This window comes from Larus michahellis (genome assembly GCF_964199755.1).
Source record: "Larus michahellis chromosome W unlocalized genomic scaffold, bLarMic1.1 SUPER_W_unloc_1, whole genome shotgun sequence".
Taxonomy (NCBI): Eukaryota; Metazoa; Chordata; class Aves; order Charadriiformes; family Laridae; genus Larus; species Larus michahellis.
Window position 1 is genome coordinate 116,553 of NW_027435888.1, and position 140,823 is coordinate 257,375.

General features: G+C 52.9%; 7 protein-coding genes across 7 annotated transcripts; 4 read left to right on the forward strand and 3 right to left on the reverse strand.

Moving 5' to 3' along the window:
• The first annotated feature begins 25,063 nt into the window (after positions 1-25,063).
• Positions 25,064-91,337, forward strand: LOC141736646 (scavenger receptor cysteine-rich type 1 protein M130-like). Its single transcript, XM_074571190.1, has 13 exons — positions 25,064-25,394; positions 26,688-26,996; positions 84,884-85,207; positions 86,492-86,800; positions 87,153-87,467; positions 87,695-88,021; positions 88,108-88,422; positions 88,780-89,094; positions 89,562-89,624; positions 89,709-90,023; positions 90,443-90,478; positions 90,762-90,899; positions 91,062-91,337. Exons 1-13 carry the CDS (start codon positions 25,064-25,066, stop codon positions 91,223-91,225), a joined length of 3,261 nt encoding a protein of 1,086 aa, XP_074427291.1. The 3' UTR covers positions 91,226-91,337.
• LOC141736716 (scavenger receptor cysteine-rich type 1 protein M130-like) lies at positions 27,855-33,632 on the forward strand. The gene is made up of 4 exons (XM_074571274.1): positions 27,855-28,218; positions 28,305-28,619; positions 32,168-32,229; positions 33,564-33,632. Exons 1-4 carry the CDS (start codon positions 27,855-27,857, stop codon positions 33,630-33,632), a joined length of 810 nt encoding a protein of 269 aa, XP_074427375.1.
• Positions 36,204-37,181, reverse strand: LOC141736629 (olfactory receptor 14A16-like). The gene has a single exon (XM_074571175.1). The coding sequence runs from the start codon at positions 37,179-37,181 to the stop codon at positions 36,204-36,206; it is 978 nt and encodes a 325-aa protein (XP_074427276.1).
• On the reverse strand, positions 61,843-62,775 carry LOC141736630 (olfactory receptor 14A16-like). Its single transcript, XM_074571176.1, has one exon. It carries the CDS (start codon positions 62,773-62,775, stop codon positions 61,843-61,845), a length of 933 nt encoding a protein of 310 aa, XP_074427277.1.
• Positions 77,661-79,179, forward strand: LOC141736662 (olfactory receptor 14J1-like). Its single transcript, XM_074571215.1, has one exon. It carries the CDS (start codon positions 77,661-77,663, stop codon positions 78,597-78,599), a length of 939 nt encoding a protein of 312 aa, XP_074427316.1. The 3' UTR covers positions 78,600-79,179.
• A 4,780-nt stretch (positions 91,338-96,117) lies between the features above and the next one.
• On the reverse strand, positions 96,118-96,999 carry LOC141736666 (olfactory receptor 14J1-like). Its single transcript, XM_074571219.1, has one exon. It carries the CDS (start codon positions 96,997-96,999, stop codon positions 96,118-96,120), a length of 882 nt encoding a protein of 293 aa, XP_074427320.1.
• Positions 97,000-103,253: 6,254 nt separating this feature from the next.
• Positions 103,254-112,598, forward strand: LOC141736686 (olfactory receptor 14A16-like). Its single transcript, XM_074571244.1, has 2 exons — positions 103,254-103,323; positions 111,598-112,598. The coding sequence occupies exon 2, from the start codon at positions 111,618-111,620 to the stop codon at positions 112,596-112,598; it is 981 nt and encodes a 326-aa protein (XP_074427345.1). The 5' UTR covers positions 103,254-103,323; positions 111,598-111,617.
• The last annotated feature ends 28,225 nt before the right edge of the window (positions 112,599-140,823 follow it).

Consider the following 140,823-nt stretch of genomic DNA (forward strand, 5'->3'; position numbering starts at 1 on the left):
GCAGGAGATGCTCTCTTCTGGAAGGGTCATTTGTGCTATTGGTGATAGAGCCACGCAAGGCTGCCCCGGTAAGACACACTCATCCGTTGTTCGTGTCACGTTAAACTGTACCAACATAGACATCTGCAGTGCAGTGACAGGACACAGGCCTTCTAACCTTCCCATGAACCTCCAACCTGAGCTTTCTCTCTGCACCCCCTTTGGAGGTGAACCTGAGCACAGAGCATGAGCCATTGGACTTTGACCACTCAAGACCATCTCCACCTTGGAGCTAATACGGGGCACAGCCAAGGTGGAGGCCCAGGGAGGAGGTGTTGCGGAGCAGCCTTTTCTGCTGCTGCAAACTAACCTTGGTAGCTCTCTGCTGCACCCTCTCCAGCAGTTCCCTGTCCTTCTTGATCTGGGAAGCCCAGAACTGGACACAGTGCTCCAGGTGTGGCCTCACCAAGGCAGGGTAGAGGGGGAGGATGACCTCCCTCCACCTACTGGCCACACTCTTCTTGATGCACCCCAGGATGCCATTGGCCTTCTTGGCCACAAGGTCCCGTTGCTGGCTCATGGTCATCCTGTTGTCCACCGGGAATCCCAGGTCTCTTTCCACCGAGCTGCTCTCCAGCAGGTCAGCCCCCAACCTGTCCTGGTGCACGGGGTCATTCCTCCCCAGGTGCAGCACCCTGCACTTGCCCTGGTTGAATTTCATGAGGCTCCTCTCTGCCCAACTCTCCAGCCTGTCCAGGTCTCTCTGGATGGTGGCACAGCCTTCTGGTGTGTCAGCCACCCCCCCCAGCTTTGTGTCATCAGCCAACGTGCTGAGGGTGCACTTTGTCCCCTCATCCAGGTTGCTGATGAATATATTGAAGAGGACTGGAGCCAGCACTGACCCCTGGGGAACACCACTCCTCACTGACCTCCAACTAGACTCTGTGCCCCTAATCACGACCCTCCGAGCTCTGTCTTTCAACCAGTTTTCAATCCACCTTACTGTCCACTCATCTAACCCACATTTCCTAAGCTTCCCTATGAGGATGCTGTGGGAGACGGTGTCGAAAGCCTCGCTGAAGTCAAGGTAGACACCGTCCACTGCCCTCCTCTCATCTATCCATCCAGTCACGCCATCACAGAAGGCTATCGGGTTAGTCACACAGGATTTCCCCTTGGCGAATCCGTGTTGACTACTGCCCATAGCATTCTTTTCCTCCACATGCCTTGAGATGACGCCCACAACGAGCTGTTCCATCATCTTTCCAGGGATGGATGTGAGGCTGACCAGCCTGTAGTTCCCCCGGCTCCTCCTTCTTGCCCTTTTTGAAGACTGGAGGGACATTGGCTTTCCTCCAGCCCTCAGGCACCTTGCCTGTTCTCCAGGACCTTTCAAAGATGATGGAGAGCGGCCCAGCAAGGACATCCACCAGCCCCCTCAGCACTCTTGGGTGCATCCCATCGGGGCCCATGGACTTGTGAATATCTGATTGATCTAATTGATCCCTCACTCAATCCTCCTCAACCCAAGGGAAGTCGTCTTCTTTCCCCGTTACTTCCCCCAATGCCTGGGACTCCTGAGGGCTGGGCGGAGCAGTAAAGACCGAAGCAAAGAAGGCATTCAGTAACTCCGCCTTCTCCGCATCCTCTGTCCCCATGGCTCCTGTCTCATTCAACAGTGGGCCCACAACTTCTCTGCTCTTCCTTTTGCTTCCAATATACTCGTAGAAGCCCTTCCTGTTGAGCTTGACATCCCTGGCCAGGTTTAATTCCAAGGCGGGCTTGGCTTTCCTTGTTTCATGCCTGCAAGCTCTGGCAGCATTCCTGTAATCCTCCCAAGGGGTCAGTCCCTTCTTCCACGTATTGTAGACTTCCTTCTTCCACTTGAGCTTTTTCAGAAGCTCCCTGCTCAACCATGCAGGTCTCCTGCGTCCCTTGGCCGATTTCTTTCTCTTCGGGAAGCACCGATCCTGAGCTTGGAGGAAGTGGTCTTTGAATACCAACCAGCTCTCTTGAGCCCCTTTGCCTTCCAGAGCCCTAGCCCACGGGTCTCTCCAAGCAGTTTGGGTAGCCATGATCCTGAACTCCATCATTTCATGATCACTACAACCTAGGGTGCCCCCAACCTTAATGTCCCCCACCAGTCCCTCTGTGTTTGTCAGTACCAGGTCCAGGAGTGCTCCTCTCCTTGTTGGCTCCTGCACCACCTGTGTCAAGAAGTTGTCATCAATGCACTGGAGGAGCCTCCTGGACTGTGCGTGCCTGGCTGCGTGGTCTGCCCAGCAGATATCGGGGTGATCGAAGTCCCCCATGAGAACCAAGGCCTGCGATTGCGAGGCTACCTTCAGCTGTCTCTAGAAAGCCTCATCAGCTTCCCCATCCTGATCAGGTGGCCTGTGATAAACACCCACAACAGCGTCCCTCATGTTGGCCTGCCCCTTAATCCTCACCCATAAGCTCTCGACCCTCTCGTCATCCGCCCCTAGTGAGAGCCCGATGCATTCCAAATGCTCTCTCCCATGGAGTGCAACTCCACCACCACGCCTCGCTGGCCTGTCTATCCGGGAAAGGACGTAGCCACCTGTCCTGGTTCCGGTGGGGATAGGGTTAATTTTTCCTGGTATTCCATGCCATGTGAGCCACGCCCACCCTGAGCTGCCGGGGGAGGGGGCAGGAAGTTGCTGCTTAAAAGCGGGCTGGGGCGTCCCGGGTCCAGCCGGCGAGCGGTGGGGAGCGGCGGTTCCGTAATCGTGTTTGTATATTCCCCTATCCATGTTGTTGTTGTTTGCCTGTTCCCTTTGCTGTCCTGTTAAACTGCCTTTGTCTCAACCCAAGAGTCTTGCCTTTTCTTACGATTCTTCCTGTATTAGGAAGGCGCGAGCGAGTGGCACGTGGTTCTTTGTTGCCCTCTGAGGCTAAACCACAACAGCCCTTTTTGGCACCCAACATGGGGCTCGAAGGGTTGAGATAACGACAGAATCCAACTAGAATGTGGAAAAAAAAACGGTTTTGGGTTTTTTTTTGTATGCATTGATTTTATTAGGTAAATAGTCACTGGTCATCATGTTGCTTGGTTTGTTCTCATGGCTGTGTTACATAAATTCCTATATGGCTTATGTAGTCCCTGCGATGCTGTTTACCATGTCTGGAAGAGGGATGAGGATTGTCATTCTGCTGTCCTGTGCGATATCTGTTTATGATATGATAACATCACTGTTCAGACGGCTATTTTGGGGTGTTTATGTGGTGTTGCTGTCCTGTCCGTACATTGGACACCGTCTCTCAGAATTTGTTAATAATTTCCCCAGCCTTTTTGCCTCCCTTTTCTCCTTCGGGTCAGGTATGACAGCTTTTGAGAATTTTGAATATCCTTGGGATACTCAAACCAGCGTGTTCCTAGTGCTATGTCTCCTGAATACGTTCCAGGTCTTGTTTAGGGTTAAGCGACTATTTAAGACTACCACCCGGAGATCTGCTCCGAGGCTGGATAGTCAGGGGTGGCATGGCATGTGGGAGAGCATGGGCAGGTACCTAGAGAACTACTCACCTCCAATGGTCTGGGACTTCACCCCTGAACAATTACAGGACCCTGATAAAGTGGTAGAATATTTGAAGGGAAAATGCTGTGGCTATTCTAGAGAGGCACAACTCACCGCGCTGTGCTGGGCCCTGGCCAGTATCTACCAGGCACTGCTCAGAATTATGCAGCACCCTCAGGGGGAAGAGATGGAAACCAGACCGGCAGCCCCTGCGGCTGCTGCGGCCCCTGCGGCAGCCCCTGCGGCTACTGCAACCCCTGTGATGGACACTGCGGCTACTGCAACCCCTGCGGCAGCCACTGTAGCTACTGCAATCCTTGCGACAGACACTGCGGCTACTGCAACCCCTGTGGTAGACACTGCAGTTACTCCAACCCCCATAGCAGCCACTGCCACTGAACCAGGGAACCAACCCGTGCCGGTATCAGTTGCCCCCATACAGAAGAAGAAGTACACAAAGAAATCAGTTCGCTTAGTAAGAGATGATGATGAACCAGGGTCATCACAAGAGCAGGAGGAAGAGGCAGAACCAGAGATAATTACTCGATCCCTATCCTTGAGTGAGCTGCGGGATATGCGAAAAGATTTCAGCCGACTTTCAGGCGAGCACATTGTCACCTGGCTGCTCCGGTGCTGGGATAATGGGGCCAGTAGCCTGGAATTAGAGGGTAGGGAGGCCAGGCAGCTGGGATCCCTGTCTAGGGAAGGCGGCATTGACAAGGCGATTGGGAAAAAGACCCAAGCCCTCAGCCTCTGGAAACGACTCCTGTCAGGCGTGAGGGAGAGGTACCCCTTCAGTGAGGATGTTGTATGTCAGCCAAGCAAGTGGACTACCATGGAAAGAGGTATCCAGTACCTGAGAGAATTAGCCGTGCGGGAGATGATTTATTATGACTTGGACAATGCAGACTTACCCACAGACCCTGATGAGGTGCGATGCACAAGGCCCATGTGGCAGAAGTTTGTACGGAGCGCACCATCGTCATATGCCAACTCCCTGGCAGTAATGGAATGGAAAGGTGAAGAGGGACCAACGGTGGATGAGGTAGCTGGCCGGCTCCGGCGATATGAAGAAAGTCTCTCTTCCCCCCTTGTCTCAGCTGTGGAGAAACTGTCGCGGAAGGTCCAGCAACTTGAAGAGAATATGTTCTACTCCCCACCTGCATGGGCCAGCATCTCAGCTATTAGAAGCAGGCATTTCCCCACTCAAGAGAGAGAGTACAGAGGGTACACACCACGAGGCACCCTGTGGTTCTACCTGCGGGACCACGGAGAGGACATGAGGAAGTGGGATGGACAACCTACTTCGATCCTGCGGACACGGGTACAGGAGTTGCAAGGAAGGACAACCACAAAAGGGGATCCCTCCAGGAAAAGTGCCGCCCCAGTTTCCAGTGGGCCGTTCCCCAGACAAAGCAGAAGGCCTGATCTTGCTTCTGATCCTCTTGAAAGAACTTCCAAGTCCTTTATGCAAGAAGTGAGTAATGGATACTATGACCAGTATGAGGGGGGCCCTGCCTCCGGCCAGGTGGAGGAAAGGGACAACCGGGTTTATTGGACGGTGTGGATTCAATGGCCTGGCACATCAGACCCACAGGAGTATAAGGCTCTAGTGGACACGGGTGCACAGTGTACTTTAATACCATCAAGCTATAGAGGGGCAGAACCCATTTGTATTTCTGGGGTGACAGGGGGATCCCAAGAGTTGACTGTACTGGAGGCAGAAGTGAGCCTAACTGGGAATGAGTGGCAAAAGCATCCCATTGTGACTGGCCCAGAGGCTCCATGCATCCTTGGTATAGATTACCTCAGGAGAGGGTATTTTAAGGACCCAAAAGGGTACCGTTGGGCTTTTGGCATAGCTGCCTTGGAGACGGAGGAAGTTAAGCAGTTGTCTACCTTGCCTGGTCTCTCGGAGGATTCTTCTGTTGTGGGGTTGTTGAGGGTCGAAGAACAACAGGTGCCGATTGCTACCACAACGGTGCATCGGCGGCAGTATCGCACTAACCGAGACTCTCTGATTCCCATCCATGAGCTGATTCGTCAACTAGAGGTTCAAGGAGTGATCAGCAAGACTCGCTCACCCTTTAACAGTCCCATATGGCCGGTGCGAAAATCTAATGGAGAGTGGAGGCTAACTGTAGACTATCGTGGTCTGAATGAAGTCACGCCACGGCTGAGTGCTGCCGTGCCGGACATGCTAGAACTCCAGTACGAACTGGAGTCCAAGGCAGCCAAGTGGTATGCCACGATTGATATAGCGAATGCATTCTTCTCAATCCCTTTGGCAGCAGAGTGCAGGCCACAGTTTGCTTTCACTTGGAGGGGCGTCCAATACACCTGGAATCGACTGCCCCAGGGGTGGAAACACAGCCCCACCATTTGCCATGGACTGATCCAGACTGCACTGGAACAGGGTGAAGCTCCAGAACATCTGCAGTACATTGATGACATCATTGTATGGGGAAACACAGCAGAAGAAGTTTTTGCGAAAGGGAGTAAAATAGTCCAAATCCTTCTGAACGCTGGTTTTGCTATAAAGCAAAGTAAGGTCAAGGGACCTGCGCAGGAGATCCAGTTTTTAGGAATAAAATGGCAAGATGGACGCCGTCAGATTCCAATGGATGTGATCAACAACATAGCAGCTGTGTCTCCACCAACTAGTAAAAAGGAAACACAAGCATTCTTAGGTATTGTGGGTTTTTGGAGAATGCATATCCCAGATTACAGTCAAATTGTGAGCCCTCTGTATCAAGTAACCCGGAAGAAGAATGATTTTAAATGGGGTCCTGAGCAACGACAAGCTTTTGAACAAATCAAACAGGAAATAGTCCATGCGGTGGCCCTGGGGCCAGTCCGGGCAGGACAAGATGTTAAAAATGTGCTCTACAGCGCAGCCGGGGAGAACGGCCCTACCTGGAGCCTCTGGCAGAAAGCACCAGGGGAGACTCGAGGTCGACCCCTAGGGTTTTGGAGTCGTGGATACAGAGGATCCAAAGCCCGCTACACTCCAACAGAAAAAGAGATATTGGCAGCATATGAAGGGGTTCGAGCTGCTTCGGAAGTAGTTGGTACAGAAGCACAGCTCCTCTTAGCACCTCGACTGCCGGTGCTGGGTTGGATGTTCAAAGAAAGGGTCCCCACCACACATCATGCAACTGATGCTACATGGAGTAAGTGGATTGCACTGATCACGCAGCGAACTCGAATGGGAAACCCCAGTCGCCCAGGAATTCTGGAAGTGATCATGGACTGGCCAGAAGGCAAGGATTTTGGAATGTCACCAGGGGAGGAGGTGACGCGTGCAGAAGAGGCCCCACCATATAATAAACTGCCAGAAAATGAGAAGAAAGATGCCCTGTTCACTGATGGGTCCCGCCGTATTGTGGGAAAGCATCGAAAGTGGAAGGCTGCTGTGTGGAGTCCTACACGACGGGTTGCAGAAGCCAGTGAGGGACAGGGTGAATCGAGCCAGTTGGCAGAGGTGAAGGCCATTCAGCTGGCTTTGGACATTGCTGAGCGAGAAAAATGGCCAGTACTTTATCTCTACACTGACTCATGGATGGTGGCAAATGCTCTCTGGTGGTGGTTATAGCAGTGGAAGCAGGGCAACTGGCAGCGCAGAGGCAAACCCATCTGGGCTGCTGAACTATGGCAAGATATTGCTGCCCGGATAGAGAATCTGGTTGTGAAAGTACGCCATGTAGATGCCCACGTACCGAAGAATCGGGCCACGGAGGAACATCAGAACAACCAGCAGGTGGATCGGGCCGCTAGGATTGAAGTGGCTCAGGTGGATCTGGACTGGCAACATAGGGGTGAACTATTCATAGCTCGGTGGGCCCATGACTCCTCAGGCCATCAAGGGAGAGATGCGACATATAGATGGGCTCGTGACGGAGGGGTGGACTTGACCATAGACACTATTGCACAGGTCATCCATGAATGTGAGACATGCGCTGCGATCAAACAAGCCAAGCGTTTAAAGCCTCTTTGGTATGGAGGGCGATGGCTGAAATACAAATATGGGGAGGCCTGGCATGTTGATTATATCACACTGCCACAAACCCGTCAAGGCAAGCGCTATGTGCTCACAATGGTGGAAGCAACCACGGGATGGCTGGAAACATACCCTGTGCCCCATGCCACTGCCCGGAATACTATCCTGGGCCTTGAAAAGCAAGTCCTGTGGCGACATGGTACCCCAGAGAGAATTGAGTCGGACAACGGGACTCATTTCCGAAACAGCCTCATAGACACCTGGGCCAAAGAGCATGGCATTGAGTGGGTGTATCACATCCCCTGTCACGCACCAGCCTCTGGGAAGATGGAACGATACAATGGGCTGTTAAAAACTACACTGAGAGCAATGGGTGGTGGGACTTTAAAACACTGGGATACACATTTAGCAAAAGCTACCTGGCTAGTTAACACCAGGGGATCTAACAATCGGGCTGGCCCTGCCCAATCCAAACTTCCACGTACTGTAGAAGGGGATAAAGTCCCCGTAGTGCACATGAAGAATATGCTAGGGAAGACAGTCTGGGTTAGTCCTGCCTCAGGCAAAGGCAAACCCATCCGTGGGATTGCTTTTGCCCAAGGACCTGGGTGCACTTGGTGGGTGATGCGGAAGGATGGGGAAGTCCGATGTGTACCTCATGGGGATCTGATTTTGGGTGAGAATAGCCAATGAATCAGATTGTGTGCTGGTAATTGCTAAGTAACACTGTCACTGTATGTCCTCAATGCTATAATTGCTATCAGTTGTACTACAAGTAAGGCACAGGGATGATGGGATAAGAACTGATCTCAGCAGCTGACGGCCAGCAGTTTCCTCAAGATCTACATCTTCAGCCCACGGACTGTGAGCATGAGCCACACCGGGTGCACCAGTCACAAGCTCCGAAAAATACAGCATGCAACAGACCAGCACCACCCAGCATCTCACCTGCCCTGAGAGACTGTTCTAAGAGATGGAGCCCAAAGCCGTGGATTAAAAGAACTCAATGGACACTTTGGAGGGATGGCCCATAAACTAAGGGCATTATATGTGTGTGTGTATATATATATATATATATATATGACAGGGGAAAGTGGTGGCAATTCATTGGAACCCGCTGGGCATGGCATAGATGGTATGGAATAAGGGGTGGATAATGTCCTGGTTCCGGTGGGGATAGGGTTAATTTTTCCTGGTATTCCATGCCATGTGAGCCACGCCCACCCTGAGCTGCCGGGGGAGGGGGCCGGAAGTTGCTGCTTAAAAGCGGGCTGGGGCGTCCCGGGTCCGGCCGGCGAGCGGCAGTGAGCGGCGGTTCCGTAATCGCGTTTGTATATTCCCCTATCCGTGTTGTTGTTGTTGTTTGCCTGTTCCCTTTGCTGTTCTGTTAAACTGCCTTTGTCTCAACCCAAGAGTCTTGCCTTTTCTTACGATCCTTCCTGTATTGGGAAGGCCCGCGCGAGCGGCACGTGGTTCTTTGTTGCCATCTGAGGCTAAACCAGGACACCATCCATGACAGCATTCCAGTCACGCGAGCTGCCCCACCACGTCTCAGTGACTGCAATGAGATCGTGGCCCTGTGACCGCGCACAGATCTCCAGCTCTTCCTGCTCATTCCCCACACCGCGTGCACTGGTGTATCAGCATTTCCGAGAGGGAGTCGTGTGTGTAGTTGTGACCCTTGAGATGTGCTGTGCCTTCTGGCTACCAGAAATACTGGCACACTGGCCCAAGAGCACTGAGCAACTGCGCCCTGGCAGCTCCCCAGCAAGCCCAGGACCGTCCCCAACCCCCTCCAAATCCAGTTCAAAGCCCCTCAATGAGCCCTGAGAACTCAGGGAGTTACCAGGGATTCAGGGAGTCATACTGGGAGCACTGGGACTGCACTGGGAGCACTGGAGGGAGTACAGTAGTCACACTGGGAGTACTGGGACCGCACTGGGAGCACTGGGGGGAGTCAGGAAGTCATACTGGGAGCACTGGGACCTCACTTGGAGCACTGGGGGGAGTCAGGGAGTCATACTGGGAGCACTGGGACCGCACTGGGAGCACTGGTGGGTGTCATTGTGTCATACTGGCAGCACTGGGATAGCACTGGGAGCACTGGGGGCAGTCAGGAACTTTTACTGGGAGCACTGGGACCGCACTGGGAGCACTGGGGGCAGTCAGGGGGTCATACTGGGAGTACTGGGACCGCACTGGGAGCACTGGGGTGAGTCAGGGGGTCATACTGGGAGCACTGGGACCGCACTGGGAACTCTGGGGGGAATCAGAGAGCCATACTGAGAGCACTGGGGCCGCAGTGAGAGCACTGGGGGGAGTCAGGGAGTCATACTGGGAGCACTGGGACCGCATTGGGAGCACTGGGGTGAGTCAGGGAGTGATACTGGGAGCAATGGGACCGCACTGGGAGCACTGGGGGGAGTCATTGTGTCATACTGGGAGCAGTGGGACAGCACTGGGAGCACTGGGCTGAGTCAGGAACTTTTACTGGGAGCACTGGGACCGCACTGGGAGCACTCGGGTGGAATCAGGGAGAAGACTGGGAGCACTGGGGGGAGTTACGGGGTCATATAGGGAGCACTGGGACCGCACTGGGAGCACTGGGAGGAGTCAGGGGGTCATACTGGGAGCACTGGGTCTGCACTGGGAGGACTGGGGGGAGTCAGGGTGTCATACTGGGAGCACTGGGACCGCACTGGGAGCACTGGGGGGAGTCAGGGGGTCATACTGGGAGCACTGGGACCGCACTGGGGGCACTGGGGGGAGTCAGGGAGTCATACTGGGAGCACTGGGACCGCACTGGGAGCACTGCAGGGAGTCAGGGGGTGATACTGGGAGCACAGGGACCACACTGGGAGCACTGGGCTGAGTCAGGGAGTCATACTGGGAGCACTGGGAGTGCACTGGGAGCACTGGGGGGAGTCAGGGGGTCATACTGGGAGCACTGGGAGTGCACTGGGAGCACTGGGGGGATTTAGGGAGTCATACTGGGAGCACTGGGACCGCCCAGGCAGCACTGGGGGGAGTCATGGGGTCTTACTGGGAGCACTGCGACAGCACTGGGGGCACTGGGGGGAGTCACAGAGTCATACTGGAAGCAATGGGATAGCACTGGGAGCACAGGGGGGAGTTACGGGGTCATACTGGGAGTACTTGGACTGCACTGGGAGCACTGGGGGGAGTCAGGGCGTCATACTGGGAGCAGTGGGACCTCACTGGGATCACTGGGGGGATTAAGGAAGTCATACTGGGAGCACTGGGAGTGCAGTGACATCGCTGGGGGGAGTCAGGGGGTCATACTGGGAGCACTGGGACCGCACTGGGAGCACAGGGGGGAATCAGGGAGTCATACTGGGAGCACTGGGACTGCACTGGGAGCACTGGGGGGGATCAGGGAGTCATACTGGGAGCACTGGGACTGCACTGGGAGCACTGTGGGTAGTCAGGGGGTCTTATTGGGAGCACTGGGACCTCACTGGGAGCACTGGGGGGAGTCACGGAGTCATAATGGGAGCATTGGGACTTCAGTGGGAGCACTGGGGGGAGGCAGGGAGCCATACTGGGAGCACTGGGGGGAATCAGGGCGTCATACTGGGAGCACTGGGACTGCACTGGGAGCACTGAGGTCAACCAGAGAGTCATACTGGGAGAACTGGGACCTCACTGGGATCACTGGGGGGATTAAGGAAGTCATACTGGTATCACTGGGAGTGCAGTGAGATCACTGGGGGGAGTCAGGGAGTCATACTGGGAGCACTGGGACAGCACTGGGAGCACTGGGGGGAGTCAGGGGTCCATACTGGGAGCACTGGGACAGCACTGGGAGCACTGGGGGGAGTCACTTGTTCATACTGGGATCACTGGGACTGCACTGGGAGCACTGGGGGGAGTCAGGGAATCATACTGGGAGCACTGGGAGTGCACTGGGAGCACTGTGGGGAGTCACGGAGTCATACTGGGAGCACTGGGACCTCATTGGGAGTACCGGGGGAAGTCAGGGAGTCATACTGGGAGCAATGGGACTGTACTGGGAGCACTGGGGTCAACCAGAGAGTCATACTGGGAGAACTGGGACCTCAATGGGAGCACTGGGGGGAGTCAGGGAGTCATACTGGGAGCACTGGGACTGCACTCTGAGCACTGGGGGGGGGTCAGTGGGCCATACTGGGAGCATTGGGACCGCACTGGGAGCACTGGGAGGAGTCACGTGGTCATACTGAGAGGACTGGGACAGCACTGGGAGCACTGGGGGCAGTCAGAAACTTTTCCTGGGAGCACTGGGACTGCACTGGGAGCTCTGGGGGGAGTCAGGGGGTCATACTGGGAGCACTGGGAGCGCACTGGGAGCACTGGGGGGAGTCAAGGGGTCATACTGGGAACACTGGGACTGCACTGGGAGCACTGCGGGGAATCACGGGGTCATACTGGGAGGTCTGGGACCTCACTGGGAGCACTGGGGGCAGTCAGGAACTTTTACTGGGAGCACTGGGACCGCACTGGGAGCTCTGGGGGGAGTCAGGGGGTCATACTGGGAGCACTGGGACCGCACTGGGAGCACTGGGGGGTCTCATTGTGTCATACTGGGAGCACTGGGACAGCACTGGGAGCACTGGGGGCAGTCAGGAACTTTTACTGGGAGCACTGGGACCGCACTGGGAGCTCTGTGGGGAGACAGGGGGTCCTACTGGGAGCACTGGGACTGCACTGGGAGCACTGCGGGGAATCACGGGGTCATACTGGGAGGTCTGGGACCTCACTGGGAGCACTGGGGGGAGTCAGGAAGTCATACTGGGAGCAGTGGGACCTCACTTGGATCACTGGCGGGTGTCAGGGAGTCATACTGGGAGCACTGGGACAGCACTGAGAGCACTGGGGAGTCTCATTGTGTCATACTGGGAGCACTGGGACAGCACTGGGAGCACTGGGGGCAGTCAGGAACTTTTACTGGGAGCACTGGGACCACACTGGGAGCTCTGGGGGGAGTCAGGGGGTCATACTGGGAGGACTGGGACAGCACTGGGAGCACTGGGGGGAGTCACAGAGTCATACTGGGAGCACTGCGACTGTACTGGGAGCACGGGGGGGCGTCAGGGGTTCATACTGGGAGCACTGGGACTGCACTGGGAGCACTGGGAGGAGTCACGTGGTCATACTGAGAGGACTGGGACAGCACTGGGAGCACTGGGGGCAGTCAGAAACTTTTCCTGGGAGCACTGGGACTGCACTGGGAGCTCTGGGGGGAGTCAGGGGGTCATACTGGGAGCACTGGGAGCGCACTGGGAGCACTGGGGGGAGTCAAGGGGTCATACTGGGAACACTGGGACTGCACTGGGAGCACTGCGGGGAATCACGGGGTCATACTGGGAGGTCTGGGACCTCACTGGGAGCACTGGGGGCAGTCAGGAACTTTTACTGGGAGCACTGGGACCGCACTGGGAGCTCTGGGGGGTCTCATTGTGTCATACTGGGAGCACTGGGACAGCACTGGGAGCACTGGGGGCAGTCAGGAACTTTTACTGGGAGCACTGGGACCGCACTGGGAGCTCTGTGGGGAGACAGGGGGTCCTACTGGGAGCACTGGGACTGCACTGGGAGCACTGCGGGGAATCACGGGGTCATACTGGGAGGTCTGGGACCTCACTGGGAGCACTGGGGGGAGTCAGGAAGTCATACTGGGAGCAGTGGGACCTCACTTGGATCACTGGCGGGTGTCAGGGAGTCATACTGGGAGCACTGGGACAGCACTGAGAGCACTGGGGAGTCTCATTGTGTCATACTGGGAGCACTGGGACAGCACTGGGAGCACTGGGGGCAGTCAGGAACTTTTACTGGGAGCACTGGGACCACACTGGGAGCTCTGGGGGGAGTCAGGGGGTCATACTGGGAGGACTGGGACAGCACTGGGAGCACTGGGGGGAGTCACAGAGTCATACTGGGAGCACTGCGACTGTACTGGGAGCACGGGGGGGCGTCAGGGGTTCATACTGGGAGCACTGGGACTGCACTGGGAGCACTGGGGGGAGTCAGGGGGTCATAATGGGAGCACTGCGACTGTACTGGGAGCACTGAGGGGAGTCAGGGAGTCCTACTGGGAGCAGTGGGACCGCACTCGGAGTACCGGGGGGAGTTAGGGAGGCATACTGGGAGCACTGGGACTGTACTGGGAGCACTGGGGTCAACCAGAGAGTCATACTGGGATAACTGGGACCTCACTGGGATCACTTGGGGGATTAAGGAAGTCATACTGGGAGCACTGGGAGTGTAGTGAGATCACTGAGAGGAGTCGGGGGGTCATACTGGGATCACTGGGACAGCACTGGGAGCACTGCGGGGAGTCAGGGGGTCATACTGGGAGCACTGGGACTGTACTGGGAGTTCTGGGGGGAGTCAGGGAATCATACTGGGAGCACTGGGATCGCACTTGGAGCACTGGGGGGAGTCAGGGAGTCATACTGGGAGCACTGGGACTGCACTGGGAGCACTCGGGGGAGTCAGGGAGTCATACTGAGAGCACTGGGACTGTACTGGGAGCACTGGGGGGAGTCAGGGAGTCAGACTGGGAGCACTGGAATAGCACTGGGGGCTCTGGGGGGAGTCAGGGGATCATACTGGGAGCACTGGGACCACACTGGGAGCACTTGGGGACGTCCGGCAGTCATACTGGGAGCACTGGGAGTGCACTGGGAGCACTGGGGAGAGTCAGGGAGTCCTACTGGGAGCACTGGGACTGCACTGGGAGCACTGGCGGGAGTTAGGGGATCATACTGGGAGCACTGGGACCACACTGGGAACAGGCAATGCTCGTCCATACTGGGATCACTGGCCCGTTCTCCATCTCCCATCATCCCCTGCGCCGGAAGTGGGTCCGGTTTCTGGCTTGAGTGGTGGTTGCCCCACCGCCCGCTGGTATCATGGCGGAGCTGGGGTTGCCGGGGGAGGAGGCGCACGTCGGGTGGTACGGGGACACCCTGGGGACACATCTTAAAGCCCTGGTCCTCGTCCTGTCACTGCAGGCCTTGGTACACAGTCTCTCCTCAACTGTCCCATGAGCCTCCTTTTTATGTTGGATCCCTGCAATAAGGTCTCCCTGGAGCCTTCCCTTCTCTGTGCTGAACAACCCCCAACTCTCTCAGCTTTTCTCCATGAGAGGTGTTCCAGCTTTCACAGCATTTTTGTGGCCCTCCTCTACACGCACGCTAACAGCTCCGTATCTGTCTTGTGCTTGGCACCCCTGAGCTGGACGCTGTTCTCCAGCTGGGGTCTCACCACAGCAGCGTAGAGGAGGAGAATCCCCTCCCTCCACCTGCTGGCCACGCTTCTTCTCATGCAGCCCAGGATGTGCTTGGCTTTCTGGGCTGCCAGCGCACGTGTCCAGCTCATGTTCAGTTACTCCAGCCCCAGCATCCTCACGCCCTTCTCTGCAGGGCTGCCCTCAATCCCTTCGTCAACACACTCCATGAGTCTCCTGCACTGCTCACAGCTTCATGGGATGCTCTTCCAGCAGCTGCCAGGGTGACTGGAGTCCCCCAGTAGATCTCAGCTTCTGAGTGTGGTGCTTCCTGGAGGTGAAGTAAGAACGCTTCGTCAAAAGGCTCCTCTTGCTCGGGTGGCCTGTAGCAAACCCCAGCCGTGAGGATTCCAGCTGCACAAGGGTGCTCAGCTCCTCCTCTTTGTTCCCCAGGCTGCGTGCGTTGGTACAGAGGCACTTCAGCTGGGCCACTGACCATGGCAACTTCTTTAGAGGAACACAGCCCCTGGGATTGGCTGCCTGCCTCCTTTGGCCCAGAAGTGCTTGGATATAAAACTATAAGATTGGTAGGCAATATATACACCTAGAGGAATATATTTATGAAAGGAAGTGTATAATTCTATTAATAAATTTATTTATTCATTTATAAATAAATACACTACTTATATATATATCTATATATGTGTATATATTTTGATCTAGGTAAACATTAATAAAGGTATAGAAATTAAATTAATAATTTTGAATTGAAAATTTTGTATGTTTCTAAATTTGAATTGTTTTTAATTGGATAAATCCTTCTTCAATAAGATTTAGTGTAGTGAAGAATTAGAGTTTAAATGTGAACGGAAGCAGAAGGCAAAGGCCGGGTGGGGGTCCCCCACTTTACCAGGCTGCAGAACAAGCCCTGACAGGGTGGGCTGGGGGGAATTCAAGAGGGCGGAGGGGTGCCCGAAAGGTGGTGGGGCACGGACACGCTGGAACATGCCCAGGGGCTACGGCCCCCTTCTAGGAGGGGTGAGCAAGTGACGGAGAGGGGGGTCAGTACTGGCTTGGGTCCCCCCAAAAGACGAGCAGGCAGCAAATAGGTTGGTATGTGCTTGTGAGGAGCTGCTGCCTGAGTAGCCAACAGGCCAAGAGGAGGCTTCTGGTCTGTGTAGGAGCTTGTGAGGAGTCGTATCTCAGAGGTGAGCAGACAGCAAGCAGGGGGAGATGTGGGGGTCAGGTCTCTGGTGCCTGAGTAGCTGATAGAGCAGGAGCAAGGCCAGGGCTCCTGTAGGGGCTGGTGAGGTCACTGGTGCTGGTGTAGCTGATAGGAGACACGTGGCTCGGGCTTGTCCTTGGGATGTCACTCTTGGCTGAGTAGCTGATAAGGCAGGCCCAGGTGCACAGCTCGTGTAGGTGCCTGTGAGGTCACTGGTGCCTGCGCAGACGAGAGGCCAGGAGCTGTCACCTGGCTTGTGGATGTCTCTGCGATGTCACTGGTGCCTGAGGAGCCCAGGAGAAACATCTCTTGTGTTGGGTGTTTTGAGGTCTGTCGTGGTTTAGCCTCAGATGGCAACAAAGAACCACGTGCCGCTCGCTCACGCCTTCCTAATACAGGAAGAACCGGAAGAAAAGGCAAGACTCTTGGGTTGAGACAAAGGCAGTTTAACAGAACAGCAAAGGGAACAGGCAAACAACAGCAATAACACGGATAGAGGAATATACGAACATGATTACGGAACCGCTGCTCCCCGCCGCTCCCCGACCGGATGCGGGACGCCCCAGCCTGCTCCCAGCGGCGACTTCCTGCCCCCTCCCCCGGCAGCTCAGGGTGGGCGTGGCTCACATGGCATGGAATACCAGGAAAAATTAACCCTATCCCCGCCGGAACCAGGACATTATCCACCCCTTATTCCATACCATCTATGCCATGCCCAGCGGGTTCCAATGAATTGCCACCACTTTCCCCTGTCATATATATATATATACATGTATTCATGCAGATATAATGCCCTTAGTTTATGGGCCATCCCTCCAAAGTGTCCATTGAGTTCTTTTAATCCACGGCTTTGGGCTCCATCTCTTAGAACAGTCTCTCAGGGCAGGTGAGATGCTGGGTGGTGCTGGTCTGTTGCATGCTGTATTTTTCGGAGCTTGTGACTGGTGCACCCGGTGTGGCTCATGCTCACAGTCCGTGGGCTGAAGATGTAGATCTTGAGGAAACTGCTGGGCGCCAGCTGCTGAGGTCAGTTCTGATCCCATCATCCCTGTGCCTTACTTGTAGTACAACTGATAGCAATTATAGCAATGAGGACATACAGTGACAGTGTTACTTAGCAATTACCAGCACACAATCTGATTCATTGGCTATTCTTGCCCAAAATCAGATCCCCATGAGGTACACATCGGACTTCCCCATCCTTCCGCATCACCCACCAAGTACACCCAGGCCCTTGGGCAAAAGCAATCCCACGGATGGGTTTGCCTTTGCCTGAGGCAGGACTGACCCCGACTGTCTTCCCTGGCATATTCTTCATGTGCACTACGGGGACTTTATCCCCTTCTATGGTACGTGGAAGTTTTGATTGGGCAGGGCCAGCCCCATTGGTAGATCCCCTGGTGTTAACTAGCCAGGTAGCTTTTGCTAAATGTGTATCCCAGTGTTTTAAAGCCCCACCACCCATTGCTCTCAGTGTAGTTTTTAACAGCCCATTGTATCGTTCCATCTTCCCAGAGGCTGGTGCGTGATAGGGGATGTGATACACCCACTCGATACCATGCTCTTTGGCCCAGGTGTCTATGAGGCTGTTTCGGAAATGAGTCCCGTTGTCCGACTCAATTCTCTCTGGGGTACCATGTCGCCACAGGACTTGTTTTTCAAGGCTCAGGATAGTATTCCGGGCAGTGGCATGGGGCACAGGGTATGTTTCCAGCCATCCCGTGGTTGCTTCCACCATTGTGAGCACATGGCGCTTGCCTTGACGGGTTTGTGGCAGTGTGATATAATCAATCTGCCAGGCCTCCCCATATTTGTATTTCAGCCATCGCCCTCCATACCAAAGAGGCTTCAAACGCTTGGCTTGTTTGATCGCAGCGCATGTCTCACATTCATGGATGACCTGTGCAATAGTGTCCATGGTCAAGTCCACCCCTTGGTCACGAGCCCATCTATATGTCGCATCTCTTCCTTGATGGCCTGAGGAGTCATGGGCCCACCGAGCTATGAATAGTTCACCCTTATGTTGCCAGTCCAGATCCACCTGAGCCACTTCAATCCTAGCGGCCCGATCCACCTGCTGGTTGTTCTGATGTTCCTCCGTGGCCCGATTCTTCGGTACGTGGGCCTCTACATGGCGTACTTTCACAACCAGATTCTCTATCCGGGCAGCAATATCTTGCCATAGGTCAGCAGCCCAGATGGGTTTGCCTCTGCGCTGCCAATTTCCCTGCTTCCACTGCTGTAACCACCCCCAGAGAGCATTTGCCACCATCCATGAGTCAGTGTAGAGATAAAGTACTGGCCATTTTTCTCGCTCAGCAATGTCCAAAGCCAGCTGAATGGCTTTCACCTCTGCCAACTGGCTCGATTCACCCTGTCCCTCACTGGCTTCTGCAACCCGTCGTGTAGGACTCCACACAGCAGCCTTCCACTTTCGATGCTTTCCCACAATACGGCGGGACCCATCAGTGAACAGGGCATCTTTCTTCTCATTTTCTGGCAGTTTATTATATGGTGGGGCCTCTTCTGCACGCATCACCTCCTCCCCTGGTGACATTCCAAAATCCTTGCCTTCTGGCCAGTCCATGATCACTTCCAGAATTCCTGGGCGACTGGGGTTTCCCATTCGAGTTCGCTGCGTGATCAGTGCAATCCACTTACTCCATGTAGCATCGGTTGCATGATGTGTGGTGGGGACCCTTTCTTTGAACATCCAACCCAGCACCGGCAGTCGAGGTGCTAAGAGGAGCTGTGCTTCTGTACCAGCTACTTCCGAAGCAGCTTGAACCCCTTCATATGCTGCCAATATCTCTTTTTCTGTTGGAGTGTAGCGGGCTTCGGATCCTCTGTATCCACGACTCCAAAACCCTAGGGGTCGACCTCAGGTCTCCCCTGGTGCTTTCTGCCAGAGGCTCCAGGTAGGGCCGTTCTCCCCGGCTGCGGTGTAGAGCACATTTTTAACATCTTGTCCTGCCCGGACTGGCCTCAGGGCCACTGCATGGACTATTTCCTGTTTGATTTGTTCAAAAGCTTGTCGTTGCTCAGGACCCCATTTAAAATCATTCTTCTTCCGGGTTACTTGATACAGAGGGCTCACAATTTGACTGTAATCTGGGATATGCATTCTCCAAAAACCCACAATGCCTAAGAAAGCCTGTGTTTCCTTTTTACTAGTTGGTGGAGACACAGCTGCTATTTTGTTGATCACATCCATTGGGATCTGACGGCGTCCATCTTGCCATTTTATTCCTAAAAACTGGATCTCCTGCGCAGGTCCCTTGACCTTACTTCGTTTTATGGCAAAACCAGCTTTCAGAAGGATTTGGACTATTTTACTCCCTTTCTCAAAAACTTCTTCTGCTGTGTTTCCCCATACAATGATGTCATCAATGTACTGCAGATGTTCTGGAGCTTCACCCTGTTCCAGTGCAGTCTGGATCAGTCCATGGCAAATGGTGGGGCTGTGTTTCCACCCCTGGGGCAGTCGATTCCAGGTGTATTGGACGCCCCTCCAAGTGAAAGCAAACTGTGGCCTGCACTCTGCTGCCAAAGGGATTGAGAAGAATGCATTCGCTATATCAATCGTGGCATACCACTTGGCTGCCTTGGACTCCAGTTCGTACTGGAGTTCTAGCATGTCCGGCACGGCAGCACTCAGCCGTGGCGTGACTTCATTCAGACCACGATAGTCTACAGTTAGCCTCCACTCTCCATTAGATTTTCGCACCGGCCATATGGGACTGTTAAAGGGTGAGCGAGTCTTGCTGATCACTCCTTGAACCTCTAGTTGACGAATCAGCTCATGGATGGGAATCAGAGAGTCTCGGTTAGTGCGATACTGCCGCCGATGCACCGTTGTGGTAGCAATCGGCACCTGTTGTTCTTCGACCCTCAACAACCCCACAACAGAAGAATCCTCCGAGAGACCAGGCAAGGTAGACAACTGTTTAACTTCCTCCGTCTCCAAGGCAGCTATGCCAAAAGCCCAACGGTACCCTTTTGGGTCCTTAAAATACCCTCTCCTGAGGCAATCTATACCAAGGATGCATGGAGCCTCTGGGCCAGTCACAATGGGATGCTTTTGCCACTCATTCCCAGTTAGGCTCACTTCTGCCTCCAGTACAGTCAACTCCTGGGATCCCCCTGTCACCCCAGAAATACAAATGGGTTCTGCCCCTCTATAGCTTGATGGTATTAAAGTACACTGTGCACCCGTGTCCACTAGAGCCTTATACTCCTGTGGGTCTGATGTGCCAGGCCATCGAATCCACACCGTCCAATAAACCCGGTTGTCCCTTTCCTCCACCTGGCCGGAGGCAGGGCCCCCCTAATACTGGTCATAGTATCCATTACTCACTTCTTGCAGAAATGACTTGGAAGTTCCTTCAAGAGGATCAGAAGCAAGATCAGGCCTTCTGCTTTGTCTGGGGAACGGCCCACTGGAAACTGGGGCGGCACTTTTCCTGGAGGGATCCCCTTTTGTGGTTGTCCTTCCTTGCAACTCCTGTACCCGTGTCCGCAGGATCGAAGTAGGTTGTCCATCCCACTTCCTCATGTCCTCTCCGTGGTCCCGCAGGTAGAACCACAGGGTGCCTCGTGGTGTGTACCCTCTGTACTCTCTCTCTTGAGTGGGGAAATGCCTGCTTCTAATAGCTGAGATGCTGGCCCATGCAGGTGGGGAGTAGGACATATTCTCTTCAAGTTGCTGGACCTTTCGCGACAGTTTCTCCACAGCTGAGACAAGGGGGGAAGAGAGACTTTCTTCATATCGCCGGAGCCGGCCAGCCACCTCATCCACCGTTGGTCCCTCTTCACCTTTCCATTCCATTACTGCCAGGGAGTTGGCATATGACGATGGTGCGCTCCGTACAAACTTCCGCCACATGGGCCTTGTGCATCGCACCTCATCAGGGTCTGTGGGTAAGTCTGCATTGTCCAAGTCATAATAAATCATCTCCCGCACGGCTAATTCTCTCAGGTACTGGATACCTCTTTCCATGGTAGTCCACTTGCTTGGCTGACATACAACATCCTCACTGAAGGGGTACCTCTCCCTCACGCCTGACAGGAGTCGTTTCCAGAGGCTGAGGGCTTGGGTCTTTTTCCCAATTGCCTTGTCAATGCCGCCTTCCCTAGACAGGGATCCCAGCTGCCTGGCCTCCCTACCCTCTAATTCCAGGCTACTGGCCCCATTATCCCAGCACCAGAGCAGCCAGGTGACAATGTGCTCGCCTGAAAGTCGGCTAAAATCTTTTCGCATATCCCGCAGCTCACTCAAGGATAGGGATCGAGTAATTACCTCTGGTTCTGCCTCTTCCTCCTGCTCTCGTGATGACCCTGGTTCATCATCATCTCTTACTAAGCGAACTGATTTCTTTGTGTACTTCTTCTTCTGTATGGGGGCAACTGATACCGGCATGGGTTGGTTCCCTGGTTCAGTGGCAGTGGCTGCTATGGGGGTTGGAGTAACTGCAGTGGCTGCCACAGGGGTTGGAGTAACTGCAGTGGCTGCCACAGGGGTTGCAGTAGCCGCAGTGTCTGTCACAGGGATTGCAGTAGCTACAGTGGCTGCCACAGGGGTTGCAGTAGCCGCAGTGTCCGTCACAGGGGTTGCAGTAGCCGCAGTGTCCATCACAGGGGTTGCAGTAGCCGCAGTGTCCGTCGCAGGGGTTGCAGTAGCCACAGTGGCTGCCGCAGGGGTTGCAGTAGCCGCAGTGGCTGCTGGTCTGGTTTCCATCTCTTCCCCCTGAGGGTGCTGCATAATTCTGAGCAGTGCCTGGTAGATACTGGCCAGGGCCCAGCACAATGCAGTGAGTTGTGCCTCTCTAGAATAGCCACAGCATTTTCCCTTTAAATATTCTACCACTTTATCAGGGTCCTGTAATTGTTCAGGGGTGAAGTCCCAGACCATTGGAGGTGAGTAGTTCTCTAGGTACCTGCCCATGCTCTCCCACATGCCGTGCCACCCCTGACTATCCAGCCTCGGAGCAGATCTCCGGGTGGTAGTCTTAAATAGTCGCTTAACCCTAAACAAGACCTGGAACGTATTCAGGAGACATAGCACTAGGAACACGCTGGTTTGAGTATCCCAAGGATATTCAAAATTCTCAAAAGTTGTCATACCTGACCCGAAGGAGAAAAGGGAGGCAAAAGAGCTGGGGAAAGTGCCCCCCCTGTTTCCCCCACAGACTGGGTGTAATTATTAATAAATTCTGAGAGACGGTGTCCAATGTACGGACAGGACAGCAACACCACATAAACACCCCAAAATAGCTGTCTGAACAGTGATGTTATCATATCATAAACAGATATCGCACAGGACAGCAGAATGATAATCCTCATCCCTCTTCCAGACACAGTAAACAGCACTGCAGGGAGTACATAAGCCATATAGGAATTTATATAACACAGCCATGAGAACAAACCAAGCAACATGATGACCAGTGACTATTTACCTAATAAAATAAATGCATACAAAAAAAACAAAACCGTTTTTCCACGTTCTAGTTGGATTCTGTCGTTATCTCAACCCTCCGAGCCCCACGTTGGGCGCCAAAAAGGACTGTCATGGTTTAGCCTCAGACGGCAACAAAGAACCACGTGCCACTCGCTCGCGCCTTCCTAATACAGGAAGAATCGGAAGAAAAGGCAAGACTCTTGGGTTGAGACAAAGGCAGTTTAACAGAACAGCAAAGGGAACAGGCAAACAACAACAATAACACAGATAGGGGAATATACGAACACGATTACGGGACCGCCGCTCCCCGCCGCTCCCCGACCGGACCCGGGACGCCCCAGCCCGCTCCCAGCTGCGACTTCCTGCCCCCTCCCGCGGCAGCTCAGGGTGGGCATGGCTCACATGGCATGGAATACCAGGAAAAATTAACCCTATCCCCGCCGGAACCAGGACAAGGTCCCAGGTGCCTGAGAAGCTGGTAGGCCAGGACTAAGCCCCCATCTTGTGTAGGTGTTTGCAAGGTCACCTGTGACCACTCAGGTGACAGGCCAGGAAGAGGCCCATGGGTTGTGTAGGAGCTGGTGAAGTCACTGCTGGCCGCGTACGTGGTAGGGCAGGAGCAGGAACATGGGTGGTGTCACAGGTGCCTGAGTAGATGATGCCACTAAAATAGTATTTGGACCCCAACCCAATATGGGTTTTTGGAAGAACCATCGTCATCAGAAGCCTGTACACAACACGCACACACGTGTGACAGCGGGACTCCTGAGCACGCAGCAGCAGCAGGAGGGTGTGAGGTCATGGTCACTGTAACCCCTGAGCACACGGTGGTTGCAGCAGGAGGGACGTGAGGTCACTGTCGGTACCACTCATGAGCACATGGCAGCAGAAGTAGGAGAGTGTGAGGTCACCGTCAGTATAACCCACAAACACACAGCTTTGGCAGTAGGAAGGATGTGAGGTCACGTCACCGATGTCACGCCGTGCCCGTCGGGCTCGGTGCAGAGCGGCCGTGTGCATGACAGGGGCATGACGGGGGATGGGAGCTGCCCGTCCCCGTGTCTGCGAGGCCGAAGGAGCAGCCCCTGCGGCCCTGGCTGGAGCAGTCGGGGTGGGGGTGGCTCGGGGGCACCCCAGGGATGTGCCTGGGCACGGTGCCAGGAGGAAACCACAGACTTCCTGCCCGGGCGCTGCGGGGTCAGCGGGGGGAGCGCGTCGAGGCGACGTGGGCTGTGGTTTGTGCACCTGCAGGCTCCAGCTCCCGCTCCGCCCGTGGGGAATAACGGCCCTTGGGTGACACACTGAGAGTCAGGGACACGTCTGAGCCTCTGGGCTTCCCGTCTGCTGCCAGGGCAGGGACATGATCCAGCTGCGGCTCCTGCGAGGGACTCACTGTGCGGCCCTGCAGGGAGGGACGGACAAGCCAACACTCCTGGGATGGAGCCCTTGCCCTGGATGAAGACCTCTCCCAGATGCTGCTCCCAGCACAGTGAGGTCGGTAGCAGGGGCAGGGGCTGTTTCCTCCCCATCCTGACACAGACCCTGGTGCAGTCCCCGCTCCATGGTCACCGCAGCTTGGGGGCAGCTGGACACTTGCCTCATGGCTTCTTGGATGAGCCCAGTGCAGGAGATGCTCAGTGCTTCCAGGCCCACAGCAGGGTGGAAGGGGTGACTAACCAAATTCCCCTGCACACCCAGCTTGTCCCATGATGATCCACCACCACAGCGACCATGACACCGGCAGCGGGACATATATGTCCCTCATATATGGTCATGAACGGCGCTGGAGAAGTTCATTGGCGGGCTGGGCTGTGTCGGAGGGGAGATAGCTCCCGATAACGTCTAAAAAGGTGCTGCTGCTTTGATTGGCTCCTTCCGCAGCTGGGTCGGCATCTGCAGAGATATATCACCCTCCCATCATCGACGTCCCCGTGAGTCCCCAGGAGCTGTGACAGGGAGTGGGGAAGAGCAGGGCTGTGCCAGCAGGGCAGGAGGCTCAGGATGGGAATGGAGGGACTCCTGTCCCCTCGGGTGCTGTGGCTGCTCCTCTGGGTGCAGCTCTGCAGAGGTAAGTGCCGGCTCCCTTTTTCCAAAGCCCAGGGCCATCGGGTACCAGTGGGGTCATCAAGAGCCCTTTGGGAAGAGGGTTTCTTTCCAAGTGCCACTGAGATGAGGGTCAGGAGGAGCTCAAGTCCATGGACCCTGTGCCTTTGCCTGTGTCCATTTGGCTGGGAGAGGGTGTCTCCACTTCCAGAGCTCCAGTATTGGAAGGTTGGGGGAAGGTGTGGGGCTGGGGGCATGGGGCTGTTATGGGGTGTTGGGCTGGGGAGGAGCGGGTTCCCTGTGCAGGGCCTGGGCGCACAATGAGTGGGTGGTCATGGGAGGGGGCCACTGGAGTGGGAGGAGGTTCCCAGGGCTGTGTTATGGTGAATAGCCCATCCCAGAAGGGCCGGAGTACTGCACCCCTAGCCTTCACAGGCTGTGGGGAGAGCAGGGACCCCCACACTGGCCAAGGGACAGCCTGGAGGGGTGAGGACTCCCACCCTCCCACCGTGGTGCTTCTGACTCAGCCTGGGCAGGGGGGGCCTTCTAGACCTGCACTCTGGGGCTCGGTGCTCTCCTGAGTGGTCCCATGTCGATGTTCGAAGGGGCTGCAGAGGTGAGGCTGGAGGATGGCGGCGGACGCTGTGCTGGGAGAGTGGAGGTGAAATACCAGGGCCAGTGGGGGACTGTGTGTGCTTTCCACTGGGAGATGACCAATGCTGCAGTGGTTTGTAAGCAGCTGGGCTGTGGGTCTGCTGTCCAAGCTCATGCCAAAGCAGTCTTTGGGCCAGGATCTGGCCCCATTTGGATGGATTTGGTTTACTGTCATGGCAATGAGTCTGCCCTGTCTGACTGTATACACAGAGGATGGGGTAAACACAACTGTGACCACAGCGAGGACGCTGGTGTGACGTGTTCAGGTAAGGGGCCAGCTTGTTCTCTACCTTTGGGGCCAGGATGGGAAAAGGGACCTGGCTGTGCCCTCAGAGAGCGAGTGAACACTGGAGCAGGGCCCAGGGTGGTTGCACTGCTGAGATGGGACTGTGGTTGCTGGTGTCCCTGGGGAGCCCACCCATACTTAACACCTGAGGTGACTCAGCCTGCCCTTGGTCACATCCAGGCACTGGAAGATGAATCCCTCTCCCTGCCCCATGGTGTCTACTAGTTCTCAACTTTCTCCTTCCATTCAGCCGGGACCTGTCTGGCAGCACCGCCAAGGACAAGGTCCCATCATGCCACAGGCACTGAGAGCAGCTCACGTGGCCACCCACAACCCTGGGGAAGGGCCTAAGGAGGCCAGGGACTTTTGGGATGTGTCCCCTGGCAGACATGAGTCCCCCAAAGCAGAGGGGCTGCTCAGAGGGCAGGGGCCCTGGGCTTGGGCAGAAGAGCTGGGTGGCTCATGGCCACCTCATTCCCCTTCCAGAGCCACCCCATGAGAGCGAGCCCACAGGGAAACACCCCTGTGCAGGCAGCGCTGACCTGCTGCCCAGCCTCTCCTGCCCAGCCTCTCCTGCCTACCCCAGCCCCTGCCTGCCCTGTGCCAAGGGCACTTGCCAGCACTTTCTGGCTCTCCTTGCCCTGGGAGCTCGTGTCAGCCCAGGGCTGCTCTTCTGCCCCCTCTCCTGCCCTCTACCCAGCTGGGGGCCAGGGATGTGCACCCCTGGCAGTGTTCTCTGGCCCTGGCTCAGGACCCTCCCCAGGCAGGTGCTGGAGCTGGGGGCTGGTGGAGACAGCGACTGGAGGTACAGCTGCACCACATCTGCTCCCTCTGACATGTCCCATCTAATAGCAGTGCCCCAATGGGCTCCATTTCTGGTGGCTCCAAGGGGTTCCTCAGCCTGGCTCTCAGCTTGGTGGGGCAGAGCAGGCTGCAGCAGCCAGCAGAACCTCAGCCCATCTCCTTGGGCTCAAGCGCTGCAGTGTCTGGGGCCAGTGCCAGGTAGCCCAGGGTCTCCAGGAGGGCAGCAGTTTTTCTAAGCACTTCCTGTGGCCGTGGGTTTGGGAGAAAAGCCAGCCCACGAGTGCTGTGATGATGTTGGGGGAGCAGCAGGGGGTCCCTGGTGTGTTTGTGCCATCAACACCCACTGGGAGCTGCTGGGAGGGTCGTGGGGCTCTTTGCCTGTGGCCATCTTAGAGATGAGGTGGGACATAGTGGGACATGTAACTGCCAGAGGGCTGTGGGAACTCACAGGGTTCTTTGGTTACTCCAGGATTTGTCCGGCTGGTTGGAGGGGACAACCCCTGCTCAGGACGAGTGGAGATTCATGATAGGAACGAGTGGAAAACTGTCTGTGACTCCGACTTTGGTCCCAAAGCTGCCGACGTGGTCTGCAGAGAGTTGCAGTATGGCACAGCCCTGTCTGTCCCGGGGGCAGTTCACTTTGGAGAAGGGTCTGGTCCCATGTGGGACAGAGAGCTGCAGTGTGTGGGGAATGAATCCCTTCTCAGCTCCTGTCCCACGGGGTCCCCCAGGGACCAGCCCTGCACCCACGCGAATGCTGCCGGTGTCACCTGCACACGTAAGGACTCAGGGCAGGGTGTTACCACCGGGGGTGTGCCGATGATGGGGGAGCAGGGACGGGACTGTGCTGTGCTGGGTGTGAGGACACAAGGGGTGATCACAGAACCATAGAATGGTTTGGGTTGGAAGGGACCTTTCGATGTCATCTAGTCCAACTTGCCTGCAACCAGCAGGGACCTCTTCAACTAGATCAGGTTGCTCAGAGCCCCATTAGACCTGACCTTGAATGTTTGTCTGCAGCCCTAAAATGGTGCAGAAGGAGGAGAAAGGCAGGGTGTCCATTTGGCCTCTACTCCACCACCCAAGGGAGAAAAGCACAAGTCTGCCCTGTCTCATCCTTCTCTGTCCTGAGTTCACAGGGTTCAGGCTGGTGAACGGCAGCACGGCGTGTGAGGGGAGGGTGGAGGTCCATGTGCAGGGGGCCTGGGGCACCCTCTGTGCCTCCCGCTGGGACCTCTTGGACGCCCACGTTCTCTGCCGTCACCTCAACTGCGGGTTTGCTGAGTCCATTCCTAAAGGAGGGCATTTTGGGAGAGGAAGCGGCCCTGTCTGGAGAGACTCCTTCCACTGTGACGGGACTGAAGCCCACCTGGGAGAGTGCCCAGTGACTGCCCTGGGGGCCTCGCCGTGCTCCCATGAGAACGACGCTGCTGTCATATGCTCAGGTGAGTGCTGGGAAAACACTCGGTTACTCTGTTTTCCTCTTAAATGCTCCCAAAGCAGGGGACCCTGTGGCAGTGCAAGGCTCTGGCTCAGAAGCTCCCCACAGAGGGCTGGCAGCAGGCAGGCGAGCTCCAAGGCCCTCCTGCAAGGGTGCCAGAGCCTGGAGACGTGCTGCAGGCTGCCGGGCTCCCCGATGCCGCCAAGGGCTGGGGCATGGCTGCTCTCCCCAGGCCCAGCTCGCTTCGCATCCCTGCGGCTGGTGGGTGGAGGAAGCCCGTGCGACGGGCGAGTGGAGATCTTCCAGCACGGGACGTGGGGCAGAGTCCTGGATGAGCAGTGGGACGTGCAGGAGGCCAGCGTGGTGTGCCGGCAGCTGCAGTGCGGAGAGGCAGAGGCAGCCTACAACCCCCCGAAGGCTCAGAGAGGGACGGGTCCCGTGGGGCTGCGCGGGGTGCGGTGTGCAGGGCACGAGGCCAACCTGACCCTCTGCAACACCCCCCTGCCTGAGAGTGCGCTGGAAGCAGGGATTGCCGAGGACGTGGGGGTCGTTTGCTGGGGTGAGTGGTGCTGCACGCCCCCCCCAGGCTCTGGGCTGGGTGGGCAGCCAGCCCTTGACGGCAGCCGGGGTTTCCTCCTGCTACAGGGAGCCGTCAGGTGCGGCTGGTGAACGGGCCTGGGCGCTGCGCTGGGAGAGTGGAGATCTACTACCAGGGCAGCTGGGGGAGCGTCTGCGATGACGGCTGGGACCTGTCTGATGCTGCCGTCGTTTGCCACCAGCTGGGCTGCGGAGGGGCACTGGAGGCGGTTGGCTCCGCTCGCTTCGGGGAAGGCTCCACTCAGATCTGGCTGGAGAGCGTGAACTGCTCCGGGGCCGAAGCTGCTCTCTGGGACTGCCCGGCAGGGTCCTGGGGACAGCACGACTGCGGGCACAAAGAGGATGCAGGAGTCATCTGCTCAGGTGTGTGCCGGGAGCTGTGGTGGGAGCCCAGTGCCCAGGCGGGCCGGGATGAGGGGAGAGCCGGCAACGGCCGAGGCTGTTCCTGGCCAGTGCTGAGCCCCTGACAAAGGCCATCGTGGGGACACCCATGCAGGGGTGCCCTCAGTTCCACCAGGGGTCCCTGGGGAGCTCAGCTGTCCCTGACGGGCAGCAGGGAGGGCAGGGGTGTCTGTCCATCAGGGACATTTCTCTGTCCGTGGGTGCAAGGGGGACTTGCTGGACGTGCCTTTGCCTGTCTGAGGGCCTGGCGGGTGCAGGGGTGTCCCTGCTCCCCCAGCCCCAGCCCAGCCTGTTCCCCCTCGCTGCCTTTCCTCCCAGAGTTCATGGCCCTGAGGCTGGAGAACGGCACCAACTGCTCCGGGCGCCTGCAGGTTTTCTACAATGGGACGTGGGGGAGCATTTGCTCCAACTCCATGACTCCTGAAACTGTGTCGCTGGCATGCAAGGAGCTGGGCTGCAGGGACAGAGGGTCCCTGGAAACACAATGGCCCTACGGCAGGCTGTCTGGCACGGCCTGGCTGGATCGTGTGGAGTGTGGGGAGAGAAACAGCTCCTTCTGGCAGTGTCCCTCCACTCCCTGGCACCCGCAGTCATGCGACGACCTGCGAGATGAGACCCACATCACCTGCAAGGGTAATTCTGAGCTAGCCGGGCACCAGCATCCCCTGCATTCCTGCTCCTGGCTGGGCATGGTCAAATTCCTGGGCCTGCGGGGGCCTTTCGTTTCCAAGCCAGACGCTGCTGCTGCTGGTACCAAAAATGGGACTTCCTCTCCTGGAGCCCCACACATTCACCAGCGGTTGCCAGCCGGGCTCCCAGCTTCGCCTGGTTGAGGCAGAGGTTTCTCGAGGCAAGGTCCCAGAAGGGAACAGCCAGGGCTCTGAGGAGTGTCCCTTCCATGGACACCCTCCTGCTGCTCTGTGACCCAGGGTCCCTTTGGGCTGAGCAGTCAGGGTCCCCCATGTTGCCCTGTGTGTGTCCCCCGAAGGACCAGGGTTCAGCTGCTGCCATGGGTGGGTGGCACGAGCTGAGCTGAGCCCCACTCTCTGCTGCACGGCCCCCTGCAGCAGCCCCTTCACCACAGCGTTTCCCTCTGCAGGGAGTCAGCCAGAAACGCCCCCGGCCCCAATGGCTGCGTGCCCCAGCACCCCGAGCTGCACAGGTAGCTGCTCCTCTGCATGCCCCTCTCGCCTGGCAGGGCTCTGCCTGCTGTCCCGCAGCCCTGGGAGCTCTCTGCCTTCTCCAGACAGGGAGAAGATTCGTGCCGTGGGAGGGGAGAAGGGGTGCTCCGGCCGAGTGGAGGTGTGGCACCGCGGCTCCTGGGGGACGGTGTGTGACGACTCTTGGGACATGCGGGATGCCGAGGTGGCATGCAGGCAGCTGGGCTGTGGCCCTGCGGTGTCTGCCCTGGCCGAGGCTGCATTTGGGGAGGGGAGCGGCCCCATCTGGCTGGAGCAGGTGGAGTGCCGGGGGACAGAGCCATCTCTGCAGGACTGCTGGGCCCGGCCTGGGGACAGCGGTGCCTGCCGCCATAAGGAGGACGCGGCCGTGAACTGCTCAGGTGAGCGGCAGGGCTGGGACGCCTCACAGGGAGCCCTTTTCCCCATTGGCTGCCATCATGGCTCCAGAGCTCCTGAGAGCAAGGCCATCCCTGCAGAGCAGGAGAGCCTTTTGCCGAGTGGGCAGCAGCTTCTGTGGGGCTGGGTGTCCTCCAGCTTCTGCCCGCAGGGCCCTGCAGCCCCCAGGGGCATCTCCCGGGCTGCCGGCTCTGTCCCTGCTCTGGGCCCTGCGCTCCTTCCTGGCCATGCTCACCAGTCGTGCAGGAGGGGCGATTTGGGTGGGATGTGGCAGGGATGTCTGCACATGCACACGTGCGCACACACACACACACACGGTGTGTTAGAGAGGAGGCTCCCTGGTACCTGCACCCCCACCCTCTCAGCCCAGCTCTCCTTCTCCTCCTCTGCAGATGCACCCAGGATGGCAGCACCAACCCCTCCAGCAGGTAACCCGTCCTCCCCACCAGCGCTGGGTCTTCTTGGGGCCAGGCTGTGACCCACAGCCGGAGGGAAGGGGCTCCTTGCTGGGCTGTGAAACTCCCAGGAGGAGGCAGCGGGGTAGCGGTGGGGCGGGAGGCTGGGGAGGGCTGTCATTCACCCAGTCAGGTGGGAGCTTCCCCATCCCTCATCCCCTGAAACCCAGTACGTAATGGGGGTCAGGACTGGGGTGTGCCGGCCCCTCACCTCTCCCAGGCCTGGTGCTGCCCTTTCTGTGTTCCTGCCATGCAGATCCCACGCGGGGCCGTCTGACCGGCAGCGGGAGAGTCTCCTTTCCCGTCATCATGTGCATCATCCTGGGAGCCCTTGTCTGCCTGCTCCTGGCCCTCCTGGCCGGGCAAGTGCGAAGCGCCAGGGCTGGGCGCAGAGGTGGGTCCCTTCCCAGGGGAAGATGCCTGCTGGCAAGGCCAGGGGTGCCGTGGGGTGTCAGTGAGTGGGAGAGGCAGAGCTGGGGGGACAAGAGTGTGTGCTCTCTGCGGGATCCCACCCTCTCTCTGACCATCCCTGGGCCAGCCCTGCCTCTGTCCACAGGCTCTGAGAGAGCTCAGGAGCCCTTCCCTGAGGCCGTGTACGAGGAGATCGGTTCCAGCCCAGCATGGCAGAAGCAGGCAAGGTTCAGCGGCTCAGGTTGGTGTGCGTCCCTCATTGAGGACACATCTACAGTGCTCTTTCCCCTGGCTGCCACCCAGGGTTGACCCCTGCAGCCCCCTAACCCATGGTTCGTGCGGTTGTGGGGCTGTTGGATCTGTGTGGGGAGCACCCATGTCCTGGGCCCAGGAGAGAAGCTTTCTCCCCACCTGCTCTGCGCGTCCCATTTGGGGACAGCCTCTCTCTGCCTGCCCCTGCACCCTGGGGGACACCTGAGGGGTGAGGGAAGGGGCTGTCCCAGGGCAGCTCTGGCAGGCCCTTGGAGATGGGCTTTGTCCCAGGGCAGCAGGGTGAGTCCTGAGCCCTCGTCCCCGTGCAGCCGTGGCTCTGTGGGTCCCACGTCCCCAGCAGCACTGAGCACAAGCTGGGTCAGCAGAGCGCACTCCCCTGACATCCGCTGGGCCTCTCTCCAGGCTCCTATTCAGAGGGGTCCCTGAGCAAGCTGCAGCCCTACCCCGGGGACAGCGAGGATGAGGATGGTCCATGGCCAGCACCAGGTAATGGGGGGCAGGAAGGGGTGGATGTCTCCTCCCTGCAGACATGTGATGGACAGCAGTGTCACTGAGCGTCACCCTCGGAGCTGGGAGGTCTGGCGGGATCTCCTGTGGGGCTGCAAACAACGATGTCGGAGCCCCATGTCCCTGCGCATCCTCCCATCCTCTGCTCTGCAGAACGCATCTTCTCACTGACACCAGCTCTCCTCTCCTTTCAGAGGTCCCTGTCCTGCCTGGAGGTGACCCAGCTGATGGCTATGATGATGCCAGGGGGGTTTCTGACCCTGGGGAGGATCCTTCCCCTGGGCAGGAAGACTGGGAAATGCCCAGGTTGGCAGAGGAGGGATCTGGACCAACGGATACCCCTTGGAGGTGAGAGGGAAAGAAAGTGCTGCTAGTTCCTGGGGTGGCATCCCTGGTGCTGGATGATTCGCTGTCACAACGAGAGCCCAATGTGCTTGGGTGGGGGAACCTGCCCCAGGAGTTTTTCCTTGGGGGCTCCATGGGTGGGAGAGGGAGCTGAACGTCTCAGGACTGGTGAGGAGAAGGGAGGAAGGTGATGTACAGCCCAGGAGAGGCACCCCATGGAGTGAACATGCAATGGCCTGCCTTGCTTCTTGCAGGGCCAAACCTGCTCTCCCAGAGAGGTGCTGGTGCCCCCGGAGCTGAGGGGGATGGCTGGTCCCTGTCCCCAGAGAGCATGGGCTATGACGATGCTGAAGAGGTGTCTGTGGCACATCCCCCTGAGGACACAGAGGCTGTGACACCGGAGCTCAGTGCACAACGGTCCCTGAGCCCCGGGCCAGGAGAGCCCGTCCCTGCAGTGCAGCTGGGGGCAGCCAGGAGGGAGGAGAGGTCTGTGCAGCTGGGAGAGCCGTGAGCACCAGGGAACCCTCTCCCTTTTCCCACGGGCAGCAGAATCTGCCAGGGGTTTCCTCGATTTTGATTCCCCTGTTTTTACACAGGGGCCCCCATATCGGTTCTTATTAAAAGCCTTTGAGCCAGAGCTGTGCTTGCCTGCCCAGGTGCTTTAGTGTCTCCCCGAGGGTGGCTGGAGGATACCGGAGCCCAAAGACGTGGCGGTGGGGAAGGGGCATGTCTCGGGTGGGTGTGTGGTGCAGGGCAGTGAGCTGAGCTCAGATCCAGCACAGCTGCCCACCTCTCTCCTGAGAGGGGGCTCCAAGGAGGCAGCGCACACAGCCCTCCTCACCCCACAGCCAGACCCTGGCTGGGCAGGGCAGGCCCACAGTGCCTGCAGAGGACCAGAGGCTCCAGCTCCAGCCTTTCCCTGAGGCTGGGCATTCAGGGAAGAAGCCCCTTGGAGATGCTGGGGATGGAAGCCAGGATCTCCCACATGCAAAGTGGGCGCTCTGCCACTGAGCTACACCCTCTGGAGCCTTCCCAGCAGGAGACACTCTCCTCCCATGAGGGGTCTGTGACAAGCACAGCCCCGTTGTCCCCTGGGTGCCCAGGGACCCTCTGCAGCAAACAGCACTTGAGCCCTCCTGAGATGGGGGAAGTCCGCACTGCCTCTCCCCTGGGGCCTGATCCTGGCACAGGGCTGCACTGCAGAGCACTGCCCCTCCAGCGTCTCTGAAGAGCGATGGGGCAGAAGGAGGCTCTGGCTGCAGGTGCTGCTCCCACGCTCTGGCCCCCTCCAGGGCCAACGGAGAGGAGAACACTCCTGAGCCTCCTCTGCCCCCCAGGGCAAGGGCAACCCCCCTGTGTGCCACATCTGTGCGCAGCGGCACAGGAGGAGAAGTACAACAGGGTGAGGGACATGCCCTCCCTGGGGTGAGGTGCCCCCAGGCTCTGATGGCACCCCAGGGTGTGCGATGGGGCAACATGGGGGCAGAAAGCTCACATGCTCTCATCCATGTAGCGGGCCTCCTCCTGCACCCCTCTGCCCTGCAGCATCCCTGGAGGTGGGGTGAAGGGCAGGTGTCCATCTCCATGGGGCTGATGCCCAGAGAGGAGCATATTGGTGTGTTACCAGTCATTGGAGCAGGGGGGCAAAGGGGGCCAAGAAATTCTGCTCAGGACAGCATGTGGCTAAACAATACCGATGGCCATGCACTCCGGTGGGTGATCCTCAGCGTGGCTTTCTCAGCTGTCCTGGGCACATCAGAGGTCTCACTGCAACACCCCCCCGGAGGAAGGATGCTGCCATTCAGGCCGCAGCTCCAGGGAGTGCCTCTCCCTGGGACTATGGGTCCAGTGGCCTCTGCTCTGGGAACTGCAGACAAGGTGCAGGAGGCGCCTGAGGAGGGGAACAGACTCTGCGCCCTTGAGCATGACAAAGAGGAGAGGAACTGGGTCGTGCAGAGACCCCGCAGAGGACACATCCCGATCCTGTGGAGCAGGGAAGGAGGCACAGCTGGAGACCATCCCAAAGCAGCCCTGAGTGGAGAGTCCTGCCCAGGGGGAGGCTGGGGACTTGTGGGGCTGGAGGAAGGCTCCTTCTAAGCTGCAGATGTGCAGGTCCAGGGCAGGGACAGTGCTCTGGCAAGAGGTGAAGGAGCAAGCAGGGCTGGGGCAGGCTGGAAGGCGGCAGACGGGCTCTGCAAAAAGCAGAGGGAGAAAAATCACTGCTGAAGCCCAGGGCTGAACCAGGCACCTTTAGATCTTCAGTCTAACGCTGTCCCAGCTGAGCTCCTTCAGCCCTGCCCCAGCAGCCCTTGTCCCCGGGCCACCCCTGCCGGGCCCCAGTCTGACACAGACGAGGAGTGCTCCTCAGGGAGGTTCCCAGGGAAAAGCTGTGCCCAGCCCCGGACAGAGGGGACCGGGCCCCTCCCAGCCTCCAAGCCCAGGTGGGCCCAGCTTTGGTGGAGGCCACATTACGCTGGGCGTGCCAAGATGTGTGTGGGCCTCATACAAAGGGGACAGGAGTGAAGGTAAGTGGGCAGGCCAGGCATGTACAACTGCAAAGGCTGAGGGTCAAAGAAGCATAGGACTGATGGAAGACCTTATCACCTGGAAAGCCTCCTCCCACACATTTTTTCCCTTGCTGAACTTTGCTGCTTCCTTCCCAGCTCCTCTCCCTCCTTCCCCCTGAGCAGTGCAGGGCGATGGGGAATGGGGGTCCTGGTCAGTCCATACCAATTCCTCTCTGCTGCTCCTTCCTTCTACCACTTTTCCCATGGGGTCCCTCTTACAGGCTACAGTCTTTTGAGATAAACCTGCTACAGCATGGTCTCTCCTCAAGCTGAAATTCTTTCAGGAAATATCCAACCTCTCCAGTGTTGGGTCCTCCACCAAGTGCAGGGATTACCTCCTCCACTGTGCTCCTCTCCTTAGGCTGCAGGGAAATACCTGCTCTACTGTGGTATTCTCCACAGGCTGCAGGAGACCATCTGCTCTGGCACCTGGAGCACCTCCTCTCCCTCCTTCTTCACTCACCCTGGTGTTTTCAGGGCTGTTTCTCACACTGGTTTTCCCTCACTCCTCTCCCACTCGAGCCCTTGTATCCTTTCTTAAATACACTCTCACAGAGGTTCCACCATCCTCGTTGATGGGCTCAGTTTTGGCCAGCGGTGGGTTTCTTTTGGAGCCGTCTGGAACCAGGTCTGTCTGGCATGGAAGCAGCCCTTGGTCTCTTCTCACAGAGGCCCATGCCTTCAGCCCCACCACTACCAAACCCTGGAGACGGACACCAATTCCACAAGCCCTGGCTCTGCACCACAAACACTCTGGTGTGAGTCCTCACCCCGCATGGTCACATGGTACAAGCTGCACTCCGAGGATTTTTCCTCCCGGGCACTTTCCAGCCCAGCCCAGCTCCCTCCAAGCTCTGCCACCTCCCCTGCCCTCTCTCCATCCCAGCCCAGTCTGCGCTGGCCCAACAGCAGAGCCTGCCCCAGGGTGCTGCAGAGCTCTGGGCACTCACTCCACAGCCACAGCCCCTCTGAAGGGCACCACAGCTGCTGGGGGGCAGAGGAGGGTCAGCCCCAGAGATGGGGGGCATTATGGCACAAGGAAAAGGCAGTCAGTGGGCCCCTGTGTCCTCCTCCCCAGGATGTTCTGAGCGGTCTGCAGCCCCTCTGTGCCATCCCCTCTCCCCAGCCCAGTACAAGAGCCCTGGCCTTGGGGACCCTCAGGCAGCTGCTGCCGCCCCAGTGACAGAGTGGCACTGGGACAGCCTGCCCCAGGCTGCTGCAGCCAGAAAGGTCTTCTCATCTCCCATTTATTCAGCCCTGCTGCTGATGGGTCTCAGAAAAGGAAGTGTTAGCTGGTTCATGTATTTTATTTAAACACACAGAGAGACTAACTCTTCGTTTACATATATGTTTTGCGTCACTGATGAGATGTGAAAAGTTAAGGAGGAGGGGAGGAATAGTGAATGCTTGTCACACCAGATACAGGAAATCCTTTGCAGAGGAAGGTACACAGTCTATGGCTGCTGAAAAATGTCCAATCAGTTTCCTCAGGGCATCCTTGAGCTCCTGGTTCCTCATGCTGTAGATGAGGGGGTTCACTGCTGGAGGCACCACCGAGTAGAGAAATGACACCACTAGATTCAGGAATGAAGAGGAGACAGAGAGGGGCTTCAGGTAGGAAAACACCCCAGTGGTGATAAAGAGGGAAACCACAGCCAGGTGAGGGAGGCACGTGGAAAAGGCTTTCTGTCTTCCCTGCTGTGAGGGCATCCTCAGCACAGCCCTGAAGATCAACACATAGGACACCACAATGAAAACAAAACACACAAAGTCAAAAAAGGTACTTAAAGAAAGAAGCCCAACTTCCCTGAGGTAGTCTGATTGTAAGCAGGAGAGCTTGAGGATCTGAGGGATTTCACAGAAGAACTGGTCCACAGCATTTCCTTGGCAGAGAGATATTGAAAATGTATTGTTTTTGTGCAGCAGAGCAGTAAGAAAGCCACTGCCCCAGGCAGCTGCTGCCATGTGGACACAAGCTCTGCTGCCCAGGAGGGTCCCATAGTGCAGGGGTTTGCAGATGGCAACGTAGCGGTCGTAGGCCATGACTGTCAGAAGATAAAACTCTGCTGAGATCAAGCTAACAAACAGGAAGACCTGTGCAACACATCCCGAGAAGGAGATGGCCCTGGTGTCCCAGAGGGAGTTGGCCATGGCTTTGGGCAGAGTGGTGGAGATGCAGCCCAGGTCGAGGAGGGCGAGGTTGAGGAGGAAGAAGTACATGGGGGTGTGGAGGCGGTGGTCACAGGCTATTGCAGTGACGATGAGGCCATTGCCCAGGAGGGCAGCCAGGTAGATGCCCAGGAAGAGCCAGAAGTGCAAGAGCTGCAGTTCCCACGTGTCTGCGAATGCCAGGAGGAGGAAGTGGGTGATGGAGCTGCCGTTGGACATCGGATCCCTTTGTTCCCGAGGTACTGCCAAAGGAGGAAAGCACACTCACAAGTCAGGACAGCCCTGAGCAAATCTCTTCCCATCGCCTGCCCTTCCAAACCCAAGCCCTGGAAACACACTTTGCCTGTGTCTTTTTTCCAGGAACTTTTTGCATTTCCTTTTTTGGAGCTCTCATTGTTGCTGGCCAAGTGTGCCGTGAGAAGCAGAGCTCTGCTTGTGGGCTCCCAAGGAGTCATCCCTGCTCCACAGCAGCGGGGATTGGGGAAAGGGGTTACAGCTTCTGCCATTCACTAGTTACCTCATCTGTGATCCACTTGTAACGCAGAGGAGCTGCTCAGCATATTCCTGCAGGAAAACCTCAAGGAAGCTCCTGGTTGTCCTAAAGCCGCAGTGACATGAGCAGAGCCAGCTCACTCCTCAGCCTTGTCGGGGGGGAAACACCACGCAGCTCTTCACTCACTCCCCCCACACTCACTGCAGAGGGATAGGGAGAAGAGGGAGAAAAAGGAATAAAAATCTCATGGGCTGAGATACAGCCAGTTTGATAGACCAGTAACGGGAAAGAAAATAACAATCATTGCAAAAGAATATAGGAAACCAGGAGTGATGCAGTACAATTGCTTACCCCCCGATGCCCATCCCGAGCAGCAAACACGGATTCCTGCCGCCCGGCCAACCCCCATTTCTGTACTGAGCAGGACCAGCCCAAGGCATTTTAATGCCCTCTCTGGTGGTTTTGGTGCTGAGTCCATGAAGCTCAGACACAGGGGAGGCTGATGAAACCTCTCCAGACGTCAACGTCAGATGCAAACTCCAAAGTTTCTTGGAGCGTTAATGGGTCCCACTGAGGGCCATTACTGCCAAAGGCTCCTGGGGACTCGTTCGAGGGAAAACTGGAGGCGGTGAGGGCAGGTAGGCAAAGGCAATGGAGGGGTGTCTCTGACGCTGGCTAATGCTGAATGTGTGAGAGGAAGGCAAAGGGCCAAGCCCTGGCCTCCAGCCCCTGGGAAGGGAGATCCTGCCCCACAACCACAGCTCAGGGCTCTTCCTGGGGCATTGTGATGGGAGGACGTGCAATGCCAAGGGCAGAAACAGAGAATGACGGCTCCCGGGTGGGGAAGAGGAGGCGCTAAGGCCCTAGTGCTGTAAGGATAAGGTGTCTTCTGGTAGCCTTGGTGGCACAGACAACAGCCACAGCCAAGAGGAGAAAGACATAAGCACTGTTGGGGGCTTTCAGCCTTGCCAACTCCCTTGATCGTCTCCACCCCTGGCTGTGCTATGGTGTCCCACATCTGCTCCTCTTCCCCTGCAGGCTGCAGACATCCCCCCTGCTTCCCCGTCTTGCTCTCCCCTCAGCATCTCACTGCCTTTACTCATCTCTCTCCATCGTCCTTGGCTGTTCCTGAAACACAACGCCTTGGGCTGATCCCGACTCCCTCTGGGTGATCTGTTGCAGCACAGCATTGCCCTTGCAGTGGCATTTCTTAATCCTGGTGTCCAGTCTCCACCTCCCAAGCTGCCCTTTGTTGCATTATTTCTTTCTCCTGCTGTTTTCCGCCAAAGAAAAGATCCATTGTCTCTGAAACAACATTTCAACCAGGTTCAGGCCATTCCAAGAGTGCCCAGAGCCTCCCTGCCCCTGGGCCAGAGAAGCTCAAGTCCCTCAGCCTCTCCACCAAGCACACATGCACTGGGCCCTAAAGCCCATCATGGCAGACTTCCTCTGGACACTCTCCAGGTCCTCTCCACTTCTCCAAAATGGGGAGCCGCACACTGGGACACAGCTGTGTGCGTTGGGCCACAGCAGTGCTGAGTCAAAGGGGAAGGTGACTCAAGTTGCCTGGGGGGCACATGCTCCTCCTCCTGCAGCCCCGTAGGCAGCCGGCCTTGTTCATAGTGAGCGTGCACCACTGGCTCATGAGGCGTCCCTCAAGGTGCCCAGCCCCGTCTCCTCAGGGTCACTGCTCAGCACATCAGGTCCCAGCCTGTCCTGCTGCATTGGGGTTATTCTTCCCCGGGATGCAGGACTGGCCACTTCTCCTTGAAAGACTTGAAGACGTTTCTGTTGGCCAAATCCCAGCGTTTCTCCAGCTGCCCCTGGACTCAAGCTCCATTTGGTCAGCTGTTTGTGTGCAGATGGTCACCCTGATGCTTGTTCCCCAGGGCTTGGTATTGGGGACAGTTCACTTTAAGATCTTTATCAATGATCTGGATGAGGGGATTGAGTGCACCCTCAGTAAGTCTGCAGATGACACCAAGTTGGGTGGGAGTGTCGACCTGCTTAAGGGTAGAAAGGCATTGCAGAGGGATCTGGAGAAGCTGGATTGATGGTCCAAGGCCAATGTTATGAGGTTCAAACAGGCCAAGTTCTGGGTCCTGCACTTGGGTCACACCAACCCCATGCAGTGTTACAAGCCTGGGGAGGAGTGGCTGGAGAGCTGCCCTGCAGGAAAGGACCTGGTGGTGTTGGTCGACTGCCGGCTGAATATGAGCCAGCAGTGTGCCCAGGTGGCCAAGAAGGCCAATAGCATCCTGGCCTGTATCAGGAACAATGTGGTGAGCAGGAGTAGGGAAGTGATTGTCCCCCTGGAGTCGGCACTGGTGAGGCCCCACCTGGAGTACTGTGTCCAGTTTTGGGCCCCTCACCACAAAAAAAGACATTGAGGTGCTGGAGCAGGTCCAGAGAAGGGCAAAGGAGCTGGTGAGGGATTTCGAGGATAAATTTTATGAGGAGCGGCTGAGGGAGCTGGGATTGTTTAGCCTGGAGAAATGGAGGCTGAGGATATTTGGAAAAAATTTTTACACTGAAGCGGTTATTAAGCATTGGAACAGGCTGCCCAGAAAGTGGTTGAGGCACCACCTCTGGAGGTATTTAAAAAATGGGCAGACATAGTGCTTAGAGCTATGGTTTAGTGATGGTTTTTGTCAGAGTTAGGTTGATGGCTGGACTAGGTGATCTGAAAGGTCCCTTCTGTTGCATGAAAAGGGGCAAAGCGGTTTTGGCAGAAGATAAACCCCCTTGCGCTCTAACACTCCTCACCGAGGTGGGGGACCAGGTGCGTCTGGTTTTAAATTTGGAGTGATGCCCAATCCAGCACTATCAGTCCAATCACGTTTAATATGTATTAAACTGTTACAATTTGGACACACTGATAGTGGACTGCACCTTCAGTCTAGTCGTGCTCCTGAACTAGCACGGCCTCTCTGTAGTTTTGGTCGCGTTCAGTGAGAAAGCGGAACGATCAGCTACTGAAACAGTGCAGTTTATTTAAACAACAGGTATATCGGATTGTCGGTGATAAATACACTGTCTGCAAAGCACGTGCAAATAACAATATTGTTAAATATACAAAAGGCACAATGAAGTTATATACAATACAGCCTGGCTATAAATGTAGGAGAGAGATTCTCTACAGAGATATCTAAGTTTCCCGAGGAAACACTCGGTATGATCTAAGTCTTACCCACAGGCATCCCTATGGCAGGGAAGAAAGGCTCAGCCAGTCAACTGGTCCCGGAAGTTAGTGATGGAATTCTCCTGACTTGTTCGCGATGGTGTCTTCCCCGATATCCCCCCTCTCTCGGGCTATTTTTATACTATTTATTTTATCTTCAAAGTGGAGTTTGAGTGACTTTAGTCATAAATTCTTTTATTATGATTGGTGTACTCAAGGAGGAGTGGTCGCACCTTGGGGGCGGGTAGCCTCTGGGATGGAGGTGTGTTTCGGTACGTTGTAATGAGCAAAGTTCGCACAAAGGACAAAATTTCATCAAAATTTGATGAAATGTTGGCTCAGGTAGTGAGTAGGCCACTTATCTGTTTCGTAGTAAGCAAGTAGGCAGCTTATCTGTTCCGTAGTACTATCTCGTTCCCATATCTGCTATTCGTCACAAGGCAAGGCCACGGAACAATAATATAAGATGGGCAGACATAGTGCTTAGAGATATGGTGTAGTGATGGCTTTTGTCAGAGGTAGGTTGATGGTTGGAGTAGGTGATCTGAAAGGTCCCTCCCAAGCAAGACAATTCTATGATTCTATTAACCTTTTGTTCCTTTTTCCACTCTTCTTCCACTCTCAAGTTCTTCTCTTGGATCATCCTCATCTCCTCCCATACAAAGAGCCAACTCTTTTTCACCATTTCCTTGTTGGCCCTTCCCTTGGTGTTTCTGAGATGGTGACAGTGGCACTTTCCACTTTCCTCATGACGTCCATGACACTAGTAACCCCTTTTCTTACCTCTGCTGTCCTACAGCTGCTCAAGCTGTCTTGTTAGAGCCATCCACACGTGCAATTTAAATGCTGATGTTCTGGAGCCTCAGTGCACAGGGACCTTGAGACACCTGGGGACGTGGCCAAGGGAAACCTCCTCAAGCTTTTCAAGGAGAAAGGGCAAAGTGGGAGAGGACGAGGTGAGGAGTGAGTCTGAGGAGAGGGGCCTGGACATTTTGAGGGATGCCATATGAGCCTCTGGTAAAGGCTCAGCACCATTAAGGCCATCTGCATATGGGGTGGTGTTAGAAGGACTGTGGCCATCCAAAGAAGGGGAGTTATTGTCCCCCTCGACTCAGCACTGGTGTGGCCACATCTGCCCTCATAGTATCCCAGAATGGTTGGGGTTTGAAGGGACCTTGAAAGGTCATCTAGTCCAATCCCTGTTTTTTAGGGACATCTGCGATCAAGATGCTCAAAGCCCCGCCCTACCTGACCCTGAACACCGCCAATGATGGGGAATCCAGAACTTCTCTGGGCAACCTTTTCCAGTGTCTCACCACCCTCATTAGTGAAAAATTTCTTCCCTGATATCCAGTCTAAATCCACCCTCCTTCAGTGTAAAGCCATTGCCCCGTGTCCTGAAATTACTGGCCCTGGTAAAATCTATCTCTCTCTCTCTCTGTTAGAAGCCTCCCTCATGCATTGAAAGGCTGAAAGAAAGTCTCCTTGGAGCTTTTTTGTTTCCAGGCTCAACAACTTCAACTCTCTCAGTTTCTCTTCCTAGGAGAGGTCTTCCGGCCCTCCAATGATTGTTGATAATCCATCTCTTGACCCGCTCTAACAGGTTTAGGCATGAGGCATGTGGTGAGGGTTTCAGCTTTGGTGTTAGTGTTCAGGGAAGGACTACAGATGAGAGCTGCAGGTGAAGGATTAGGGTTAGGGTCCAGGCAAAGGCTTAGGGGGAGCTGCATCGTGCCGAGTCTGAGGGGCAAGAGTGTGGAAGGCACTCAGCGTGTATGGGCCCTCGTGGTGAGCAGAGGGAAAGCTCACGTGGTGATGACCAAAAGCATCCCCATTTCAATAAGCTGGGGATTAGCACTGGGCCCCTTGGCTTGGCAGGGCACATCCAGGGGACTACAGCACACAGGATGTCTCTGCCTCCTTTCTTTGTCACCCTGAAATCACTGCCTCTGTTTCTCTGCTCTTATGAGCCCCCAGGGAGGCGCTCTTCAATTTCCTGAAGCAGCTTTGTCACCCACAGCCCTCAGCAGACCCTGATGAACCTCCAAGGCTCTTTATTCCCGCCAGGGCCCTCCACACTGCGTGACTTATCCCTGAGAGCTTGTTAACGTGAAGGAACTGTAATGAGTTTATTCTTGCATCTCAATTCACCGTATGGTTGCAAGGGCACTTTGAGGAGAGACTGTCTCCAAGGAAGAGTTTTGCTAGAGTTTGCTGGAGAAGAAAAGTTTTGTTTAACAAGCACATAATGTAACATGGGCAGGGACATCGCTAGAGACATGAGTTGGTGACAAGGCTCTGGGATGGAAATTTGGCCAAGAATAAGGCAAAGTTTACTTAATCTGCCACACTCTCTCTTTAGCCAACTCACTAACTGTGCGTATATTTAGAATTTCCTATCAATCTCTCCAACAAATTTCTTTTATGGTAATCATTTGAGGAAGGTGGAGCTTATTGGAGGCTTAACTTGGCATATAGTGGAGGAAAGCATTGGGTTTCTTTAATTAATTGGTATCATTTTGTCCTTCTGGCTGTTCAAATTGAATAAGAATCCCTTCTCTATTTACAGCCAAGTCTCCGGGGGAATCGGGTAGGAATTGGTGCAAAGGAGCTGTGAACATTCAGCTGCAGACTCAGCGCACAAGTCTGATGTAGGAAAAGAATGCAAGTCCCAGGCAGCCCCAAGAGAAACGGTGGGGAGGAGGAGGTGGGGGGGAAACGTTGTCCGTACAGTGGGGGACCTCGAGGAGATGGCAGTTGCTACCTCTCCGGTCCTCCTTAGGAGACCCTCTGGTTCAGTATCAGTTGGAGAAAGCTGCAAGCATTTCCTCTGGAAAAAGAAAAAGACTAATGAAAAGCCCTTTCCAAATGAAAAATTACCTTTTTATTAAGTGCTTCTTGAAACCTTCCACTTTAAGTAGACTCCTGAGACCTCTCCACTGAGCTGTACCAGGCTAGAAGCCCTCAAGAAAATCATGGCAGAGCTGTGGCTCCTTAGGGCTTTCTGCACTTTAACGAGCCCCATGGGGCATTTGCTGCTGAGCCCAGGAATGCCAGATACTGAGAGGAGCTTGAACAGCCTGTGCAGGAATTCAAGTCCGAAGCAAACGCCAAAGTGTCTTGGAGCATTAATTGTCCCCACTGAGGGCCATGACAGACCAAGCCTCCCCATGGATTTGTTCGAGCAGGCAACTGGAGGCTGTGATTACAGGGAGGCAAAGGCACTGTGCAGGTAGAGCTGGTGCTGAGTAAAGCCGTGATGTATTTTATCCCGCCAAGCGGCCAGCCCTGAGAAGGGGGATCCTGTCCCTCACACTGGCTCAGGGCTCCTCCCGGGGCAGTGAGGTGTGGGGTAGGCAATGCCGAGTGAAGGACAACGGCACCACACCTCCCGGCCTCCCTGGGGGGTGTGAGGAAGGACACAGTGAGGCCCCGGTTCCATGAGATTAAGGTGTCTCCTTTCAGGCCTTGGTAGCAAAGACAACAGCCACAGCCAAGGGAACAAAGACCTGCAGGCTGTGGACACCCAGCCTCTTTCCTCCCCTTGCTCCCACTGGGGCATCTCCTCGCCTTTCCTGACAGCTCTTCTTCCTCCCTGCCTGTTCCTTGTGTGAAATGTGCTTAACTGATTCGTGTCAGTGTGGAACAGTGTTAAGGCCACAGGGTGAAGTGTGACCTTTGACTGTTTTGTCTGTATGGCCGCAGACGAGACGGTGTGTCAATCGCAGACGAGACAGTGTGTCTATCTTGTCTGTGTTTTGCAGGAGCCACCTGGCGAACATTCTAGAATACCAACTTAAACCGGTCCTGTTGTTATCTGCATAGTGACCTGTAAGAGGGGGGATACACCCATTTTTGGCAAGGGCCAACCATTTTAGAGGCAGTTATGAATATGTATTAGTATAGGAGATATAAACCAAAAATGGGGTCTGTAAGGTGTGTGTCTTGGTTGGGCAGAGACCCCCGGCACACCCAGCGCTGTTTGCTTGCCTTTATTCCTTTAATAAATTATAAATTCTAATTGGAATCCTGTTTGCGATTAAATCATTTATCACAATTTGGGGGCTCGTCCGGGATGGTCTTAGTTCCTGTATTCTGACTTGATCTAGGAGGGGCGCCCCACCATTAGGTGGCTCCTGATCAGGTCAGGTCGGGACTAACGCCATCCTGAACCTGAGTAAAGGCAAGCAAAGAAAAGATTTTGATTTTTATTTTTATGAGCTCCCTTGCTGGCTGCAGCAGTTTATTTTACCCGTAATTCTGCGCGCGAAGATCCGAACGAAGATGACGGAGTCGTAAGTATATAAAGTGTATACCGTTCGGTTGGGTGGGATTCGGTTGCCTGTGTGTAAGAGTGTGATTGAGACGGAACCTGGTTCCAAAGTGATTGTGGAGGTCTTCTAACCGCGGTTCCAATCTCCCACGAGGGACTTGGCCGGTGAAGGACCGAAGCGATTCCTATAGGATTCATGGGTGGGTGATAGGTCCTAAACCCCCTGCAAGACACTCTTACTGGTAACCAAGGGCTGTAGGAATTGCCACAGTAAAATTCCTAGATGGGTCAGACAAAATCGAAGACCCAGGACCAGAGGAAAGGGAGCAAATTACCAAATATACCATTGGAAAGTCCATTAGGAATAATGATTAGGAATTGGAATGAAAGGGACCCCAGAAAAGGAAAAAGTAAATTAAAATTAGTTCGCTATTGTATGATTGAATGGCCGAAGAAACCTTTAAAACCACATGTCTTTTGGCCTGGTTTTGGATCCTTTGAAGACTGGATTTGCCAGGCCTTAAATCTATATGTTAATTCAAAGCAACCTTTTAGTCAGGAGGAAAGTGATTATGCAGGATTATGGATCAGGACTTCACGTCCTTTTCCGGCTTCAATACTTACATTAAAAATGGATGAAAAGTCTGAGAAAGAAGAAGGAAACAAAGACGAAAAAGGGAAGGAAAAAGATGATAAAGGGGAACCACTGGATAACTTACCACCTCCATATCCTAACAATCCTCCTCCAACGGCGGCTCTCCCTCCAGGGGCCGTAGTACCCCCACCAGTGCCACCGTTACCCCTGCCTCCGCCACCAACAGCACCGGAATTAGATAGACCTCCGGCTGCATGTACGAGAAGTAGAACTGCCACATCTGGGGGAGCTTCTCTATATCCCTTACGAGAAGTACCCCTCGGAGGCAATCAGGGAGGCATCGGGTTTGTGGCAGTTCCATTAAATACCACAGATGTAAGGAATTTCAAGAAAGAAATGGGGACCCTATTAGATGATCCCCTTGCAGTAGCAGAAAAACTAGACCAATTTTTAGGACCTAATACTTATACCTGGGAAGAAATACAATCCATTTTAGGGATCTTATTTACTGCTGAGGAAAAGGGACAAAAATTTTTGTAGCAGCAGTAAAAGAAAGTCAGAAAAATCAGAATCCGTTTAGAGAGAAAAGGGAAAAAAGAATAGAGCAGACACCCAGAGGACAGCCTCACAGGGAGAGATTCACAATTCCTGTCTGTTACTACTGTAACAAGAGGGGACATGTTCAGAGGAACTGTTGTAAGCGAGAACAAGATGAGAAAATGTTCAAAGAAGAATAGGGGTGTCAGGGGCTATATCTTTTGGGGCCTTCAACATCAACAGAGCCCTTGATAAAATTATTAATAGGTCCCCATAAGGAGGAGGTTTTATTTTTAGTGGATACAGGAGCTGAAAAATCAACCATTCAAAAACTTCCAAAAGGAATAGAAATAGGGAAGAATTATATGTCAGTAGTCGGGGCAAAAGGAGAACCTTTTAAAGTCCCTATCTTGAAAGATGTAGAAGTAGAAACAGAAAAGAAAATTTGTCTTAATGATTTCCTTTTGCTCCCTGAAGCGGAATACAATTTACTAGGAAGGGATCTGATTTTGAAGTTAAACTTGAGCATTCAGAGTCAGGGGAACAAACTGCAGATCAAATTATATACTTTAACGCAGGAGGATGAAGAAGCTATTAACCCCTCGGTGTGGTATAAAGAAGGGGAAACTGGAAAAATAAAAATGGACCCCATAAGCGTTCAAATAATAGATCCACATCGTTCGATTAGAATCAAGCAATACCCTATACCCATGGAGGGTCAAAAAGGATTAAAACCTGTAGTTGACAGACTTTTGGAAAAAAGGAACCTTGGAACCATGTATGTCACCTCATAATACACCCATCCTCCCTGTAAAGAAACCGGACGGGTCATACAGAATGGTACAGGATTTAAGAGCTGTAAATCAGCGAACGATTACTAAATTCCCTGTAGTGGCAAATCCCTATACTTTATTAAGTCATATTTCTCCCAGACATACTTGGTATCATGTGATAGATTTGAAAAATGCTTTTTGGGCCTGTCCTCTGGACGAGGGATCTAGAGATTATTTTGCTTTCGAGTGGGAGGACCCCGAAACGGGACGGAAACAGCAATTAAGATGGACGGTATTACCACAGGGGTTTATGGAGTCACCACATTTATTTGGGCAAACTTTAGAGAAAATCTTACAGGATTTTACATTACCCCAGGAGATAAAATTATTGCAATATGTAGATGATTTATTAGTAGCAGGAGAAACTGAAGAGGGGACCCGAGAAGCTACTATTAAATTGTTAAATTTTCTAGGGGAGAAGGGATTGAAGGTGTCCCGATCAAAACTACAGTTTGTAGAACAGGAAGTAAAATACTTAGGACATTGACTAAGTAAGGGAAAGAAGAAACTAGATTCTGATAGGATATCTGGGATTCTATCTTTAAGACCCCCACAAACTATAAAGGAGGTTCGGCAAATATTGGGATTATTAGCATATTGTAGATCATGGCTTGAAAATTATAGTTACAAGGTGAAATTTCTATATGAAAAATTAACTAGTAACCAACTTAAGTGGTTTGCAGAAGATGACCAGAAATTCGAGGAAATAAAAAAGGCATTAATACAAGCACCTGTATTGAGCCTCCCAGATCTAGAAAAACCTTTCCATCTTTAAACCTGTGGGGTACTGTTCTAAATTACTTGATCCAGTAAGTAGAGGATGGCCTGCTTGTCTCCAAGCTTTGGTAGCTACCGCATTATTAATAGAGGAAGTTCGGAAAATTACCTTTAGTGCTCCTTTAAAAGTGTATACCCCACACAATGTCAGGAGTGTTTTACAACAAAAGGCAGAAAAATGGTTAACGGACAGCCGGATCTTGAAATATGAAGCAATATTAATAGACTCCCCCAATTTAGAACTAGGGGTGACTTCTGCTCAGAGTCCAGCACAGTTTTTGTTTGGAGAGCCATCAAAGGAAGTACAACATAATTGTTTAGAGGTAATTGAGACCCAGACTAAGGTGAGGCCGGACTTAAGAGATACTGAGTTAGAAAATGCAGAAGTGTTATTTGTAGGTGGCTCCTCCCGTGTGGTGGAAGGGAGGAGAAAATCAGGATATGCCATAATTAATAAAAATTTAGAACTTATAGAATCAGGACCTCTTGAGTCCATCATGGTCAGCTCAAGCTTGTGAGCTGTATGCCCTTTGTAGAGCCCTGGAATTATTACAAGGAAAAAGCGGGACCATATTTACAGATTCTAAATATGCGTATGGAGCAGTCCACACTTTTGAAAAAATTTGGGAGGAAAGCGGTTTAATTAATACCCAAGGAAGGAATCTAATACATCAAGAACTAATAGTGAAAATTTTAAAGGCGTTAAGAAAACCAAAGGAGATAGCAGTGGTACATGTGAGAGGACACCAAAAGGGATTAGATTATCGAACCAGAGGGAATAACCTAGCCGACAGAGAGGCCCAGGAAGCAGCCCTGAGGACTCAGGTCGCTAAAATTAATGTAGTACAAGTACAAGGAGACATTAGTGAAAAAGAACTAGAGGAGAAAGAGAAGAAATTTACCCCTGAGGAACAGGCAAAATTAGAGAAAATAGGAGCTAAGTTAGAACAGGGAAAATGGATGCTGCCCGACGGGCGAGAGATGTTGCCAAAAGCTTATGCCAGGCAAATATTAGAACGATTACACACACAAACACATTGGGGTACAAAGGCGATAAGTGATCATTTCCTTAAACAATTTGGCTGTATTGGGATTTTTGAAATAGCAAAGCAAATCACGCGAGGATGTTTAACTTGTCAAAAAGTAAACAAGAAAGTGTTTCGACAAGCAGCCACGGGAGGAAGGAAAACAGCTTATAGACCTTTTGAAAGAATACAAGTCGATTTTACTGAATTGCCTAAGGTAGGGAGAATAAAATATTTACTAGTAATAGTAGATCATTTAACACAATGGGTAGAAGCTTACCCTGTAGCACGAGCTACGGCACAGATGGTAGTAAAAATCTTATTAGAACACTTAATACCTAGATATGGGATAATCCAGTATATTGATTCTGATCAGGGCACACATTTTACTTCTAAAATAATAAAATTATTATGTCAATCATTAGGTATTCAACGGGAATACCACACTCCGTGGCACCCACAAAGCTCAGGGAAAGTAGAAAGAATGAATCAAACAATAAAACAGCAATTGGCTAAATTAATGATTGAGACACAGATGTCCTGGACGAAATGCCTACCATTGGCACTATTAAACATAAGAACTAAGCCACACAGTGAGACTGGATTATCGCCATATGAAATATTATATGGAATGTCTTACTCCCAAGGGATGCCCCTGGGGAACAATGTAGTTGAAGATCATAGTATCCAAAAATATATAATAACCATTGGAAAAAGGTTAAAAGAACTACGAGAGATTGGGATGATGGCTCAAACACCACCATTAGGATTTGCAATTCATCAATTAAAACCGGGAGATAAGGTTCTGATAAAAACATGGAAAGAAGAAACCCTATCTCCCCTCTGGGAAGGGCCTTTTCTTGTTTTATTAACTACAGAAACGGCTGTGAGAACTGCTGAAAAAGGATGGACACATGTGTCGCGAGTGAAAGGTCCAGTGAAGGAGTGGAGAGTCACATCTGAGCCTGGAGAAGCCAAGCTAACCATCAGACGAACTTAAAGAGACCTTCATCAAGAAGCATAAGCTGAGTTGCTGTGGGAATTTCATTGTAACTACTCCTGTAGAATTAGTGGACAGGGATAAATACCTATTAGGAAAGGTGATTTAGTCCATTGTGTAAACGGTGTTGTTTATTTTTAAGGGCAAAGTGTTCTACATGTTTTAAAATATATCATTTTCCAAAAAAGAAGTCAAGGATCTAGGAAACAGTTCAGAATTTTTGTGCATTCGCTGTGGGGCCACCACTCCCCTATATAACCTACCATGGGTTAGGCTTTATTGTTGTCAATTTAATCAAAGAGTGTTTCTTGATTGAAGGTTACCCCTTAAAAGATTAAGGAAGAGGGCAAGACCGGAGGGGAACGAGTGGTGCGGCTTGAAAGGTCTGCCAAGGGCTGCAACCCCTTCGGGCTGTGACCGCCGATCACTATGGCCCTGACCGGACCTCTTCTGGTCCTATTTGGGGTAAGCTCCTTGACTCTGGTTATGGCAAACAACTGCAGCCAGTGCGTAGGAACTACTAGGAGGGGACGGGTAAGTTCCCAGACTTTGGTTTATCATACTATTTATGAGTGTAAAGGCCAGAAAATAGGAAGCTGCATTTATAATCTAACCCGATATACTTTATGCAAAGACGAAGAGAGGATTGTGTGCTATGATCCAAAGGAACTCCCCTATCAATATTGGGTAGAAATGAAGACAAATTCGGAAGTAGGAAGACTAATAGGAACAAGTGAGGTTATAACCAATTTAAGTACATCGGTGTCGGTAATTTTTGACGCGTGCGACATTATAGATGATGATCTAGACACTAATTGCGGGAGTTTAGAGTGGAGACGGTACTATAGTAATCAACCAAAATATATTTGTCCAGGGGGACACCAATGTGACGTAAATCCTGATTATACACCTAGTCAAACAGGGAGATATCAATCAGCACACCTGTGTGGAAGAAGAGGGCGGTCTTGTGTATGTTGGGACACTGCAGGCTGGGGATATGATAGACAGTGTGGGAATTTACAAGCTTCAATCACAAAGGTACAAACAGATAGTAATTGTACAACCCGTACCTGCAATCTAATAAATTTAACCCTGATAAATTTAGAAATTTGGAAGCAAAAGAAAGTAAATAAAATTGGACTTAAGATATATGGACCCGGAGAAGATCCGGGTGTAATTATTAATATCGAAATAAAAGAAAGAATAAGGGAATCGGTACAGCACAGACTACTATTTAACTCATTTTATCATGAAATAGAAACAGGAGTGGAATATGAAATTCCCACAGTTGCTAAAAATCTATTTGTAAATCTTGCTGAAAACATTGCTAAGTCATTAAATGTAACTAATTGTTATGTTTGTGGTGGAACAAACCAAGGTGAACGATGGCCATGGGAGGCTATGGAGAGCAACATTAGTAATCCTCAAATATGGAAAACAACGCGAGACAAAATACCAAGATGAGAACTGCTTTGTATCAAAATCGCTTCGCCTTGGATTATTTGCTAGCACAAGAGGGAGGTGTTTGTGGGAAGTTTAACCTTCGTAATTGTTGTTTAGAAATTGACGATGAAGGGGAAGCTGTAAATGAACTTGTAAAAGAAATGAAGAAAATTGCACGTGTCCCAGTTCAGACTTGGACTGGAGTCGAGCTAGAAGGATTCTGGGAAAACTTTACGGGAGGTGATCAGCTTACTAAAATCGGGATTGTTATATTGGGGGCATTTGCAGGATTGTTAATAATTCCATGGTTTATACCTTGTTTTATTAGACTAATACACTCAGTTATACAAGGAACGCAGATAGCTACAGAACCTGTCGATTCAGAACCAGGGAAAGAGAAAACTCTTTCCCTGATGATACTAAACACAAAAGAAGATTCGAAATTAATACCAATTCGGCAAGTATTAACTCGGTTGGAAACAAAAACACGAATCAATGCCATAGAAAAAGAAAATGGGGGATTGTGAAATGTGCTGAACTGATTCGTGTCAGTGTGGAACAGTGTTAGGGCCACAGGGTGAAGTGTGACCTTTGACTGTTTTGTCTGTATGGCCGCAGACGAGAGGGTGTGTCTATCGCAGACGAGACGGTGTGTCTGTCGTGTCTGTGTTTTGCAGGAGCCACCTGGCGAACATTCTAGAATACCAACTTAAACCGGTCCTGTTGTTATCTGCATAGTGACCTGTAAGGGGGGGGATACACCCATTTTTGGCAAGGGCCAACCATTTTAGAGGCAGTTATGAATATGTATTAGTATAGGAGATATAAACCAAAAATGGGGTCTGTAAGGTGTGTGTCTTGGTTGGGCAGAGACCCCCGGCACACCCAGCGCTGTTTGCTTGCCTTTGTTCCTTTAATAAATTATAAATTCTAATTGGAATCCTGTTTGCGATTAAATCATTTATCACCCCTCTCATGGAGAAAAGCTGAGAGAGTTGGGGGTGTTCAGCACAGAGAAGGGAAGGCTCCAGGGAGACCTTATTGCAGGGATCCAACATAAAAAGGAGGCTCATGGGACAATCGAGGAGAGACTGTGTACCAAGGCCTGCAGTGACAGGACAAGGACCAGGGCTTTAAGGTGTGTCCCCAGGGTGTCCCCGTCCCACCCGACCTGCGCCTCCTCCCCCGGCAACCCCAGCTCCGCCATGATGCCAGCGGGCGGTGGGGCAACCACCACTCAAGCGGGAAACCGGACCCACTTCCGGCGCAGGGGATGATGGGAGATGGAGTACGGGCCAGTGCGCACCAGCCATCCCAGTACGGGCCAGTGATCCCAGTATGGACCAGTGATCGCAGTATGGACCAGCATAGACCGTTCCCAGTGCGGTCCCAGTGCTCCCAGTGCTGTCCCAGTGCTCCCACTATGACCCCCTGAGCCCAGCCAGTGCTCCCACTGCTATTCCAGTGCTCCCAGTATGACCCCCTGACTCCCCCCAGTGCTCCCAGCGTGGTCCCAGTGCTCCCAGTATGGCCTCTTGACTCCCCCCAGTGCTCCCAGTGCGGTCCCAGTGCTACTAGTATGACTCCCTGACTCCCCCCACTACTCCCAGTGCGGTCCCAGTGCTCCCAGTATGAATCCCTGACTTCCCCCAGTGCTCCCAGTGCGGTCCCAGTGATCCCAGTAAGACCCTCTGACTCCCCCCAGTGCTCCCAGTGCGAACTCAGTGCTCCCAGTATGACTCCCTGACTCCCCCCAGTGCTCCCAGTGAGGTCCCAGTGCTCCCAGTATGACTTCCTGAATCCCCCCACTGCTCCCAGTGTGGTCCCAGTACTCCCAGTAAGACCCCCTGACTCCCCCCAGTGCTCCCAGTGCGGTCACAATGCTCCCAGAATGACCCCCTGACTCCCCCAGTGCTCCCAGTGCGGTCCCAGTGCTCCCAGTATGACTCCCTGACTCCCCCCAGTGCTCCCAGTGAGGTCCCAGTGCTCCCAGTATGACTTCCTGAATCCCCCCACTGCTCCCAGTGTGGTCCCAGTACTCCCAGTAAGACCCCCTGACTCCCCCCAGTGCTCCCAGTGCGGTCACAATGCTCCCAGAATGACCCCCTGACTCCCCCAGTGCTCCCAGTGCGGTCCCAGTGCTCCCAGTATGACTCCCTGACTCCCCCCAGTGCTCCCAGTGCTGCCCCAGTGCTACTAGTATGACTCCCTGACTCCCCCCAGTACTCCCAGTGCAGTCCCAGTGCTCCCAGTATGAAACCCTGACTCCCCCCACTGCTCACAGTGCGGTCCCAGTGCTCCCAGTAAGACCCCCTGACTCCCCCCAGTGCTCCCAGTGCAGTCCCAGTGCTCCCAGTATGACCCCCTGACTCCCCCCAGTGCTCCCAGTATGGTTCCAGTGCTCCCAGTATGACTCCCTGACTCCCCCCAGTGCTCCCATTTTGGTCCCAGTGCTCCCAGTATGACTCCCGGGTTCCCTTCAGTGCTCCCAGTGCGGTCCCAGTGCTCCCAGTAAAACCCACTGACTCCCCCCAGTGCTCCCAGTGTGGTCCCAGTGCACCCAGTAAGACCCCCTGAGTCCCCCCAGTGGTCCCAGTGCGTTCCCAGTGCTCCCAGTATGACCCCCTGACTCCCCCCAGTGCTCCCAGTGCTGTCCCACTTCTCCCAGTATGACTCCGTGGTTCCCCTCAGTGCTCCCAGTAAGACCCCCTGACTCCCCCAGTGCTCCCAGTGCGGTCCCAGTGCTCCCAGTATGAATTCCTGTCTCCCCCCAGTGATCCCAGTATGGCCCCAGTGCTCCCAGCGTGACTCCCTGACTCCCCCCAGTGCTCCTAGTGGTATCCCAGTGCTCCCAGTATGACTCCCTGAATCCTTGGTAACTCCCTTTGTTCTCAGGGCTCAGTGAGAGGCTTTGAACTGGATTTGGAGGGGGGTGGGGACGGTCCTGGGCTTGCTGGGGAGCTGCCAGGGCGCAGTTGCTCAGCGCTCGTGGGCCAGTGTGCCAGTATTTCTGGTAGCCAGAAGGCACAGCACATCTCAAGGGTCACAACTACACACACGACTCCCTCTCTGAAATGCTGATACACCAGTGCACGCGGCGTGGGGAATGAGCAGGAAGAGCTGGAGATCTGTGCGCGGTCGCAGGGCCACGATCTCATTGCAGTCACTGACACGTGGTGGGACAGCTCGCGTGACTGGAATGCTGTCATGGGTGGCTACGTCCTTTCCCGGAAAGACAGGCCAGCGAGGCGTGGTGGTGGAGTTGCACTCCATGGGAGAGAGCATTTGGAATGCATCGGGCTCTCACTAGGGGCGGATGACGAGAGGGTCGAGAGCTTATGGGTGAGGATTAAGGGGCAGGCCAACATGAGGGACGCTGTTGTGGGTGTTTATCACAGGCCACCTGATCAGGATGGGGAAGCTGATGAGGCTTTCTAGAGACAGCTGAAGGTAGCCTCGCAATCGCAGGCCTTGGTTCTCATGGGGGACTTCGATCACCCCGATATCTGCTGGGCAGACCACGCAGCCAGGCACGCAGAGTCTAGGAGGCTCCTCCAGTGCATTGATGACAACTTCTTGACACAGGTGGTGCAGGAGCCAACAAGGAGAGGAGCACTCCTGGACCTGGTACTGACAAACACAGAGGGACTGGTGGGGGACATTAAGGTTGGGGGCACCTTAGGTTGTAGTGATCATGAAATGATGGAGTTCAGGATCATGGCTACCCAAACTGCTTGGAGAGATCGCGTGGGCTAGGGCTCTGGAAGGCAAAGGGGCTCAAGAGAGCTGGTTGTTATTCAAAGACCACTTCCTCCAAGCTCAGGATCGGTGCATCCCTAAGAGAAAGAAATCGGCCAAGGGACACAGGGGACCTGCATGGTTGAGCAGGGAGCTTCTGAAAAAGCTCAAGTGGAAGAAGGAAGTCTACAATACGTGGAAGAAGGGACTGACCCCTTGGGAGGATTACAGGAATGCTGCCAGAGCGTGCAGGGATGAAACAAGGAAAGCCAAGGCTGCCTTGGAATTAAACCTGGCCAGGAATGTCAAGCTCAACAGGAAGGGCTTCTACGAGTATATTGGAAGCAAAAGGAAGAGCAGAGAAGTTGTGGGCCCACTGTTGAATGAGACAGGAGCCATGAGGACAGAGGATGCGGAGAAGGCGGAGTTACTGAATGCCTTCTTTGCTTCGGTCTTTACTGCTCGGCCCAGCCCTCAGGAGTCCCAGGCATTGGGGGAAGTAACAGGGAAAGAAGTCTTCCCTTGGGTTGAGGAGGATCGAGTGAGGGATCAATTAGATCAATCAGATATTCACAAGTCCATGGGCCCCGATGGGATGCCCCCGAGAGTGCTGAGGGAGCTGGCGGAAGTCATTGCTGGGCCATGTTCCATCATCTTTGAAAGGTCCTGGAGAACAGGCGAGGTGCCTGAGGACTGGAGGAAAGCCAACGATCCTCCAGTCTTCAAAAAAGGCAAGAAGGAGGAGCCGGGGAACTACAGGCCAGTCAGCCTCACCTCCATCCCTGGAAAGATGATGGAACAGCTCGTTGTGGGCGTCATCTCAAGGCATGTGGAGGAAAAGAATGCTATGGGCAGTAGTCAACACGGATTCGCCAAGGGGAAATCCTGTGTGACTAACCCGATAGCCTTCTGTGATGGCGTGACTGGAAGGACGGATGAGGGGAGGGCAGTGGGTGGTGTCTACCTTGACTTCAGTGAGGCTTTCGACACCGTCTCCCACAGCATCCTCACAGGGAAGCTTAGGAAATGTGGGTTAGATGAGTGGACAGTGGGGTGGATAGATAACTGGTTGAAAGACAGAGCTCGGAGGGTGGTGATTAGGGGCACAGAGCCTAGTTGGAGGTCAGTGAGAAGTGGTGTTCCCCAGGGGTCAGTGCTGGGTCCAGTCCTCTTCAATATCTTCATCAGCGACCTGGATGAAGGGATAGAGTGCACCCTCAGCAAGTTTGCTGATGACACAAAGCTGGGGGGGGGTGGCTGACACACCAGAAGGCTGTGCCACCATCCAGAGACACCTGGACAGGCTGGAGAGTTGGGCAGAGAGGAGCCTCATGAAATTCAACCAGGGCAAATGTAGGGTGCTGCACCTGGGGAGGACTAACCCCGTGCACCAGGACAGGTTGGGGGCTGACCTGCTGGAGAGCAGCTCGGTGGAAAGAGACCTGGGAGTCCTGGTGGACAACAGGATGACCACGAGCCAGCAATGGGACCTTGTGGCCAAAAAGGCCAATGGCATCCTCGGGTGCATCAAGAAGAGTGTGGCCAGCAGGTGGAGGGAGGTCATCCTCCCCCTCTACTCTGCCTTGGTGAGGCCACACCTGGAGTACTGTGTCCAGTTCTGGGCTCCCCGGTTCAAGAAGGACAGGGAACTGCTGGAGAGGGTGCAGTAGAGAGCTACCAAGATGCTGAGGGGGCTGGAACACCTCTCTTATGCAGAAAGACTGAGGGATGTGGGTCTCTTCAGTCTGGAAAAAAGATGGCTGAGGGGGGACCTTGTCAGCACTTAAAAATACTCAAAGGGTGGGTGTCAGGAGGATGGGGCCAGGCTCTTCCCAGTGGTGCCCAGGGACAGGACAAGAGGTAGTGGGCACAAACTTGAGCATAGTAAGTTCCACCTAAACATGAGGAGGAACTTCTTTACTTTGAGGGTGGCAGAGCCCTGGCACAGACTGCCCAGGGAGGTGGTGGAGTCTCCAACTCTGGAGACATTCCAACCCCGCCTGGATGCATTCCTGTGCAACCTGCTGTAGGTGACCCTGCTCTGGCAGGGGGTCGGACTAGATGATCTCCAGAGGTCCCTTCCAACCCTATCATTCTGTGATTCTATGATTAGACACCCAACCCCTGGTGAGGAGAAACTGCTGAGTGACCATTGGCCTGTCCCTGTCCCGCTTCCCTCTGCAGAAACATCAAGGCATTTGTACGTGTTTCCCCATCAGTCCGTGCTGCCTTTATCCCTGCCAAGGCTGTGGGCTCTGGGCACTGCACTGTGCGGGGCTGGCAATGAGCAGAACACCCCATCTTTAGGACATTCCTTTCTTTTCCTGGGGGGTCCTGCTGGACTGCGCTGCCCTCCACCAGGGCTCAGCTCTCCCATGGCATCTCTTTGTTATCTAGGAGCCCCATGGAGAAGACACATCTCCTTGCTCTGCACTAAGGCACAGCCCCTTTGCCACTCGGGACCCACAATATTTCACTTTCAGTACAGCAGAAATGCAAAAAATTTCTGCCTTAAAAACACTTTGTTCGAGTGCTGGGGCAAGTCAAACAAAAATAACAAAACAAAATCTCCAGAGCTCTGCTCTGGAGTCAGGTGAATTGGGAGTGACAATGCTCTTTTCTATCACAAGCAGATTTAACCTGAAAATCACATTTAATCTAAAATCACCCCGTGTTCCTATTTAACAATTGCTGCAGGGCAGACGTGGCTTTTCCAGGGACCTCAGCAGAGCCCCTGCTCTCCTGCCAACCTCAGCCAGTACCAACCACAGCTCAAGGGAAAGGGAGCCACAGCAAGGCATTACTGAAAAGACAGAGGCATTGTCGGGGATTTCTACAACAAACCAAGTAGGTTTTCCTCGGAGAAGTCTACTCTAACTTGTCACTCTCTTCCTCATTGGACACGACCCTGTGCCAAGAGGCGCCAGATGTCTAACAGCAGCTCTGAGGCTGATTTCCTCCTCCTGGCATTCGCAGACATGCGGGAGCTGCAGCTCTTGCACTTCTGGCTCTTCCTGGGCATCTACCTGGCTGCCCTCCTGGGCAATGGCCTCATCATCACTGCCGTAGCCTGTGACCACCGCCTCCACACCCCCATGTACTTCTTCCTCCTCAACCTCGCCCTCCTCGACCTGGGCTGCATCTCCACCACTCTGCCCAAAGCCATGGCCAATTCCCTCTGGGACACCAGGGCCATCTCCTACTCGGGATGTTCTGCCCAGGTCTTTCTGTTTCTACTTTTGATAACATCAGAATATTGTCTGCAACAGTCCCGGCGACATCTGGCCTGGACCACCCCACTGAACCTTCACGTTACCCTGGACAACCAGTCCTGGTAGAGCTACCTACTATAGGGGCAGTTCCCCTAGTGTTAAGCACGCCTCTTAATAAGTATGCCTGGGGAGCGAAGGACGCCCTTGGCAAAGAACATAAAATCAATACAAGATGGATTGTCCCATCTTTCTAGTAACAGTTAAACCCAGTTCTTGAGCTGAACCGAGGACAGTTTTTCTTTTTTGTTGTTTGTTTAGGAGCAGCCCACTGGAGACTCCATCGCAGACTATACTGAAGATACACGTGGATATCAGTATTTTGCATTGTATTGGTAACAATTGCTGTGTTTGTGTTTTTAGGTTGTATTGCATATTACCACAGAAATTGCTCTGGGCGATCATTCTCTTTGCCCTGAATCCCGAGGAAGCTTCAGCTCCTCAAGTACTAACCTCAAATGGGAAAATGAGTTTGTAACGTTAGGAAAATCTGTAGCCAGTGTGTTTTAATCTTACTAACTGTTGGGTGTGTGGAGGACCTTTTGGTCTGGAAAGCTGGCCGTGGACCTCCGTCCCCCTTTCCCCCAAATGGTTAGTGAGCAAATACAGTGAAGTCGGAAATGATACCTACTGCGAGGAAGAAAGTACGCCACCTCCTGGGCCAGTACAATACCCAGCCTGAGGCCAATATTGTCTGAACCGCACCCAACCAGGTGGTACTGTTGTGGGAATTAGTGTATGTGACTGGACCTTCACCTATGCAAACCATAAGCCTCCTAATAATACTTATGTAGTGTCAGCACAACAAGCTCATGGCCTTGCAGCCAACGGGATAGCCAAAGGTGCCGGATGGGCTTGGGTGAACGAATCAGGGCATGAGAAATAATTTTCTGGATTCTAGTCCCCAACCAGTATGACCAGAAACGAGACTCACGGACAGTGGCTATTTACTATAAAACTAAAAGTAACATGTAAATGGAGAAACAACGCCGGTGCTTGGTCATGTCATGCTGTGGGCCGTGCTTTTTTTCCCAATTCTTATGAGCCATGGATAAATTTGACAGTCCTTAACCCTCTGGGGATGGGCAATTCAACTTATTTTCAAGTGCCCTCCACCTCTACTGTTTTGTTTGAAAATGGCAACAAAGCTCTGAAAGGCCACTACTGGATTTGTGGACATTGTGCATATAAAGTGCTGCCAGCAAATTGGACCGGAGTACGTTATGTTGGAGTAATTCACCCCTTGTCTTTCTTACTCCCTGAGGATGGTGGTGATCACTTAGGTGCTGAGCTGTACGATGATCTCACACGGGGTAAGCAATCTATTAATACAGCCCTGACCGCCGGGAGTAGCCAAAAGTGGGGAAAAGATGACTGGTCCCCCCAGCAAATCATTGAACATTACGGGCCAGCCACCTGGAACCCCCATGAGTGGATTAGTGGTGCTCGAGAACCTATTTATAATCTAAACTGCATAATTCAACTCCAAGCTGTTCTAGACTTTATTACTAATGAAACTGCTCATGTCCTGGACCTATTGGCAGACCAGGCCACGCAAATGCGAACTGCAGTTTTGCAACACCGCATGGTTCTCGACTGCCTGCTGGCTGAAGAAGAAGGTGTTTGTGGTAAATTGAATGATTCAAAGTGTTGCTTAAAAACAGATGATAATGGTCATGTTGTTAAACAAATAACCTCTGGAATAAGAAAATTGGCCCATGTTCCCGTTCACACCTGGAAAGGGTGGGAATTTGATCTCTTCTCTTGGCTTCCAGGTACCCCATGGATTAAGAGTATCCTGTGTTATGTATCGTGTCATGTAGCAACGTTGTTGTTTTTACCATGCCTTGTTCCGTGTTTAATACAATTGATTCAACGGGTTGTAACTAATACGCAGTTTGTAACCACCTCATCACCAAGCGATGTCAAATATATCCATGCAGTGTATCAGCCGAAGGATTCAGTTGTAAGAATCGTGTAACCAAATGCTCTTTTCTCTACTTTACTATCCTCTCCCTCTATCACCACCTTGGACCCTGAAGACAGCAACAGCGACCTTTGAGCCATGGGGTGGTGTCGGAGAATGGAACCTAAAAATAATTGTCTCAAAGCTTGCTTAATTTTCTGCCAGCCATCGGGAGGTTTGCAAGGTTTCCTGTCGGGTTTGCTGCCTACGGGCCGAAGGGAAGCTGGTGCAGACTTTCGGCAGACCAACAGGATGTCTGGAAGTTTGCCTGCTGCTGCCTGCGTGGTGTACGTGCCAACCAAGGGTACCCCAAATTTACTGTGTCATGCTGACTTTGCTAAATCAAGTGCTACCCAAGCAACAGGGGCAGGAAAATCTCACCCAGCAACCACATCAAACAGTGATTGGCCAAGCCAAGACAACCTGCATACTGATTGATCGAACTACGAGCCAACAGGGACTATAAACTAGTGTCATGCCAGACCACAATCGGGACCCTCACCAGCGTCACTTGAGAACTACAGATCAGCAGGATGCCATTGAACTCCAAGGACTGTCAAGATGCCAGCGGGCCTGTGGTGGTGACTATACTCTTGCTGTGCTCCGTAATACTGCTTCTCTCTTTTCTGCCTTTTCTTTACTTCCTTCTTTATCACCCGTCTCAGTGACTGTTGCTGGGGAATAACAATAAACCTGCAGTGATCAGCATCTGACCTTGTTTGTGTCTTAATTTCATGCTTGGAATCATATCGAACCTCTCCCAGGCCCGATGTAGTCGGACTGGGACGTAACAGATCCCCTTCCTTGATGGGAACACTGCTATGGAGGCCAGCCCTGTCACAGGAGCACCCATTGCCTGTCTCTGCCTGTGGTCACGGCACTGCCACACCGTAGGACTGTGACCAGGTTGCCAGAGCACTCAGGCTTTACACCAATACAGAGGCTCGGGAGGAGACCATGGAACTGGAAAGAGAGCAGCTCTGGAAAGACCAAGTGTCAGTGCTCGCTTGCAGGGCTGCTGTGCCAGGACTCTTTTCCCATCCAACTCAGGCATCTCTCCAGTCTTCCTTCCCTGGGCCTGCTGCATTTTCAATGGCTCCCAGAGAACTGCAGGGTCATGGTTTGTGGGTATCTGCATTTAGTGCTTTACTCTGGGAAAACTTCACCTTTGAGGGTGTTCCACCTTCCGAGTCTCTATTCGCTGCCCACCCCAGGGGCCATGGAGAGTGTCCTTTCTTTCCTGACTCCTCCAGACTCCTTTCCACAGGGAACAATAGGTGCCATCAGCCTTGTCGTCCATGTGGCAGCCTAAAGAGGTAATGGAGAGCTCATGCAGCATCTACATGGCCCTTGGACACCAGGAAAAAAGCCTTTACAAGCAGCACTTGATGTCTAATAGATCCCAGAGTTGCCACAAACTTATCACCCACAGCAGAGGATGAAAAGAATGAGAAAGGACACTTTAACAGCCCAACTCTTTGGGCTTGTTCTTGGCAGCAGCTTTATTAAGAAAGCCCAGCCTGCAGGCACTGTACTCAGGAAATCCCTTTATTGCTGAGATGGTATCAGGGGAGGCCAGGTCTGATAGAGCATACAGGCATTTGTGAAAGGATCAGACAAAATGGGATGAAGCTTTTAGAGAAGTGGTATGAAGACAAGCAGTTCGCTATTCTACGATTATCACAGTGAAAAAACTCAGAGGCCTGGCCTAAGGCAAGCTCTGGGTACTCTGCCGAGAAGGGGAGGCAGGTTACCGCTGGTGGAACAAGGTCCATTGGATCAATTTCTTAATCGCGTCCTTGAGCTCCCTGTTCCTCATGCTGTAGATGAAGGAGTTCAAAGTTGGAGGTACCACGGAGTACAGAACGGTCACCACCAAATCCAGGGATGAGGAAGAGATGGAGGATGGCTTCAGGTAGGAAAAAAATGAAGTACTGATAAAGAGGGAGACCACAGCCAGATGAGGGAGGCACGTGGAAAAGGCTTTGTGCTGTCCCGGCACAGAGGGGATCCTCAGCACAGCCCTGAAGATCTGCACATAAGACACCACAATGAAAACAAAATACCCAAAGACTAAGCATGCACTACCCACAAGGACCCCAAATTCCCTCAGAGAGTCTGAGTCAGAGAGCTTGAGGATCTGGGGGATTTCACAGAAGAACTGGTCCACACCATTTCCTTGGCAGAGAGGTATTGAAAATGTATTGGCCGTGTGCAGCACAGCTTCGAGAAAGCCACTGCCCCAGGCAGCTGCCGCCATGTGGACACAAGCTCTGCTGCCCAGGAGGGACCCATAGTGCAGGGGTTTGCAGATGGCAACGTAGCGGTCGTAGGCCATGATGGTGAGAAGAGCACACTCTGCTCCAAGGAAGAAGACAAAGAGAAAGACCTGGGAAACACATCCCGAGTAGGAGATGGCCCTGGTGTCCCAGAGGGAGTTGGCCATGGCTTTGGGGACAGTGGTGGAGATGTAGCCCAAGTCAAGGAGGGCGAGGTTGAGGAGGAAGAAGTACATGGGGGTGTGGAGGCAGTGGTCACAGGCTACGGCAGTGATGATGAGGCCATTGCCCAGGAGGGCAGCCAGGTAGATGCCCAGGAAGAGGCAGAAGTGCAAGAGCTGCAGCTCCCGCGTGTCTGCGAATGCCAGGAGGAGGAAGTGGGTGATGGAGCTGTCGTTGGACATCTGATCCCTCTGCACATGGGGGCCTGTCCAAGAAGGAAACAGCAGTGAAGAGTGAGGACAAACACCTCTGAGCAGAACCTGTTGCATTTGTCACAGTAACGTCCAAGCAGATGGGAACCAGGAGTGATCACAGGTTAAATCTCACTATGATATAAAAGAGCTTTTGACCACTGTCACTCCCAGGTCCCCTGGCTGCAGAACAGAGCTGGGGGGGTTGTTTTGTTTATTTTGATCCGGTTACCCCTGGCCCACTTGAGGAGTCATGTTTGAAGGTAGAAATCCCTGGCATTTCTGCTACCCTACAAGTGCAATTGTGAGAGTCCTGGGAGGCAGTAGGACAGTCCCTTAGTGCAGAAGGAGGAGAGCTGGTCTCTCCATCCGTCCTGCTCTCAGCTGCTTTTTGCCAGCACTCCTTTGGTCTGGAGGATGATCCCACGGAGAGCAGAGGAGTCCAGTTCCAAAGTGCAGATCTCCAAACTCCCCTCCCCAGTGAAGAGCTGTCAGCTTTGGATGCCCAGAAGATGGGGTGCCCTTTGTGGAGAGTTAACGTTATCCCCACCCCATGGATTGCATTGCCCAGAGACCCAGAGGTTAGAAGAGGTCTTGGGCACCAGGGACACATCTGCATGGCAGGACCTGCAGGGTCAGTGGCTGAGCTGCTGATGAAGCCCCCACCCCAGAGAGACTGAAAACAAGAGCAACAGCAGCAGCAGCAGGGACGGGTGGAGAAGCAAGGAGAAATGCCCCGATGCTTCTGCCAAGGGAAACAAGGCCAGGGAGGGACAGAGGGTGCTCAGGAGAGTCCCTTCTGCTGCAGCTATGGCCACAGATGAGGCAGCTGCTGCCCTGGATCCCACGTCCTTGAGGGCAGAAGCTCACTGGGCAGGGTTAGAGTTGGCACTGGCAGGAGGCAGAGTTCCCCTGAAGCACCGGGACCCTGCTCTGAAGGACAGCCCTGGGCACCCCTGGCTGCACACCCGCCTTCATGCCCCTGCAACCATCCCCAGGAGAAGGCAGCCACCGTGTCCTGTCCCTCTGACGGTGCTGCAGGGAAGCCCTGCTCTGCAGCACACCCTTCTCCTCCTCTACACCAGAGAAAGATCACACAGGCTGTGGGCTACGACAGCTTTATGAGAACCCTTCAGGATCGGCAGCGGCATTGCCCTGCAGCCTCACACTTACCGGGCAGAGGGCTGGGAAGCTTTCTCCCACAGTGAGCTCTCAGCTCTCCTCCCCATCACGACTGCCTTCACGCTCTCTCTGCATTGATGGTCCCATCCTCGGTGCCTGCAGGCAGCGCCCTCAGCCCTGCTGCCTGCTTCACATCAGCTTCCTTTGTCCCAAGAGCCTGGCCCAGCTCAGCACCAGAGGAGCAGCCCAAGGCATTTTAATGACCCCTCGGGTGGGTTTGGGGTGGAGTCCCTGAACCTCAGACACTGAGAGGAAGTTGGAGAAACCTCTCAAGAAGAGAAACCCAGATGTAAACTCCAAGGTTTCTTGGAGTGTTAATGGGTCCCACTGAGGACCATTACCAACAAAGCCTCCCCAGGGGCTCGTTAGAGCACAAAACTGGAGGCAATAATGACAGGTAGGTAAAGGGAAATTAAAGGTGGCTCTGATGCTGAGCAAACCTGAAGGTGTTGCTCCTTCAGTGTCCCATACCTGCACCTCTTTCTTTGAAGGCACCCAATTGTCTTTTTGATTTCACCCCAGTATCTCACTGCCCTTACTGATATCTCTCCATCCTCCCTGGCTGTTCCTGGAAAGACAAAGCCATGGGCTGGTCCAGCCTCCCCCTGGGTGTCCTCTTTTACCACAGCACTGCCCTCGGGGTGACAGTTTCTTCTGGTCATTTCTGGTCTCAACCTCCCAATCCAAACTTTGTGGCATCCTTCCTTTCTCCTGCTTTTTCTTCCACCATGAAGAAAAGCTCTGCCATCTCTGAAACCGCCTTCAAGCAGTTACAGGTTATGACTGTGACGCTCTGAGCCCCCACTTCACCAGGCTGAAGGAGACCAGGACCCTCAGCCTCCCCTCACGGGGCATGTGCTTGAGGCCATGAATCCCATATTGGCAGAGCTTCTCTGGACACTCTCCATTCCTCCCCACTTGTCTAGAACAGGAAGCCCCAGTGAGGGGCACACGAGCCCCAAGGTGGCCACTCCAGGTTTCAGTGGAGTGAGATGACAGCTCCCCTGGTGTGGGTGACCCACGCTCCTCCTAATGCAGCGCCCTCCGTACAATATGCACCCACTCTTCCAGCAGCCTTACTTTTCCAGTCACACAGACACTTCTGTGGGATGTGGCAATTCTGTCTGAGGTTATGGAAACCTCTGCTTTTCTCTTACTTCCTTTCCTGTCAATTTCTCCAACTGAATGTGGCGCTTTTGTTTAGGCTCTGAATGTCTTAAGAATTCCTAAAAACCTTCTAGTTGGCTTAGCTTGAATTTTTTTCTCTACTCCCATTTCCTCTGATTTCCCCACTGGTTAGCTAAACCGGAGAGACTACTAATGTGCGTCTCTGCTAATTCTCATCAGGTCTTTCCTGCTGCTTTTTTAATGCCCTTTTATTTTTGTGTATTTTTCCAGATATCTGTAAAACTAAATCTTCACGTGGTGTTAGCTCTCATAGAGACTGTGAATTTGAATCTGAGGTCTTTACATTTTCCCTTTGCTGTATTGAGTGCCGCCGACTTTGTTTTGATACAACATTTTCAGTTGACCTTCAGTTTTACTCTAGACTCCCAGGGTGAGATTCACTTCTAACTTTAGAAGTCTACAATGGCAGCTAAAGAAGTTTTTCTACACAGTTGTGGAGATGTATAGAAACACCTGCTTTTGAGGTTTCAAAGATCATTTGGTACCAATAATGCACTACTTTTGGCAAAAAGGCATAAATCTTAGCTATATCGGTTAACTTTTATGTCTGTTTAGAATCATAGAATGTGTTGGGTTGGAAGGGACCTCTAAAGGCCATCTAGTCCCACCCCCCTGCAGTCAGCAGGGACATCTTCAACTGGATCAGGTTGCTCAGAGCCTCATCAAGCCTGGCCTTGAATGTCTCCAGGGATGGGGCCTCCACCCCCTCTCTGGGCAACCTGGGCCAGTGTCTCACCACCCTGCTGGTAAAGAACTTCTTCCAAACATCTAATCTAAACCCGCTCTGCTCTAGTTTAAAACCATTGCCCCTCATCGCTACATGCCCTTGCAAACAGCCCCTCCCCCGCTTTCTTGTAGGCCCCCTTCGGGTACTGGAAGGCCGCTATCAGGTCTCCCTGGAGCCTTCTCTTCTCCAGGCTGAATCATGGAATCACAGAATGATGGAATTTTGAGGGTTGTAAGGGAACTTAAAGATCATCTAGTTCCAACCCCCCTGCCATGGGCAGGGGCATCTCCCACTAGATCAGGTTGCTCAGAGCCCCATCCAGGGCTTCCACCACCTCTCTGGGTAACCCGTTCCAGTGTCTCACCACCCTCCTGGTAAAGAACTTCTTCCTGACGTCCAGTCTGAATAGTCCCGTCTCCAGTTTTAATCCATTCCCTCTAGTCCTACCATTACCCGACATCCTAAAAAGTCCCTCCCAGCTTTCTTGTAGGCCCCCTTAAGATACTGGTAGGCCACTAGAAGGTCTCCTCAGAGCCTTCTTTTCTCCAGAATGAACAAGCCCAGCTCTCTCAGTCTGTCCTCATAGGAGAGGTGCTCCAGCCCTCTGATTATCCTTGTGGCCCTTCTCTGGACGCGTTCCAGCACGTCCATATCTCTCTTGTAGTAGGGGCTCCAGAACTGGATGCAGTACTCCAGGTGGGGTCTCACGAGAGTGGAGTAGAGGGGGAGAATCACCTCCCTCAACCTGCTGGCCACACTTCTCCTGATGCAGCCCAGGAGACGATTGGCTTTCTGGGCTGCTAGTGCATGCTGATGGCTCATGTGCAGCTTCTCATCTACCAGCGCCCCCAAGTCCTTTTCTTCAGGGCTGCTCTCAAGCCAGTCACTGCCCAGCCTATATCGGTGCTTGGGATTGGCCCGACCCAGATGGAGGGCCTTGCACTTGGTCTTGTTGAACTTCATGAGGTTGGCATGGGCCCACCTCTCCAGCCTGTCAAGGTCCCTCTGGATGGCATCCCTTCCCTCCAGCCTGTCAGCCGCCCCACACAGCTTGGTGTCGTCGGCAAACTTGCTGAGGGTGCACTCTACGCCACTGTCCATGTCGCTGACGAAGATGTTAAACAAGACCGGTCCCAGTACTGATCCTTGAGGGACTCCACTTGTCACTGGCCTCCACTTGGACATGGACCCATTGACAGCCACTCCTTGGGTGCAGCCGTCAAGCCAGTTCTTTATCCACTGAATTGTCAGTCTATCAAGCCCATATTTTATCAGCTTGGAGACCAGGATGTCATGCGGGACAGTGTCAAAGGCTTTGCTCAGGTCCAGGTAAATGACGTCAGTTGCTCTCCCCTTGTCTATTGATGTTGCGACCTTCTCATAGGAGGCCACCAGGTTTGTCAGGCACGATTTTCCCTTGGTGAAGCCATGTTGATTGTACCAACCACCTCTTCATTATTCTTCTGCCTCAGCAGCGCCTCCAGGAGGATCTGCTCCATAATCTTACCAGGCACAGAGGTGAGACTGACTGGCCTAGAGTTCCCTGGTTCCTCCTTCTTTCCCTTTTTGAAAATGGGGATTATGTTTCCTCTTTTCCAGTCAGTGGGGACTTCACCAGACTGCCATGACTTTTGGAATATAATAGAGAGCGGTTTAGCAACCCCATGCACCAGTTCCTTCGGTACCCATGGGTGTATCCCATCAGGTCCCATGGACTTGTTCACTCTCAGGTTCATCAGATGGTCATGAACCTGATCTTCACTTACGATGGGCAGTTCTGTCCAACCCCTGCCATTGTCTTCTGTGACTCTGGGAGTGTGGCTGGAGCCCTTGCCTGTGAAGACTGAGGAAAAGAAGTCGTTGAGAACCTCGGCCTTCTCCATATCACTTGTCACCAGCTCCCCCGTTTCCTTTTGGAGGGGGCCCACACCTTCCTTAGTCTTCTTCTTACCTATGTGTACCTATAGAAATTTTTGCTGTTGAACAACCCCAGGTCCCTCTGGATGACATCCTGTCCCTCTGGAGTGTCAACCACACCACTCCGCTTGGTGTCATCGGCAAACTTGCTGAGGGTGCACTTGATCCCACTGTCTAAATCATTGATGAAGATATTAAACAGCACCTATCCCAAGACGGATCCCTGAGGGACACCACTTGCTACCCCTCTGCATCTGGACATCGAGCCATTGAGCACTGGATGACCACCTCTGGATGCAACCCTTCAGCCAGTTCCTTATCCACCGCACAGTCCTCCCATCAAATCCGACTTTACCTGACTGCCATGACTTTTCCAACATCATGAAGAGTGTCTTGGCAACTACATCAGCCAGTTCCCTCAGGACTCTGGGGTGCATCAGGCCCCATGGACTTGTGTATGTTCAGGTTCCTCAGGTGGTCACAAACTTTGTCTTCACTTACAGTGGGAGGGACTTTGTCCCCCAGGTCCCCGTCTTGAAGTCCTTCAACTTGGGAGGTGTGAGGAGAGAGGCTGCCAGTGAAGACTAAGGCAAAAACAATTGTTGAGAACCTTAGCCTTCTCCTCATCTCTTGTTACCAGTTTGCCATTCTCAGTCATCAGGGAGGGCACGCTTTCTTTAACCTTCCTTTTCTGCTTTGACCAGCAGGTCCCAACTCAGCCATGCTGGTCTCTTCCCTTTCTTGCTTGATTTCTGACACCTGGGAATCGAGAGTCCTTGTGCTCTATGGAAAGCGTCCTTGAAGATCTGCCAGCTCTCTTCTGCCCCCTTGTCCCTGAGGACCATTTCCCAGGGGGTCCTATTGACTAACTCCACGACGATCCGGAGGTTTGCTTTCCTAAAGTTCAAGGTCCTGACTACGCCCTTGTCTGACACATATCCCTTAGGACTGTGAACTCCACCAGTGCGTGGTCACTGCACACCAGGCTGCCTCCAATCTTGACATCCCCAATGAGCTCACTCGCATTGGTGACTGTCAGGTCCAGTATGGCATCCCCTCGGGCAGGGCTGTCTATTTCCTGTCTTAGGAAGTTATCGTCGAGGCACTCCAGGAACCTCCTGGATTGTCTACGGCTCACCGTGTTACTTTTCCAGCAGGTGTCAGGGTGGTTGAAATCCCCCAGCGGGACGAGAGCCTTCGAGCGCGATGCCTCCTGTAGCTGCAGGAAGAAGGCTTCATCAGCAGGTTCCCCTTGATCAGGTGGCCTGTAGTAGACACCAACCACCAGGTTCCCCTTGTTGCTTCGGTCTCTAATGCCTACCCATAAGCTTTTGACTTCCTCTTGGCTGTTCTTTAGGGACATCTCTTCACACTCTATCCCTTGCTTAACAGAGAGGGCAACACCTCTGCCCCTCCTTCCTCAACAGCTTGTAGCCATTGATAGCCACACTCCAGCCATAAGATTCGTCCCACCAGGTTTCAGTAATGGCCACTAGGTCATAGCTTTCCAGCAGCATGGTAGTTTCCAGCTCCTCCTATTTGCTACCCATGTTGCGTGCGTTTGTGTAGAGGCACTTCAGCTGGACTGTTGTCTGTGTTACCTTCTTAGAGAAGATCACCTTGAGGTGTTTCATGGGTGTTTCCCTGTTGACTCCAACAACCTCAGAAGCCCCTGGCTCATCTCTGTAAGACTTTGACTATGATGCAGTGTTCCCAGCATGCCCCCGGGCAACAGGTCAGAGGCCCTCCCTAGCGCCCTGTCCCCCTAACCCTGACGTGTTATCCCACAGCTGGTCACAGACAAGCCTGATATTATCATCCCCCTCCCCCTTCACCTCTAGTTTAAAGCCCTGTCGATCAGCCCCACAATCTCTTGAGCAAAGACCCTCTTCCCCCTTTGAGAAAGGTGTCTCCCAGGTGATGCCAGCAAGCCCGGTGCCGTGTAGGCCATCCCATTGTCAACAAAAATGAAATTGTGGCAGTGACACCAGCCACGGAGCCATGGATTAATAGACTGGATCCGTCTGTTTCTTCCAATGTCACTGCCTGCAACTGGAAGGAGTGAGGAAAAAATAACCCGTGTCCCAGATTCCCTCACCAACCTTCCCAAGGCCCTGAAGTCCCCCTTGATTGCTCTTGATCTATGAGTCGCAGCTTCCTCTCCACCTACAAGGAATATCAGTAACGGGTAATAGGCTGAGGACTGTATCAAGCGAGGAAGTTTCCTGGTGATGTCCTTCACCCGGGCTCCAGGAAGACAGCAGACTTCTCTATGAGGAGGGTCTACCCGGCATATTGGACCCTCTGGTCTCCTCAGGAAGGAGTCACCAACGACCATAACCCTTCTTTTCTTCCTTGGGGTTGTGGTTGTGATACGGGCAGTAGACCATTCTGACTGTGGAGACATCTCTGGTGTGGATTGCCCATCATCCACATCCTCATTTGACTGGCCTTCCTCAACCAGAACCTCAGATCTGTTCTTCAGAGGTACCGGGGTGGGGGACAAGGTGGGCAAGGAGGGAGTTCGCCTGCTGCCCCGACCATGAATTTCCCTCCATTCACTCTTTGCATTTAGGCTTCTGCCTTCTGCCTGACAGGGCAGGATACAGGGGTCCCTGGATCCCAGTGACTTTCTGGTAGGTGCTCCTGCTTCTGTTTCAAGGAGGGCAGAGCCTGGCTCCACCAGTCTGTGTCTTGCTCAGCCTCCCTAATGCTCCTTAACCTTTTGACTTCCTCTCACAGCTCTGCCACCAGGCTGAGCAGATGGTTCACCTGTTCACAAGGCACACAGCAGCTGTTACAGCTGCCCCGCGTTACCAGTGAAAGGCTCTGGCACCCCCTGCAGCCTGTGACCTGGACGGCTGTATGTTCCTGTGGGAGCTCTCTCTGGGTTCCCACATCCATCCTGGCTAAGGTTGAGAGCACGACCTTCTGCCGGGTGGAGACCAGAGCTAAACTCCATCCGAGAGGGTGATGACCGCCTTGTTGTGGTGCTCCCCGGTGACGCCCTGGGTGATGCCCATGTGCTGCGTGCTTACTCAGTGCGCAGTGACCAGGTCACTGTGCTCCCAAAAGGCTTCTTTTATGAGGGGGGAAGTGGTCCCAGCGAGTACGACTCCTTTAGATCTGCCGCCCGTGGTGCTGGCTCTGCCCACACCTCCTCAGCAGACCACCCACGAGGGGCCGGTTTCCAGCACAGGCTGGCCGCTTTTCCTCACTTCAGAAAGCCCACAAAGGAGCCCCTCACTGGCCCTTTTTGCCATGATTCCCTTCCGCAGTGCGGACTTACCTGCACAGAGATGGTCACCTCAGTGACTTTCTGTGTGTGCAACTCGATTTAGGAAACTGTTGTAAGTCTTGTGGTTGCGAGTGTCTGATTTGATTCAGGAAACTGTCGTACATGTCCGGTGAACCTTTCCTTTTTTGAATCTTTAAATATGTCACTGTGTTGGTTATAGCAAATTTTGATAAATCACTTTGAGAACTGGCAAATGGTGAAGTATTGTTAGAATCATACGACTTAACCCCGTGTTACTAAATCTGAAATTGCTGCCCCCTCAAAGTTGGGCAGGATCCCAAATCCACATTCACAACGAGACTGGACATGAGGAGAAAGAAATGTCCCATGAAGGACAGTGCTGTGACTCCTGAGGTCACCCAGAGGGAGCCTGGATCAGCGCAACGCTGGGTGTTCCAAGGAACAGGCAGGGAGGAAGAAGAGCTGTCAGGAAAGGCGAGGAGATGCCCCAGTGGGAGCAAGGGGAGGAAAGAGGTTGGGTGTCCACAGCCTGCAGGTCTTTGTCCCCTTGGCTGTGGCTGTTGTCTTTGCTACCAAGGCCTGAAAGGAGACACCTTAATCTCATGGAACCGGGGCCTCACTGCTTCCTCGCACCCCCCAGGGAGGCCGGGAGGTGTGGTGCCGTTGTCCTTCACTCGGCATTGCACAGCCCATACCTCACTGCCCCCGGAGGAGCCCTGAGCCAGTGTGAGGGACAGGATCCCCCTTCCCAGGGCTGGCCGCTTGGCGGGATAAAATACATCACGGCTTTACTCAGCACCAGCTCCACCTGCACAGTGCCTTTGCCTCCCTGTAATCACAGCCTCCAGTTGCCTGCTCGAACAAATCCATGGGGAGGCTTGGTCTGTCATGGCCCTCAGTGGGGGACAACTAATGCTCCAAGACACTTTGGCGTTTGCTTCGGACTTGAATTCCTGCACAGGTTGTTCCAGCTCCTCTCAGTATCTGGCATTCCTGGGCTCAGCAGCAAATGCCCCATGGGGCTCGTTAAAGTGCAGAAAGCCCTAAGGAGCCACAGCTCTTCCATGATTTTCTTCAGGGCTTCTAGCCTGGTACAGCTCAGTGGAGAGGTCTCAGGAGTCTACTTAAAGTGGAAGGTTTCAAGAAGCACTTAATAAAAAGGTAATTTTTCATTTGGAAAGGGCTTTTCATTAGTCTTTTTATTTTTCCAGAGGAAATGCTTGCAGCTTTCTCCAACTGATACTGAACCAGAGGGTCTCCTAAGGAGGACCGGAGAGGTAGCAAATGCCATCTCCTCGAGGTCCCCCACTGTACAGACAACGTTTCCCCCCCACCTCCTCCTCCCCACCGTTTCTCTTGGGGCTGCCTGGGACTTGCATTCTTTTCCTACATCAGACTTGTGCGCTGAGTCTGCAGCTGAAAGTTCACAGCTCCTTTGCACCAATTCCTGCCCGATTCCCCCGCAGACTTGGCTGTAAATAGACAAGGAATTCTTATTCAATTTGAACAGCCAGAAGGAAAAAATGATACCAATTAATTAAAGAAACCAAATGCATTCCTCCACTATATGCCAAGTCCAAGCCTCCAATAAGCTCCACCTTCCTCAAATGATTACCATAAAAGAAATTTGTTGGAGAGATTGATAGCAGATTCTAAATATACGCACAGTTAGTGAGTTGGCTAAAGAGAGAGTGTGGCAGAATAAGTAAACTTTGCCTTATTCTTGGCCAAATTTCCATCCCAGAGCCTTGTCACCAACTCATGTCTCTAGTGATGTCCCTGCCCATGTTACATTATGTGCTTGTTAAACAAAACTTTTCTTCTCCAGCAAACTCTAGCCAAACTCTTCCTTGGAGACAGTCTCTGCTCAAAGTCCCCTTGCAACCATACGGTGAATTGAGATGCAAGAATAAACTCATTACAGTTCCTTCACGTTAACGAGCTCCCAGGGGAAAGTCACGCAGTGTGGAGGGCCCTGGCAGGAATAAAGAGCCTTGGAGGTTCAGCAGGGTCTGCTGAGGGCTGTGGGTGACGAAGCTGCTTCAGGAAATGGAAGCGTGCCTCCCTGGGGGCTGAGTAGAGCAGAGAACCAGAGGCAGTGATTTCAGGGTGACAAAGAAAGGAGGCAGAGACATCCTGTGTGCTGTAGTCCCCTGGACGTGCCCTGCCAAGCCAAGGGGCCCAGTGCTAATCCCCAGCTCATTGCAATGGGGATGCTTTTGGCCATCACCACATGAGCTTTCCCTCTGCTCACCACCAGGGCCCATACACGCTGAGTGCCTTCCACACTCTTGCCCCTCAGACTCGGCACGATGCAGCTCCCCCTAAGCCTTTGCCTGGACCCTAACCCTAATCCTTCACCTGCAGCTCTCATCTGTAGCCCTTCCCTGAACACTAACAACAAAGCTGAAACCCTCACCACATGCCTCACGCCTAAACCTGTTAGAGCGGATCAAGAGATGGATTATCAACAATCATTGGAGGGCCGGAAGACCTCTCCTAGGAAGAAAAGCTGAGAGAGTTGAAGTTGTTGAGCCTGGAAACAAAAAAGCACCAAGGAGACTTTCTTTCAGCCTTTCAATGCATGAGGGAGGCTTATAACAGAGAGAGAGAGAGATATTTTACCAGGGCCAGTAATGGCAGGACAAGGGGCAATGGCTTTACACTGAAGGAGGGTGGATTTAGATTGGACATAGGGAGGAAATTTTTCACAGTGAGGGTGGTGAGACACTGGAAAAGGTTTCCCAGAGAAGTTGTGGATTCCCCATCATTGGAGGTGTTCAGGGTCAGGTAGGGCGGGGCTTTGAGCATCCTGATCGCAGATGTCCCTAAAAAACAGGGATTGGACTAGATGATCTTTAAAAGTCCCTTCAAACCAAAACCATTCTGGGATGCTATGAGGGCAGATGTGGCCAGACCAGTGCTGAGTCAAGGGGGACGATAACTGCCCTTGTCTGGGTGGCCACAGTCCTTCTAACACCACCCCATATGCTGCTGGCCTTAATGGTGCTGAGCCTTTACCACAGGCTCATATGGCATCCCTCAAAATGCCCAGGCCTCTCTCCTCAGACTCACTCCTCACCTGGTCCTGTCCCACTTTGCCCCTTGTCGTTCAAAAACTTGAGGAGGTTTCTGTTCGCCACATCCCCAGGTGTCTCAAGGTCCCTGTGCACTGAAGCTCCAGCACGTCAGCATTTAAAATGCATGTGCAGATGGCTCATGCTGAGTCGTGGTTCCTCTAACAAGACAACTTGAGTAGCTGTAGGACAGCAGAGGTCAGAAAAGGGGTTACTAGTCTCATGGACGTCATGAGGAAGGTGGAAAGTGCCACTGTCACCATCTCAGAAACACCAAGGGAAGGGCCAACAAGGAAACGGTGAAAAAGAGTTGGCTCTTTGTATGGGAGGGGATGAGGATGATCCAAGAGAAGAACTTGAGAGTGGAAAAAGAGCGGAAAAGGGCATGAAAGGAAAAGAGGAACATCAAATTGCTTGGTTGGAAGGGACCTTTCAGATCACCTAGTCCAACCATCAACCTACCTCTGACAAAAGCCATCACTAAACCATAGCTCTAAGCACTATGTCTGTCCGTCTTTTAAATACCTCCAGGGATGGTGCCTAGAAAACTTCCTGGGCAGCCTGTTCCAATGCTTAATAACCCCCTCAGTGTAAAAAGTTTTCCTAATATCCTGCCTAAACCTCCCCTGGCACAACTTGAGGCCGTTTCCTCTGGTCCTATCGCCTCTTACTTGGGAGAAGAGACCAATCCCTACCTCTCTACAACCTCCTTTCTGGGAGTTGTAGAATCAGAAGTCTCCCCTCAGCCTCCTTTTCTCCAGGCTAAACAATCCCAGCTGTCTCAACTGCTCCATATAATGTTTATTCTCCAGATCCCTCACCAGCTCCGGTGCCCTTCTCTGGACCTGCTCCAGCACCTCAATGTCTTTTTTGTGGTGAGGGGCCCAAAACTGGACACAGTACTCCAGGTGGGGCCTCACCCGTGCCGACGGGGGGACAATCACTTCCCTGCTCTGGCTCACCACACTGTTCCTGATACAGGCCAGGATGCTGGTGGCCTCCTTGGCCACCTGGGCACGCTCCTGGCTCATATTCAGCCGGCAGTCGACCAACACCCCCAGGTCCTTTCCTGCAGGGCAGCTCTCCAGCCACTCCTCCCCAGGCTTGTAACGCTGCATGGGGTTGGTGTGACCCAAGTGCAGGACCCGGCACTTGGCCTTCTTGAACCTCACCCCATTAGCCTTCGACTATCAATCCAGACTCACCAGATCCCTCTACAATGCCTTTCTACCCTCAAGCAGGTCGACACTCCCACCCAACTTGGTGTCATCTGCAAACTTACTGAGGGTGCCCTCGATCCCCTCGTCCTGATCATTGATAAAGATCTTAAAGTGAACTGGCCCCAATACCGAGCCCTGGGGAGCAAGCATCAGGGTGACCATCTGCACACAAACATTAACAGCTGACCAAATGGAGCTTGAGTCCAGGGGCAGCTGGAGAAACGCTGGGATTTGGCCAACAGAAACGTCTTCAAGTTTTTCAAGGAGAAGTGGCCAGTCCTGCATCCCGGGGAAGAATAACCCCAATGCAGCAGGACAGGCTGGGACCTGATGTGCTGAGCAGTGACCCTGCGGAGACGGGGCTGGGCACCCTGAGGGACGCCTCATGAGCCAGTGGTGCACGCTCACTATGAACAAGGCCGGCTGCCTACGGGGCTGCAGGAGGAGGAGTGTGTGCCCCCCAGGCAACTTGAGTCACCTTCCCCTTTGACTCAGCACTGCTGTGGCCCAACGCACACAGCTGTGTCCCAGTGTGCGGCTCCCCATTTTGGAGAAGTGGAGAGGACCTGGAGAGTGTCCAGACGAGAGCGGCCAAGATGGGCTTTAGGGCCCAGTGCATGTGTGCTTGGTGGAGAGGCTGAGGGACCTGGGCTTCTCTGGCCCAGTGGCAGGGAGGCTCTGGGCACTATTGGAATGGCCTGAAACTGGTTGAAAGGTTGTTTCAGAGACAATGGATCTTTTCTTTGGTGGGAAAGAGCAGGAGAAAGAAATAATGCAACAAAGGGCAGCTTGGGAGGTGGAGACTGGACACCAGGAGAAAGAAATGCCACTGCAAGGGCAGCGCTGTGCTGCAACAGATCACCCAGAGGGAGTCGGGATCAGCCCAAGGCGTTGTGTTTCAGGAACAGCCAAGGACGATGGAGAGAGATGAGTAAAGGCAGTGAGATGCTGAGGGGAGAGCAAGATGGGGAAGCAGGGGGGATGTCTGCAGCCTGCAGGGGAAGAGGAGCAGATGTGGGACACCATAGCACAGCCAGGGGTGGAGACGATCAAGGGAGTTGGCAAGGCTGAAAGCCCCCAACAGTGCTTATGTCTTTCTCCTCTTGGCTGTGGCTGTTGTCTGTGCCACCAAGGCTACCAGAAGACACCTTATCCTTACAGCACTAGGGCCTTAGCGCCTCCTCTTCCCCACCCGGGAGCCGTCATTCTCTGTTTCTGCCCTTGGCATTGCACGTCCTCCCATCACAATGCCCCAGGAAGAGCCCTGAGCTGTGCTTGTGGGGCAGGATCTCCCTTCCCAGGGGCTGGAGGCCAGGGCTTGGCCCTTTGCCTTCCTCTCACATATTCAGCATTAGCCAGCGTCAGAGACACCTCTCCATTGCCTTTGCCTACCTGCCCTCACTGCCTCCAGTTTTACAACGAATGAGCCCCCAGGAGCCTTTGGCACTAATGCTCCTCCGTAGGACCCATTAACGCTCCAAGAAACTTTCAAAATTACATCTGACGTTGACTTCTGGAGAGGTTTCATCAGCTTCCCCTGTGTCTGAGCTTCATGAACTCAGCATCAAAACCACCAGAGAGGTCAATAAAACGCCTTGGGCTGGTCCTGCTCAGTACAGAAATGGGGGTTGGCCAGGTGGCAGGAATCCGTGTTCACTGCTCGGGATGGGCATCTGGGGGTAAGCAATTGTGCTGCATCACTTGTGGTTTCCTATATTCTTTTGCAATGATTGTTATTTTCTTTCCCGTTACTGGTCTATCAAACTGTCTGTATCTCAGCCCATGAGATTTTTATTCCTTTTATTCCCTCTTCTCCCTATCCCTCTGCAGGGGATCAGGGGGGAGTGAGACAAGAGCTACGTGGTCTTTCCCCCCCAACAAGGCTGAGGAGTGGGCTGGCTCTGCTCATGCCACTGCAGTTTGAGGACAACCAGGAGTTTCCTTGAGGTTTTCCTGCAGGAATATGCTGAGCAGCTCCTCTGCATTACAAGTGGATCACAGATGAGGTAAACTAGTGAATGGCAGAAGCTGTAACCCCTTTCCCAAATCCCCGCTGCTGTGCAGCAGGGATGACTCCTTGGGAGCCCACAAGCAGAGCTCTGCTCCTCACGGCACACTTGGCCAGCAACAATGAGAGCTCCAACAAGGGCAATGCAGAAAGCTCCCGCAAAAAAGGACATGGGCAAAGTGTGTTTTCGGGGCTTGGGTTTGGAAGGGCAGGCAACGGGAAGAGATTTGCTCAGAGCTGTCCTGACTTGTGAGTGTGCTTTCCTCCTTTGGCAGGACCTCGGGAACAAAGGGATGCGATGTCCCACGGCAGCTCCATCACCCACTTCCTCCTCCTGGCATTCGCAGACACGCGGGAGCTGCAGCTCTTGCACTTCTGGCTCTTCCTGGGCATCTACCTGGCTGCCCTCCTGGGCAATGGCCTCATCATCACTGCCGTAGCCTGTGACCACCGCCTCCACACCCCCATGTACTTCTTCCTCCTCAACCTCGCCCTCCTCGACCTGGGCTGCATCTCCACCACTCTGCCCAAAGCCATGGCCAATTCCCTCTGGGACACCAGGGCCATCTCCTACTCGGGATGTGTTTCCCAGGTCTTTTTCTTTGCCTTCTTGATGTCAGCAGAGTTTTGTCTTCTCACCATCATGGCCTATGACCGGTACGTTGCCATCTGCAAACCCCTGCACTATGGGTCCCTCCTGGGCAGCAGACCTTGTCTCCACATGGCAGCAGCTGCCTGGGGCAGTGTCTTTCTCCATGCTCTCCTGCACACAGCCAATACATTTTCAATACCTCTCTGCCAAGGCAATGGCCTAGACCAGTTCTTCTGTGAAATCCCCCAGATCCTCAAGCTCTCCTGGTCACAGTCAGACTACCTCGGGGATGTTGGGCTTATTGGGTTTGGTGCCTTTTTTTCTTTTGTGTGTTTTGTTTTCATTGTGGTGTCATATGTGCAGATCTTCAGGGCCATGCTGAGTATCCCCTCTGGGGAGGGACGGCACAAAGCGTTTTCCACGTGCCTCCCTCACTTGGCCGTGGTCTCTCTCTTTATCATTTTTGGCATGTTTGCCTACCTGAAGCCCACCTCCATCTCCTCCACAGATCTAGACTTAGTGGTGTCAATTCTGTACTCGGTGGTGCCTCCAGCAGTGAACCCCCTCATCTACAGCATGAGGAAGCAGGAGCTCAGGGATGCCCTGACTAAACTATTGCAATATACTCTATTTAACCCTCAATGAGGTAACTGTCTTTCTCCTACGACTCCCAGCATATTCACAGAAAATAGCAGGACGACCTTTTGTTCATAACCTTTTTACGTGCTTTCTTTGGTAGTTTCTCTTTCTTTCTTTCTTTCTCTCTTTCTTTCTTTCTTTCTTTCTTTCTTTCTTTCTTTCTTTCTTTCTTTCTTTCTTTCTTTCTTTCTTTCTTTTTCTTTCTTTCCTTCTTTTTTCCTTCCGATATTACTTGCTTTCTTTTCTCTCTTTCTCTCTTTCACTGTTTCTCTTTTTCTCTCTTCCTCTTCTTTTACGCTTGTGATAATATTATTCCTAAGCTCACATTTTTAGCATCCCAAAGATGAGTCGTACATGAGAAGCCAGACTCCCTCCATACTTGAAACAAAATAAAGGCAGCAGCAGAAAATCAAGCAGTGAATGAATGCTTTATTTTGCTTTGCTTACACACTCAGCTTTGGCTTTACCTGGGCTGAGCTGGGAAGTGCTCGGGAGAGGAAAACACCAGTGCAGAGCTCAGCTGTGTGAGTGTGAAGGCTGGGTGCACACAGCAGTGTTCTCACACAGCCAGGCCTTCTGGAGAGACAGGAAGGACCAGCAGAGCAGGACCTGCTCTGTGCCACGGTCCCTGGACACCCCGGGGAACCTGCCCCAGGGTAATCGTCACCAACCAGCCCCTCACAGCTGCAGCAGCAGCCACTCACCTCAGCTCAGAGAGCTGCTCTGTCCCTCCATGGAGGGACACAAAATGACTGCATCAGAAGTTTGTTCTTGCATCACAGACTTAGGAATACACATTTCATGTGTGTGATGAGATGAATTTGAGGGAGCACAAGTGCCAGCAGCTACTCCTAGGAGTGTCTTGTTGTGGGAAACTCAGCTTATTGAGATCACTTCAGGTTTGGAGTAACATCCGCTGGGTAACCACCACTGGCTAGTGCTTCCTTATGTGTAGGTCATAGATACATCGAATCATAGAATCACAGCATGGGTCGGGGCTGCCAGCGCACATTGCCAGCTCATGTTCAGTTACTCCAGCCCCAGCATCCTCATGCCCTTCTCTGCAGGGCTGCCCTCAATCCCTTCGTCAACACACTCCATGAGTCTCCTGCACTGCTTACAGCTTCATGGGATGCTCTTCCAGCAGCTGCCAGGGTGACTGGAGTCCCCCAGTAGATCTCAGCCTCTGAGTGTGGTGCTTCCTGGAGGTGAAGTAAGAACACTTCGTCAAACGGCTCCTCTTGCCCAGGTGGCCTGTAGCAAACCCCCGCCATGAGGATTCCAGCTACACAGGGGTGCTCAGCTCCTCCTCTTTGTTCCCCAGGCTGCGTGCGTTGGTACAGAGGCACTTCAGCTGGGCCACTGACCATGACAACTTCTTTAGAGGAACACACCCCAAATCCTATGAAGCATTTCACAGCCGTTTCCCTGTGGGTTCCGAACACATCAGCAGCACCTGGCCCTTCTCTCTTCCTAAAAACTCCATCCCTTTCCTGTTCAATCCAGTCTGACATGCAACTGGCCTCTTTTACACCGTGTTCTGCCTCCCCCCTCTTGGTTCCTCCCTGCTCCCCCTTCCGCTGCATGTCCCTCAGGGGTTTGCACAGCTCTATTCATTCCCGCATCCCTCCCAGACCAGGCTCCCTCTGACTCACAACGTTCTCATTTCAAACGGCCACTTGACTTTCTTGATGGCCCACCGATTCCTGGGACTGGCAAAAGTTCTTTCTTGACATGGACTCCATGTTTCTTTTCTCAAGTTTGTGGCTCAGTGCACTCTGCTTCTGCTTTCCCCTTTTTTCTCCCCATTTCCCCATTAACAAGGTCCCCGCGCAGATGACCTTGCTGGAATAAACACTCCCCCTCTCACACGCCTCCATCCCTCAGCGTGACTGACCACCTTTGGTTCCCATCGCTGCCTCCCTGAGCCTTTGCCCTCAGGTTTGGGGCCCTGCACCTTCTTCTTGATGGCCACGCGGCCTGACAGCTGCCCTGCCCACCAGCTTCTGGCAGAAGTCCCACCCCCTCTCCTCTACCGGGCCTCTGCTCTCTTCTGATTGGCTGCCAGCACCGGCCACCCTGGCTGGATGGACACGGAAGTGCATCAGACCCGGAAGGCCCTTCCCCTACATGCATGGGGGCCGCCATTGTGGTTTGTCCGCCATTTTATGCCGAGATGCCGCCATTCCCTGGCAGGGAGCTGCCATTTGGTTAAAGATCACACAGCTCCGTGATTGGCTAACGGCCATTTCCTGACACCGTCACACCCGCGTGTTCTCAGGCAGCCCCTGGGATGGGCCGCCTGCCTCGTTTGGATATAAAAATAGAATATTTATATAGACAACATAATCATATACTATATATATGTATGAAAGGAAGTGTGTAATTCTACTAATGAATTTAGTTTTTTTAATAATACACACATTCTTTTTATATATATACTTATGTATATATGTATAGATTTCTACATAGGTAAACATTAATAAACATATAGAAATTAAATTAATAATTTTTGTTTCTAAAGTTTGCATAACTATAAATTTGAATTGGAGCTATAGTTTTGAATCGAATAAATCCTTCTTCAGTATGATTTAGTGTAGTGAAGAATTAGAGTTTAAATGTGAACGGAAGCAGAAGGAAAAGGCCGGGTGGGGGTCCCCCACTTTACCAGGCTGCAGAACAAGCCCTGACAGGGTGGGCTGGGGGGAATTCAAGAGGGCGGAGGGGTGCCCGAAAGGTGGTGGGGCACGGACACGCTGGAACATGCCCAGGGGCTACGGCCCCCTTCTAGGAGGGGTGAGCAAGTGACGGAGAGGGGGGTCAGTACTGGCTTGGGTCCCCCCAAAAGACGAGCACGCAGCAAATAGGTTGGTATGTGCTTGTGAGGAGCTGCTGCCTGAGTAGCCAACAGGCCAAGAGGAGGCTTCTGGTCTGTGCAGGAGCTTGTGAGGAGTCGTATCTCAGAGGTGAGCAGACAGCAAGCAGGGGGAGATGTGGGGGTCAGGTCTCTGGTGCCTGAGTAGCTGATAGAGCAGGAGCAAGGCCAGGGCTCCTGTAGGGGCTGGTGAGGTCCCTGGTGCTGGTGTAGCTGATAGGAGACACGTGGCTCGGGCTTGTCCTTGGGATGTCACTCTTGGCTGAGTAGCTGATAAGGCAGGACCAGGTGCAAAGCCCGTGTAGGTGCCTGTGAGGTCACTGCAGCCTGAGTCCCTCACCAGCAAGTACGTGGCAAACGGGCAGATACGCACTTGTGAGGTCCCGCTCAGCTGACAGGCCACGAGCTGACCCACGGCTCGTGTAGGTTTGGTGAGACCCTTCATGTCTGGACACCTGACAGGCCAGGAGCAGGCCCACGCCCTGCGTCTGTGCTTATGAGGTCACTCACGCCTGAGTAGCCAGTGGGCCAGGAACAGGCCTAGGGATTGTGTAGGTGCCTGGAGGTCACTGGTGCCTGCGCAGACGACAGGCCAGGAGCCATCACCTGGCTTGTGGATGTCTCTGCGATGTCACTGGTGCCTGAGGAGCCCAGGAGAAACATGTCTTGTGTTGGGTGTTTTGAGGTCCCAGGTGCCTGAGAAGCTGGTAGGCCAGGACTAAGCCCCCATCTTGTGTAGGTGTTTGCAGGGTCACCTGTGACTGCTCAGCTGACAGGCCAGCAAGAGGCCCATGAGTTGTGTAGGAGCTGGTGAAGTCACTGCTGCCCGCATACCTGGTAGGGCAGGAGCAGGAACATGGGTGGTGTAGGGTGTTGTGGTGTCATGGGTGCCCGAGTAGATGACAGGTTGGGAGCCAAGCAGTAGTTTATGTAGGTGTTTGTGAGGTCATTGGTGTCTGAATACCTGATAGGCCAGGAGCAGGAACGTGGCTTGTGAATGTCGCTCTTGTGATTTCACCGCTGCCTGTGTAGCTTTTGGGCAAGGAGCAGGCATATGGCTTGTGTGGCCGCTTCTGATGCCATTAAAATAATACTTGGACCCCACCCCAATATGGCTTTTTGGAAGAACCATCGTCATCAGAAGCCTGTACACAACACACACACACACACATGTGACAGCGGAACTCCTGAGCACGCAACAGCAGCAGCAGGAGGGTGTGAGGTCATGGTCACTGTAACCCCTGAGCACACGGTGGTGGCAGCAGGAGGGACGTGAGGTCACTGTCGGTACCACTCATGAGCACACGGCAGCAGAAGTAGGAGAGTGTGAGGTCACCATCAGTATAACCCACGAACACACAGCTTTGGCAGTAGGAAGGATGTGAGGTCACGTCACCAATGTCACCCCGTGCCCATGGGGCTCGGTGCAGAGCGGCCGTGTGCATGACAGGGTCATGATGGGGGCTGGGAGCTGCCCGTCCCCATGTCAGCGAGGCCGAAGGAGCAGCCCCTGCGGCCCTGGCTGGAGCAGTCGGGGTGGGGGTGGCTCAGGGGCACCCCAGGGATGTGCCTGGGCACGGCGCCAGGAGGAAACCACAGACTTCCTGCCCGGGCGCTGCGGGGGGAGCGGGGGGAGCGCGTCGAGGCGACGTGGGCTGTGGTTTGTGCACCTGCAGGCTCCAGCTCCCGCTCCGCCCGCGGGGAATAACAGCCCCTGGGTGACACATTGAGAGTCAGGGACACGTCTGAGCCTCCGGGCTTCCCGTCTGCTGCCAGGGCAGGGACATGATCCAGCTCCAGCTCCTGTGAGGGACTCACTGTGGGGCCCTGCAGGGAGGGACGGACAAGCCAACACTCCTGGGATGGAGCCCTTGCCCTGGATGAAGACCTCTCCCAGATGCTGCTCCCAGCACAGTGAGGTCCATGGCAGGGCCAGGGGCTGTTTCCTCCCCATCCTGACACAGACCTGGTGCAGTCCCCGCTCCATGGTCACTGCAGCTTGGGGGCAGCTGGACACTTGCCTCATGGCTTCTTGGATGAGCCCAGCGCAGGAGATGCTCAGTGCTTCCAGGCCCACAGCAGGGTGCAAGGGGTGACTAACCAAATTCCCCGGCACACCCAGCTTGTCCCATGATGATCCGCCACCACAGCGACCATGACACCGGCAGCGGGACATATATGTCCCTCATATATGGTCATGAACGGTGCTGGAGAAGTTCATTGGCGGGCTGGGCTGTGTCGGAGGGGAGATAGCTCCCGATAACGTCTAAAAAGGTGCTGCTGCTTTGATTGGCTCCTTCCGCAGCTGGGTCGGCATCTGCAGAGATATATCACCCTCCCATCATCGACGTCCCCCTGAGTCCCCAGGAGCTGTGACAGGGAGTGGGGAAGAGCAGGGCTGTGCCAGCAGGGCAGGAGGCTCAGGATGGGAATGGAGGGACTCCTGTCCCCTCGGGTGCTGTGGCTGCTCCTCTGGGTGCAGCTCTGCAGAGGTAAGTGCCGGCTCCCTTTTCCCACAGCCCAGGGCCATCGGGTACCAGTGGGGTCATCAAGAGCCCTTTGGGAAGAGGGTTTCTTTCCAAGTGCCGCTGAGATGAGGGTCAGAAGGAGCTCAGGTCTATGGACCCTGTGCCTTTGCCTGTGTCCATTTGGCTGGGAGAGGGTGTCTCCACTTCCAGAGCTCCAGTATTTCAGGCAGCCTGTGCCTGGCTGCATTTAAAGACAACCCATCCTGGGGTACCCTTTTGGGATGACTTGTTCCCCAGTACTGTGCCCCTGAGGCTGGCTGTGGCTCCAGGCTTCAGGGGAGCCCTGACACCAGGAAGGCAGTTTGTGCCCCACAGAGAGAGGGGGACTGGACTGTCTGCACCCAGAGGTGGTAGAGAAGTTCCCTTCTCAGGGGCCCCCACCAAGCACAGGGGCAGGGCTGCCACCAGGGGCCAGGAGGGGACATGAGTTGGGGGGATCCTTGGGATCATGTTGGTGTTCATGAGGACACAGAAAGGCCTGGGGGGGTGTGAGCTTGGGTGGTGCCAGGGCAGGTGGTCGGCAGGGGAAGTTGTGGGGCTGGGGGCATGGGGCTGTTATGGGGTGTTGGGCTGGGGAGGAGCAGGTTCCCTGTGCAGGGCCTGGGGGCACAATGAGTGGGTGGTCATGGGAGGGGGCCATGGGAGTGGGAGGAGGTTCCCAGGGCTGTGTTATGGTGAATAGCCCATCCCAGAAGGGCTGGAGTACTGCACCCCTAGCCTTCACAGGCTGTGGGGAGAGCAGGGATCCCCACACTGGCCAAGGGACAGCCTGGAGGGGTGAGGACTCCCACCCTCCCACCGTGGTGCTTCTGACTCATCCTGGGCAGGGGGGGCCTTCTAGACCTGCACTCTGGGGCTCGGTGCTCTCCTGAGCGGTCCCATGTCGATGTTCGAAGGGGCTGCAGAGGTGAGGCTGGAGGATGGCGGCGGACGCTGTGCTGGGAGAGTGGAGGTAAAACACCAGGGCCAGTGGGGGACTGTGTGTGATGACTCCTGGGACACGAATGATGCTGCAGTGGTTTGTAAGCAGCTGCGCTGTGGGTCTGCTGTTAAAGCTCATGCTGAAGCACACTTTGGGCCAGGATCTGGCCCCATTTGGATGGCTGATGTTGAGTGTCATGGCACTGAGTCAGCCCTGTCTGATTGCACAAGCATAGAAGATTTTCGACAATACTGTGATCACAGTGAGGATGCTGGAATGACGTGTTCAGGTACGGTGCCAGCCTGTTCCCCACCTTTGTGACCAGGACGGGGAAAGGGACCTAGCTGTGCCCTCAAGGAAACAAGGAGTTACTGGAGAAGGGCCTGGTGTGGCTGGTCACGCTGCTGAGCTGGGACTGTCATTGCTGGTTTCCCCGGTCCCTGAGGAAAAGCCAGTGGGAACCCCGCCACTGCCTGACCCCTGATGTGTCTCAGCCCACCCTCCATTGGCGCCTGGGGCTGGAGATGAATTCCCACCCGGCCTCGCAGACTCTGTTGGTTCCCAACTGTCTCCTCCCATTCAGCCAGGACCTGTCTGGCAGCACCGAGGACATGTTGCCCTCGTGCAAGAGGAACTTAGAGCAGCTTACGTGGCCACCCACAACCTTGGGCCCAAGGAGGTCAGGGACTTTTGGGTTGTGTCCCCTGGCAGACATGAGTCCCCCAAAGCAGAGGGGCTGCTCAGAGGGCAGGGGCCCTGGGCTTGGGCAGAAGAGCTGGGTGGCTCATGGCCACCTCATTCCCCTTCCAGAGTCACCCCATGAGAGCGAGCCCACAGGGAAACACCCTTGTGCAGGCAGCGCTGACCTGCCGCCCAGCCTCTCCTGCCTACCCCAGCCCCTGCCTGCCCTGTGCCAAGGGCACTTGCCAGCACTTTCTGGCTCTCCTTGCCCTGGGAGCTCATGTCAGCCCAGGGCTGCTCTTCTGCCCCCTCTCCTGCCCTCTACCCAGCTGGGGGCCAGGGATGTGCACCCCTGGCAGTGTTCTCTGGCCCTGGCTGAGGACCCTCCCCAGGCAGGTGCTGGAGCTGGGGGCTGGTGGAGACAGCGACTGGAGGTACAGCTGCACCACATCTGCTCCCTCTGACATGTCCCATCTAATAGCAGTGCCCCAATGGGCTCCATTTCTGGTGGCTCCAAGGGGTTCCTCAGCCTGGCTCTCAGCTTGGTGGGGCAGAGCAGGCTGCAGCAGCCAGCAGAACCTCAGCCCATCTCCTTGGGCTCAAGCGCTGCAGTGTCTGGGGCCAGTGCCAGGTAGCCCAGGGTCTCCAGGAGGGCAGCAGTTTTTCTAAGCACTTCCTGTGGCCGTGGGTTTGGGAGAAAAGCCAGCCCACGAGTGCTGTGATGATGTTGGGGGAGCAGCAGGGGGTCCCTGGTGTGTTTGTGCCATCAACACCCACTGGGAGCTGCTGGGAGGGTCGTGGGGCTCTTTGCCTGTGGCCATCTTAGAGATGAGGTGGGACATGTAACTGCCAGAGGGCTGTGGGAACTCACAGGGTTCTTTGGTTACTCCAGGATTTGTCCAGCTGCTTGGAGGGGACAACCCCTGCTCAGGAAGAGTGGAGATCCGTGATAGGAACGAGTGGAAAACTGTCTGTGACTCCGACTTTGGTCCCAAAGCTGCCGACGTGGTCTGCAGAGAGTTGCAGTGTGGCACAGCCCTGTCTGTCCCCGGGGCAGCTCACTTTGGAGAAGGGGCTGGTCCCATGTGGGACAGAGAGCTGCAGTGTGTGGGGAATGAATCCCTTCTCAGCTCCTGCCCCACGGGGTCCCCCAGGGACCAGCCCTGCACCCACACGAATGCTGCCGGTGTCACCTGCACACGTAAGGACTCAGGGCAGGGTGTTACCACCGGGGGTGTGCCGATGATGGGGGAGCAGGGACAGGACTGTGCTGTGCTGGGTGTGAGGACAGAAGGGGTGATCACAGAACCATAGGATGGTTTGGGTTGGAAGGGACCTTTCAATGTCATCTAGTCCAACTTGCCTGCAACCAGCAGGGACCTCTTCAACTAGATCAGGTTGCTCAGAGCCCCAGTAGGCCTGACCTTGAATGTTTGTCTGCAGCCCTAAAATGGTGCAGAAGGAGGAGAAAGGCAGGGTGTCCATTTGCCCTCTACTCCACCACCCAAGGAAGAAAAGCACAAGTCTGCCCTGTCTCATCCTTCTCTGTCCCGAGTTCACAGGGTTCAGGCTGGTGAACGGCAGCACGGCGTGTGAGGGGAGGGTGGAGGTCCATGTGCAGGGCACCTGGGGCACCCTCTGTGCCTCCCGCTGGGACCTCTTGGACGCCCACGTTCTCTGCCGTCACCTCAACTGCGGGTTTGCTGAGTCCATTCCTAAAGGAGGGCATTTTGGGAGAGGAAGCGGCCCTGTCTGGAGAGACTCCTTCCACTGTGACGGGACTGAAGCCCACCTGGGAGAGTGCCCAGTGACTGCCCTGGGGGCCTCACCGTGCTCCCATGAGAACGACGCTGCTGTCATACGCTCAGGTGAGTGCAGGAAAACACTCGGTTACTCTGTTTTCCTCTTAAATGCTCCCAAAGCAGGGGACCCTGTGGCAGTGCAAGGCTCTGGCTCAGAAGGTCCCCACAGAGGGCTGGCGGCAGGCAGGCGAGCTCCAAGGCCCTCCTGCAAGGGTGCCAGAGCCTGGAGACATGCTGCAGGCTGACAGGCTCCCCGATGCCGCCAAGGGCTGGGGCATGGCTGCTCTCCCCAGGCCCAGCTCGCTTCGCATCCCTGCAGCTGGTGGGTGGAGGAAGCCCGTGCGACGGGCGAGTGGAGATCTTCCAGCACGGGACGTGGGGCAGAGTCCTGGATGAGCAGTGGGACGTGCAGGAGGCCAGCGTGGTGTGCCGGCAGCTGCAGTGCGGAGAGGCAGAGGCAGCCTACAACCCCCCGAAGGCTCAGAGAGGGACGGGTCCCGTGGGGCTACGAGGGGTGCGGTGTGCAGGGCACGAGGCCAACCTGACCCTCTGCAACACCTCCCTGCCTGAGAGTGCGCTGGAAGCAGGGTTTGCCGAGGACGTGGGGGTCGTTTGCTGGGGTGAGTGGCGCTGCACGGCCCCCCCAGGCTCTGGGCTGGGTGGGCAGCCGGCCCTTGATGGCAGCCAGGGTTTCCTCCTGCTACAGGGAGCCGTCAGGTGCGGCTGGTGAACGGGCCTGGGCGCTGTGCTGGGAGAGTGGAGATCTACTACCAGGGCAGCTGGGGGAGTGTCTGCGATGACGGCTGGGACGTGTCTGATGCTGCCGTCGTTTGCCACCAGCTGGGCTGCGGAGGGGCGCTGGAGGCGGTTGGCTCCGCTCGCTTCGGGGAAGGCTCCACTCAGATCTGGCTGGAGAGCGTGAACTGCTCCGGGGCCGAAGCTGCTCTCTGGGACTGCCCGGCAGGGTCCTGGGGGCAGCACGACTGCGGGCACAAAGAGGACGCAGGAGTCGTCTGCTCAGGTGTGTGCCGGGAGATGTGGTGGGAGCCCAGTGCCCAGGCAGGCCGGGACGAGGGGAGAGCCGGCAATGGCCGAGGCTGTTCCTGGAAAGCTCTGAGCCCCTGACAAAGGCCACCGTGGGGACACCCATGCACAGGTGCCCTCAGTCCCACCGGGGGTCCCTGGGGAGCTCAGCTGTCCCTGACAGTCAGCAGGGAGGGCAGGGGTGTCGGTCCATCAGGGACATTTCTCTGTCCGTGGGTGCAAGGGGGACTTGCTGGACATGCCTTTGCCTGTCTGAGGGCCTGGTGGGTGCAGGGGTGTCCCTGCTCCCCCAGCCCCAGCCCAGCCTGTTCCCCCTCACTGCCTTTCCTCCCAGAGTTCATGGCCCTGAGGCTGGAGAACGGCACCAACTGCTCCGGGCGCCTGCAGGTTTTCTACAATGGGACGTGGGGGAGCGTTTGCTCCAACTCCATGACTCCTGAAACTGTGTCGCTGGCATGCAAGGAGCTGGGCTGCGGGGACAGAGGGTCCCTGGAAACACAACGGCCCTACGGCAGGCTGTCTGGCATGGCCTGGCTGGATCGTGTGGAGTGTGGGGAGAGAAACAGCTCCTTCTGGCAGTGTCCCTCCGCTCCCTGGCACCCGCAGTCATGCGACGACCTGCGAGATGAGACCCACATCACCTGCAAGGGTAATTCTGAGCTAGCCGGGCACCAGCATCCCCTGCGTTCCTGCTCCTGGCTGGGCATGGTCAAATTCCTGGGCCTGCGGGGGCCTTTCGTTTCCAAGCCAGACGCTGCTGCTGCTGGTACCAAAAATGGGACTTCCTCTCCTGGAGCCCCACACATTCACCAGCGGTTGCCAGCCGGGCTCCCAGCTTCGCCTGGTTGAGGCAGAGGTTTCTCGAGGCAAGGTCCCAGAAGGGAACAGCCAGGGCTCTGAGGAGTGTCCCTTCCATGGACACCCTCCTGCTGCTCTGTGACCCAGGGTCCCTTTGGGGCTGAGCAGTCAGGGTCCCCCATGTTGCCCTGTGTGTGTCCCCGGAAGGACCAGGGTTCAGCTGCTGCTATGGGTGGGTGGCACTAGCTGAGCCAAGCCCCGCTCTCTGCTGCACGCCCCCCTGCAGCAGCCCCTTCACCACAGCATTTCCCTCTGCAGGGAGTCAGCCAGAAACGCCCCCGGCCCCAATGGCTGCGTGCCCCAGCACCCCGAGCTGCACAGGTAGCTGCTCCTCTGCATGCCCCTCTCGCCTGGCAGGGCTCTGCCTGCTGTCCCGCGGCCCTGGGAGCTCTCTGCCTTCTCCAGACAGGGAGAAGATTCGTGCCGTGGGAGGGGAGAAGGGGTGCTCCGGCCGAGTGGAGGTGTGGCACCGCGGCTCCTGGGGGACGGTGTGTGACGACTCTTGGGACATGCGGGATGCCGAGGTGGCATGCAGGCAGCTGGGCTGTGGCCCTGCGGTGTCTGCCCTGGCCGAGGCTGCATTTGGGGAGGGGAGCGGCCCCATCTGGCTGGAGCAGGTGGAGTGCCGGGGGACAGAGCCATCTCTGCAGGACTGCTGGGCCCGGCCTGGGGACAGCGGTGCCTGCCGCCATAAGGAGGACGCGGCCCTGATCTGCTCAGGTGAGCGGCAGGGCTGCGACACCTCGAAGAGCAGGGACACCTCACAATTTCCTCCATTGGCTGCCATCATGGCTCCAGAGCTCCTGAGAGCAAGGCCATCCCTGCAGAGCAGGAGAGCCTTTTGCCGAGTGGGCAGCAGCTTCGGTGGGGCTGGATGTCCTCCAGCTTCTGCCCGCAGGGCCCTGCAGCCCCCAGGGGCACCTCCCGGGCTGCCGGCTCTGTCCCTGCTCTGGGCCCTGCGCTCCTTCCTGGCCATGCTCACCAGTCGTGCAGGAGGGGCGATTTGGGTGGGATGTGGCAGGGATGTCTGCACATGCACACGTGCGCACACACACACACACACGGTGTGTCAGAGAGGAGGCTCCCTGGTACCTGCACCCCCACCCTCTCAGCCCAGCTCTCCTTCTCCCCCTCTGCAGATGCACCCAGGACGGCAGCACCAACCCCTCCAGCAGGTAACCCGTCCTCCCCACCAGCGCTGGGTCTTCTTGGGGCCAGGCTGTGACCCACAGCCGGAGGGAAGGGGCTCCTTGCTGGGCTGTGAAACTCCCAGGAGGAGGCAGCGGGGTAGCGGTGGGGCGGGAGGCTGGGGAGGGCTGTCATTCACCCAGTCAGGTGGGAGCTTCCCCATCCCTCATCCCCTGAAACCCGGTACGTAATGGGGGTCAGGACTGGGGTGTGCCGGCCCCTCACCTCTCCCAGGCCTGGTGCTGCCCTTTCTGTGTTCCTGCCATGCAGATCCCACGTGGGGCCGTCTGACCGGCAGCGGGAGAGTCTCCTTTCCCGTCATCATGTGCATCATCCTGGGAGCCCTTGTCTGCCTGCTCCTGGCCCTCCTGGCCGGGCAAGTGCGAAGCGCCAGGGCTGGGCGCAGAGGTGGGTCCCTTCCCAGGGGAAGATGCCTGCTGGCAAGGCCAGGGGTGCCATGGGGTGTCAGTGAGTGGGAGAGGCAGAGCTGGGGGGACAAGAGTGTGTGCTCTCTGCGGGATCCCATCCCCTCTCTGACCATCCCTGGGCCAGCCCTGCCTCTGTCCACAGGCTCTGAGAGAGCTCAGGAGCCCTTCCCTGAGGCCGTGTACGAGGAGATCGGTTCCAGCCCAGCATGGCAGAAGCAGGCAAGGTTCAGCGGCTCAGGTTGGTGTGCGTCCCTCATTGAGGACACATCTACAGTGCTCTTTCCCCTGGCTGCCACCCAGGGTTGACCCCTGCAGCCCCCTAACCCATGGTTCGTGCGGTTGTGGGGCTGTTGGATCTGTGTGGGGAGCACCCATGTCCTGGGCCCAGGAGAGAAGCTTTCTCCCCACCTGCCCTGCGCGTCCCATTTGGGGACAGCCCCTCTCTGCCTGCCCCTGCACCCTGGGGGACACCTGAGGGGTGAGGGAAGGGGCTGTCCCAGGGCAGCTCTGGCAGGCCCTTGGAGATGGGCTTTGTCCCAGGGCAGCAGGGTGAGTCCTGAGCCCTCGTCCCCGTGCAGCCGTGGCTCTGTGGGTCCCACGTCCCCAGCAGCACTGAGCACAAGCTGGGTCAGCAGAGCGCACTCCCCTCACACCCGCTGGGCCTCTCTCCAGGCTCCTATTCAGAGGGGTCCCTGAGCAAGCTGCAGCCGTACCCCGGGGACAGTGAGGAGGAGGATGATCCATGGCCAGCACCAGGTAATGGGGGGCAGGAAGGGGTGGATGTCTCCTCCCTGCAGACATATGATGGACAGCAGTGTCACTGAGTGTCACCCTCGGAGCTGGGAGGTCTGGCGGGATCTCCTGTGGGGCTGCAAACACCGATGTCGGAGCCCCACGTCCCTGCGCATCCTCCCATCCTCTGCTCTGCAGAACGCATCTTCTCACTGACACCAGCTCTCCTCTCCTTTCAGATGTCCCTGTCCTGCCTGGAGGTGACCCAGCTGATGGCTATGATGATGCCAGGGAGGTTTCTGACCCTGGGGAGGGGGGGGGTCAGGAGGGGCAGGAAGACTGGGAAAAGCCCAGGGTGGCAGAGGAAGGATCTGGACCCACGCATACCCTTGGAGGTGAGAAGGAAAGAAAGTGCTGCTGGTTCCTGGGGTGGCATCCCTGGTGCTGGATGAATCACTGTCACACTGAGAGCCCAACGTGCTGGGATGGGGGAACCTGCCCCAGGAGTTTCTTCTGCGGTACAGTGGGTGGGAGAGGGAGCTGAACGTCTCAGGACTGGTGAGGAGAAGGGAGGAAGGTGATGTACAGCCCAGGAGAGGCACCCCATGGGGTGAACATGCAATGGCCTGCCTTGCTGCTTGCAGGGCCAAACCTGCTCTCCCAGAGAGGTGCTGGTGCCCCCGGAGCTGAGAGGGATGCCTGGTCCCTGTCCCCAGAGAGCACGGGCTATGACGATGCTGAAGAGGTGTCTGTGGCACATCCCCCTGAGGACACAGAGGCTGCGACACCAGAGCTCAGTGCACAACGGTCCCTGAGCCCTGGCCAGGAGAGCCCGTCCCTGCAGTGCAGCTGGGGGCAGCCAGGAGGGAGGAGAGGTCTGTGCAGCTGGGAGAGCCATGAGCACCAGGGAACCCTCTCCCTTTTCCCACGGGCAGCAGAATCTGCCAGGGGTTTCCTCGATTTTGATTCCCCTGTTTTTACACAGGAGCCCCCATATTGGTTCTTATTAAAAGCCTTTGACCAGAGCTCTGCTTGCCTGCCCAGGTGCTTTAGTGTCTCCCTGAGGGTTGTTGGAGGAAACCAGAGCCCAAAGACATGGCGGTGGGGAAGGGGCATGTCTCGGGTGGGTGTGTGGTGCAGGGCAGTGAGCTGAGCTCAGGTCCAGCACAGCTGCCCGCCTCTCTCCTGAGAGGGGGCTCCAAAGAGGCAGCGCACACAGCCCTCCTCACCCCACAGCCAGACCCTGGCTGGGCAGGGCAGGCCCACAGTGCCTGCAGAGGACCAGAGGCTCCAGCTCCAGCCTTTCCCTGAGGCTGGGCATTCAGGGAAGAAGCCCCTTGGAGATGCTGGGGATGGAAGCCAGGATCTCCCACATGCAAAGTGGGCGCTCTGCCACTGAGCTACACCCTCTGGAGCCTTCCCAGCAGGAGACACTCTCCTCCCATGAGGGGTCTGTGACAAGCACAGCCCCGTTGTCCCCTGGGTGCCCAGGGACCCTCTGCAGCAAACAGCACTTGAGCCCTCCTGAGATGGGGGAAGTCCGCACTGCCTCTCCCCTGGGGCCTGATCCTGGCACAGGGCTGCACTGCAGAGCACTGCCCCTCCAGCGTCTCTGAAGAGCGATGGGGCAGAAGGAGGCTCTGGCTGCAGGTGCTGCTCCCACGCTCTGGCCCCCTCCAGGGCCAACGGAGAGGAGAACACTCCTGAGCCTCCTCTGCCCCCCAGGGCAAGGGCAACCCCCCTGTGTGCCACATCTGTGCGCAGCGGCACAGGAGGAGAAGTACAACAGGGTGAGGGACATGCCCTCCCTGGGGTGAGGTGCCCCCAGGCTCTGATGGATCCCCAAGGTGTGCGATGGGGCAACATGGGGGCAGAAAGCTCACATGCCCTCATCCATCTAGCGGGCCTCCTCCTGCACCCCTCTGCCCCGCAGCATCCCTGGAGGTGGGGTGAAGGGCAGGTGTCCATCTCCATGGGGCTGATGCCCAGAGAGGAGCATATTGGTGTGTTACCAGTCATTGGAGCAGGGGGGCAAAGGGGGCCAAGAAATTCTGCTCAGGACAGCATGTGGCTAAACAATAGCGATGGCCATGCACTCCGGTGGGTGATCCTCAGCGTGCCTTTGTCAGCTGTCCTGGGCACATCAGAGGTCTCACTGCAACACCCCCCCGGGGGAAGGATGCTGCCATTCAGGCCGCAGCTCCAGGGAGTGCCTCTCCCTGGGACTATGGGTCCAGTGGCCCCTGCTCTGGGAACTGAAGACAAGGTGCAGGAGGCGCCTGAGGAGGGGAACAGACTCTGCACCCTTGAGCATGACAAAGAGGAGAGGAATTGGGTCGTGCAGAGACCCCGCAGAGGACACATCCCAATCCTGTGGAGCAGGGAAGGAGGCACAGCTGGAGACCATCCCAAAGCAGCCCTGAGTGGAGAGTCCTGCCCAGGGGGAGGCTGGGGACTTGTGGGGCTGGAGGAAGGCTCCTTCTAAGCCGCAGATGTGCAGGTCCAGGGCAGGGACGGTGCTCTGGCAAGAGGTGAAGGAGCAAGCAGGGCTGGGGCAGGCTGGAAGGCGGCAGACGGGCTCTGCAAAAAGCAGAGGGAGAAAAATCACTGCTGAAGCCCAGGGCTGAACCAGGCACCTTTAGATCTTCAGTCTAATGCTCTCCCAGCTGAGCTCCTTCAGCCCTGCCCCAGCAGCCCTTGTCCCTGGGCCACCCCTGCCGGGCCCCAGGCTGACACAGACGAGGAGTGCTCCTCAGGGAGGTTCCCAGGGAAAAGCTGTGCCCAGCCCCGGACAGAGGGGACCGGGCCCCTCCCAGCCTCCAAGCCCAGGTGGGCTCCAGCTTTGGTGGAGGCCATGTTACGCTGGGCGTGCCAAGATGTGTGTGGGCCTCGTACAAAAGGGACAGGAGTGAAGGTAAGTGGGCAGGCCAGGCAAGTGCAACTGCAAAGGCTGAGGGTCAAAGAAGCATAGGACCGATGGAAGACCTTATCACCTGGAAAGCCTCCTCCCACACTTTTTTCCCTTGCTGAACTTTGCTGCTTCCTTCCCAGCTCCTCTCCCTCCTTCCCCCTGACCATTGCAGGGTGATGGGGAAAGGGGGTCCTGGTCAGTCCATACCAATTCCTCTCTGCTGCTCCTTCCTTCTACCACTTTTCCCATGGGGTCCCTCTTACAGGCTACAGTCTTTTGAGATAAACCTGCTACAGCATGGGCTCTCCTCAAGCTGAAATTCTTTCAGGAAATATCCAACCTCTCCAGTGTTGGGTCCTCCACCAAGTGCAGGGATTACCTCCTCCGCTGTGCTCCTCTCCTTAGGCTGCAGGGAAATACCTGCTCTACTGTGGTATTCTCCACAGGCTGCAGGAGACCATCTGCTCTGGCACCTGGAGCACCTCCTCTCCCTCCTTCTTCACTCACCCTGGTGTTTTCAGGGCTGTTTCTCACACTGGTTTTTCCCTCACTCCTCTCCCACTCGAGCCCTTGTGTCCTTTCTTAAATACACTCTCACAGAGGTTCCACCATCCTCGTTGATGGGCTCAGTTTTGGCCAGCGGTGGGTTTCTTTTGGAGCTGTCTGGAACCAGCTCTGTCTGGCACGGAAGCAGCCCCTGGTCTCTTCTCACAGAGGCCCATGCCTTCAGCCCACCACTACCAAACCCTGGAGACGGACACCAATTCCACAAGCCCTGGCTCTGCACCACAAACACTCTGGTGTGAGTCCTCACCCCGCATGGTCACACGGTACAAGCTGCACTCCGAGGATTTTCCCTCCTGGGCACTTTCCAGCCCAGCCCAGCTCCCTCCAAGCTCTGCCACCTCCCCTGCCCTCTCTCCATCCCAGCCCAGTCTGCGCTGGCCCAACAGCAGAGCCTGCCCCAGGGTGCTGCAGAGCTCTGGGCACTCACTCCACAGCCACAGCCCCTCTGAAGGGCACCGCAGCTGCTGGGGGGCAGAGGAGGGTCAGCCCCAGAGATGGGGGGCATTTGGGCACAAGGCAAAGGCAGTCAGTGGGCCCCTGTGTCCTCCTCCCCAGGATATTCTGAGGGGTCTGCAGCCCCTCTGTGCCATCCCCTCTCCCCAGCCCAGTACAACAGCCCTGGCCCTGGGGACCCTCAGGCAGCTCCTGCCGCCCCAGTGACAGAGTGGCACTGGGACAGCCTGCCCCAGGCTGCTGCAGCCAGAAAGGTCTTCTCATCTCCCGTTTATTCAGCCCTGCTGCTGATGGGTCTCAGAAAAGGAAGTGTTAGCTGGTTCATGTATTTTATTTAAACAAACAGAGAGACTGACTCTTCATTTACACAACTTTTTTCTGTCACGCAAGAAAGGTGGATACTTACTGAGGAGGGGATGAATAAGGAAAGCTTGACTTGTCACAGCAGGTGCTGGGAATCCTTTGCAGAGGAAGGTACACAGTCCATGGCTGCTGAAAAATGTCCAATCAGTTTCCTCAGGGCATCCTTGAGCTCCTAGTTCCTCATGCTGTAGATGAGGGGGTTCACTGCTGGAGGCACCACCGAGTACAGAAATGACACCACTAGATTCAGGAATGAAGAGGAGATGGAGGGAGGCTTCAGGTAGGAAAACACGCCAGTGGTGATAAAGAGGGAAACCATGGCCAGGTGAGGGAGGCACGTGGAAAAGGCTCTCTGTCTTCCCTGCTGTGAGGGGATCCTCATCACAGCCCTGAAGATCTGCACATAGGACACCACAATGAAAACAAAACAGAGAAAAGCAAAAAAGATACTAAAAGAAAGAAGCCCAACTTCTCTGAGGTAGTCTGATTTTGAGCAGGAGAGCTTGAGGATCTGGGGGATTTCACAGAAGAACTGGTCCACAGCATTTCCTTGGCAGAGAGGTATTGAAAATGTATTGTCTGTGTGCAGCAGAGCATGGAGAAAGCCACTGCCCCAGGCAGCTGCTGCCATGTGGACACAAGCTCTGCTGCCCAGGAGGGACCCATAGTGCAGGGGTTTGCAGATGGCAACATAGTGGTCGTAGGCCATGACTGTCAGAAGATAAAACTCTGCTGACATCAAGGTGAGAAATAGAAAGAGCTGTGCAACACATCCCGAGAAGGAGATGGCCCTGGTGTCGCAGAGGGAGTTGGCCATGGCTTTGGGCAGAGTGGTGGAGATGCAGCCCAGGTCGAGGAGGGCGAGGTTGAGGAGGAAGAAGTACATGGGGGTGTGGAGGCGGTGGTCACAGGCTACGGCAGTGATGATGAGGCCATTGCCCAGGAGGGCAGCCAGGTAGATGCTCAGGAAGAGGCAGAAGTGCAAGAGCTGCAGCTCCCGCGTGTCTGCGAATGCCAGGAGGAGGAAGTGGGTGATGGAGCTGCCGTTGGACATCGCATCCCTTTGTTCCCGAGGTCCTGCCAAAGGAGGAAAGCACACTCACAAGTCAGGACAGCTCTGAGCAAATCCCTTCCCGTTGCCTGCCCTTCCAAACCCAAGCCCCGAAAACACACTTTGCCTGTGTCCTTTTTTCCAGGAGCTTTCTGCATTGCCCTTGTTGGAGCTCATTGTTGCTGGCCAAGTGTGCCGTGAGGAGCAGAGCTCTGCTTGTGGGCTCCCAAGGAGTCATCCCTGCTGCACAGCAGCGGGGATTTGGGAAAGGGGTGACAGCTTCTGCCATTCACTAGTTACCTCATCTGTAATCCACTTGTAACGCAGAGGAGCTGCTCAGCATATTCCTGCAGGAAAACCTCAAGGAAACTCCTGGTTGTCCTCAAACTGCAGTGACATGAGCAGAGCCATCTCACTCCTCAGCCTTGTTGGGGGGGAAAGACCACGTAGCTCTTGTCTCACTCCCCTCTGATCCCCTGCAGAGGGAAAGGGAGAAGAGGGAGAAAAAGGAATAAAGTCTCATGTGTTGGGATACAGACAGTTTGATAGACCAGTAACGGGAAAGAAAATAACAATCATTACAAAAGAATATAGGAAACCACAAGTGATGCAGCACAATTGCTCTACCCCCCGATGCCCATCCCGAGCAGCGAACACGGATTCCTGCCGCCCGGCCAACCCCCATTTCTATACTGAGCAGCACCAGCCCAAGGCATTTTAATGCCCTCTCTGGTGGTTTTGGTGCTGAGCTCATGAAGCTCAGACACAGGGGAAGCTGATGAAACCTCTCCAGAAGTCAACGTCAGATGCAAACTCCAAAGTTTCTTGGAGCGTTAATGGGTCCCACTGAGGGCCATTACTGCCAAAGGCTCCTGGGGGCTCATTCGAGGGAAAACTGGAGGCAGTGAGGGTAGGTAGGCAAAGGCAATGGAGAGGTGTCTCTGACGCTGGCTAATGCTGAATGTGTGAGAGAAAGGCAAAGGGACAAGCCCTGGCCTCCAGCCCCTGGGAAGGGAGGTCCTGCCCCACAAGCACAGCTCAGGGCTCTTCCTGGGGCATTGTGATGGGAGGACGTGCCATGCCAAGGGCAGAAAGACAGAATGACGGCTCCCGGGTGGGGAAGAGGAGGCGCTAAGGCCCTAGTGCTGTAAGGATAAGGTGTCTTCTGGTAGCCTTGGTGGCACAGACACCAGCCACAGCCAAGAGGAGAAAGACATAAGCAGTGTTGGGGGCTTTCAGCCTTGCCAACTCCCTTGATCGTCTCCACTACAGGCTGTGGCTAGAGAGATGCCTTGCAGAAAATTACCTGGGGGTGTTGGTCAACTGCCGGCTGAATGTGAGCCAGCAGTGTGCCCAGGTGGCCAAGAAGGCCAACAGCATCCTGGCCTGTATCAGGAACAGTGTGGTGAGCAGGAGTAGGGAAGTGACTGTCCCCCTGGAGTCGGCACTGGTGAGGCCCCACCTGGAGTACTGTGTCCAGTTTTGGGCCCCTCACCACAAAAAAAGACATTGAGGTGCTGGAGCGGGTCCATGGAAGGGCAAAGGAGCTGGTGAGGGATTTGGAGGATAAATCTTATGAGGAGTGGCTGAGGGAGCTGGGATTGTTTAGCCTGGAGAAATGGAGGCTGAGGATATTTGGAAAAAATTTTACACTGAAGCGGTTATTAAGCATTGGAACAGGCTGCCCAGAAAGTGGTTGAGGCACCACCTCTGGAGGTATTTAAAAAATGGGCAGACATAGTGCTTAGAGCTATGGTTTAGTGATGGTTTTTGTCAGAGTTAGGTTGGTGTTTGGACTAGGTGATCTGAAAGGTCCCTTCTGTTGCATGAAAATGGGCCAAGTGGTTTTGGCAGAAGATAAACCCCCTTGTGTTCTAACACTCCTCACCGAGGTGGGGGACCAGGTGCAGCTGGGTTTAAATTCGGAGTGATGCCCAATCCAGCACTATCAGTCCAATCGCGTTTAATATGTATTAAACTGTTACGATTTGGACACACTGATAGTGGACTGCACCTTCAGTCTAGTCATGCTCCTGAACTAGCACGGCCACTTTTTAGTCTTTGGTCGTGTTCAGTGAGAAACCGAAACGTCCAGCTACTGAAACACTGCAGTTTATTTAAACAACAGGTATATAGGATTGACGGTGATAAATACACTGTCTGCAAAGCACGTGCAAATAACGATATTGTTAAATATACAAAAGGCACAATGAAGTTATATACAATACAGCCTGGCTATAAATGTAGGAGAGAGATTCTCTACAGAGATTTCTAAGTTTCCCAAGGAAACACTTGATATGATCTGTCTTACCCAAAGGCATCCCTATGGCGGGGAAGAAAAGCTCAGCCAATCGACAGTTCCCGGAAGTTAGTGATGGAATTCTCCTGACTTGTTCGCGATGGTGTCTTCCCCGATATCCCCCCTCTCTCGGGCTATTTTTATACTATTTATTTTATCTTCAAAGTGGAGTTTGAGTGACTTTAGTCATAAATTCTTTTATTATGATTGGTGTACTCAAGGAGGAGTGGTCGCACCTTGGGGGCGGGTAGCCTCTGGGATGGAGGTGTGTTTCGGTACGTTGTAATGAGCAAAGTTCGCACAAAGGACAAAATTTCATCAAAATTTGATGAAATGTTGGCTCAGGTAGCGAGTAGGCCGCTTATCTGTTTCGTAGTAAGCAAGTAGGCAGCTTATCTGTTCCGTAGTGCTATCTCGTTCCCATATCTGCTATTCGTCACAAGGCAAGGCCACGGAACAATAATATAAGACGGGCAGACATAGTGCTTAGAGATATGGTGTAGTGATGGCTTTTGTCAGAGGTAGGTTGATGGTTGGACTAGGTGATCTGAAAGGTCCCTCCCAACCAAGCCAATTCTATGATTCTATTAACGTTTCGTTCCCTTTTCCACTCTTCTTCCACTCTCAAGTTCTTCTCTTGGATCATCCTCATCTCCTCCCATACAAAGAGCCAACTCTTTCACCGTTTCCTTGTTGGCCCTTCCCTTGGCGTTTCTGAGTTTGTGACAGTGGCACTTTCCACCTTCCTCATGACATCCATGACACTAGTAACCCCTTTTCTTACCTCTGCTGTCCTACAGCTACTCAAGTTGTCTTAGAGGAACCATGAATCAGCATGAGCCATCTGCACATGCAATTTAAATGCTGACGTGCTGGAGCTTCAGTGCACAGGGACCTTGAGACACCTGGGGACGTGGCCAACAGAAACCTCCTCAAGTTTTTCAAGAAGGAGGAAAATTGGGACAGGACCAGCTGAGGAGTGAGTCTGAGGAGAGAGGCCTGGGCATTTTGAGGGATGCCATATGAGCCTCTGGTAAAGGCTCAGCACCATTAAGGCCGGCTGCATATGGGGTGGTGTTAGTAGGACAGTGGCCATCCAAAGAAGGGGAGTTATTGTCCCCCTTGACTCAGCACTGGTGTGGCCACGTCTGCCCTCATAGTATCCCAGAATGGTTTGGGTTTGAAGGGGCCTTGAAAGGTCATCTAGTCCAATCCCTGTTTTTTAGGGACATCTGCGACTCGATCAGGATGCTCAAAGCCCCACCCTACCTGACCCTGAACACCGCCAACGATGGGGAATCCACAGCTTCTCTGGGCAACCTTTTCCAGTGTCTCACCACCCTCATTGTGAAAAATTTCTTCCCTATGTCCAGTCTAAATCTACACTCTTTCAGTGTAAAGCCATTGCCCCTTGTACTGTCATTACTGGCCCTGCTAAAATCTCTCTCTCTTTCTCTGTTTTAAGCCTCCCTCATGCATTGAAAGGCTGAAAGAACGTCTCCTTGGAACTTTTTTGTTTCCACATTCAACAACTTCAACTCTCTCAGTTTCTCTTCCTAGGAGAGATCTTCTGTTCCCTCCAATGATTGTTGGTGATCCATCTCTTGACGCGCTCTTACAGCTTTGGACGTGAGGCATGTGGTGAGGGTTTCAGCTTTTGCGTTAGTGTTCAGGGAAGGGCTACAGATGAGAGCTGCAGGTGAAGGATTAGGGTTAGGGTCCAGGCAAAGGCTTAGGGGCAGCTGCGTCGTGCCGAGTCTGAGGGGCAAGAGTGTGGAAGGCACTCAGCGTGTATGGGCCCTGGTGGTGAGCAGAGGGAAAGCTCATGTGGTGATGAGCAAAAGCATCCCCATTTCAATAAGCTGGGGATTAGCACTGGGCCCCTTGGCTTGGCAGGGCACATCCAGGGGACTACAGCACACAGGATGTCTCTGCCTCCTTTCTTTGTCACCCTGAAATCACTGCCTCTGGTTCTCTGCTCTACTCAGCCCCCAGGGAGGCACGCTTCCATTTCCTGAAGCAGCTTCGTCACCCACAGCCCTCAGCAGACCCTGCTGAACCTCCAAGGCTCTTTATTCCTGCGAGAGCCCTCCATACTGCGTGACTTTCTCCTGGGAACTCGTTAACGTGAAGGAACTGTAATGAGTTTATTCTTGCATCTCAATTCACCGTATGGTTGCAAGGGGACTTTGAGCAGACTCTGTCTCCAAGGAAGAGTTTGGCTAGAGTTTGCTGGAGAAGAAAAGTTTTGTTTAACAAGCACATAATGTCACATGGGCAGGGACATCGCTAGAGACATGAGTTGGTGACAAGGCTCTGGGATGGAAATTTGGCCAAGAATAAGGCAAAGGTTACTTAATCTGCCACACTCTCTCTTTAGCCAACTCACTAACTGTGCGTATATTTAGAATTTCCTATCAATCTCTCCAACGTATTCCTTTATATTAGTCGTTTGAGGAAGGTGGAGCTTATTGGAGGCTTGGACTTGGCATATAGTGGAGGAATGCATTGGGTTTCTGTAATTAATTGGTATCATTTTGTCCTTCTGGCTGTTCAAATTGAATAAGAATCCCTTGTCTATTTACAGCCAAGTCTGCGGGGGAATCGGGCAGGAATTGGTGCAAAGGAGCTGTGAACATTCAGCTGCAGACTCAGCGCACAAGTCTGATGTAGGAAAAGAATGCAAGTCCCAGGCAGCCCCAAGAGAAACGGTGGGGAGGAGGAGGTGGGGGGGCAAGTTGTCCATACAGTGGGGGACCTCGAGGAGATGGCAGTTGCTAACTCTCCGGTCCTCCTTAGGAGACACCTCTGGTTCAGTATCAGTTGGAGAAAGCTGCAAGCATTTCCTCTGGAAAAATAAAAAGACTAATGAAAAGCCCTTTCCAAACGAAAAATTACCTTTTTATTAAGTGCTTCTTGAAACCTTCCACTTTAAGTAGACTCCTGAGACCTCTCCACTGAGCTGTACCAGGCTAGAAGCCCTGAAGAAAATCATGGAAGAGCTGTGGCTCCTTAGGGCTTTCTGCACTTTAACGAGCCCCATGGGGCATTTGCTGCTGAGCCCAGGAATGCCAGATACTGAGAGGAGCTTGAACAACCTGTGCAGGAATTCAAGTCTGAAGCAAACGCCAAAGTGTCTTGGAGGATTAATTGTCCCCACTGAGGGCCATGACAGACCAAGCCTCCCCATGGATTTGTTCGAGCAGGCAACTGGAGGCTGTGATTACAGGGAGGCAAAGGCACTGTGCAGGTGGAGCTGATGCTGAGTAAAGCCATGATGTATTTTATCCTGCCAAGCGGCCAGCCCTGGGAAGGGGGATCCTGTCCCTCACACTGGCTCAGGGCTCCTCCTGGGGCAGTGAGGTGTGGGGTGTGCAATGCTGAGTGAAGGACAACGGCACCACACCTCCCGGCCTTCCTGGGGGGTGCGAGGAAGCAGTGAGGCCCCGGTTCCATGAGATTAAGGTGTCTCCTTTCAGGCCTTGGTAGCAAAGACAACAGCCACAGCCAAGGGGACAAAGACCTGCAGGCTGTGGACACCCAACCTCTTTCCTCCCCTTGCTCCCACTGGGGCATCTCCTCGCCTTTCCTGACAGCTCTTCTTCCTCCCTGCCTGTTCCTTGGAACACCCAGCGTTGCGCTGATCCAGGCTCCCTCTGGGTGACCTCAGGAGTCACAGCACTGTCCTTCATGGGACATTTCTTTCTCCTCATGTCCAGTCTCGTTGTGAATGTGGATTTGGGATCCTGCCCAACTTTGAGGGGGCAGCAATTTAAGATTTAGTAACACGGGGTTAAGTCGTATGATTCTAACAATACTTCACCATTTGCCAGTTCTCAAAGTGATTTATCAAAATTTGCTATAACCAACACAGTGACATATTTAAAGATTCAAAAAAGGAAAGGTTCACCGGACATGTACGACAGTTTCCTGAATCAAATCAGACACTCGCAACCACAAGACTTACAACAGTTTCCTAAATCGAGTTGCACACACAGAAAGTCACTGAGGTGACCATCTCTGTGCAGGTAAGTCCGCACTGCGGAAGGGAATCATGGCAAAAAGGGCCAGCGAGGGGCTCCTTTGTGGGCTTTCTGAAGTGAGGAAAAGCGGCCAGCCTTTGCTGGAAACCGGCCCCTCGTGGGTGGTCTGCTGAGGAGGTGTGGGCAGAGCCAGCACCACGGGCGGCAGATCTAAAGGAGGCGTACTCGCTGGGACCACTTCCCCCCTCATAAAAGAAGCCTTTTGGGAGCACAGCGACCTGGTCACTGCGCACTGAGTAAGCACGCAGCGCATGGGCATCACCCAGGGCATCACCGGGGAGCACCACAACAAGGCGGTCATCACCCTCTCGGATGGAGTTTAGCTCTGGTCTCCACCCGGCAGAAGGTCGTGCTCTCAACCTTAGCCAGGATGGATGTGGGAACCCAGAGAGAGCTCCCACAGGAACATACAGCCGTCCAGGTCACAGGCTGCAGGGGGTGCCAGAGCCTTTCACTGGTAACGCGGGGCAGCTGTAACAGCTGCTGTGTGCCTTGTGAACAGGTGAACCATCTGCTCAGCCTGGTGGCAGAGCTGTGAGAGGAAGTCAAAAGGTTAAGGAGCATTAGGGAGGCTGAACAAGACACAGACTGGTGGAGCCAGGCTCTGCCCTCCTTGAAACAGAAGCAGGAGCACCTACCAGAAAGTCATCGGGATCCAGGGACCCCTGTATCCTGCCCTGTCAGGCAGAAGGCAGAAGCCTAAATGCAAAGAGTGAATGGAGGGAAATTCATGGTCAGGGCAGCAGGCGAACTCCCTCCTTGCCCACCTTGTCCCCCACCCCGGTACCTCTGAAGAACAGATATGAGGTTCTGGTTGAGGAAGGCCAGTCAAATGAGGATGTGGATGATGGGCAGTCCACACCAGAGATGTCTCCACAGTCAGAATGGTGTACCGCCCGTATCACAACCACAACCCCAAGGAAGAAAAGAAGGGTTATGGTCGTTGGTGACTCCTTCCTGAGGAGACCAGAGGGTCCAATATGCCGGGTAGACCCTCCTCATAGAGAATGCTGTCTTCCTGGAGCCCGGGTGAAGGACATCACCAGGAAACTTCCTCGCTTGATACAGTCCTCAGCCTATTACCCATTACTGATCCTCCTTGTAGGTGGAGAGGAAGCTGCGACTCATAGACCAAGAGCAATCAAGGGGGACTTCAGGGCCTTGGGAAGGTTGGTGAGGGAATCTGGGACACGGGTTATTTTTTCCTCACTCCTTCCAGTTGCAGGCAGTGACATTGGAAGAAACAGACGGATCCAGTCTATTAATCCATGGCTCCATGGCTGGTGTCACCACCACAATTTCATTTTTGTCGACAATGGGATGGCCTACACGGCACCGGGCTTGCTGGCATCACCTGGGAGACACCTTTCTCAAAGGGGGAAGAGGGTCTTTGCTCAAGAGATTGTGGGGCTGATCGACAGGGCTTTAAACTAGAGGTGAAGGGGGAGGGGGATGATAATATCAGGCTTGTCTGTGACCAGCTGTGGGATAACACGTCAGGGTTAGAGGGATGGGGCACTAGTAAGGACCTTCAACCTGTTTCCCGGGGGCATGCTGGGAACACTGCATCATAGTCAAAGTCTTACAGAGACGAGCCAGGGGCTTCCGAGGTAGTTGGAGTCAACAGGGAAACACCCATGAAACACCTCAAGGTGATCTCCTCTAAGAAGGTAACACAGGCAACAGCCCAGCTGAAGTGCCTCTACACAAACGTACGCAACATGGGTAACAAACAGGAGGAGTTGGAAACTACCATGCTGCTGGAAAGCTATGACCTAGTGGCCATTACTGAAACCTGGTGGGACGAATCCTATGGCTGGAGTGTGGCTATCAATGGCTACAAGCTGTTGAGGAAGGAGGGGCAGAGGTGTTGCCCTCTCTGTTAAGCAAGGGATAGAGTGTGAAGAGATGTCCCTAAAGAGCAGCCAAGAGGAAGTCAAAAGCTTATGGGTAGGCATTAGAGACCGAGGCAACAAGGGGAACCTGGTGGTTGGTGTCTACTACAGGCCACCTGATCAAGGGGAACCTGCTGATGAAGCCTTCTTCCTGCAGCTACAGGAGGCATCGCGCTCGAAGGCCCTCGTCTTGCTGGGGGATTCAACCACCCTGACACCCGCTGGAAAAGTAACACGGTGAGCCGTAGACAATCCAGGAGGTTCCTGGAGTGCCTCGACGATAACTTCCTAAGACAGGAAATAGACAGCCCTGCCCGAGGGGATGCCATACTGGACCTGACAGTCACCAATGCGAGTGAGCTCATTGGGGATGTCAAGATTGGAGGCAGCCTGGTGTGCAGTGACCACGCACTGGTGGAGTTCACAGTGCTAAGGGATACGTGTCAGACAAGGAGTGTAGTCAGGACCTTGAATTTTAGGAAAGCAAACCTCCGGATCATCGTAGAGTTAGTCAATAGGACCCCCTGGGAAATGGTCCTCAGGGACAAGGGGGCAGAAGAGAGCTGGCAGATCTTCAAGGACGCTTTCCATAGAGCACAAGGACTCTCGATTCCCAGGTGTCAGAAATCAAGCAAGAAAGGGAAGAGACCAGCATGGCTGAGTTGGGACCTGCTGGTCAAAGCAGAAAAGGAAGGTTAAAGAAAGCGTGCCCTCCCTGATGACTGAGAATGGCAAACTGGTAACAACAGACGAGGAGAAGGCTGAGGTTCTCAACAATTTTTTGCCTTAGTCTTCACTGGCAGCCTCTCTCCTCACACCTCCCAAGTTGAAGGACTTCAAGACGGGGACCTGGGGGACAAAGTCCCTCCCACTGTAAGTGAAGACAAAGTTTGTGACCACCTGAGGAACCTGAACATACACAAGTCCATGGGGCCTGATGCACCCCAGAGCCCTGAGGGAATTGGCTGATGTAGTTGCCAAGACACTCTCCATGATGTTGGAAAAGTCATGGCAGTGAGGTAAAGTTGGATTTGATGGGAGGACTGTTCGGTGGATAAGGAACTGGCTGAAGGGTCGCATCCAGAGGTGGTCATCCAGCGGTCAACGGCTCGATGTCCAGATGCAGAGGGGTAGCAAGTGGTGTCCCTCGGGGATCTGTCTTGGGACAGGTGCTGTTTAATATCTTCATCAATGATTTAGACAGTGGGATCAAGTGCACCCTCAGCAAGTTTGCCGATGACACCAAGCGGAGTGGTGTGGTTGACATGCCAGAGGGACAGGATGTCATCCAGAGGGACCTGGGGTTGTTCAACAGCAAAAATTTCTATAGGTACACATAGGTAAGAAGACTAGGGAAGGTGTGGGCCCCCTCCAAAAGGAAACGGGGGAGCTGGTGACAAGTGATATGGAGAAGGCCGAGGTTCTCAACGACTTCTTTTCCTCAGTCTTCACAGGCAAGGGCTCCAGCCACACTCCCGGAGTCACAGAAGACAATGGCAGGGGTTGGACAGAACTGCCCATCGTAAGTGAAGATCAGGTTCATGACCATCTGATGAACCTGAGAGTGAACAAGTCCATGGGACCTGATGGGATACACCCACGGGTACCAAAGGAACTGGTGCATGAGGTTGCTAAACCGCTCTCTATTATATTCCAAAAGTCATGGCAGTCTGGTGAAGTCCCCACTGACTGGAAAAGAGGAAACATAATCCCCATTTTCAAAAAGGGAAAGAAGGAGGAACCAGGGAACTCTAGGCCAGTCAGTCTCACCTCTGTGCCTGGTAAGATTATGGAGCAGATCCTCCTGGAGGCGCTGCTGAGGCAGAAGAATAATGAAGAGGTGGTTGGTACAATCAACATGGCTTCACCAAGGGAAAATCGTGCCTGACAAACCTGGTGGCCTCCTATGAGAAGGTCGCAACATCAATAGACAAGGGGAGAGCAACTGACGTCATTTACCTGGACCTGAGCAAAGCCTTTGACACTGTCCCGCATGACATCCTGGTCTCCAAGCTGATAAAATATGGGCTTGATGGACTGACAATTCAGTGGATAAAGAACTGGCTTGACGGCTGCACCCTAGGAGTGGCTGTCAATGGGTCCATGTCCAAGTGGAGGCCAGTGACAAGTGGAGTCCCTCAAGGATCAGTACTGGGACCGGTCTTGTTTAACATCTTCGTCAGCGACATGGACAGTGGCGTAGAGTGCACCCTCAGCAAGTTTGCCGACGACACCAAGCTGTGTGGGGCGGCTGACAGGCTGGAGGGAAGGGATGCCATCCAGAGGGACCTTGACAGGCTGGAGAGGTGGGCCCATGCCAACCTCATGAAGTTCAACAAGACCAAGTGCAAGGCCCTCCATCTGGGTCGGGCCAATCCCAAGCACCGATATAGGCTGGGCAGTGACTGGCTTGAGACCGGCCCTGAAGAAAAGGACTTGGGGGCGCTGGTAGATGAGAAGCTGCACATGAGCCATCAGCATGCACTAGCAGCCCAGAAAGCCAATCGTCTCCTGGGCTGCATCAGGAGAAGTGTGGCCAGCAGGTTGAGGGAGGTGATTCTCCCCCTCTACTCCACTCTCGTGAGACCCCACCTGGAGTACTGCATCCAGTTCTGGAGCCCCTACTACAAGAGAGATATGGGCGTGCTGGAACACGTCCAGAGAAGGGCCACAAGGATAATCAGAGGGCTGGAGCACCTCTCCTATGAGGACAGACTGAGAGAGCTGGGCTTGTTCATTCTGGAGAAAAGAAGGCTCTGAGGAGACCTTCTAGTGGCCTACCAGTATCTTAAGGGGGCCTACAAGAAAGCTGGTGAGGGACTTTTTAGGATGTCGGGTAATGGTAGGACTAGAGGGAATGGATTAAAACTGGAGACGGGACTATTCAGACTGGACGTCAGGAAGAAGTTCTTTACCAGGAGGGTGGTAAGACACTGGAACGGGTTACCCAGAGAGGTGGTGGAAGGCCTGGATGGGGCTCTGAGCAACCTGATCTAGTGGAAGATGCCCCTGCCCATGGCAGGGGGGTTGGAACTAGATGATCTTTAAGTTCCCTTACAACCCTCAAAATTCCATCATTCTGTGATTCCATGATTCAGCGTGGAGAAGAGAAGGCTCCAGGGAGACCTGATAGCGGCCTTCCAGTACCCGAAGGGGGCCTACAAGAAAGCGGGGGAGGGGCTGTTTGCAAGGGCATGTAGCGATGAGGGGCAATGGTTTTAAACTAGAGCAGAGCGGGTTTAGATTAGACATTTGGAAGAAGTTCTTTACCAGCAGGGTGGTGAGACACTGGCCCAGGTTGCCCAGAGAGGGGGTGGAGGCCCCATCCCTGGAGACATTCAAGGCCAGGCTTGATGAGGCTCTGAGCAACCTGATCTAGTTGAAGATGTCCCTGCTGACTGCAGGGGGGTGGGACTAGATGGCCTTTAGAGGTCCCTTCCAACCCAACACATTCTATGATTCTAAACAGGCATAAAAGTTAACCAATATAGCTAAGATATATCCCTTTTTGCCAAAAGTAGTGCATTATTGGTACCAAATGATCTTTGAAACCTCAAAAGCAGGTGTTTCTATACATCTCCACAACTGTGTAGAAAAACTTCTTTAGCTGCCATTGCAGACTTCTAAAGTTAGAAGTGAATCTCACCCTGGGAGTCTAGAGTAAAACTGAAGGTCAACTGAAAATGTTGTATCAAAACAAAGTCGGCGGCACTCAATACAGCAAAGGGAAAATGTAAAGACCTCAGATTCAAATTCACAGTCTCTATGAGAGCTAACACCACGTGAAGATTTAGTTTTACAGATATCTGGAAAAATACACAAAAATAAAAGGGCATTAAAAAAGCAGCAGGAAAGACCTGATGAGAATTAGCAGAGACACACATTAGTAGTCTCTCCGGTTTAGCTAACCAATGGGGAAATCAGAGGAAATGGGAGTAGAGAAAAAAATTCAAGCTAAGCCAACTAGAAGGTTTTTAGGAATTCTTAAGACATTCAGAGCCTAAACAAAAGCGCCACATTCAGTTGGAGAAATTGACAGGAAAGGAAGTAAGAGAAAAGCAGAGGTTTCCATAACCTCAGACAGAATTGCCACATCCCACAGAAGTGTCTGTGTGACTGGAAAAGTAAGGCTGCTGGAAGAGTGGGTGCATATTGTACGGAGGGCGCTGCATTAGGAGGAGCGTGGGTCACCCACACCAGGGGAGCTGTCATCTCACTCCACTGAAACCTGGAGTGGCCACCTCGGGGCTCGTGTGCCCGTCACTGGGGCTTCCTGTTCTAGACAAGTGGGGAGGAATGGAGAGTGTTCAGAGAAGCTCTGCCAATATGGGATTCATGGCCTCAAGCACACGCCCCGTGAGGGGAGGCTGAGGGTCCTGGTCTCCTTTCAGCCTGGTGAAGTGGGGGCTTAGAGCGTCACAGTCATAACCTGTAACTGCTTGAAGGGTGGTTTCAGAGATGCTGGAGCTTTTCTTCATGGTGGAAAAAAAAGCAGGAGAAAGGAAGGATGCCACAAAGTTTGGATTGGGAGGTTGAGACCAGAAATGACCAGAAGAAACTGTCACCCCGAGGGCAGTGCTGTGGTAAAAGAGGACACCCAGGGGGTGGCTGGACCAGCCCATGGCTTTGTCTTTCCAGGAACAGCCAGGGAGGATGGAGAGATATCAGCCAGGGTAGTGAGATATTGGGGTGAAATCAAAAACACAATTGGGTGCCTTCAAAGAAAGAGGTGCAGGTATGGGACACTGAAGGAGCAACACCTTCAGGTTTGCTCAGCATCAGAGCCACCTTTAATTTCCCTTTACCTACCTGTCATTATTGCCTCCAGTTTTGTGCTCTAACGAGCCCCTGGGGAGGCTTTGTTGGTAATGGTCCTCAGTGGGACCCATTAACACTCCAAGAAACCTTGGAGTTTACATATGGGTTTCTCTTCTTGAGAAGTTTCCTCAGTGTCTGAGGTTCAGGGACTCCACCCCAAACCCACCCGAGGGGTCATTAAAATGCCTTGGGCTGCTCCTCTGGTGCTGAGCTGGGCCGGGCTCTTGGGACAAAGGAAGCTGATGTGAAGCAGGCAGCAGGGCTGAGGGCGCTGCCTGCAGGCACCGAGGATGGGACCATCAATGCAGAGAGAGCGTGAAGGCAGTCGTGATGGGGAGGAGAGCTGAGAGCTCACTGTGGGAGAAAGCTTCCCAGCCCTCTGCCCGGTAAGTGTGAGGCTGCAGGGCAATGCCGCTGCCGATCCTGAAGGGTTCTCATAAAGCTGTCGTAGCCCACAGCCTGTGTGATCTTTCTCTGGTGTAGAGGAGGAGAAGGGTGTGCTGCAGAGCAGGGCTTCCCTGCAGCACCGTCAGAGGGACAGGACACGGTGGCTGCCTTCTCCTGGGGATGGTTGCAGGGGCATGAAGGCGGGTGTGCAGCCAGGGGTGCCCAGGGCTGTCCTTCAGAGCAGGGTCCCGGTGCTTCAGGGGAACTCTGCCTCCTGCCAGTGCCAACTCTAACCCTGCCCAGTGAGCTTCTGCCCTCAAGGACGTGGGATCCAGGGCAGCAGCTGCCTCATCTGTGGCCATAGCTGCAGCAGAAGGGACTCTCCTGAGCACCCTCTGTCCCTCCCTGGCCTTGTTTCCCTTGGCAGAAGCATCGGGGCATTTCTCCTTGCTTCTCCACCCGTCCCTGCTGCTGCTGCTGTTGCTCTTGTTTTCAGTCTCTCTGGGGTGGGGGCTTCATCAGCAGCTCAGCCACTGACCCTGCAGGTCCTGCCATGCAGATGTGTCCCTGGTGCCCAAGACCTCTTCTAACCTCTGGGTCTCTAGGCAATGCAGTCCATGGGGTGGGGATAACGTTAACTCTTCACAAAGGGCACCCCATCTTCTGGGCATCCAAAAGCTGACAGCTCTTCCCTGGGGAGGGGAGTTTGGAGATCTGCACTTTGGAACTGGACTCCTCTGCTCTCCGTGGGATCATCCTCCAGACCAAAGCGGGGCTGGCAAAAAGCAGCTGAGAGCAGGACGGATGGAGAGACCAGCTCTCCTCCTTCTGCACTAAGGGTCTGTCCTATTGCCTCCCAGGACTCTCACAATAGCACTTGTAGGGTAGCAGAAATGCCAGGGATTTCTACCTTCAAACATGACTCCTCAAGTGGGCCAGGGGTAACAGGATCAAAATACACAAAACAACCCCCCCAGCTCTGTTCTGCAGCCAGGGGACCTGGGAGTGACAGTGGTCAAAAGCTCTTTTATATCATAGTGAGATTTAACCTGCGATCACTCCTGGTTCCCATCTCCTAGGACGTTACTGTGACAAATGCAACAGGTTGTGCCCAGAGGTATTTGTCCTCACTCTTCACTGCTGTTTCCTTCTTGGACAGGCCCCCATGTGCAGAGGGAGATGATGTCCAATGGCAGCTCCGTCACTCACTTCCTCCTCCTGGCATTCGCAGACACGCGGGAGCTGCAGCTCTTGCACTTCTGGCTCTTCCTGGGCATCTACCTGGCTGCCCTCCTGGGCAATGGCCTCATCATCACTGCCGTAGCCTGTGACCACCGCCTCCACACCCCCATGTACTTCTTCCTCCTCAACCTCGCCCTCCTCGACCTGGGCTGCATCTCCACCACTCTGCCCAAAGCCATGGCCAACTCCCTCTGCGACACCAGGGCCATCTCCTACTCGGGATGTGTTGCACAGCTCTTTCTATTTCTGACCTTGATGTCAGCAGAGTTTTATCTTCTGACAGTCATGGCCTACGACCACTATGTTGCCATCTGCAAACCCCTGCACTATGGGTCCCTCCTGGGCAGCAGAGCTTGTGTCCACATGGCAGCAGCTGCCTGGGGCAGTGGCTTTCTCCATGCTCTGCTGCACACAGCTAATACATTTTCAATATCTCTCTGCCAAGGCAATGGCCTAGACCAGTTCTTCTGTGAAATCCCCCAGATCCTCAAGCTCTCCTGCACAGACTCGGACTACCTCAGGGAAGTTGGGCTTATTGTGTTTGGTGCCTGTTTATTTTTTACGTGTTTTGTTTTCATTGTGGTGTCCTATGTGCAGATCTTCAGGGCTGTGCTGAGGATGCCCTCACAGCAGGGACGACACAAAGCCTTTTCCACGTGCCTCCCTCACCTGGTCATTGTCTCACTGTTTATCAGTACTTCATTTTTTTCCTACTTGAAGACCCCCTCCATCACCTCGCCTGTTCTCGACCTAGTGCTGTCAATTCTGTACTCGGTGTTGCCTCCAGCAGTGAACCCCCTCATCTACAGCATGAGGAACCAGGAGCTCAAGGATGCCCTGAGGAAACTGACTGGACATTTTTTCATCAGCCATAGACTGTGTACCTTCCTCTGCAAAGGATTCCCGTATCTGTTGTGACAAGCATTCACTATTCCTCCCCTCCTCCTTAACTTTTCACCTCTCATCTGTGACGCAAAACATATATGTAAACGAAGAGTTAGTCTCTCTGTGTGTTTAAATAAAATACATGAACCAGCTAACACTTCTTTTTCTGAGACCCATCAGCAGCAGGGCTGAATAAACGGGAGATGAGAGGACCTTTCTGGCTGCAGCAGCCTGGGGCAGGCTGTCCCAGTGCCACTCTGTCACTGGGGCGGCAGGAGCTGCCTGAGGGTCCCCAGGGCCAGGGCTGTTGTACTGGGCTGGGGAGAGGGGATGGCACAGAGGGGCTGCAGACCCCTCAGAACATCCTGTGGAGGAGGACACAGGAGCCCACTGACTGCCTTTGCCTTGTGCCCAAATGCCCCCCATCTCTGGGGCTGACCCTCCTCTGCCCCCCAGCAGCTGCGGTGCCCTTCAGAGGGGCTGTGGCTGTGGAGTGAGTGCCCAGAGCTCTGCAGCACCCTGGGGCAGGCTCTGCTGTTGGGCCAGCGCAGACTGGGCTGGGATGGAGAGAGGGCAGGGGAGGTGGCAGAGCTTGGAGGGAGCTGGGCTGGGCTGGAAGTGCCCAGGAGGAAAAATCCTCGGAGTACGGCTTGTACCGTGAGACCATGCGGGGTGAGGACTCACACCAGAGTGTTTGTGGTGCAGAGCCAGGGCTTGTGGAAAGGATTAAAGCCAGGCAGGTGCAGGAGAGAGGAGGCTGGTCTGTGCCCCGGTGGCATGGACAGCCTTTCTCACCCACCGGTCTGTCTCACCGACCGTTTCCAGCACTGGTTGCTCACCCCAGGTTTACGGGTGAGTGCGACTGCGAGGCCATCTCCATCCTCCTGCTGAGCTCAGTACCTGGATCAGGGGAACGTCCAGCCCTGCCCGGGCTCTCTCCTGGCCCAGACCTGGAGCAGGGCTGTCTGCACAGCCCCATGTGGGACATGGCTGGCACTCGGGAGGGGTCGGGTGCTGAGGGAGCTTCCAAAATATGATGCTCATGGGGAGCTGGGACAAAGACGACTGCCCAGGTGATGGTGCTGGGGGGCTTTTACCCACCCCTGAATGCACACTACTGTGTGGTGTGCCTTCACAGCAGGGCTGTGGGGCCATGCATTGGGCTCCTGGGGTAGGGACAGGTCATTGAGAGGGACCATGAAGCAGCTGCCCAGAGGTGACAGCAAGGACAGGTTACACAGAAGGAATTTATAAATTGCCTTTGTTGTGGAGGTATGCTTTAGGGAACAGCAAAGCTCGCCTGGAGTTGGTGGCTGTAAGAAAAGTGAAGAGCAAGAAGAGGAGCTTTGGTCGCTCATGAGAGACCAAGGCTGAACATGGAAAATGCAGGGCGGCTGCAGAATGGGGAGGGGGATTTCATAACAGCAGACACAGGTGCGGCTGAAGGACTTAAAGGCTTCTTTGCCTGAGTCTTCACTGAAAAGCTCTCCAGTCCCTTGTGACCAGGGAAAGGGTTCAAGGAGGAGGAGAGCATGTGTCGGCAAGAACCTCAGGAAACGCAGGAAGGGCCAGTGCCAGTTTCTGCCCCTGCAGGGGACTCACCCTCTATCACTGAGCTCCTCTTCTCTAGCCCAGGAGAAAGCATGGTGGGAAGATGCTGAAGAACCTTTCCACCTGATGGGTGCAGGAGGTGATGTACTGATAATCCCATTGCCCCTCACCACCCCACCCCCTGGCTGCTCCTGTTACCATCACTACAGGTGTAAGGTGATCAGCAGACTGATCTTGTCTGAGTGACAAGAGCTTCAGCCACAGACTTTATTGTTCAAGAGGGTTGTGGTGGGTGACCCTGGCCAGCAACTAAGCACACACCAGCCACTCGCTCACTCCAGCCCCAGCACAGAAGGACACAGGAGAGAATCCTGAGAGCCAAAGCAAGACAAACTCGTGGGTTGAGATAAAGAGTTTAATAAATGAAGGAAGAAGAGGGAAGAAGAAAAGAAAAACCTAACACAATGATGCAAAGGCAATCAGTCACCACCTCCCACAAGCAGCCCAATGCCCAGCCAATCTTTGAGCAACAGCAACCTTGCAAAGACTACCTCCCAACTTCAATACTGAGCATGGCATTATAAGGCATGACTTCTCCCTTTGGTCTGCTTGGTCCCTAACGGCACACGGCAGTCCAAGGCAAACTGAGAAACAGGAACGCGGCCTTGATGCTGTGCAAAGCCCGGCTGAGAAGCAGCTAAACCTTCAGTGAGTTATCAGCCATGTTTCAGTCACACATCCAAAACACAGCAGCGTACAGGCCGATATGAAGAAAATGAACTCCATCCCAGCCAGACTGAGTAACGGTAGAGCTGGGAGAGTTGAGTCCTTCCCAAGGATCTTCTCCCTCAGAGGCAAATGACCTGGGGCTCTCTTCCTGGGGCAGTGTCACATGGGCTGTGCGATGCAGAGTGTAGTACCACACCTCCCAGCCGCCCTGTGGGGGTGCAAGGAAGCACCAATGCCCCAGTTCCATGAGATGAATGTGTCTCCTTTCAGGCTTTGGTGGCAGTGACAACTGGTACAGCTAAGGGGACAAAGACCTCACTTCTGCTGGGGCCTTCCTGCCCTGCCACTGCCCTTGCCTGTGTCCATCGCAGGCTGCCCTACACTGTCCTACACCTGCCCCCGTTTCCCTGCAGGCTGGGGACACACGACCTATTTCTCCACCTTGCTCCCACCGTGACATCTCTCTGCCTTTACTGGTATCTCTTCTTCCTCCCTGCTGTTGCCTTGAAACACCCAGCATTGCGCTGATCCAGGCTCCTCAGGGTGACCTGTTCTACCACAGCACTGCCCTTCAAGGGCCATTTCCTTCTCCTTATGGTCAATCTCGACTTCCCAAGCTGCACTTTGTGATGGTTTTCCTTTCTCAGGTGGTTTCCCAATACCAAGGAAAGCTCTGTCATCTCTGAAACCACCTTGAAACCACCTGAAACTGCTACTTTCAGGCTACTCTTTTACTGTCATGAACTGACATCACCAGGCTAGAGAGGTCCATGTCCCTCGGCCTCTCCACACAGGTCATGTGAAAGAAAAGAAACACCAGAGAAAGAAGCATTATGAGACCTGTTGCTCACCAACTCAAAGCGACTTATGGCAAGACCATGATTGGTGGCAACCTGGGCTGCAGTGTTCATGCCCTGGTGGAATTCATGACCTGAAAGGATATATGCCAGGTGAAAAGTATAGCCAAGAATCTAAACCTTGGGAAGGAAACCTTCAGGATTTTTAGTAAGTGGTAAACGGGACACATGTGAACCTCTGGAATTTCATCAAGGCCAAGTGCAAAGTTCTGCACCTGGGTCGGGGCAATCCCCAGTATCAAGATGGACTGGGGGATGAATGGATTGAGAGCAGCCCTGTGAAGAAGGACTTGGGGATACTGGTGTGTGAGCAAATGGACATGAGCTGGCAACGTGTGCTTGAAAAGCCAATCATACCCTGGGCGGCATCAAAAGAAGTGTTGAAGAAGGGGATTCTCCCTCTCTACGGTGATCCCATGCTACTTCACCTGGAAGACGATGTGCAGTTCTTCCACAGCACAAGAAAGACAGGGACCTGTAGAAGAGGGTCAAGAGAAGGATCACCAAAAATCACCTATGAAGAAAGGCTGACAGTTGGGGTTATTCAGCCTGGAAACAAAAAGCTTTGTGTGGCCTTTCCATACTTAAAGAAGGCTTAAAAGGAAGGGAGAGAGACATTTTACCAGGATCAGTAATGCCAGGACAAGGGACAATGGTTTTAAACTGAATGAGGGAAGATTTGTATTGGATATAAGGAAGAAATGTTTCACAGTGAGGGAGGTGAGGCACTGGAAAAGGTTGCTCCGAGAAGCTGTGGGTGTCCCATCACTGGAAGTGACAAAGGACAGGTTGGACGGAGCTTTGAGCATCCTGATCTTGCGGAAGACTTCCCTGAAAAGAAGAGGTTGGACTAGATGATCTTTCAAGGTCCCTTCAAACCCAAACCATTCTGGGACACTATGAGAGCAGATGTGGCCACACCAGTGCTGAGTCAAGAGGGACACTAACTGCCCTTGTCTGGGTGGCCACGGCCCTTCTAACACCACCCCATATGCAGCTGGCCTTAATGGTGCTGAGCTTTTACCAGAGGCTCATATGGCATCCCTCAAAATGCCCAGGCCCCTCTCCTCAGATTCACTCCTCATCTGGTCCTCTCCCACTTTGCCCCTTCTCCTTGAAAAACTTGAAGAAGTTTCCATTGGCCACGTCCCCAGGTGTCTCAAGGTCCCTGTGCACTGAAGCTTCAGCACGTCAGTATTTAAGGTTCATTATTTATGGTTCATCCTGAGTCCTGGTTCCTCTCCCAACTTGAGTAGCTGTAGGACAGCAGAGGTAAGAAAAGGGGTTCCTGGTGTAATCAAGTCATGTCAAAGGTGGAAAGTGTCACTGGCACCATCTCAGAAACACCATGGGAAAGACAAAGAAAGGAAGCAGTGAAAAGGGCTTGGCTGTTTGTATTGGAGGGGATGAGGATGGTCCAAGAGAAGAACTCGAGGGGGAGAAAAGAGTGGAAAAGGGAATGAAAGGTGAAGCAATGGATAGGATGAGGGCTGTTAGGGGGTGCCTGTGGGGCAGCCCTGCATCTGAGCAACACTGCCTGCAGCAGGACAAGGAAGCGGCCGTTGATCTGGCTGTACTGGCATCTCATTCACTTCCATGGTCACAGGGAACCCAAGCGCTTCCCCCACCATCATCAAGGGCAGAGAGAGAGGGGAAGAAATCAGCATTATTCAGCATTTAGGCACCTCCGGAGGTCTCTGCTTGTAGCTGCTGCTCACAAAAGGGTGAGCTATGGGATCAGACCAGGCTGCTAAGGAATTTATCCAGAAAGGAATTAAAAATATTGAAGGATGAAGGCAGTACTGCCCCTCTGGGCAACCTGCTGCAATGTTTGTCTGCCCTGATGCGGAAAAAGATTTTTTTTTCTTTTGCAAAAGCACAGCTCCTCCCAGCACCTCGACTGCCGGTGCCGGGCTGGATGTTCAAAGAAAGGGTCCCCACCACACATCATGCAACTGATGCCACATGGAGTAAGTGGATTGCACTGGTCACACAGTGAACTCGAATGGGAAACCCCAGTTGCCCAGGAATTCTGGAAGTGATCATGGACTGGCCAGAAGGCAAGGATTTCGGAATGTCACCAGGGGAGGAGGTGACGCGTGCAGAAGAGGCCCCACCATATAATAAACTGCCAGAAAATGAGAAGAAAAATGCCCTGTTCACTGGTGGGTTCTGCCGGATTGTGGGAAAGCATGGAAAGTGGAAGGCTGCTGTGTGGAGTCCTACATGACAAGTTGCAGAGGCCAGTGAAGGACAAGGTGAATCGAGCCAGTTGGCAGAGGTGAAAGCCATTCATCTGGCTTTGGCCATTGCCGAGCGAGAAAAATGGCCACTACTTTATCTCTACACTGACTCACGGATGGTGGCAAATGCTCTGTGGGGGTGGTTACAGCAGTGGAAGCAGGGAAATTGGCAGCACAGAGGCAAACCCATCTGGGCTGCTGAACTATGGAAAGATATTGCTGCCCGGATAGAGAATCTGGTTGTGAAAGTACGCCACGTAGATGCCCATGTACCGAAGAATGGAGCCATGGAGGAACATCAGAACAAGCAGCAGGTGGATCGGGCTGCTAGGATTGAAGTGGCTCAGGTGGATCTGGACTGGCAACATAAGGGTGAACTGTTCATAGCTCGGTGGGCCCATGACTCCTCAGGCCATCAAGGAAGAGATGCGACATATAGATGGGCTCGTGACCGAGGGGTGGACTTGACCATGGACACTATTGCACAGGTCATCCATGAATGTGAGACATGCGCTGCAATCAAGCAAGCCAAGCATTTGAAGCCTCTTTGGTATGGAGGGCGATGGCTGAAATACAAATGTGGGGAGGCCTGGCAGATTGATTATATCACACTGCCACAAACCCGTCAAGGCAAGCGCTATGTGCTCACAATGGTGGAAGCAACCACCGGATGGCTGGAAACATACCCTGTGTCCCATGCCACTGCCCGGAACACTATCCTGGGCCTTGAAAAGCAAGTCCTGTGGCAACATGGTACCCCAGAGAGAATTGAGTCGGACAACGGGACTCATTTCCGAAACAGCCTCATAGACACCTGGGCCACAGAGCATGGCATTGGGTGGGTGTATCACATCCCCTGTCACGCACCAGCCCCTGGGAAGATGGAACGATACAATGGGCTGTTAAAAACTACACTGAGAGCAATGGGTGGTGGGACTTTAAAACACTGGGATGCACATCTAGCGAAAGCTACCTGGCTAGTTAACACCAGGGGATCTACCAATGGGGCTGGCCCTGCCCAATCAAAACTTCCACGTACTGTAGAAGGGGATAAAGTCCCCGTAGTGCACATGAAGAATATGCCAGGGAAGACAGTCGGGGTCAGTCCTGCCTCAGGCAAAGGCAAACCCATCCGTGGGATTGCTTTTGCCCAAGGACCTGGATGCACTTGGTGGGTGATGCGGAAGGATGGGCAGCTCCGATGTGTACCTCATGGGGACCTGATTTTGGGTGAGAATAGCCCATGAATCAAATTGTGTGCTGTTAATTGCTAAGTAACACTGTCACTGTATGTCCTCATTGTTATAATTGCTATCAGTTGTACTACAAGTAAGGCACAGGGGTGATGGGATCAGAACTGACCTCAGCAGCTGGCGCCCAGCAGTTTCCTCAAGATCTACATCTTCAGCCCACGGACTGTGAGCATGAGCCACACCGAGTGCACCAGTCACAAGCTCCGACAATACAGCATGCAAGAGGCCAGCACCACCCAGCATCTCACCTGCCCTGAGAGACTGTTCTAACAGATGGAGCCCAGAGCCATGGATGAAATGAACTCAACGGACACTTTGGAGGGATAGCCCATAAACTAAGGGCATTATATCCACATGAATATATATGTGTATATATATGACAGGGGAAAGTGGTGGCAATTCATTGGAACCTGTAAGATCTGTGCATGGCATAGATGGTCTGGAATAAGGGGTGGATAATGTCCTGGTTCCGGTGGGGATAGGGTTAATTTTTCCTGTTATTCCATGCCATGTGAGCCATGCCCACCCTGAGCTGCCGGGGGAGGAGGCAGGAAGTCGCTGCTTGGAGCGAGCTGGGGCATCCCGGGTCGGGTCGGTGAGCGGCGGGGAGCGGCGGTTCCGTAATCATGTTCATATATTCCTCTATCCATGCTATTGTTGTTGTTTGCTTGTTCCCTTTGCTGTTCTGTTAAACTGCCTTTGTCTCAACCCAAGAGTTTTACCGTTTTCTTCAGATTCTTCCTGTATCGAAGGCCCGAGCGAGCGGCACGTGGTTCTTTGTTGCTGTCTGAGGCTAAACCACGACAACTATATAGCCAGAAAGCAGGGTAAAGAGGAGGTGAGGTATTGATTTCAAAGGTGTGCAAAAGCATTTCTTTGTCAGCGATGGAATAAAAGGACATGGTCTTCTTTTGTAGCTCCAGCAAAACTCCAACCTTCAACGGTTTATCCTTGCAGAATAATGTTTCTTGATCTCTGTGCCACGCTGACAGCTGCTCTTTGGGACCTAGCCATTCTCCGCACCAGGAATGCTCCGCTCTTCCTAATTTGTCCCTTTTTCCAAGAAGTTCATCAGCAACTCCAACAGCCCACCCATGGCTGGCCTGGGGAATTACTTCCCAGTAGCGGCACCCCGCAGAGAAGCTCTGGGAACACGTCACTTGGCTGATGCAGAATCTCTTGGCGATGGCTTTAATAACAGCGGATGTGCATCCCTACTCAAAACAGAAAGAAAACCAACAACCACACGATAAACTTTCACCAAAGTTCAATCCTGCAAATCAGCAGAAATCCTCAACCAAGCACCAATGACTGCATCCTGAGCACACGGAAACATTTAACAGGCACAGCTGAGGAAACAGCCACGACAGACTCACGCACTCCAGAGTGAAGGGGAAGGTACTTGCTACCTTACAGGACGGATCTCATTCCTAACCACAGTCTTACTAAAAAATGTGCCAATAATTAATGGGACGCTTCCCTCAATAGAACTGACATAGTCACCCGTTCACTGGGACATGTTCTTGCACATTTGATCAGCAAAAACACTTCTTTTATGTTTTCAGCTACAGCTGTAGTACTCTGCGTTGACTGTAAAAATAGTTCTGTAAAAATGTGCCGTGGTTTTGGCCAGATTGGCCGATCAGAATGACAGATGGCCCTCCCCCCACTCTCTCCTCAGAGGGGAGAGGAAGAGATAAGGAGCTTTACGAGTTTAGAAAAAGAACTAAACTACTTTAATGAAAATAATAATAAATAAGAAAATAGTAAGTAGTAATAGAATAATAAAAATTAAAGAAAAAAGTATACAATATATACAAAACCGTATCCAGCTCCCAGGATGATGATGGCGTCAGCAGCAGACACAGGGAAAGTCCCAGACTGGAGTTGGCGACGGACAGGAGCTGAATTCCAGAACTAGAGTCAGGAGTGCTCGGATCGGGATCAAAGGCAGATGAACAGACAGGGTCCTCCTCAGACGTCGGCCATTGAAGAAAAAACGAGCCAGAGCCCCCTTTGCCCCTTTGATCCCTCAGCTTTTATACTGAGCGTGATGCAGATGGGATGGAATACCCTGTTGGTCAGTCTGGGGTCACCTGTCCCCTCTGCTCCTCCCTGCGGGTGGGACCCTGTGTATCGCAATGTTTTCAGTTAGCTGCATCATACAATAGAATGCAACAAATGTGGAAGTCGTTGACAGTATTTACCATTTAACCCAGGGTAAACAAAATTATGCATAAAGTAAATATATTCCTTTTCTGACCTCTTCAAGTCTGCCCAAAGCATCGTTCAGTTTTCTTCTTCTTTCCAAGGCCAGAAGCCAGACTTGCTGCCATTTGCTGACTAGAAGGTTTGCCCGTGGATTCTGGGTTTTCATTTGTGCCTGGGCTGCTGACAGATACGTTCCCGGTGCTGGGGAACGCTTTCCTGTTAAAACATGACAAAATGGGTTAAGTCTCACTCCGTTCAAACAAAACAAACATTCACACGAAGGGTACTTGACCTTCCTCAAACTACTCCTTCCTGTCCCAGATAACGAGCCCATACCCTGATCGGATTGCATCTGGTGGGATTTTTGTTTGTATTATTTTACCATCGCTGGAGAAGGACCACGTGGTGCTTGAAGTATTTTTTGTGTAGTGGCTGCACTAGTGAAGCCACACAGGTTAAATTGAATCTTTGCAGACCTCCCAGAGAGCTGAAAGGTAAACAACCTGATTTTGGAAGCAGGTTCCACAGACGGGTAAGTATAAAGTACAACGGGTAAGCATATCTAAAAATGCAAAAAGCAATTTCCTCACTTGGTGATTCACTTTCCATTCGACTTCACTGAACACACTTACTAATTGGATCCATGTAAATGGATAAATGCGCAGCTCATTTGATTTAGTTCTTCTAAGCTAAGCACTGGAAGGTATTCGTTATTTTATTTTCCTAACAGGGCGAAAAAGAGGGATATTCACAGAAGCAGATGCATCTTTTCCCGTCCTTCCTGATGAGGCTCACTAGGAACAAGGTCTATTCTTGCCAAAGTTATTCCAGAGATGGATGTTTTTCCAGGCTACCACAGGATGCACTCCTGTGTGAACTTCCTAACCTATAAACTCCGTTTTACAAAAAGGAGGCAGATTCACTCATGTGTTTGCTGAACTCCTTCAGCACTGAAGGCAGATGAAGCCACAAACGACGTCTGGATGCTTCTTCAGAGTAAACCGCTTCCGTTAGATAAGAATATAAAAGGTTCATGGAGGGGACGCTGGATTTGTGACTTTATTTTTTTTGAGGGCCTGTTTCTAACAGTAGTTGCACAGGGCACGTAGGTATTTTCTCTGCTCAAGTTCCAACCGACCACACAAAAGGCTTCAGCAGCTGCAGAGCTGCATTACCACAAACAAGGAAAATGCCTTAATTATCCGTGTCCCGTCAATTTCAATCAATTCTCTCTAGATCCCAAATGGACTCTGAATACTTCTCACATCATCTGCAGGCCAAAAATTAAATGGCAGATTGAAAGGAAAGGAGGGGATTTAGGAGCTTAGTTTGAAACCTTCAGGCCTAGAAACAACACATCATCATGGACAGCACACCAAGTACACAAGGAGGCAGAGAAGATCTCTTGCTCCTGGGAGGCACTCTTCAAAATAAAAGGCACAACAGAAGCATTCTTCCGTGGGCTCCACAGGCACAATAATCAGTAAAAATACTAAAAAAAAATATTTAAAAAAACCCCCTAAATTCTATGTAACAAGAGAAGAAGATGGGGGCATGGACACCTTCCTAAAGATGGCTGAGATTTTCAGAGACGCATTCCATTCTTCTTGTTAGTTGGATCCAATTGGGATAAAATTCTGCAGAATTCAAAACAGCAAATCGCTATTTTCTGAGAAGGAAGAAACAAGAACAAAAGATGCGTAATGGCCGCATACATTTTGTGAGACCTGGCTTAAACAGAAATAATCAAGGAGGTTACTGCTTCAGGGACAGCAGCAGGTTCAATAACTTTTAAGTTCCCTTGGTCAAATTAAGGTGAATAAAAGTGGAGACTAGGGTGAGTTGCTCTGTTTAGCTAAAACCTATGTCACTTGCATGGCACACGCAAAGGAAGGAAAGAATATGGAGGAGTAAGAGGAAAAATATTAGTTATTCCAAGCCTGCGTTTCAGCTATACTCTGCATCTTGAAAATCTCTAGAGAATTATTTACGGAGTGCTAAGTTTTACTACAAGACTCATCACTCAGATAAACATCAAAGGAACATTTCAGTTAACGCTCATCATAATTACACACATGATGTTTGGCAAGTTCAATTTCAATAGCCCTGGGGTCTCCACCCAGAGGTTTCTGTTCATTCAGCAAGTCTTCTGTATGCGTCAGCCACGTCAGCAACTCATCCAGGGCACGCTGGAACTGCCCCAAGGCGAACAAGGCACCTTCCAGCTTGCGCTAGAGGAAAAATAAAATTAACAAGGAAATGGTTTCACAATGCTATTGAATTGGCTTATGTTAGCATTAGTCACCACAATCCAGAGCAGCGTCCGTGCATCTGATATCATAAACCCAGGGAGAAACAGTCATCCAAGACAAGCAACAGCTTCGTACTCAGAGCCGAGGTTGCCATTCCCCTGTAAAGCCTCACACGCCAGGCTTAAATCCCGAACCTTCAGAGACCCCATGTAGCCAGAGCAGAGTTCAGCTGGAAGGTTCTCTCGTCAGAGATACGACAGTAGTTTTTTATCACTTACAACAGAATTTCAATAGAAATGCAATTTGCTGCATGATCTTTAAAACCTTTTCTTTGTTGTGAAATGATTCAATTTAGGAAAAAAAATACACTTCAAAGCACTGCATCTTTAAATCTCTCTTTCACTTTGATAATTTAAGGAAAGAGCACTGAAACAGTTAAGGATTAAGTTGTGTCTTTTTTTTTTTTTGGAAAGTGCTCAGTTCAGCAGCTAATATTACTTTTGCACATATAAACATGTTTTCAACCGCTACTTAAGATATCATCAACTAATCAAAATGAAATAATAATGATTCAAGATGGCACTGCTGACAGAAGAAGTGACAAAAAATACTGCTAAGGGTTTAAAAACCACAAAAGCAACTCAATAAATTGTAAAATTCAAATTATATTATATATAGAATCATAGAATCGCTGAGGTTGGAAGGGACCTTTAAGATCATCAAGTCCAACCATTAACCTACCCTGACAAAAGCCACTTCTAAACCATGTCCCTAAGTACCACATCTACCCTTTTTTTAAACACCTCCAGGGATGGTGAATCCACCACCTCCCTGGGCAGCCTGTGCCAATGTTTAATAACCCTTTCAGTGAAAAAATGTTTCCTAATATCCAATCTAAACCTCCCCTGACATAACTTGAACCCGTTTCCTCTCGTCCTATCACTTGTCACCAGGGAGAAGAGGTCAGCCTCCATCTCTCTACAACCTCCTTTCAGGGAGTTGTAGAGGGTGATAAGGTCTCCCCTCAGCCTCCTCTTCTCCAGGCTAAACAACCCCAGCTCCCTCAGTCGTTCCTCATAAGGTTTGTCCTCCAGACCCCTCACCAGCTTTGTAGTCCTTCTCTGGACACGCTCCAACACCTCACTGTCCTTCTTGTAGTGAGGGGCCCAAAACTGAAGGCAGTACTCGAGGTGGGGCCTCACCAGTGCCGAGTAAAGAGGCACCATCACTTCCCTAGTGCAGCTCACCACACTGTTCCTGATACAGGCCAGGATGCTGTTGGCCTTCTTGGCCACCCAGGCACACTGCTGGCTCATATTTAGCCGGCTGTCCACCAACACCCCCAGGTCCTTTTCTGCCGGGCAACTTTCGAGCCACTCCGCCCCAACCCTGTAGCGCTGCATGGGGTTGGTGTGACCCACGTGCAGGACCTGGCACTTGGCCTTGTTGAACCTCATACCATTGGCCTCAGCCCATCGGTCCAGCCTGTCCAGATCCCTCTGCAGAGCCAACCTACCCTCAAGCAGATCAACACGCCCGCCCAGTTTAGTGTCATCTGCGAACTTACTGAGGGTGCATTCGATCCCCTCATCCACATCATTGATAAAGATATTAAAGAGAACCGGCCCCAGCACCGAGCCCTGGGGGACACCACTTGTGACCGGACACCAACTGCATTTAACTCCATTTACCACCACTCTCTGGGCACGGCCTTCCACCCAGACTTTTAGCCGGCGAAGAGTACACCTGTCCAGGCCATGAGCAGCCAGTTTCTCCAGGAGAATGCTGTGGGAAATGGTGTCAAAAGCTTTGCAAACATCCAGGTAGACAACATCCACAGCCTTTCCCTCATCCACTAAGTGGGTCACCTTATCATAGAAGGAGATCAGGTTTGACAGGCATGACCTGCCTTTCACAAACCCATGCTGACTGGGCCTGATCACCCTCTTCTCCTGCATGTGCCATGCAATGGCACCGAGGATGATCTGTTCCATGCCCTTCCCAGGCACCGCGGTCAGGCTGACTGGCCTGTAGTTCCCCGGATCCTCCTTCCGGCCCTTCTTGTGGATGGGTGTCACATTTGCCAACCTCCAGTCAGCTGGGACCTCCCCAGTTATCCAGGACTGCTCATAAATGATGCAAAGTGGCCTGGCGAGCCCTTCCGACAGCTCCTTCAGTACCCTTGGGTGGATCCCATCCGGCCCCATAGATTTGTGCACCTCCAGGTGCTGAAGCAGGTCCCTCAATGTTTCCCTTTGGATTATACCTCTGTAATTTCCAAACCAAAAGGAATAAATGTGTAAATTGATGCAAACATGATACACACTAAGAAGCTTTTCTCAAAAATCTAAGTCATGAAGAAAGCCCCCACCTTCAAGTTTATTTACCTGTCTATTGATGACTTTTTCTTCTAGGCTGTCCCACATTAGTTTGAGCTCTGAGACAAGGTCTTGAACTGCGTGCTTGTCACTCTCCTCTGTTACCTTCTGCAGCAACAGCTCTGCCTGATGCCTCAGTCCTTCCATTTCCATCTGCTGCTGACAAGCTTCTGTCTGAAATTGCTACGGTAAATAGAAAAAGAATACACGTAAACTTATCACAAGTAGTGACCTTCTGGAATACAGCACAGTACAGCAGTATTTACAATACCAATGCATCCCTCTCAGCTTTCGTACATTTGGGGGGTTGTCATCCAGGGTGAAAATGCTTGTAAGACACCGATCACCCCAACGGTCGCAGCAAACTGAGAATCTGCAGCAGTGTCTTAATGGTCTAGCAGGTATTGCTAACTGTGACCACAGAATGGCAAAGATGGCTAATAGGAAAGTATTCTCCAACAATCTCTCTGGTCTGTACAAAAGGCAGAACGCATCTGGAGTCACTTCCAGCTCTGGGGGTTGTGATAACACCATCCTTGAAACTTCAGATAGAATTGTTTTTCAGAAGACCGGAAAGCAAATTTTCTTCAGTAGAACACCCTCTCTGGTACATGCAACTGGGACAGCACTCTGAACAACTCGCCTAGGTGTGTTCTTCTGAAGTACGTAAGATTATGGGTCATTTGAAGTTACATCATAAAATAGATAGACTAAACAACCTGCCCACAGCCAAAAAAAGTACAAGCGAGCCATGAAACCAAGGACATTACCTGATCGTTACACATCCCTGTTTTTTATATATCGCATAACAGCCTAACGACGTCAGGAGCATACTCAAGTCACAGATCCACAAAGACAGGCTTCTGAAGGTCTAAGTTAGCCTGAAATTTTGATTTTCCAGCTTGCTAATGTACTGGGAATGTTGTGATCTGTGCGATCATTTAGGTAAAGCCTGTAATTGCAGAAGTGAAGCTGTGGAGGCATTCTTTCAGAGCCTCAAGGAAGCTGTTCACGGTAGAAACCAGAACACGTGAAAGTCACAGCAAAAGAACCCTGCACATAATAGCCTTACAGCCTGTGAAAGACAAGGAATGCCACTACAAGTATTTCTCGGCTATCGGAACACACTCACAAAATAAAATGTACTTTCACCAAAATTTGGAATAGATTTTAAAATTAAACACATTTTAAAATGAAAAGTGTGCAATGAAATGTTATCTGAAATTTTCATACAGATTCTTTTCTACTAGAAGTTGAAAGTTGCTTTTGACTCTTGAAAAATACAGAAAAATACTAAACACCACAGGAAAATGCAGACCGATGAAAATAGAAATGAAATAAATTGCTCGTTCATACCTTAAGTTCCTCAGTTTGCTGCTTCACTGTCTCCAGACCTGTTCCAACTGGGGACATAGATGCCAACCCGCTGCCAGCAATGTCCACCCAGTCAAACATTGCCTGAAAATCACAGTACGAAACTGAAGCATGAGCAGAGAAATAGTGTCAGATTTCAAAGTTGCATTAAGTAAAATACCAGAATTTTTTACTCCAGAGAACAAGATTGCTGTGCGCTTTGAAAACAAAACAAAGCAAAACAAAACCAAACCGCGTTCTCCAGCGGAACCTAGGGGTTTTTGCAATACAAGGGATCCAGTATTAACTAAAGTATTCCACGTAATGGTTACGAGAATGTACATGCTGCAAGACTGAACTCCTATTAGCAGCAATATCCTGCCAGTACTATTCCTGCGGACTAGTACTCTACTTCTGGAGTAAAATCAGCAATTTTTATGAATACTCTGAAAGGTAAATACAAGACAAACTCTGTTCTGCACTCCTTCGGAGCAAAGATGGAAGGTGGTAGCTGAATGATAACACACTTTAAATGATGATGACAAAAGAACTTCTGTTGAAGGATAACGGTATCTGTATCAGGAAGATGGAACACGACCCATTCAGTACAGATTAGACAGTGATGGCCAATACCTGAGCTTGACTGAATCTCCTCAGGATAAGGCAGTTGGAACTTCAAAAAACAAATGAAGTCTCCCCAGATCTGAGGCTTTGTGGGTACTTCCCTTACTCCTGATATAATGCAGAACAACCCCAAGAACACGCCAGTTAAAGATTAAGAACACCTATAGCACTCTGGGCAATTCATTACACAGAGGAAAAAATACCTCTGCCAGGCCCTTTTTCCTCCTGCCTGTTATCTGTGATTCATTACGGAGAAGGGCTTAGGACGGCTTCTCAGAGCTGCCCACTGCTACACAACTCCTTGGCAAAAGGAGAACTAACCCCCCCAACATGCTCAACAGGGTGAGGCAGCTGTAGCTAACAATCTGCCCACAATACTTTTAATATTGTCTATTGAAATGAGAGTAAGGCGGCAGTTAAATACAGTTCTTTTACAAAGTACCAAGCTTGTAGGAGGTACAATGTGCAGCCCCAGGAAATGCAAAGCTCTTGAAGCAACGGCAATGTTCCTAATGTAACCCTACAAGTCGACCTCTGGGCAGTATGAAAATAAGAGACCTTGGAGAAAAAAAACATAGCCAGGGCGCACCGGAAAACAAGATGTTACATTACTATTAAGATGTGTTCTGCTGCTCGATCTGCACCAAACACACAAGCAACTGCCCTCAGTGTCATGTGAAACTCTGTTTTTAAAGATCCAATGAACCAAGACAGACAGTAATTCCACTGGGCAAAAAGAGAGCTTTGCAAAATCTGACCATGAAAACCCTTCTACTGTTTCCATCTTTCAGCCATTCACTGACAAAAGACATGAGGCCTGCCACTCAGCCAAAACTTGCAAAGAATAGGCAAAAAAATGAAATAAAATACAGCACATATAGAGAAAAGATATCTTAAAAAACTGCTGGAAAGTTTACCTACCAATTTTGAAAGTGAATCATCTTCCAAAGTATTGTGATTGGATAAATTACGCTAAGAATTAGTATGATGGTCCAGTATGTCTATATTCTTAGTATAATTATGCTAAGAATTCCTGTAATGGTCCAGTAACATTATGTTACTATTTTGGACTTAAAATAGTCAAACTGAAATATTTCACTTATAAAAAAGGTGGAATAAAATTGAAGTTCTTTCACTGCCCTCCACTCAAAGAAAACAGCTGCAGGTGAGTATACGGACCTGTATTCTGTTCCTTTCGGATCATGTAAACATGTCACACCTTCAACTCGCCTATTATGTTACGTACTGACTGCCACCAGGAAATGTGAGCAGGGTTACTATAAACTTGTGTCTTACCAATAAAGGGCACATCAATTTCGAACCTATACATAGAGGAGTATATGAACAACTACATGCAGAAAACAACCCAAACAGACTTAGTCTTCAATGGAAGAAAAACCTCCAACCCAACCAACCCCGAGAAAAAATATCTGCCTACTGAAGAAAACAGTCGCTAGAATCAGTGACACATGTCACCTTCCCAATCACGTAACATTTTTTACTACAACCACATTAAATCCTATTGACTCAAGATTGGGTTAGGTGTATCACACCATCTTACCTGCAGTCCATCCCGGTATTGAACAGCTGCCTGCAGAGCTTCAACAAGCTTATCTGCCCGGTCCTTCCTTGTTTTGCTTAAGGCATCCCAGGCAGAATTCAGCTGCAAGTAGGTGAAAATTACTCCAATGGACAAACGTATGTTACTGCTGCTGTATAATGTGCGTTCACTCATTATTCACTCATCAATAACACCAATAAACTAAGCATGAATAGTTCCTTCAGAATACACTCGACGTTCTGGATGACAAAAGCTGTAAAATTCAATACTGATTATTGAATAGTTTCATTAACCTACGGATTACAGTCAATATGGGAAATACTATTATTAAATCATTTGGAACTGCATCCTTATCAAAAAGGTAGCTTAAAAGAAACACACTGCTGAACACTGGAGAAATTGTCAGTACTCTGTAGTCATCCAAGCAGCATTGTCTCAGTCAAGATGTCGCACTTGGCATAAACCAGATACGTTTCAAATTTATTCCAGCATTCCTATTGCAAAAAGTAGCCATCTATTGCATTCATCAGTGACTATTTCCACAAAAAACCTTAGTCTTTTCCAGAACTTTTAACCCATAAATCAATACAATAAAATTGTCTATACATTCTAAACTAATACGAGCCAAGATCCATTCACTTGAAAAGCAAACCTTACGTTATCATAAAAGCTTCAGGGGTATCTTACATTTGCCGCAAAATGTTTATTTGCAAAATGTGTTGGGGGCAGGGAGGATATACCAATTTCAGCTGAACAAGCACCTGGCGTAGCAGATTCAAGCACCTGCATTTCCCATACCTCATCTATGCTCTCGTGGACAATAGGTTTGTCAGGCTCTCCACAAGCAGCTCCAAGGTCAGAGCCAAGGCTCAGAACTGTTGCTAGTTCCTCTTGCAGTCCATCAATTTCGTCTTTAGCAGCCTACAAAGAGAAAAAAATTCAATGCCACTCACACTAACTTTAATAATCTATGTACAGCTTGTTTTCAAGAGAGGACATGGCAGGATTCGGCCTGTGGTTTCTTTAAAGTCCCTTGGACTTACAATCTGACGCTTAAAACACAAGCATCCCTTTGCAGAGTCAGAGTGAAATCATCTGACACCAGTCTAAATTAGAACAATGGCTTATGATGTCACTTTGCATGAGATGAAAAAAAATAAACAGGAAGTTTTCAATTAGATTTCTTCAATCAGAGTGTTTTCTTTTTCAGAGGTTGTCAGTCAACCCTCAAATCTTGAACTATCAGCATGAATAATTACAGGCTTAGAGCATAATACATAGAGCACGATACATGCGTACACCTTTCATTTAGATGTTCCCTATTACTCAGGGAATCTCAAGTACGTATCACTTTCAAAAGTCTCAGTGACGTGCTTATTATATACGTGTTTATAAGCAGATATGCAAATATAACAACAGGCACCTGTTGCATGCTCATTGCAATTCAGAACTGGTACATGTTATTTACCACAGACTCTCGAGATATCACTATAGTAAATTCCTACACAATTATCCCTCTTGGTCTCTAAAAAAATAGCCTCCTGTGGTATTTCATAGTAATTCTGTCTTTTCTCCGCATACTGTAAATAACATACTTTAAGTCAACAAAATACTTTCTACTGACCTCAGCATCTTCTTGCTGTTGCTTGACTACAGATGGGTCAACTCCAGGTCCCTCCAGTTCTCCAATGAGCTCCTGAGTATCTTTAATAGTAGCTGCAAGAGCCACGTGACTACACCACAACTTTGCGGCTAGTTTCATTACATCCAACAATTTGGCCTCCCTCTCCTCAGTCAAGGTCTGGATGTCTTCCCAAATGAGGACCATTTGGTCTAGTTTATCTTGAACAGCTAAACAACAGAGGAACTAGATTACTACCTTGGCAAACGATTCTTGGCCAAAAATCTCTCTACAGTTCTACAGCAGAAACATATGGGTATCTTTTAAAATTTAGACTGTAAAATTGTTTCTTTACAGGACGACTCATAACCTTCAGTGGAAACAACCACCACAACCTTGAAAAATAAAACAAAGGTCATATCCACAATGAATTATTTTAAACAAATACTTTGCTTTTATACATCTTCTCCAGCTTCTCCAGGAGAACACAATCCCCAGAGCAGTGGTCATCAGAAATGAACATTTTTATATGCTGCAGCTTGCTGCATTTCCACTACATGAAACTTTCCTCCATCTATTACCTTTAGCAGACATGTCCTTATTGGCTCCTTCTGAGCGAGCAATCATTTCCTTCCCTCTCTGTTTAAGCTGAAGTCTTTCCAGATCCACTGACACGTTCTTATTTTCATTGATTTGCTCTTTAATCTTCTCAACCTCTGCTGAGGTTGAAGGTGGCTGCCTCAGATGTTCAGCTGTGCCTTTCAGACTCTCAAGAGTCGAATCTATCTTGTCATGAAACTGGTAGGGTGGTAAAGGACAGAAAGAAGTGGCAGAGAAATTAGGAAAAAAAACAACTGAAAAATGGCACTTGAAATTCTCTTGGAAAAAGGTACTTTAAAATTAACATATTTAACATCTCTAGCCAACAGAGGTATGCGCCACTTGCAATACTGCCCTTCGTGGTTCTTCCCCTCTCTCCATGTCTACATTACAAAAATGACCTTGCAAAATGGTACTTCCTCTCAGATTGAAGAATTTTACTGTGAAATCCGGTTTCAGTCCTGACACGTTCCATCTGAAGATACTATACATAGAGCAGAATCTACTTGCCTTTACTCCTGTGTCATTCATACAGTAGGTTGTACCTTATTTTGGAGAGCCATGACTCGTTGGCTCTTTCATGAGCCATTTCATCATTTTAGCAAGCTGTTTACCTGAGTAGTAAATACATACTTTTTCATATCAGGACCAATACACTGGCATATAACCACTGGTTAAGATTCGATATGTCTGGTCATTCAAAAAGACGTCTCTTAGTGCCCAGGTGATGCTTGTTACTGCAGTAAAGGAACGTTACTTTCTGCAACTAAAAGCACACAAAAGCGCGTGTTATGTTGACCCACAGTTGACTGAGCCCAGGGAGGGGTCCAGAAACTCAATTACAGCTCTGTAACATGGTTCACCCTTTGGTATAGGTCCAAAGATAGCCTTTACTACATGCTTTTGGATCCCTAGAGACTCCTAAAAACATCTCACCACCGTGCCCCTTTCCATTTACAGAAATTAGTAAACCTTGGGTGCATTTAACAATCCCTCCGGGATCTACAAAAAGCACTCGACTACACTTGGGAAAGGTGCCAGAAAGAGCACAGCAAAACAAGATTGCCTGATGGGAACAAATAGCTACATCCTTTCTATTCAAAGGAATACAGGCAATGCGAATGTAATGACTTCTTCCCACCACACAACCCACTTCAAATCAGACACTGTGACCAGCGTTATGGACTCAGTGTTTTTGTTAGAAGTGCAAATATCATACAAGCCAGCAAAATGTGTTATGGAAGATAAGTAGCCTTCCCACCTTCTGGACTTCTGGAAAACTGATTGCAGCAACAAAACCTTACAAAAGTGGTAAAGATGGGAATTAAATTGGCACTACCAAGGTCTAATTTTAGCAGATATATATATTAAATTTTAAAATTGTTGGTACATTCAGTGGGCTTCCTTGTACTTCAATGAATGAGACGAGGTGTTTTAGAACTTAAAAGGAAGAAAATGCAAGTCATTACAACCTCTCATTCTGGCTCCATAGGTTATGTGGTGCCTTTGATACGTAGTGCTGCCACATATTCCTCTTGGATAGAAAAACCTTCTCCTGGGCTCAGCTCCAGCAACTGAGGCCCAGGTTTGTCCATCTTACCTATATGAGGCTTGTGCTCAGCCATCAACCCACGCAGTTGCTATAACAAACAAAACAACTTATCAGTTTCTTATGCTTGCACCACCACATTACAGCTGTCCACACTTCTAACACATCCAGCTGGCGAGAAATGCCAAACACCCTTCATCCTAACATCAAGCGCAAATACTATCAAACAAAGGCAGTGATTGCTCTGCCAGTGATGGCTCCCATTCCAACAGAGAGCTACCCAGGCTTTAAACACCACAATTAGAGACGCACTGGAAAGGTCCATGCAATACTCTTGTAGGACGGATGATTGATTACAGGCAAAATATAAGATGCTAACTATGCATATGTGTCGGGGGCGGCTAGCAGAAAAGTACAAGTATGCAAGAAATTCGAGGGCATGCCGACCTTGCAGACCTGAGACAAATAACTCTGAGGAGCCCGGGAACAACTGGCCTTGCAGGTCTGAGATAAATAACCTTGAAAAAGTACGGAGTAGGCAAAAAGTTATCACTGTAGCTTTTAGCATATTCCAAAACTGTAGCTTCTAGCATGTAGCGAAACCGCAAGTAGGAAGGATTATTGTAATGAAACATTTAGAGCTAAGCCAATTAGAAATGATAGAATTTGTGTAATTTATGTAACTGTTAAGTAACGGTATAAAAAGCTTTCTGACGTGTCTAATAAACCGACATCTTGCTTGCATCAAGCAGCGTTCCGTCTCTCAATCGCGGCACATATGATCTTGGCAACAGACACTCCCCATATCTAGTACCTATCTTGACAGAAATGGCAACAATATTCCAGGCATGTGCATAACACCACTGCATATATACTTTTCATGGTGGTATTTGTCACTTGCCTCAAACCCTTCCATTGAAGAACATCACAGAAAGAGGTACTGGCATTGCAAGAATATGAATTCAAATGATCCTTGCTTTAAGAAGAGAGAAGTAGCACCAGGAAGAGTCAAAGAAACCAGTGAAAAGGAGAAAAGGACAAGGAATGCCGATTAGGAGAGACTATCAACCTAGTTTAGCAGTCTCCTCTCTGGCCACAAGACCCCTCTGTCTTCACAACAGCGATACTTCTTAATTGACACAAAGTTTAGCAAGTAAGTAATAAGTAAATTAAATCTGATCTCAGCTGTCTACTCCCTCTCATCATCCACCCCCTAAGTAAGTCAAAACTGTGCATAAAACTTGTGGAAGTGAAAGGTCACAAGGTGCCTTCCAACTTGCTGAAGGATTTGGGTTTTGTTGACTTGCACCCGTAGATCTGACAAAAGGGAAAGGTTTCTTGTGGGAGTAGCCCCATCCTTCCCTCCACTTTTATTTATTTTCTCAGCTCATTCCTCCCTTTTCAGGAAAATCCCACTCTCTTGTCAGGCACTGTCCCTCCCGGTGCTGTGAACTCCACGCGTTTCTACCCTATGGCCCCTGTGCAGGAACATGAGAGGCACATGCTCTGTTCCGCTCAGCTCAGACTTTGTTTAAGTTAATGAAGGCACAGGAAAGGGCCTGTGTCAGTCTCAGTGTAAATACATCCTCTTGTCTGCAACTAAGCTTCTTCCCTTAAAAAGACATCCTGATACTGGCTCGCTTACTTGCTCCTCCCCAGAAGAGGAGAGGCTGAGAAGATGGACAAGACACTGACCGTGACTCTCAGCAGCCCTCTGAGGGCAAAACAGCAATGAAAACACAAACCCCCCTGACTCTAGCTCTTACCCTGAATGTAACTCCTTGTACACCCTGTAGCAAGAAAAATAATGTTGATTAGTGGAGAAGAGGCAAAGGTGAAACTAAGAGCAGCCTGAAATTTTTTAGAAAATGATTTTGTGTGGTTTATTTCTGTGCACAAAGAGATGATTTGACACAAGGCCCACAAGAGTGCACATTTCTGGGTCCAAACCTTACGCTAGTGCTCTGCCCACGGCTTAGTTCAAACCAAACTGACTGCGTGCTACTCACACAGAACCGACTCTATGAATTCCATGACTGGGAATAAAGACAGGCATCAGTAAATACATCAGAACAGAAAGGTAAGTGAATACAGAAAACGGTTTTCCATTCACATTCAGAACCTTTTTTTTTTTTTGAATAGAACAATAAATGATTTGATCATGTCCACTGTGAAATGTGCTGAACTGATTCGTGTCAGTGTGGAACAGTGTTAGGGCCACAGGGTGAAGTGTGACCTTTGACTGTTTTGTCTGTATGGCCGCAGACGAGACGGTGTGTCTATCGCAGACGAGACGGTGTGTCTGTCGTGTCTGTGTTTTGCAGGAGCCACCTGGCGAACATTCTAGAATACCAACTTAAACCGGTCCTGTTGTTATCTGCATAGTGACCTGTAAGGGGGGGGATACACCCATTTTTGGCAAGGGCCAACCATTTTAGAGGCAGTTATGAATATGTATTAGTATAGGAGATATAAACCAAAAATGGGGGCTGTAAGGTGTGTGTCTTGGTTGGGCAGAGACCCCCGGCACACCCAGCGCTGTTTGCTTGCCTTTGTTCCTTTAATAAATTATAAATTCTAATTGGAATCCTGTTTGTGATTAAATCATTTATCACACCAGTGCGGTCCCAGTGCCCCCAGTATGACTCTCAGGTTCCAGCCAGTGCTGCCACTGCGGTCCCAGTGCTCCCAGTATGACACCCTGACTCCCCCCAGTGCTCCCAGTGCGGTCCCAGTGCTCCCAGTATGACCCCCTGACTCCCCCCAGTGCTCCCAGTGCGGTCCCAGTGCTCCCAGTATGACCCTCTGACTCCCCCCAGTGCTCCCAGTGAGGTCCCAGTGCTATCAGTAAGATTCCCTGAGTCGCCTCAGTGCTCCCAGTGCACTCCCAGTGCTCCCAGTATGACCCCCTGACTCCCCCCAGTGCTCCCAGTGCGCTCCCAGTGCTCCCAGTATAAGACCCTGACTCCCCCCAGTGCTCCCAGTGTGGTCCCAGTGCTCCCAGTATGACCCCCTGACTCCCCCCAGTGCTCCCAGTGAGGTCCCAGTGTTCCCAGTATAAGACCCTGACTCCCCACAGTGCTCCCAGTGCAGTCCCAGTGCTCCCAGTATGACCCCCTGACTTCCCCCCTGTGCTCCCAGTACTGTCCCAGTGCTCCCAGTATGACACAATAACACCCCCCAGTGCTTCCAGTGCGGTCCCAGTGCTCCCAGTATGACTCCCTGACTCCCCCGAGTGCTCCAAGTGAGGTCCCAGTGCTCCCAGTAAGACTTCCTGACTCCACCCAGTTCTCCCAGTGAGGTCCCAGACCTCCAGTATGACCCCCTGACTCCCCCCAGTGCTCCCAGTGCGGTCCCAGTGCTCCCAGTAAAAGTTCCTGACTGCCCCCAGTGCTCCCAGTGCGGTCCCAGTGCTCCCAGTATGACACAATGACACCACCCAGTGCTCCCAGTGCGGTCCCAGTGCTCCCAGTATGACACAATGACACCACCCAGTGCTCCCAGTGTGGTCCCAGTGCTCCCAATATGACCCCGTGACTCCCCCCAGGGCTCCCAGTGCAGTCCCAGTGCCCCCAGTATGACCCCTGAGTCCCCCCAGTGCTCCCAGTGCGGTCCCAGTGCTCCCAATATGACCACCCTGACTCCCCCCAGTGCTCCCAGTATGGCCCCGGTGCTCCCATTATTACTCCCTGCTTCTTCCCAGTGGTCCCAGTGCTTTCCCACTGCTTCCAGTATGACCCCTGACTCCCCCCAGTGCTCCCAGTGTGGTCCCAGTGCTCCCAGTATGACTCCCTGCTTCTTCCCAGTGGTCCCAGTGCTTTCCCAGTGCTCGCAGTATGACCCCTGACTCCCCCCAGTGCTCCCAGTATGGCCCCAGTGCTCCCAGCATGACTCCCTACTTCTTCCCAGTGCTCCCAGTGTGGTCCCAGTGCTCCCAGTATGACTCCCTGAATCCCTGGTAACTCCCTGAGTTCTCAGGGCTCATTGAGGGGCTTTGAACTGGATTTGGAGGGGGGTGGGGACGGTCCTGGGCTTGCTGGGGAGCTGCCAGGGCGCAGTTGCTCAGCGCTCGTGGGCCACTGTGCCAGTATTTCTGGTAGCCAGAAGGCACAGCACATCTCAAGGGTCACAGCTACACACACGACTCCCTCTCTGAAATGCTGAGACACCAGTGCACGCGGCGTCGGGAATAATGAGGAAGAGCTCGAGATCTGTGCACGGCTGCAGGGCCACGATCTCATTGCAGTTACTGAGACGTGGTGGGACAGCTCGCGTGACTGGAATGCTGTCATGGGTGGCTACGTCCTTTCCCGGAAAGACAGGCCAGCGAGGCGTGGTGGTGGAGTTGCACTCCATGGGAGAGAGCATTTGGAATGCATCGGGCTCTCACTAGGGGCGGATGATGAGAGGGTCGAGAGCTTATGGGTGAGGATTAAGGGGCAGGCAAACATGAGGGACACTGTTGTGGGTGTTTATCACAGGCCACCTGATCAGGATGGGGAAGCTGATGAGGCTTTCTAGAGACAGCTGAAGGTAGCCTCGCAATCGCAGGCCTTGGTTCTCATGGGGGACTTCGATCACCCCGATATCTGCTGGGCAGACCACGCAGCCAGGCACGCACAGTCCAGGAGGCTCCTCCAGTGCATTGATGACAACTTCTTGACACAGGTGGTGCAGGAGCGGACAAAGAGTGGAGCACTCCTGGACCTGGTACTGACAAACACAGAGGGACTGGTGGGGGACATTAAGGTTGGGGGCACCCTAGGCTGTAGTGATCATGAAATGATGGAGTTCAGGATCATGGGTACTACGCACAAAACAACAAGAAGTAAAATTACAACCTTGGATTTCAGGAGGGCTAACTTTGACCTCTTCAAGAAACTGCCTCTAGAGATCACGTGGGCTGGGGCTCTGGAAGGCAAAGGGGCTCATGAGAGCTGGATGGTATTCAAAGACCACTTCCTCCAAGCTCAGGTTTGGTGCATCCCTAAGAGAAAGAAATCGGCCAAGGGACACAGGAGACCTGCATGGTTGAGCAGGGAGCTTCTGAAAAAGCTCAAGTGGAAGAAGGAAGTCTACACTACGTGGAAGAAGGGACTGACCCCTTGGGAGCATTACAGGAATGCTGCCAGAGTGTGCAGGGATGAAACAAGGAAAGCCAAGGCCGCCTTGGAATTAAACCTGGCCAGGGATGTCAAGCTCAACAGGAAGGGCTGCTACGAGTATATTGGAAGCAAAAGGAAGAGCAGAGAAGTTGTGGGCCCACTGTTGAATGAGGCAGGAGCCATGGGGACAGAGGATCTGGGGAGAAGGTGGAGTTACTGAATGCCTTCTTTGCTTCGGTCTTTACTGCTCCGCCCAGCCCTCAGGAGTCCCAGGCATTGGGGGAAGTAACAGGGAAAGAAGACGACTTCCCTTGGGTTGAGGAGGATCGAGTGAGGGATCAATTAGATCAATCAGATATTCACAAGTCCATGGGCCCCGATGGGATGCCCCCGAGAGTGCTGAGGGGGCTGGTGGATGTCATTGCTGGGCTGCTCTCCATCATCTTTGAAAGGTCCTGGAGAACAGGCGAGGTGCCTGAGGACTGGAGGAAAGCCAACGATCCTCCAGTCTTCAAAAAGGGCAAGAAGGAGGAGCCGGGGAACTACAGGCCGGTCAGCCTCACCTCCATCCCTGGAAAGATGATGGAACAGCTCGTTGTGGGAGTCATCTCAAGGTATGTGGAGGAAAAGAATGCTATGGGCAGTAGTCAACATGGATTCACCAAGGGGAAATCCTGTGTGACTAACCCAATAGCCTTCTGTGATGGCGTGACTGGATGGATAGATGAGAGGAGGGCAGTGGATGGTGTCTACCTTGACTTCAGCGAGGCTTTCGACACCGTCTCCCACAGCATCCTCATAGGGAAGCCTAGGAAATGTGGGTTAGATGAGTGGACAGTAAGGTGGATTGAAAACTGGTTGAAAGACAGAGCTCAGAGGGTGGTGATTAGGGGCACAGAGTCTAGTTGGAGGTCAGTGAGGAGTGGTGTTCCCCAGGGGTCAGTGCTGGGTCCAGTCCTCTTCAATATCTTCATCAGCGACCTGGATGAAGGGACAAAGTGCACCCTCAGCAAGTTTGCTGATGACACAAAGCTGGGGGGGGTGGCTGACACACCAGAAGGCTGTGCCACCATCCAGAGAGACCTGGACAGGCTGGAGAGTTGGGCAGAGAGGAGCCTCATGAAATTCAACCAGGGCAAGTGTAGGGTGCTGCACCTGGGGAGGAATAACCCCGTGCACCAGGACAGGTTGGGGGCTGACCTGCTGGAGAGCAGCTCCGTGGAAAGAGACCTGGGAGTCCTGGTGGACAACAGGATGACCATGAGCCAGCAATGGGACCTTGTGGCCAAGAAGGCCAATGGCATCCTGGGGTGCATCAAGAAGAGTGTGGCCAGCAGGTGGAGGGAGGTCATCCTCCCCCTCTACTCTGCCTTGGTGAGGCCGCACCTGGAGCACTGTGTCCAGTTCTGGGCTTCCCAGATCAAGAAGGACAGGGAACTGCTGGAGAGGGTGCAGCAGAGAGCTACCAAGCTTAGTTTGCAGCAACAGAAAAGGCTGCTCCGCAACATCCCCTCCCTGGGCCTCCACCTTGGCTGTGCCCTGTATTAGCTCCAGGGTGGAGACGGTCTTGAGTGGTCAAACTCCAATGGCTCATGCTGTGTGCTCAGGTTCACCTCCAAAGGGGGTGCAGAGAGAAAGCTCAGGTTGGAGGTTCATGGGAAGGTTAGAAGGCCTGTGTCCTGTCACTGCACTGCAGATGTCTATGTTTGTACAGTTTAACGTGACACGAACAACGGATGAGTGTGTCTGACCAAGGCAGCCTTGCGTGGTTCTATCGCCAATAGCACAAATGACCCTTCCAGAAGAGAGCATCTCCTGCCCTCCTGTGAGGCTCACGCAGCCCTTGACTTCTTACTCTGCAGCTCTACGCATGGGTCGAGCCCTACCGTTCAGCCAGTTCTTCACCCACCGCACCCTCCACCTGCTCATCTCCAAGTTGGGCAGCTTGTCCGGAAGGATACTTTGAGGGACACTGTCAAAAGCTTTACTAAAATCCAGCAAAACTACATCCACCACCTTCCCTTCATCCACTAGGCAGGTGACCTTATTGTGGTTCCTGGTGAATGGCCTGTTCCCCTTAATGTTAACTCCTTCTCCCAGGTGGGCGTTAGGGCTCTAGATGGCCCCCAGTTCAGGCTCGGCTGTTCGCTCTCCAGGAAGGGCACTCTGTGGAGACTGCAGCAATACTGAGAGGGTTTCCCAGCAAAGTCCGAGATAACAAGAGGAGGAGAAAGCCCAAGCTCTGACTCCATGAAGAGAAACTGGAGGTGCTGGAGATAATCTGGCCAAAGATTCCCCGTGACAGGGGAATCCCTTCCCACCACTACCACTGGAGGGATCTCCATGGAGATTTCCAGCATTGCTAGAGGGC

Excerpts from the sequence above, each read along its gene's own strand:
- LOC141736629 (XM_074571175.1), bottom strand. The coding sequence starts at position 37,181 with ATGTCCAACGGCAGCTCCATCACCCACTTCCTCCTCCTGGCATTCGCA.
- LOC141736666 (XM_074571219.1), bottom strand. The coding sequence starts at position 96,999 with ATGTCCAACGGCAGCTCCATCACCCACTTCCTCCTCCTGGCATTCGCA.
- LOC141736716 (XM_074571274.1), top strand. The coding sequence starts at position 27,855 with ATGCCGCCAAGGGCTGGGGCATGGCTGCTCTCCCCAGGCCCAGCTCGC. Across the intron at positions 28,219-28,304 it reads CGTGGGGGTCGTTTGCTGGG|GGAGCCGTCAGGTGCGGCTG; the intron begins GTGAGTGGTGCT and ends CTCCTGCTACAG. Across the intron at positions 28,620-32,167 it reads TGCAGGAGTCATCTGCTCAG|GAAGACTGGGAAATGCCCAG; the intron begins GTGTGTGCCGGG and ends TCCCCTGGGCAG.
- LOC141736686 (XM_074571244.1), top strand. The coding sequence starts at position 111,618 with ATGATGTCCAATGGCAGCTCCGTCACTCACTTCCTCCTCCTGGCATTC.
- LOC141736662 (XM_074571215.1), top strand. The coding sequence starts at position 77,661 with ATGTCCCACGGCAGCTCCATCACCCACTTCCTCCTCCTGGCATTCGCA.
- LOC141736646 (XM_074571190.1), top strand. The coding sequence starts at position 25,064 with ATGTCGATGTTCGAAGGGGCTGCAGAGGTGAGGCTGGAGGATGGCGGC. Across the intron at positions 88,423-88,779 it reads CGCAGGAGTCGTCTGCTCAG|AGTTCATGGCCCTGAGGCTG; the intron begins GTGTGTGCCGGG and ends CTTTCCTCCCAG. Across the intron at positions 90,024-90,442 it reads CGCGGCCCTGATCTGCTCAG|ATGCACCCAGGACGGCAGCA; the intron begins GTGAGCGGCAGG and ends CCCCCTCTGCAG.
- LOC141736630 (XM_074571176.1), bottom strand. The coding sequence starts at position 62,775 with ATGTCCAACGACAGCTCCATCACCCACTTCCTCCTCCTGGCATTCGCA.